The sequence below is a fragment of the Salvelinus fontinalis genome, chromosome 2, assembly GCF_029448725.1.
Source record: "Salvelinus fontinalis isolate EN_2023a chromosome 2, ASM2944872v1, whole genome shotgun sequence".
NCBI classification, from domain to species: Eukaryota; Metazoa; Chordata; class Actinopteri; order Salmoniformes; family Salmonidae; genus Salvelinus; species Salvelinus fontinalis.
Window position 1 is genome coordinate 22,443,661 of NC_074666.1, and position 106,782 is coordinate 22,550,442.

Consider the following 106,782-nt stretch of genomic DNA (forward strand, 5'->3'; position numbering starts at 1 on the left):
GGACCATTGTTAAATAAAGTGGGTTCCTATCTCCAGGGACTTGAACACAGTGCAGGAATCACTCACTGGATTTCCTTTAGAGAAAGAGTCAACAGTGAACCAATCAAGGTTCCTCATTGAGGAGAAGACCCTAACATTAGTGTGAGCCCTGCAGGCCATGAAGGGAGGAACAGTGGGCTTCGCACGGCTCTCCAAATATGGCCCAGTGTGTCAGTGACCGCAAAGGCTAATGGATGGCTCTGTAATCAGGCTAAATATGGCATAGAGTTCTGCTAATACATTTCAGGGAAAGCTCGCTCCAGCTCAGCCGTTGGCAGTTAATAAATATAGGGGGTTTAAAAGGGAGGAAAGTAGGAAAAGACTTACTGTTTTGGAGCCATGCTGCAGTGATCTCATAATTGTCTGGAATCTTTTTCACTGGATTCTGAGAGAAAAGAAGTTGACTGTCATACATGTGTGGTGGTGATTGGTGATGGAGTGGGCTGCCTGGCACTCTGTCATACACGATACTTCAGCTTTACTGGGCTGTGTGATATTTTAAGTTACATGGGGCGGCAGGTAGCCTAGTGGTTAGAGTGTTGGACTAGTAACTGAAAGGTTGCAAGATTGAATCCCCGAGCTGACAAGGTAAAAATCTGTCATTCTGCCCCTGAACAAGGCAGTTAACCCACTGTTCCTAGGTTGTCATTGAAATTAAGAATTTGTTCTTAACTGACTTGCTTAGTTAAATAAAGGTAAAATTACAGGCTGGTTTTCTACCATAGCAGTGCGCACTAGGTACACCTGCACCCAATGCGAGGTCTAGGTTTGGCCTGAGGGCTGTGTTATTACCTGTCACAGGCCACCATCAAATCACACCTGCCCTGAGAACGCTCAGTGTCTAGGCTATTAGTCTTGTCACGATAACAGATTTTCCTTGGCAAAAAAGAAAACACGAAGCAGACTAAATTCTATCTACTTTAAAACCTATTTTTGTACAATATTGTGTGATATAGCTTGGAAAAGAAATAAATGTGACTCTGGGTGCCAATGTAATGCTGTTTTTTCCAACATTAGGACTGTTAGTTTTCCTTTGCTTCCTGGTATAGTGATACTGTTATCGTGACAACACTATGGGCTACATCACCCATATCGCACACACAGCAAAGAGACATTTACTACTCAGAGAGTGAGAGGAGGAGATGAGAGAGAATGCTTTTGTAAGGAGAAAATCATGTGGCCAAGTGTCTTTGGGCGGTGCCTTTCGGTGGCCTACATACTTTAAAACGATGGCTTTTTATTGTGGTTTTATCAGGAGCTATGTGTGAGAAAGCCAACTCTTGCTCCCCATGATTCATTGTGAAGAACCAGTAAACCTAGATTGCACTGGGTCGACTCAAGACCATTTTGTAAAATGAACAATAAAGCTTGTCTCAGGCAATGCTAAGACTTTGCTCCCAAGTGGCGCAGCGGTCTAAGGCACTGCATCTCAGTGCTAGAGGCGTCACTACAGACCCTGGTTCGATTCCAGGCTGTATCACAACCGGCCATGATTGGGAGTCCCATAGGGCAGCAGGTAGCCTAGTGGTTAGAGCGTTGGACTAGTACCCGAAAGGTTTCAAGATTGAATCCCTAGGCTGACAAGGTAAAAATCTGTTGTTCTTCCCCTGAAGAAGGCAGTTAACCATCATTGAAAATAAGAATTTGTTCTTAACTGACTTGCCTATTTAAATAAAAATAAAAAAGGGGCGGCGCACAATTGGCCCAGCGTTGTCATGGTTAAATAAAGGTAAACAATTAAAAGACTGTGCTACCCTCTGGTGGTATAACGTAGTAAGAACACACCACTAAAATAATGATGCAGCTTTTATGACTCTAGAATGTTCAGTGTTGCATACTGAAACGAATGAAGATCATCAGTATGAATATACTTGGCCTGCTTATGTAAATGTATGTACTTAAGTAGTTTAGCAACAGTATGGGAGCGGATATTTTTTAAACTCAAGTAAATCTATGTAAAACGTTCAGTCGTTTCCTTGTGTGCAAAACGGAAACATACAGATTTACATCATCTTCGTCATCTGCATATCCTCATCATCGTCTGCTGTGCTTTCTCTGTACCCTGGTGGTAGTGGTGGGCCACCAAGTTAGCATCCTCTTCCTGAACAGTCAGATGTTGGGGCACTGGGGGAGCCGATGAGCTCTGAGTCCGAGTCACTGATGCCACTGCTCTACTTCTTCCTGCTTGGTAGTGGGTGATTGAGTCGCATGGGTTATAATAATCCAGCCAATCACACATACTGGTAATAACAACACTTTGTTCTTAAATGTATGTAGTTCTGTCCTTGAGCTGTTCTTGTTTTTAATGTTCTGTATTATGTCACGTTTTATGTTTTGCGTAGACCCCAGGAAGAGTAGCTGCTACCTTAGCAACAGCTAATGGGGATCCTCATAAAATACAAAAACCAGTGCATTTGAATGAACCTCCCACCCAGTTATTTTAACTCGGAGCATGTAAAAGTAGTTGGTCAGTTAGGATGGATTGTGTGTGTTACTTGGGTGCGGGAGCTGTCTCTCTGTTTGGAGCTATCCTAAAACTGAGTTACAAGGCACTTAGCTATTTGTCACAAACCTAATACTTGCTGACTCCTCTCCTGACTCCTCTCTTGACATTCTTTGGGTCTGCTCAAAGATGGCATCCACGTCAAAAGTGCAGGCTTTCTTTCCTGGAGGGAAGTGAGAAAGGCTGGTATGAAAATTCTGTATTCACATTTTATAATAAATGTATGGTGAATTTGTTCTTGATATCAGTGACGTAAAGTACTTAAAAGTACTTAAGTATAAATACATGAAAGTACTACACACGTAGTTTCTTTAGGTATCCGTACTTTACTTTTTACAACTTTATAATTTTACTTCACTACATTCTTAAAGAAAAGTATGTATTTTTCACTCCATACATTTTCCTTGACACCCAAAAGTAGTCGTTACATTTTGAATACATAGCAGGACAGGAAAATTGTCTAATTCACACTTATCAAGAGAACATCCCTGGTCATCCCTACTGCCTCTGATCTGGCAGACTCACTTAACACATGCTTCGTTTGTAAATTATGTCTGAGTGTTGGAGTGTGCCCCCTATCTATCTGTAAACTATGTCTGAGTGTTGGAGTGTGCCCCCTATCTATCTGTAAACTATGTCTGAGTGTTGGAGTGTGCCCCCTGGCTATCTGTAAACTATGTCTGAGTGTTGGAGTGTGCCCCTGGCTATCTGTAAACTATGTCTGAGTGTTGGAGTGTGCCCCTGGCTATCTGTAAACTATGTCTGAGTGTTGGAGTGTGCCCCTGGCTATCTGTAAACTATGTCTGAGTGTTGGAGTGTGCCCCCTATCTATCTGTAAACTATGTCTGAGTGTTGGAGTGTGCCCCCTGGCTATCTGTAAACTATGTCTGAGTGTTGGAGTGTGCCCCTGGCTATCTGTAAACTATGTCTGAGTGTTGTAGTGTGCCCCCTGTCTATCTGTAAACTATGTCTGAGTGTTGGAGTGTGCCCCCTATCTATCTGTAAACTATGTCTGAGTGTTGGAGTGTGCCCCCTGGCTATCTGTAAATGATGTCTGAGTGTTGAAGTGTGCCCCCTGGCTATCTGTAAACTATGTCTGAGGGTTGGAGTGTGCCCCTGGCTATCTGTAAACTATGTCTGAGTTTTGGAGTGTGCCCCCTATCTATCTGTAAACTATGTCTGAGGGTTGGAGTGTGCACCTGGCTATCTGTAAATGATGTCTGAGTGTTGGAGTGTGCCCCTGGCTATCTGTAAACTATGTCTGAGTGTTGGAGTGTGCCCCTGGCTATCTGTAAACTATGTCTGAGTGTTGGAGTGTGCCCCCTGGCTATCTGTAAACTATGTCTGAGTGTTGGAGTGTGCCCCTGGCTATCTGTAAACTATGTCTGAGGGTTGGAGTGTGCCCCCTGGCTATCTGTAAATGATGTCTGAGTGTTGGAGTGTGCCCCTGGCTATCTGTAAACTATGTCTGAGGGTTGGAGTGTGCCCCTGGCTATCTGTAAACTATGTCTGAGGGTTGGAGTGTGCCCCCTGGCTATCTGTAAACTATGTCTGAGTGTTGGAGTGTGCCCCTGGCTATCTGTAAACTATATCTGAGTGTTGGAGTGTGCCCCCTGGCTATCTGTAAACTATGTCTGAGTGTTGGAGTGTGCCCCCTGGCTATCTGTAAACTATGTCTGAGGGTTGGAGTGTGCCCCCTGGCTATCTGTAAACTATGTCTGAGTGTTGGAGTGTGCCCCCTGGCTATCTGTAAACTATGTCTGAGGGTTGGAGTGTGCCCTCTGGCTATCTGTAAATGATGTCTGAGTGTTGGAGTGTGCCCCTGGCTATCTGTAAACTATGTCTGAGTGTTGGAGTGTGCCCCTGGCTATCTGTAAACTATGTCTGAGTGTTGGAGTGTGCCCCCTGGCTATCTGTAAACTATGTCTGAGTGTTGGAGTGTGCCCCCTATCTATCTGTAAACTATGTCTGAGGGTTGGAGTGTGCCCCCTGGCTATCTGTAAACTATGTCTGAGTGTTGGAGTGTGCCCCTGGCTATCTGTAAACTATGTCTGAGTGTTGGAGTGTGCCCCCTGGCTATCTGTAAACTATGTCTGAGGGTTGGAGTGTGCCCCTGGCTATCTGTAAACTATGTCTGAGTGTTGGAGTGTGCCCCCTGGCTATCTGTAAACTATGTCTGAGGGTTGGAGTGTGCCCCTGGCTATCTGTAAACTATGTCTGAGTGTTGGAGTGTGCCCCCTGGCTATCTGTAAACTATGTCTGAGTGTTGGAGTGTGCCCCTGGCTATCTGTAAACTATGTCTGAGGGTTGGAGTGTGCCCCTGGCTATCTGTAAACTATGTCTGAGTGTTGGAGTGTGCCCCCTGGCTATCTGTAAATGATGTCTTAGGGTTGGAGTGTGCCCCCTGGCTATCTGTAAATGATGTCTGAGTGTTGGAGTGTGCCCCCTGGCTATCTGTAAACTATGTCTGAGGGTTGGAGTGTGCCCCTGGCTATCTGTAAACTATGTCTGAGTGTTGGAGTGTGCCCCCTATCTATCTGTAAACTATGTCTGAGGGTTGGAGTGTGCCCCTGGCTATCTGTAAATGATGTCTGAGTGTTGGAGTGTGCCCCTGGCTATCTGTAAACTATGTCTGAGTGTTGGAGTGTGCCCCTGGCTATCTGTAAACTATGTCTGAGTGTTGGAGTGTGCCCCTGGCTGGCTATCTGTAAATTATGTCTGAGGGTTGGAGTGTGCCCCTGGCTATCTGTAAACTATTTCCGAGTGTTGGAGTGTGCCCCCTATCTATCTGTAAACTATGTCTGAGTGTTGCAGTGTGCCCCTGGCTATCTGTAAACTATGTCTGAGTGTTGGAGTGTGCCCCTATCTATCTGTAAACTATGTCTGAGGGTTGGAGTGTGCCCCTGGCTATCTGTAAATTATGTCTGATGGTTGGAGTGTGCCCCTGGCTATCTGTAAACTATGTCTGAGGGTTGGAGTGTGCCCCCTATCTATCTGTAAACTATGTCTGAGGGTTGGAGTGTGCCCCTGGCTATCTGTAAATGATGTCTGAGTGTTGGAGTGTGCCCCCTGGCTATCTGTAAACTATGTCTGAGTGTTGGAGTGTGCCCCTGGCTATCTGTAAACTATGTCTGAGTGTTGGAGTGTGCCCCTGGCTATCTGTAAACTATGTCTGAGTGTTGGAGTGTGCCCCTGGCTATCTGTAAACTATGTCTGAGTGTTGGAGTGTACCCCTGGCTATCTGTAAACTATGTCTGAGTGTTGGAGTGTGCCCCCTGGCTATCTGTAAACTTTGTCTGCGTGTTGGAGTGTGCCCCTGGCTATCTGTAAACTATGTCTGAGTGTTGGAGTGTGCCCCCTGGCTATCTGTAAATGATGTCTGAGTGTTGGAGTGTGCCCCTGGCTATCTGTAAACTATGTCTGAGTGTTGGAGTGTGCCCCTGGCTATCTGTAAACTATGTCTGAGGGTTGGAGTGTGCCCCCTGGCTATCTGTAAACTATGTCTGAGTGTTGGAGTGTGCCTCTGGCTATCTGTAAACTATGTCTGAGTGTTGGAGTGTGCCCCCTGGCTATCTGTAAACTATGTCTGAGGGTTGGAGTGTGCCCCCTGGCTATCTGTAAACTATGTCTGAGGGTTGGAGTGTGCCCCCTGGCTATCTGTAAACTATGTCTGAGTGTTGGAGTGTGCCCCCTGGCTATCTGTAAACTATGTCTGAGGGTTGGAGTGTGCCCCCTGGCTATCTGTAAATGATGTCTGAGTGTTGGAGTGTGCCCCTGGCTATCTGTAAACTATGTCTGAGTGTTGGAGTGTGCCCCTGGCTATCTGTAAACTATGTCTGAGTGTTGGAGTGTTCCCCCTGGCTATCTGTAAACTATGTCTGAGTGTTGGAGTGTGCCCCCTATCTATCTGTAAACTATGTCTGAGGGTTGGAGTGTGCCCCCTGGCTATCTGTAAACTATGTCTGAGTGTTGGAGTGTGCCCCTGGCTATCTGTAAACTATGTCTGAGTGTTGGAGTGTGCCCCCTGGCTATCTGTAAACTATGTCTGAGTGTTGGAGTGTGCCCCTGGCTATCTGTAAACTATGTCTGAGTGTTGGAGTGTGCCCCCTGGCTATCTGTAAACTATGTCTGAGGGTTGGAGTGTGCCCCTGGCTATCTGTAAACTATGTCTGAGTGTTGGAGTGTGCCCCCTGGCTATCTGTAAACAATGTCTGAGTGTTGGAGTGTGCCCCTGGCTATCTGTAAACTATGTCTGAGTGTTGGAGTGTGCCCCCTGGCTATCTGTAAATGATGTCTGAGTGTTGGAGTGTGCCCCTGGCTATCTGTAAACTATGTCTGAGTGTTGGAGTGTGCCCCTGGCTATCTGTAAACTATGTCTGAGGGTTGGAGTGTGCCCCCTGGCTATCTGTAAACTATGTCTGAGTGTTGGAGTGTGCCTCTGGCTATCTGTAAACTATGTCTGAGTGTTGGAGTGTGCCCCCTGGCTATCTGTAAACTATGTCTGAGGGTTGGAGTGTGCCCCCTGGCTATCTGTAAACTATGTCTGAGGGTTGGAGTGTGCCCCCTGGCTATCTGTAAACTATGTCTGAGTGTTGGAGTGTGCCCCCTGGCTATCTGTAAACTATGTCTGAGGGTTGGAGTGTGCCCCCTGGCTATCTGTAAATGATGTCTGAGTGTTGGAGTGTGCCCCTGGCTATCTGTAAACTATGTCTGAGTGTTGGAGTGTGCCCCTGGCTATCTGTAAACTATGTCTGAGTGTTGGAGTGTGCCCCCTGGCTATCTGTAAACTATGTCTGAGTGTTGGAGTGTGCCCCCTATCTATCTGTAAACTATGTCTGAGGGTTGGAGTGTGCCCCCTGGCTATCTGTAAACTATGTCTGAGTGTTGGAGTGTGCCCCTGGCTATCTGTAAACTATGTCTGAGTGTGCCCCCTGGCTATCTGTAAACTATGTCTGAGGGTTGGAGTGTGCCCCTGGCTATCTGTAAACTATGTCTGAGTGTTGGAGTGTGCCCCCTGGCTATCTGTAAACTATGTCTGAGGGTTGGAGTGTGCCCCTGGCTATCTGTAAACTATGTCTGAGTGTTGGAGTGTGCCCCCTGGCTATCTGTAAACTATGTCTGAGTGTTGGAGTGTGCCCCTGGCTATCTGTAAACTATGTCTGAGTGTTGGAGTGTGCCCCCTGGCTATCTGTAAATGATGTCTGAGTGTTGGAGTGTGCCCCTGGCTATCTGTAAACTATGTCTGAGTGTTGGAGTGTGCCCCTGGCTATCTGTAAACTATCTCTGAGGGTTGGAGTGTGCCCCTGGCTATCTGTAAACTATGTTTGAGGGTTGGAGTGTGCCCCTGGCTATCTGTAAACTATGTCTGAGGGTTGGAGTGTGCCCCCTATCTATCTGTAAACTATGTCTGAGTGTTGGAGTGTGCCCCCTATCTATCTGTAAACTATGTCTGAGTGTTGGAGTGTGCCCCCTATCTATCTGTAAACTATGTCTGAGTGTTGGAGTGTGCCCCTGGCTATCTGTAAACTATGTCTGAGGGTTGGAGTGTGCCCCCTGGCTATCTGTAAATGATGTCTGAGTGTTGGAGTGTGCCCCTGGCTATCTGTAAACTATGTCTGAGTGTTGGAGTGTGCCCCATGGCTATCTGTAAACTATGTCTGAGGGTTGGAGTGTGCCCCCTATCTATCTGTAAACTATGTCTGAGTGTTGGAGTGTGCCCCTGGCTATCTGTAAACTATGTCTGAGTGTTGGAGTGTGCCCCCTGGCTATCTGTAAATTATGTCTGAGGGTTGGAGTGTGCCCCTGGCTATCTGTAAACTATGTCTGAGTGTTGGAGTGTGCCCCCTGGCTATCTGTAAACTATGTCTGAGGGTTGGAGTGTGCCCCTGGCTATCTGTAAACTATGTCTGAGGGTTGGAGTGTGCGTCTGGCTATCTGTAAACTATGTCTGAGTGTTGGAGTGTGCCCCCTATCTATCTGTAAACTATGTCTGAGTGTTGGAGTGTGCCCCTGGCTATCTGTAAACTATGTCTGAGTGTTGGAGTGTGCCCCCTATCTATCTGTAAACTATGTCTGAGTGTTGGAGTGTGCCCCTGGCTATCTGTAAACTATGTCTGAGTGTTGGAGTGTGCCCCCTATCTATCTGTAAACTATGTCTGAGTGTTGGAGTGTGCCCCTGGCTATCTGTAAACTATGTCTGAGTGTTGGAGTGTGCCCCTGGCTATCTGTAAACTATGTCTGAGGGTTGGAGTGTGCCCCATGGCTATCTGTAAACTATGTCTGAGGGTTGGAGTGTGCCCCTGGCTATCTGTAAACTATGTCTGAGTGTTGGAGTGTGCCCCCTGGCTATCTGTAAACTATGTCTGAGGGTTGGAGTGTGCGTCTGGCTATCTGTAATTGATGTCTGAGTGTTGGAGTGTGCCCCTGGCTATCTGTAAACTATGTCTGAGTGTTGGAGTGTGCCCCTGGCTATCTGTAAACTATGTCTGAGGGTTGGAGTGTGCCCCATGGCTATCTGTAAACTATGTCTGAGGGTTGGAGTGTGCCCCTGGCTATCTGTAAACTATGTCTGAGTGTTGGAGTGTGCCCCCTGGCTATCTGTAAACTATGTCTGAGGGTTGGAGTGTGCGTCTGGCTATCTGTAATTGATGTCTGAGTGTTGGAGTGTGCCCCTGGCTATCTGTAAACTATGTCTGAGTGTTGGAGTGTGCCCCTGGCTATCTGTAAACTATGTCTAAGTGTTGGAGTGTGCCCCTGGCTATCTGTAAACTATGTCTGAGGGTTGGAGTGTGCCCCTGGCTATCTGTAAACTATGTCTGAGTGTTGGAGTGTGCCCCTGGCTATCTGTAAACTATGTCTGAGGGTTGGAGTGTGCCCCTGGCTATCTGTAAACTATGTCTGAGTGTTGGAGTGTGCCCCTGGCTATCTGTAAACTATGTCTGAGGGTTGGAGTGTGCCCCTGGCTATCTGTAAACTATGTCTGAGTGTTGGAGTGTGCCCCTGGCTATCTGTAAACTATGTCTGAGGGTTGGAGTGTGCCCCTGGCTATCTGTAAACTATGTCTGAGGGTTGGAGTGTGCCCCTGGCTATCTGTAAACTATGTCTGAGGGTTGGAGTGTGCCCCTGGCTATCTGTAAACTATGTCTGAGGGTTGGAGTGTGCCCCTGGCTATCTGTACATTTACAAAAACAAGAAAACAGTGCCGTCTGGTTTGCTTAACTTTCACTTCAGTCATTTTCAAATATGATATCTTTACTTTTACTCAAGTATGACAACTTGGTTCTTATTCCACCATTGGTTGATATCAGGTTGATATGATTGTTTGTGTCGCACTGCTTTGCTTTATCTTGGCCAGGTCGCAGTTGGAAATGAGAACTTGTTCTCAACTATTCCTACCTGGTTAAATAAAAGGTGAAATAAAATGTTTTTAAAAAATACAAAAAAATCAAGCGCTATGATGAAACTGTCTTTCATGAGGACTGCCACAGGAATGGAAGACTCAGAGTTCCCTCTGCTACAGAGGATAAGTTCATTAGAGTTACCAGCCTCAGAAAATGCAGCCCAAATAAATAGTTCAAGTGACAGACACTTCGCCAACATCAACTGGAGACTGTGAATCAGGTCTTCATGGTCGAAATGCTGCAAAGAATCCACTACTAAAGGACACCAATAATAAGAAGAGACTTGCTTGGGCCAAGAAGCACGAACAATGGACATTAGACCGGTAGAAATTTGTTCTTCGGTCTGGGGTCCAAATTGGACATTTTTGGTTCCAACCGCCATGTCTTTGTGAGACGCAGTGTGGGTGAACGGATGGTCTCCACATGTGTATTTCCCACCGTAAAGCATGGAGGAGAAGGTGTTATGGTGTGGCGGTGCTTTGCAGGTGACCATGTTTGTGATTTATTTAGAATTCAAGGCACACTTAACCTGTTGGGGATGGGGGCGCTGTTTAGACTATTTATGCTAATGTGGCTAATTTTTTAAACGGCTTCCCACAAAATCCTTGATCGTACAATATGCATATTATTATTATTATTGGATAGAAAACAGTCTATAGTTTCTATAGGAGTTGAAATTTTGTCTCTAAGTGGAACAGAGCCCATTCTACAGCAATTTCCCTGACATGGAGTCAGATTTGAGAAATGTTGGCCACTTTTCTGAAGTCAGTTAAAAGGGCACTGTCGTTGCTATGACTATACGGACACTTCTTACGTCTTCCCCTGGATGCCTTTACGTGATGACGATTCCAACGGGCTCGATTGCGCGTTCACAGGCCCTACAAATGAAAAAACTCTGAAGCTAGTCATTCTTTGGGAGCTGCGTAACGCGCGTGGAAGACACCGACCCTCTCCTGTTCCAAGCGTTAGTTTAGCCTGTTATATTTCTCCGGTCATCTTTTCACTCGTTATAGGAGTTACAAACATCAAAAAGTAGTTAATTTAAAGCGTTTTATAGCAATTTATATCCGTTTAGTGCGATTTTGGGACATTTATTTTTGCAACGATGTGAAAAGTTGGGCACGCTTTTCAGTTCATCCCGAACGTAGTTGACATTTCCACATGGCAAGAGGACAGCTTTCCACCAAAAGACGATTTCTCCCAAGAAAGGATCCTTTGCCCAAGATACTGATGGAAGAACAGCTCAAGGTAGGACATTTTTATTATGATAAATCGTGTTTCTGTCGAAACATTTTAGTGGCTTAGGACGCCATGTTTTTTGACGTAGCTTCGCTTGGCGCAAACTGTATTGAAAAGTAAGGATAAATTAAAAAATGTAATAACGCAATTGTATTAAGAATTAAATTGTCTATCAATCCCTGTCCACCCTATATTTTTTAGTCACGTTTATGAGTATTTATGTATAAGAGTAGATCACTGTCTAAGTGGCGCAAGGACAAATTCTGACCAGCTGAGTTACATTTCACATTGTCTAACCATGATTTTGGTGGCTAAATATAAACATTTTCGATCAAACTGTATATGCATGTTGTAATGTGATGTTACAGGAGTGTCATCGGAAGAATTCTGAGAAGGTTAGTGAAAAAATTAATATCTTTTGGCGATGTTGACTTTTATCGCTCACTTTGGCTAGAATCAATGCTGGGCTGCTAATTGCTATGTGCTAAGCTAATATAACGATTTATTGTGTTTTCGCTGTAAGACACTTAGAAAATCTGAAATATTGTCTGTATTCACAGGATCTGTGTCTTTCGATTCGTGTATGCTGTGTATTTTTACGAAATGTTTGATGATTAGTAGTTAGGTAAACACGTTGCTCATTGTAATTATTCTAGTCCATTTGTGATGGTGGGTGCAATTGTAAACTATGCCATATACCTGAAATATGCACTTTTTTCTAACAAAACCTATCCCATACCATAAATATGTTATCAGACTGTCATCTAATGAGTTTTTTTGTTGGTTAGGGGCTATAAATATCTTAGTTTAGCCGAATTGGTGATGGCTACTGGTGTTGGTGGACAAATAAAAGATGGTGGATTATGCTAATGTGTTTTTAGGTAATAGATGTACATCTTTACATATTGTGTCTTCCCTGTAAAACATTTTAAAAATCGGAAATGTTGACTGGATTCATAAGATCTGTGTCTTTCATTAGCTGTATTGGACTTTAATGTGTGAAAGTTAAATATTTTAAAAAAATATTTTTTTTGAATTTCGCGGCACTGGTTTTTCAGTGGGGGGGGGGGGGGGGGGGTGCCGCTAGCGCCACGCTGATCCTAGACAGGTTAACCAGCATGGCTACCACAGCATTCTGCAGCGATACACCATCCCATCTGGTTTGGGCTTAGTGGGACTATTATTTGTTTTTCAACAGGACAATGACCCAACACACCTCCACGCTGTGTAAGGGCTATTTGACCAAGATGGAGAGTGATGGAGTGCTGCATCAGATGACCTGGCCTCCACAATCCCCTGACCTCAAACAAATTGAGATAGTTTGGGATGAGTTGGACCGCAGAGTGAAGGAAAAGCAGCCAATAAGTGCTCAGAATATGTGGGAACTCCTTCAAGACTATTGGAATGCCAAGAGTGTGGACTGGACTGGAGAATGCCAAGAGTGTGCAAAGCTGTCAAGGCAAAGAGTGGCTATTTGAAGAATCTCAAATATATTTAGATGTATTTAACACTTTTTTGGTTACTACATGATTCCATGTGTTGTTTCATAGTTTGTGTCTTCACTATTATTCTACAATGTAGAAAATAGTAAAAATAAAGAAAAACCCTTTAATGTTCATACAAAAATAAATATACAGGTATTTTAAACATAAAACTAAAATGTCATATATATACTCACACACATACACACAGGATCTCCAAAAACAGACATGACAAACTCAATCAATACAGTACAAAGATGTGGCATGATGCTGATGCTAGAGACAACGCAGAACTCAGAAATTTCACTTGACTCATTGTAGAAAGATGAGCTCTGAATTACAGACTTTGAATGCATCATCAGAATCAACCAATAGGAATCTCTACGCAAAAAAACGTACGCACATTTTAACTCAGAGGTTCCGAGTTGTCTTGAAAGCACCAAGTACTGAGTGTCCTGTTCAGGCTCATCCTCATTGCTCTCTTGCCGGGGTCTGACAGAGTCCTCTGGTCTAAATATGACCTCTGCTTTCTCTTCCACTCTCCTCAACCTCTCTTCTCTCCAACTCCAGCATGAGGCAGAAGAGGTGCTGGTGGAGGGTGTTGCAAGGGCAGGGTTCGGTGTCCATGTGTCCACTCGTCTCCATGTGTCCATTAGCTCCTCCAGAGGGATGAGATGAGGCACGAGGGCCGGCATGGGGCAACATCATCCTAGGAGGGTCTGGGTCTCTCTGTAGTAGCTGTAATCTGGGGTTGTGGTCCATGGCTGCTGGGGTGACAGTCAGGGTTCTGGAGGAGTGTGGGAGGGGTATGCGAGGGAAGGTGGTGGGGGGTGGGGGTCAGGGTGGAAGCGGAGGAGAGGGAGGCCGTGGACAGTGGGAGGTCTGTAGGGGTGGGGGGGGGGGGGGGGGGCGATCTCTGGACCTCTCCACCCTGGCCTCTGGAGCTGTGTGCTCCTGGTGGACATACTGTGTCAGATTGGGGTGTGATGGTGGAGCGGTGGACTCTCTCTCTGCCCTCCTCCTCCTCTGGGGTTCAGGTGGGGGGCACAGTAGTGCTGGATTTCTCAGACGGGGGTCCCCAGGCCTCATACAGGGGTCGTGTTTCCATGCCGCCGGAGGGACACCAGGGGATGGTGCAGCTGAAGCAGCCTCAGTCCTGAGCTCTAGGGAGCAGGAGTTTGTTGTTCTGTGGGAGGTTGACAAACAAAGATCCAACCACCTGCATCACACACATGAAGTTGATCAGCTGCAACTGAAGAGAGAAACACAAATCAAACATTAAATAGTGCTTAGCTACATACATTCACTTTTTCCTTTTCCTCTGCCTCGTCTGATGTTCATACTTATCTGCACCAGTATAAATAGCTCGTCCTGCAGCAGCTGTCTGACGGTCTGTCTGGGCAGGTAGTATTGGTGCTCCTCTGGGGCAGTCCTCCATTAGGGCAGAGTCTGCTGTCTGAGCCTCAGCCTGAGGCCATGTCATGGGGAGGGGTTGGAAGCTTGTCTGGGGAGGGGAGTCAGATCCTGGACCCTCACAGGGAGGCCTGAAGAGGAGAAAACAGACCAAGAGAATGTTTCAAATGCCAGTTTTAAGGTAAGTGAACCAAAGTATTCCTGCAGTGTTATAATATGGATCAAAAGGAATACAAAGCAATATACAGCTTGTTTCTGTTTACGCTCGCTTACATATCTCTTGTCCCTTCTACAGTTATATCTGATGGTCTTCCCAGGGAGCCACGAGACAGCATATTCTCTACCTCCTCCTCTCTAAAACACACAGAAACATTAATGTAAACAAAAACATTGTGTAAACATACTATTACAAAGAGCAAGGACAGAAAACAACCCCTCTAGTAACTAGCTGCCTTGGTTAGAATCCACCGTGTCTGTCATACTATACCGTAGCTTCTATCACCATAGCAACACTAGCCTACCAACTCACCTCAGCCAACCAGCCATGATTGCTTTTGGCTCTGGTGTCAAAAACTAAATGAGAACATGAGTATGTTCATAAATAATACATCAGTGACATTTTGTTTGGGTTTCCAACACCCAGAACTCACTGTGAGCTGATGTCCTCTTCTCTCTCTGAGCACTGCAAATCTGCAAGTGTTAATGCCTGGGGAAGAAACGTGACAGGCACACTTAGTGACTAGAACCATACAGGAATGGCCTGATTGTCAGAGACCACCTGGTCTTGTGGGCTCAGTGTTCGGTGGAGACTCTTGATGTGGACAGAGATGTTGGGGAAGAGCACCATCCAGCAGCCTGCCAAGCCCGGGGAACTGGGACTCCAGCTTGGACTCCAGCTCCACAGCCTCCATGGAGGCCTGGGGCCCAAACGTCCAGCACTCTGATGGCTGCTCCCAGGGAACAGAGTTCTGACTGGGGAAAGGCTCCAAGCTGAGGAGGTGTGGGTTCTGGAGCTGGGCTGGACTGGACTGCATCCAGAGCCCAGGGAGGGGCAGGGCACTGGCAGACATGCTGGGTCTGGGAGTTGGTGGGCTCGCTGTGGAGAAACCAAGGGGGTGGTTCAGGGATGGTAATGAAGACAGACTGGCTTGTAGCAGTGTCCAGCTCTGAACATGGGGGCGTGGCATCCGTCTCTCTGGCGGCGGCAAAGGGTGGTGAGAACATCGAAGGTGAGGGAGTGGCTACAGAAGCCCTTCAGCAGGGGAGGGTCACAGCCAGTCTGGGTCAGGGCCATCCTTCTCCGCCACTTAGCTGAGGAAGAGCTCCAGGAAACGCAGGTACACCTTATCCTCCAGCTCAAACTCCCAGGTCACTTCCACAGGAGCGTCAGGGAGGCGCTGTCCTCCCCCACATCAGGGTCCTGGGCTGGACCCGAGCGGCTCTGGACCTCCTCTTGGATGCTCTTACCCACCATTACTTGTTTTTTTCCAGGCTTGTCTGCTCTGTCTTGCAACATCACACTCTTGCTTCTGCTGAAAACAAAAAGGGTTGACACTGTAAATTCTGAGGATTAGCTGAGAAATATTTAGATCAAGGTAAAGCTAATGTCTAAGCCTCTCCACCTGTTATGAGGCCTGCTGTGCAGGTTAGGAGAGAAAGCCTCAGTTCTCAGCCGTGTTCTCGGCTGTGTCTCCATCGCTGTACAGCAGGGGGCGCCCACAGTCCGTCAGGGTGCAGTTACTCAGACTGGTCCCCACCTCTCTAGCAGGACTACAGCCCCCTGCCCTCCTACCCCCCTCTCCTCCTCCCTCTCCCACAGGTAGAGCTCCAGGTGGGCCAGGTGCCTCAGGTCCTTCTTCCTCTGTCTGAGCCGCTCCTGAATCATCTCCCCGCCATTATGTCCTGAGGCTAGAAGAGAGAAAGGAAGACAATGTCATTGAGAGAATGAAAATCAGTAAGAAACATTAATATTAGCCTTTACTTAAGGCTGGGCAGGAAGGTGGAAAGCAGAGATAGTAGTAGACAGTAGCTACCTGGGACAGTGCAGTGCCTTAGTATCTGCGGTAGTGAGTTGTACTTCCATCTCAGGGGGACCCTGACTGACTCCTCCTCCTCAGTGAAGATCTGCATCAGTCTCTGCCACCTGGAGGAAGACAACAGCCTGGGAAAAGAGACATGTCACTAATCTGTACCTCTCCTGTGTAGGACCTGGAAAAACACAAATAACTGAATAGGAATGTCTGTGAATACATGTGAACGAGGTGACTGCTGGTCAGGTTTACCAGGGGTAGTTCAGAGACCAAGCTGAGGAGGAAAAGGGAAAGGGGGATACCTAGTCATATGTACAACTGAAAGCATTCAACTGAAATGTGTCTTCCACATTTAACGACAGGCCCAGTGGAGAGCCTCCTCATAGGCTGCTTTCACCTCACCGACATCTGCTGAGACCTACAGGGCGAAATATGCATAAGCAGGTTGTTAACTGACTATAAATGACAGAGGATAACACAAACACACACTCCAGGCTGAACAAGATACAACAAACAATATACACAGTCAAAAAAAACATTGTGTTGTACCTGGGGATCTCTCCCACGGTTCCTTGCAGCCTGATACTTCCTGCAAGACATTGAGAACTGGTCCCTGACATGCAACATCCAGCACAGGCCACACAGCTCCCTGCAGCAGACTGGAGGAAAAAGGCTCTCGAATTAGGCTATGCTTCAATAGATGAATGTAGTTCAATGGTGTGACAAACATAGAAAGTCTCTTACTAATAGTTTGTATAGTGACTGAGTCCAGAGTTCCGTCCCCATTGGGTCCAGTCTGAAGAATCCACTGCGGGTCACAAAGTTAATCAAAGCCTCTAGAAAGGCCTTGGCCACACACTGTTGCTGCTGGGAGTCCTTCTGACTGATCTAAAGACCGACAACCAAGTTCGTCACCACAAGATTCAACATAATACTCCAAATAGTCTAATTTCACTCAAGAAAATTGAGGGGTTTCCCCCACTTTATGAAGGTAACTATGTATTCTAAAACAGATAGGAGGGGGGAGGGTGTAGGGACAGAGGGCTGGAGCAAGATAGCAGGGTACAGTACCTTGTGTAGGAGAAGAGACTAAATACCTTGTGCAGGAGATGTCGAGAACGTCACAGGGGGCTGATGTACCAGTTGGCAGATCTCAGGAGCAGCATCACTTTCTGGAGGACCCCTGACAGCCTGTGACGTATGTCCCCTTCAGCAGCTGTCCTAACACCCCTGACGGGTCCTAAGTATAGAGATATAATTGTTTTCTCTATAGCTCTGAGGTGGTAACACATACTGTACATACAGTTGAAGTCGGAAGTTTACATACACCTTAGCCAAATACATTTAAACTCAGTTTTTCACAACTCCAAGTAAAAATTCCCTGTCTTAGGTCAGTTAGGATCACCACTTTATTTTAAGAATGTGAAATGTCAGAATAAAAGTAGAGAGAATGACTTATTTCAGCTTTTATTTCTTTCATCACATTCCCAGTGGGTCAGAAGTTTACATACAATCAATTTGTATTTGGTAGCTTTGCCTTTCAATTGTTTAACTTGGGTCAAACGTTTCGGGTTGCCTTCCACAACCTTCCCACAATAAGTTGGGTGAATTTTGTCCCATTCCTCCTGACAGAGCTGGTGTAACTGAGTCAGGTTTGTAGGCCTCCTTGCTCACACACACTTTTTCAGTTCTGCCCACACATTTTCTATGGGATTGAGGTCAGGGCTTTGTAATGGCCACTCCAATACCTTGACTTTGTTGTCCTTAAGCCAATTTGCCAGAACTTTGAAAGTATGCTTGGGGTCATTGTCCATTTGGAAGACCCATTTGCGACCAAACTTTCACTTTCTGACTGATGTTGCTTCCATATATCACATAATATTCCTTCCTCATGATGCCATCTATTTTGTGAAGTGCACCAGTCCCTCCTGCAGCAAGGCACCCCCACAACATGATGCTGCCACCCCCTTGCTTCACGGTTGGGATGGTATTCTTCGGCTTGCAAGCCTCCCCCTTTTTCCTCCAAACATAACGATGGTCATTAAGCCCAAACTGTTCTATTTTTGTTTCATCAGACCAGAGGACATTTCTCCAAAAAGTACGATCTTTTTCCCATGTGCAGTTGCAAACCGTATTCTGGCATTTTTATGGCGGTTTTGGTGAAGTGGCTCCTTCCTTGCTGAGTGACCTTTCAGGTTATGTCGATATAGGACTCGTTTTACTGTGGATATAGATACTTTTGCACCCGTTTCCTCCAGCATCTTCACAAGATCCTTTGCTGTTGTTCTGGGATTGATTTGCACTTTTCGCACCAAAGTATGTTAATCTCTAGGAGACAGAACGTGTCTCCTTCCTGAGCGGTATGGCGGCTGGGTGGTCCCATGGTGTTTATACTTGCATACTATTGTTTGTACAGATGAACGTGGTACCTTCAGGCATTTGGAAATTGCTCCCAAGGATGAACCAGACTTGTGGAGGTCTACAATTTTGTTTCTGAGGTCTTGGCTGATTTCTTTTGATTTTCCCATGATGTCAAGCAAAGAGGCAGTGAGTTTGAAGGTAGGCCTACAATACAATACATCCACAGGTACACCTACAATTGACTCGATTTATGCCAATTAGCCTATCAAAAGCTTCTAAAGCCATGGCATCATTTTCTGGAATTTTCCAAGCTGTTTAAAGGCACAGTCAATTTAGTGTATGTAAACTTCTGACCCATTGGAATTGTGATACAGTGAAATAATCTGTCTGTAAACAATTGTTGGAAAATGACTTGTGTCCTAACCGACTTGCCAAAACTGTAGTTTGTTAACAAGAAATTTGTGGAGAGGTTGAAAAATCGAGTTTTAATGACTCCAACCTAAGTGCATGGAAACTTCCGACTTCAACAGTACAAGACCTTCCAGTGTATGCATTGACACCTACAGGTTTAATTCCAGTTTTTAGATATTTCTATATTTCAGGTTTGGAATGGTTGTGGACAATTGATTCAGTCCCCCCACAGTTGGGTGTGGGTATACTCTTTAGTACCTGTGTGTTGTGTGCAGGCTGGGGGCAGCAGAGAGAAGGGGCAGGCAGGTACAGGCCCATAGGCAAGAGAGCAGGAAGGCAGGAGGACAGGTCTTTGGCTGAGTTCAGCAGAGCACCCAGGGGCTGAGATAACATATCTACCCCAGCCATGACTGACACATTCAGGATCTGATGACAAAAAGAAAAGTGTAGAATGGAGGAGGTGAGACCCACCGTCAGGCACAACACACCTGTGAAGCTTTCGTAGTTATCCTCATCTCCATGGGTCTCCTCTGACCCGGCCTTCCTGCCCAGTAGAGACTGCAGCTGACCATGAAAGATGCTCAAAGGGCTGCTGGGAGATACAGTTCCCTCCACCTGAGACTTTAGTGGCAACAAACAGTCATCAGAAACTCACAAAATCTCATTAACCTATTCATCACAATCCACAATCCATATACATGTCTCAGTGGTGAACTGATGAGCTAGCAGCTCTTACACGTACGAACAAACGTACACTGACCCGATGAAGTCGCAGTGATCTGTGGAGTAGGTGGTGTAGGCCAGGCCCAGGGAGGCTGCAGTTTCCAGTCACCCAGTCGATAAGCCAGCCAAGTGGCCTCAGGCATCAGCCCCCCTGCAGCAGCATGTCCTGGGCATAGACCACCGTCCACACTTCTGACAGCTGCTGCCCGGTGACACCCTCCTGGCACAGGGGCACCAGGCACCCAACACCTGGGGCTGGAGGGAGTGGACACGCAGACAGAAATAAACACACTGGCCTGTATTGTGTGTGTACACCTTTTAATATACTTGTGAGTACCAAAAGTCATCAGAAGAATAGCAAACCAACTAAAATTCAGTGAAGTGAGGACATTTTACTGGTCCTCACGTGTAAAAAGGCTATTTTAGGCTCACGGGTTAGGGTTGGAATTAGGGGTTAATGTTAGGGTAAGGGATAGGTTTAGGGGTAGGGATTTTGAATGGGAATCAATTGCTGCTCCCCAAAAAGTAATCACAAGTATAATAAGGTAAGTATGTGTGTGTGTGTGTGTTGAGATGTTCTTACCATGGGGAGGTATAAGGGAGGCAGTTCAGGACTTTGGCTAACAGCAGGCCCTCATGGGAGAAGGCTGGGACCAGTACCCCCCTGGACTTCACTGGGCGACAGGGTGGGGTGATTCAGGACATGGGGTGTCTTGGTGACCCTGCGTACACTGTAGCCCACAGGACTGCAGGAAAAACAGACAATCAAATATGTTCCAGATGTGCAATGTGAGAACACAGATCTTTGATTGTATTATGAAAATAAACGTATATAGGAGTATAAATGCTTGAGAGGAAGTATTGACCCTTTGACCCTGAGAATTATTTCCCAGGAGACTCACCTGACACTTAGCTCCAACTCTGGGATTGCTGCCATGGGCTTCAAGGAGTCTTTGTCCCTGCTCCATAGATACATCTCTCCAGAGACCAGCAATCCTGCAAGCCAGACACCTACAAACAGAAATGAATCATGGGAATGAGAATTACTGCTGTGTTAGTATGGAATCAAATGGTGTTGAACTGAAAGGGTCACTAAAAGCTTGGGGGTCTTCTTCTTGGTGCATCCTGACACCATGTTGATCTCACTGATACGCTTGTCATCCAGCAGGAAAACAAAGTCCTTCTGAACATGAAATAGACTAGTGAAAACAGGCTAGTAGTATCTGTGCAGTTTGTGAATGTGTCAAACTGTTGATTTGTCAAGGAGAAGGAGTCTGTTTTCCTGCTGGATGACAAGTATCAGTGAGATCAACATGTTTCAAGCAGACCACCATAGTCCCTGTGCCCAAGAACACTAAGGTAACCTGCCTAAATGACTACCGACCCGTAGCACTCACGTCTGTAGCCATGAAATGCATTAAAAGGCTGGCCATGGCTCACATCAACACCATTATCCCAAAAACCCTAGAACCACTCTAATTTGCATACTGCACCAACAGATCCACAGATGATGCAATCTATATTGCACTCCACACTGCCCTTTCCCACCTGGACAAAAGGAACACCTACGTGAGAATGCTATTCAATGACTACAACTCAGCGTTCAACACCATAGTGCCCTCAAAGCTCATCAATAAGCTAAGTACCCTGGGACTAAACGTCTCCCTCTGCAATTGGATCCTGGACTTCCTGACGGGTCGCACCCAGGTGGTAAGGGTAGGTAACAACACATCCGCCATGTTGATCCTCAACACAGGGGCCCCTCAGGGGTGAGTGCTCAGTCCCCTCCTGTACTCCCTGTTCACTAATGACTGCATAGCCAGGCACGACTCCAACACCATCATTAAGTTTGCCGATGACACAACAGTGGTAGGCCATTTCACCGACAATGACGAGACTATAGGGAGAAGGTCAGAGACCTGACCGTGTGGTGCAAGGACAACAACCTCTCCCTCAACGTGATGAAGACAAAGGAGATGATTGTGGACTACAGGAAAAGAAGGACCGAGCGCGCCCCCATTCTCATCGATGGGGCCATAGTGGAGCAGGTTGAGAGCTGCAAGTTCCTTGGTGTCCACATTACCAACAAACTAACATGGTCTAAGCACACCAAGACAGTCGTGAAGAGGGTACGACAAAACTTATTCCCCCTCAGGAGACTGAAAAGATTTGGCATGGGTCCTCAAATCCTCAAAAGGTTTTACTGCTGCACCATCGAGAGCATCCTGACGGGTTGCATCACTGTCTGGTATGGCAACTGCTCGGCCTCCGACCGCAAAGCACTACAGAGGGTAGTGTGTACGGCCCAGTACCTCACTGGGGCCAAGCTTCCTGCCATCCAGGACCTCTATACCAGGAAGTGTCAGAGGAAGGCCCTAAAATTGTCAAAGACTCCAGCCACCCTAGTCATAGACTGTTCTCTCTGCTACCGGACGGCAAGCGGTACCGGAGTGCCAAGTCTAGGTCCAAGAGGCTTCTAACCCCAATCTTCTACCCCCAAGCCATAAGACTCATGAACAGCTAATCAAATGGCTACCCAGACTATTTGCATTGCCCCCCTTCTATGCTGCTGCTACTCCCTGTTATTATCTATGCATAGTCACTTGAATAACTCTACCTACATGCACATATTACCTCAATTACCTCGACACCGGTGCTTCCGCACATTGACTCTGTACCGGTACCCCGACTCTGACTCTACCCTGTCTCTACCCTGTACCGGTATCCCCTGACTCTGACTCTGTACCGGTACCCCCTGTATATGTCCTCGCTATTGTTATTTACTGCTGCTCTTTAATTATTTTTATTCTTATCTCTTACTGGGTTTTTTTGGGGGGGGGGGGATTTTCTTAAAACTGCTTTGTTGGTGAAGGGTTTGTAAGTATTTCACTGTAAGGTCTACAACGGTTTTATTCGGCAAATTGATTTGATTTGTCAAGATTGCAAAAATATTACAAGAAATCTAGTGATGTGATTGATGTCTATCTCTCTGTGATTGAGCCCAGCCAACAGAACCGTGGCCATGGTTTCTTCCGTTTGATGCTCGATGACGACGCAAGTTAGCTACTCCCTTTTTAGGTTAGTGATGGAGACATCATCATGAACCAACTTCAATCATCTCAGGTCGAGTTGATACTTCGTAATGGTAGGGACTAGCTAACTAAACGAAATGCAGACAAGATATCACTGGTCAGATATCACACGTTAAACAAACAGTGATGAGAAATCAGTGCGGTTGTGTTATTTTCTACCTAAATAGCACTTATGCTACTTTAGCATACCAGCAGCAACAAGGCAGGTGGGTTGGCTGGCTAGCTGATGCTAACAACACAAACTTTTTGTACTGAATATCAACATTAAACTCTGATTTCATTCAAACATTATTCTTCAACACATTATTCGAGTACACTGGTCAGCGATTGGCTGCCTTGGCGTTGAAGTATGATGTCATGGTCCACTCCACCATGACCTGTGCCACAGAGACCAGCAACATCAACAACTATCTCCCTGGTCAGAGACAACAGGACACCACTCATTCTAACCTCAAACTCAAAAGTAATTCTAAGCCTCCAGTCTGAAGTGTCCTAACCATTGAACTTGTCTGTTTCTCTCGCTGCATTAAAGTTGGATAAAGTGAGCTGTGACCTGCTTAGAGAGAATGCCCCTATTGAGCCTGTGCCAACTGTCACCTGGAAACCTGTGTTGAGTGATTGCTGTGCTTAATCCCGGAGATAGATGTAATTACCCACTTCACCTTTTTATTGTGAGATACAATCTATTTAGCTCTTGAGATTCAAAGCAATCTGTGTTAAGAGCTGTGCAAAATTGGATATCTGTCATAACTTTCCCAGTATCATGAAGATGGAGCTCGGATTGAGGTAGCCTTCCGTCACTACATCCACCGTGCAGACAGAGGACAGATGTAAGATCATTGTCTGCCACACAAATGTTATTCGCTACTTTGTGTGCAGGTCAGTGCCTCGCGTCAATCAACAACAACCTAGGAATGCAGTTGCATTTCTTTTCACAAGCAGAGCATAGCTCAGCTAATGCATAGTGAGTGATTGTCCTCAGTGAGGTGAACATTCAAGAAATTCATTGATTACGTAAAGGTGTGGAAAAACAAAGAAGATATCAAATCAAATCAAATTTTATTAGTCACATACACATGGTTAGCAGATGTTAATGCGAGTGTAGCGAAATGCTTGTGCTTCTAGTTCCGACAATGCAGTAATAACAACAAGTAATCTAACCTAACAATTCCGCAACTACTACCTTATACACGCAAGTGTAAAGGGATAAAGAATATGTACATAGAGATGTATGAATGAGTGATGGTACAGAACGGCATAGGCAATGGTGCAGTACATGGTATAGAGTACGGTATATACCTATGAGATGAGTACTGTAGGGTATGTAAACATAAAGTAGCATAGTTTAAAGTGGCTAGTGGTCCATGTATTACATAAGATGGCAAGATGCAGTAGATGATATAGAGTACAGTATATACATATACATAAGAGATGTGTAATGTAGGGTATGTAAACATTATATTAGGTGGCATTGTTTAAAGTGGCTGGTGGTACATTTTTACATAATTTCCATCAATTCCCATTTTTAAAGTGGCTGGAGTTGAGTCAGTATGTTGGCAGCGGCCGCTAAATGTTAGTGGTGGCTGTTTAACAGTCTGATGGCCTTGAGATAGAAGCTGTTTTTCAGTCTCTCGGTCCCTGCTTGGATGCACCTGTACTGACCTCGCCTTCTGGATGATAGCGGGGTGAACAGGCAGTGGCTTGGGTGGTTGTTGTCCTTGATGATCTTTATGGCCTTCCTGTGACATCGGGTGGTGTAGGTGTCCTGGAGGGCAGGTAGTTTGCCCCGGGTGATGCGTTCTGCTGACCTCACTACCCTCTGGAGAGCCTTACGGTTGTGTGCGGAGCAGTTGCCGTACCAGGCGGTGATACAGCCCGACAGGATGCTCTCGATTGTGCATCTGTAGAAGTTTGTGAGTGCTTTTGGTGACAAGCCGAATTTCTTCAGCCTCCTGAGGTTGAAGAGGCGCTGCTGCGCCTTCTTCACAACGCTGTCTGTGTGGGTGGACCAATTCAGTTTGTCCGTGATGTGTACACCGAGGAACTTAAAACTTTCCACCTTCTCCACTACTGACCCGTCGATGTGGATAGGGGGGTGCTCCCTCTGCTGTTTCCTGAAGTCCACAATCATCTCCTTTGTTTTGTTGACGTTGAGTGTGAGGTTATTTTCCTGACACCACACTCCGAGGGCCCTCACCTCCTCCCTGTAGGCCGTCTCGTCGTTGTTGGTAATCAAGCCTACCACTGTAGTGTCGTCCGCAAACTTGATGATTGAGTTGGAGGCGTGCATGGCCACGCAGTCGTGGGTGAACAGGGAGTACAGGAGAGGGCTCCGAACGCACCCTTGTGGGGCCCCAGTGTTGAGGATCAGCGGGGTGGAGATGTTGTTACCTACCCTCACCACCTGGGGGCGGCCCGTCAGGAAGTCCAGGACCCAGTTGCACAGGGCGGGGTCGAGACCCAGGGTCTCGAGCTTGATGACGAGTTTGGAGGGTACTATGGTGTTAAATGCTGAGCTGTAGTCGATGAACAGCATTCTCACATAGGTATGCTCTGTATACTCTACTAGTTGATGCTCAGCAGTCTCTAATAATCTAGTCCAAGGTCCTGGTTTCCTATGGTAATGTTTTTAATAGGGACATTTCTTTAGGCATTGATTGTGAGGGCAAATGTTCTTACAATATGGAACGGTTTCTCTTGGTTGATCCAGGGCTCTGCAGTTTCCCCCTGGGCCTGAATAACTGGGCCTGAATAACGTCTGGGCCTGAATACCGGCTGGGCCTGAATAACGGCAGCATCACCTGGATCACCATCAGACCGAGTGGCAGGGTGGGACTGAGGATGGGCGACTTGGGCTTTATGCCTCCTGAAAAACTCACCCGTACCTGACACTCCAGCACTATTGGCTGACCCCATGTAAACTGACCTTCTGCTGCCACATCATTTGAAGCAAACATTTCTCCTCTATAAGATAGTTTTGCCCACGTTAAGTATCATTCTTTTGACTAGAGTTTTGTATGGAAAAACATTTGGAATAATGTACTTTACAGTATCTTTTCATAGTAAATTGATTTATTTGATCATGCTTATTACATTTGATGAATAACCGGTTATCTAAACACAGCCATAAGCATTCTTCTTTTGTATAAATTAAAACTCTCCAAATGTAGCTCTGTAATAAGGTAATAGTGAAAAACAATACAAAAGCATTATTTGAACATTTCCTGTATAAAGCATCTTGTATATACACACATTACATAGGCACTGGGAAAAGTGTACACTCCATGCGTAATCTGTAGCTATGCTATCCGCCAGAAGAGAATGCTTGCATTGAGGACATGCATGTAGGCAGGCAGCATTAGTGCTGTTGAATAGCTACCTGTTAAGGTAATAGTGTTAAGTGGAGCAGTGCATTGCAGAGAACAGTCGAAAGAGTTGTACAAATGGAAACCAGCACAAGGGTAAAATAAGGACTGCCTGGGTTATAAAGTCAGTTGTTAGACTATGGACCTGCTGTGGTGGTGCAGGATGTTGGCCAACTTTCCCTTTTGTATGTGCAACACCACCTTCAGATCCTGGGACGTGACATCCTGTTTTCTTGTGGTTTCCCTGTGTCAGTTTGGGGAGCGGAAGAGGGTCCTGCAGAGGATGGTGTGGGTGTAACAGCTCTGAGCAGGAGTGTGGGGGGCTGCAAAAGCTGAGCTTGCTGGGAGAACAGTTTGGTGTCCCAGTCAAGCTTTTCCTCCTTGTCGGCCTTGGCCAGCTGGAAATACACAACATCAGCAAAATGAACCACCTGGAGCATCGAAGACTGTTGACACAGCATAAAGAAACGGAATGGGTATCTAACTCACCTTAGCCAATGTGAAGAGGGATAGGCCATAATGGTGTTCCTCCACTTAGTAATGCAGGGGTGTTATGTTATTCATTGCAGACAGGACCTCACTGTCCAACTTGGTGGGAGATTCCTTGCAAGAAAGATTCAAAGGACATTGGTGAACACGTACTTGAGTTACCAAAACAAATGCAGTAGATCATTTTGACAGGTTGACTGATATAATTTACTGTTACAGTAAATATAGACTTACCCGTCCATGAACAGTTTCTGTCTTCGTTTTATAGGGGTGTCGGTTGTCAGAATTGTTTCTTTCAAGGCGTCTCCCTTCGTGGATTTGTAAGATCCGCTAGAGGATCCTGAGCCTCTACTTTCTCTTCTCCCGTCTCGCCCATCTCTGGGACTACCTGGGCACTCAGAGTCTGAGCCCTCGTCTGCTGTCAGATACTCCTCTGAGCTGGGGTTGGAGAGCTCCTCTACCTGCCTCTTCCCCTGGCTCCCCTCCCAGGTCCTCCAGAAACTGTCATCCCCCAGGTCCAGGCTCTCTTTCCTGGGTACAGAGGGAGCCAGACGGCCCTCAACACTGTACCTCCTCCTGGTCCTCCACTTGGACAGAGCCATCCTTTAGGCTAGATTTCTCAAAATCTGGCAGCAGTTTACACACAGGAGACTGGGAACTTTTCTCCTTTGATGGAGACCTTCTGTCATTCATGATGTTGTTGATTGGGACATGGCTCTGGTTCTGCTCCTCTGGAATGACATCAACCACATGATGAATTGTAGATTATTTTGGGGGGGATTTCCCACTATAATTTTATGCCTTTAATAATATGATGTTATCACATACAATCCATGTTTCTAAGGTTTCCTATGGAAGTGCTTACCTTTGGAGGGGGTTGATGTTTTAAATCCAGCACCAGTCCCATCTGTCTTCCCATATCCTTCCTATCCAGACACTCCTCCAACCTCCTCAGTCCCTCCTCTGTAGACAGGTCAAGGAAGCTATCCAGGAAGTCCCAGTACTCTGCCCAAGGATGCCCCATGTCATGTGTAATCTCCCTGACAATAGGGATCACTCAGATAATATACCAACTGTACTATGTCTGTTCCCTTTGGGACCCAAATGCTGTTTTCTTTCATCCTAATCATGGTAATTTGCCCACTGTCGTTATTATTATTCTGTTCACTCACCTCCCCACACGCTCTGCTCCCCGTTCAGGGTCAGATTTGAGAATACGGTGGAAATACTCTGCTCGATCCCTGGGTGGAATTCTCCATAGTCTGTGGAACTCATCTGCCTGGAAGACAAACAGTTACTGGCTTGTAACGTTTCGAGACATAGAATAGTGGAGGTGCATAAAGATGGCGGCCTCCATGCACTTACCACAAAAGCCTTGTTAGCTAAGTTCGCCGTATTGTACATTACTCTTCCTTACTCTTTTTTTGTATCGAAATTGGCATTGTATACATGATCCCAATTTCAGCTGAAAGACGCCAGCAAACCAAAAAGTAGATTGTGCTGATTTATTGGAGCATTGTTGCGCACCATAGATTAAAAACTCTGTGGATAGTGCTAAAACAATGAAATCATATCTAAATTCTGACAGCCCTATATACCTTCACCATTAGGGGTCAATTGTAATACCAATACTCCAAGTTATTGAGAATGAATACGATTTCAAATGATGGTGTTACCTTAGAAGGACTGAGTGGTCCCACAAAAGCTTTCACAGTCATGACTGGCTCTATGGGACTCCTGACCACTGCAGATCCCAGCGAATTAAAATCCACCTCCAATGGGCTTAGAGACCATGGCAAGCCAATCACAGGCTGGAAGCTGTTGTTGGCATCCCTCAGCAAGGGAATATAGCACCGTTCTGTGTCAGCAAGGTTAAAAGTTAGCAATGTGTTCACAAGTTGGAATTTGCACTCACAAAAAGGTATTATAGCCAGCATTGGCAACCATCTAAACTTACCCTCCAAATATTCCTTGATTTTCTTTTTTATGACAGGGGTTTTGTTTTTCCTCTCACATATCACCTGTAAAAGCAGTAATACAACTATTTAGTCTTCTAAAGTGTGCAGTTTCTGGCATGCAATTCATGGGACAATACACCTTACTGAGCAAAAATGGAATGCCTAAGTGTTTAAGTGCAAAATAAGTGATTCTGTATTTCATAGCTTACACTAGAGGGCTTGTGGTTGTACTTGTTCTGCCGCTGTTTGTCAGTAGCAGGATGACAACACAGCACGTTGACCACGTCTGGACAGACAAACTTACAGGCAAAGTCAAGAGGAGTTTCATGGCTCTGCAGGAACATCACACACATTCAGCACATCGTATTAATACATTTACACACTTTAACTCAAATGAACAGACTACAATGTATGTGTGTATTGTGCCGACTACGGTTCATACAAGTTCTCACTGCTTTGTCAGGTGTGTTGAGGTACAGGTCAACGAGGTAGCGGTAGCGTTGGTGTAACATGGCCTCCTGGTCATCAGGATACATGAGTCTCATGAAGTCTGGACTCTCCAGGGTGTCCAGGAGGAGCTGGACCATCCCTGACTGGTTCTCTTTGGCCGCCACATGCAGAACATTGTAATGGCACCCTTCCTACAAACATGAAGAGGGTGAGTTATTTGACCACGTAAGATGATGTGAAGTACCTTTCTGCTCTCATGGAGATGTTAGATGCTTGAGTCATATGAACCATACATGGACGATGGTGGGGTTGTCTCCAGATCCAATGAGGTAGCGTGGGTTGGCCCAGACCAGCCTGCTGAAGGCTTCCTTGTCCCCCTTCTCCACAGCGTTCCTCAGCTTGGCTGTCAGGTCTTGGGTGCGGGGGCTACGGAAATCATTGGCCCTCTCCAGGTTCACAGGTGAAGTTCCCCCTGCGAGAGCGCTGCCTGGGAGGAAAAAAGTGTTGTTGTATGCATGTTGATCAGTGTGGAGTGAGTAACTCATTCGAAAAACACTTTTCTTGTTAATTTTACATGACACAAAAGAGGTGAATGATCCATCTAGCTCTATCTATATAGTGGTTCTGTATTAGATACAGCTATGCTATGAAGCAGGCATACCTACAGTGGGACAAAAAGTATTTAGTCAGCCACCAATTGTGCAAGTTCTCCCACTTAAAAAGATTAGAGACGCCTGTCATTTTCATCATAGGTACACTTCAACTATGACAGACAAAATGAGAAAAAAAAATCCAGAAAATCACATTGTAGGATTTTTTATGAATTTATTTGCAAATTATGGTGGAAAATAAGTATTTGGTCACCTACAAACAAGCAAGATTTCTGGCTCTCACAGACCTGTAACTTCTTCTTTAAGAGGCTCCTCTGTCCTCCACTCGTTACCTGTATTAATGGCATCTGTTTGAACTTGTTATCAGTATAAAAGACACCTGTCCACAACCTCAAACAGTCACACTCCAAACTCCACTATGGCCAATCTCTATCATGCACTATTCATAGTACAAAAAGAGGTCTTACCATCAGCTACCACTGACTCCTCCCAATGAGGACATACACCATAGTAAACAAGGGGATATTCTGGTTCATCCAATTCCTCTGTCTCTTTACCCTCCTCTGCTGATGATTTGAGTTCCAGATTGTGGTCAGTTTCTACTCTGTTCGTTGTGGGTCCATTAGACACTGTATTGGAGGAGCTACCTCTATCAGTCACCCCTCCATCCCCTCCTTGCTTCTCCAGGAGGGCTCTGGCCAGCTTCCTCTCAAAGATGGCTCTTGTAGTGGGGGTAAGGGGGCCACACTTCAGCCCTGCCCCGATAATCTCCTGCCGTAGTTGATCTGCACTCAATGTCTGCAGCCTGCTCATGACTTCCTCCATGTTTCTGTCAGTACCTAGGTGAATAAATGTGGCATACCCAGAGAAGTCATGTTACATACTACATAAGAATATAGTCAAATGACACGCATACATCTTCGGGGAAAAAATACTACTAATTCACATCAGAAATTACACTTTTAAGTTGTCGTTCCTGGGCTTATAACAGTAGATAACCACGTCAAACAAAATGGTATACATCGTGTCATAGGCTACAAATAAGATGTGATTCAACCACAGCATGCATGAATTGAAAAAAACAATAGTCTACAACAGAACATACTTAGCTACTATACATCATTGTAGCCTACGCATGTATCTTTTTTATATGGAACAGGGTATTCAACCAGGGGTCCGCGGCTCCCTGGGGTACGTGATTTAGATGCACTATTGTAAAGTGGCTGTTCCACTGGATGTCATAAGGTGAATGCGCCAATTTGTAAGTCGCTCTGGATAAGAGCGTCTGCTAAATGACTTAAATGTAAATGTTAAATGTATGTAAATGTAGACAACTTTTGACTGGTACTGTACATTCCGTTGTAGACAATCCTTTTGCCAATGTATGCAGGTACAGCAGGGGGTCCTCGAAAATATAAAAAAGGAAAAAATATATATATATTTTATTTTTTTATGAATATTGGTAGTGTAAAGGACATCACACTGCTTGCTTAGTGAGTACCACTACCTCACGATTCAGCCAATACCTGGAGTGAACTCGGACCTCTGCCTTGCTAGAACACGTGACCACTCTCTTGAAGAGTCTTACCAGTGGTGCCACGCGACACTTCAGGCTGAGGAGTAAGTTTCACACATCCCCATGTGCTACACTAGCAACAACACAATAGACTAGAGGTCGACCGATTAATCGGAATGGCCGATTAATTAGGGCCGATTTAAAGTTTTCATAACAATCGGAAATCGGTATTTTTGGACACCGATTTGGCCCAATTCTTTTTTTACACCTTTATTTAACTAGACAAGTCAGTTAAGAACATTCTTATATTCAATGACGGCCTAGGAACGGTGGGTTAACTGCCTTGTTCAGGGGCAGAATGACAGATTTTTACATTGTCAGCTCGGGGATTCGTTTTTTGCAACCTTCCGGTTACTAGTCCAATGCTCTAACCACCTGCCTTACATTGCACTCCACGAGGAGCCTGCGTGGCAGGCTGACTACCTGTTACGTGAGGGCAGCAAGAAGCCAAGGTAAGTTGCTAGTTAGCATTAAACTTATAAAAAACAATCAATCTTCACATAATTACTAGTTAACTACACATGGTTGATGATATTACTAGTTTATCTAGCGTGTCCTGCGTTGCATATAATCGATGCGGTGCCTGTTAATTTCTCATCTAATCACAGCCTACTTTGCCAAACAGGTGATGATTTAGCACTGTCGTTGCACCAAACCTAACCATAAACATCAATGCCTTTCTTTAAAATCAATACACAGGTATATATTTTTAAACCTGCATATTTAGTTAATATTGCCTGCTAACATGAATTTCTTATAATTAGGGAAATTGTGTCACTTCTCTTGCGTTCCGTGCAAGCAGTCAGTGTATATGCAGCAGTTTGGCCACCTGGCTCGTTGCGAACTGTGTGAAGTCCATTTATTCCTAACAAAGACTGTAATTAATTTGCCAGAATTGTACATAATTATGACATAACATTGAAGGTTGTACAATGTAACAGCAATATTTAGACTTAGGGATGCCACCCGTTAGATAAAATACGGAATGGTTCCGTATTTCACTGAAAGAATAAACGTTTTGTTTTCGAAATGATAGTTTTCGGATTCAACCATATTAATGACCAAAGGCTCGTATTTTTGTGTGTTATTATGTTATAATTAAGTCTATGATTTGATATTTGATAGAGCAGTCTGACTGAGCGATGGTAGGCAGCAGCAGGCTCGTAAGCATTCACTCAAACAGCACTTTTGTGCGTTTGCCAGCAGCTCTTCGCAATGCTTCAAGCATTGAGCTGTTTATGACTTCAAGCCTATCAACTCCCGAGATTAGGCTGGTGTAACCGATGTGAAATGGCTAGCTAGTTAGCGGGGTGCGTGCTAATAGCGTTTCAATCGGTGACGTCACTCGCTCTCAGACTTGGAGTAGTTGTTCCCCTTGCTCTGCAAGGGCCGCGGCTTTTGTGGAGCGATGGGTAACGATGCTTCGAGGGTGGCTGTTGTCGATGTGTTCCTGGTTCGAGCCCAGGTAGGGGCGAGGAGAGGGACGGAAGCTATACTGTTACACTGGCAATACTAAAGTGCCTATAAGAGCATCCAATAGTCAAAGGTATATGAAATACAAATGGTATAGAGAGAAATAGTCCTATAATTCCTATAATAACTACAACCTAAAACTTCTTACCTGGGAATATTGAAGACTCATGTTAAAAGGAACCACCAGCTTTAATATGTTCTCATGTTCTGAACAAGGAACTTTAAACGTTAGCTTTTTTACATGGCACTGTTACTTTCTTCTCCAACACTTTGTTTTTGCATTATTTAAACCAAATTGAACATGTTTCATTATTTATTTGAGGCTAAATTGATTTTATTGATGTATTATATTTAGTTAAAATAAGTGTTAATTCAGTATTGTTGTAATTGGCATTATTACAAATAAATGTTTTTTAAAAATCGGCCGATTAATCGGTATCGGCTTTTTTGGTCCTCCAATAATCGGTATCGAAGTTGAAAAAAATCTAAATCGGTTGACCTCTACAATAGACATGTTGAATTGCATACCTACAGTAGAAGAGAGGAGAATATCTTCTTTCTGTCTTACCTAATAAGCTATGTTTGAGTTTACACTTCCTCTTCTAATTATGTGGGAAGGTCAAAATAAAGAAAAGCTATCTACCGAAATTATAATTTTTAAAATGTTGATTAGTTATCCTTGCCATTATCATTCAGCTGCTGATAAGAAAAGAGGTTAAAAAGAAAATCTGCATTTTTGCTAATGTATGATGGGGATCCGTGGATCGCCAGTTTGCCTGAAAGAGGATCCCTGGGCAAGAAAAGGTTGAAGATCCCTGATGTGGAATGATTCCATGTGGTGAATAGGTGGAGAATATACTCTCAATATTAATGTCATCATGCCTTCCAGTTCTCTGCTGCCAATGACTGGAACGAACTACAAAAATCTCTGAAACTGGAAACACTTATCTCCCTCACAAGCATTAAGCACCAGCTGTCAAAGCAGCTCACAGATTACTGCACCTGTACATAGCCCATCTATAATTTAGCCAAAACAACTACCCCTTCCCCTACTGTATTTATTAATTTTGCTCCTTTGCACCCCATTATTTCTATTTCTATTTTGCACATTCTTCCACTGCAAATGTACCATTCCAGTGTTTTACTTGCTATATTGTATTTACTTCGCCACCATGGCCTTTTTTTGCCCTTACCTCCCCTCATTTGCTCACATTGTATATAGACTTATTTTTCTACTGTATTATTGACTGTATGTTTGTTTTACTCCATGTGTAACTCTGTGTCGTTGTATGTGTCGAACTGCTTTGCTTTATCTTGGCCAGGTCGTAATTGTAAATGAGAACTTGTTCTCAACTTGCCTACCTGGTTAAATAAAGGTGAAATTAAATAAAAAAATAAAAAATAAGAAGGAATTCCCCTCTAACACACCCACAAATTGCAGAAAACAAACATTCTTTCCCATTGAGCCCCATTGTAAAAGAGCAAACTTCGTTGTCCTGTTTTTGTTATATAGAAATAACAGAACATGCCGAAAAGCTGCTGTGTTGTTAAATGTATAGGTAACCTGTTCAGAAATTATGGCTATTCAGCATGGGACATAACACCCACCCTGTATTCAAGAGAATGTTTTGTCTCAAATCTCAAACGATAGTGGGAACAACAACAAAAAACTTTGCTGATGTAAAATAGGGTCTAAGCTCCAACACATGCGAACATGATTTTTTAAATTTTGTTTTTCTGTTTTTAGATAATTGACACTATAGATTAAAAAAGTAACACATTTTACTTTTTTTTCTCTCCTGAAAATATAAAATAGTTTGACAATGCTGTTTGTCAAATAATATCAATATCAACCGTTAGTCTTTTCCAGTGATGAAGACATGTCTCATGGTATAGTGGGGTATGCAAATTGGGTCAACTTTGAGCACCTTTATCTCTTGAATGTTTTGTCATTCAGGTCCAAAAAGTCACTTTCTGTCCACCTCTACAAGAGTATGATGGAAGGTTTCATTCAAATGAAAATGGGTGCTTTAAATGTCTTACCTGTGATTAAATGTTTTCCCTACTTGGATACCGGGTTCCCACAACCCCCCCCCCCCCTCCCCCTCTCCCCTCTCGAATAGCCTGACGCCACTGGGCTCTCCTCACATGCTCTATTTCCCTATTCGAAGCTTTGCGGACCGCATGCCTACATTTTTGATCTGGTTACATTGAACAACACAGCAGCTTTTCGGCATGTTTTGTTATTGTTGTATAAAAAAATTAAAAATAAACAACGATGTAGGCTCTTTTCCCCAATTTGTAGGCTTGGTCAAGGGGACTTCCTTGTTATCACAGGAATACAGATGTGGAGTATGACTGTATACACTGAGTATACCAAACATTAGAAACAAAGGTTATGTATGCAACCACGGTTATGTGAGCTATATGGATCACTCCAATATATTGGTATCACTCCGCGGTGGAGGGATACATCCGAGGTAATGATTTACAGATTTACTCCGGTGTACACCTGTGTCATGGCTGGGATCCGCCCCTATATATAGACTCCATGGCCGCGACACACGTTCTCTACATCATTTTTGAAGCGCCTCTAGCACCGTAGAGGATTGGAGTGATCCATATAGCTCACATAACCTTGGTTACATACGTAACCTTCGTTATGTTTCACTATATTGGATCACTCCAATATATTGGTATACCCGTACCAGATTAGTTGGTGCTAGAGGGACCTGGCCAGCCAGCGCCGAAACCCACTGGTTCCAGGTCATCTATAAGTCTTTGCTTGGTAAAGCCCCGCCTTATCTGAGCTCACAGGTCATCATAGTAACACCCACCCGTAGCACGCGCTCCAGCAGGTATATTGCACTGGTCATCCCCAAAGCCACCCAAAGCCAAGTCATCCCCAAACACTTACTTTGGCCGCCTTTCCATCCAGTTCTCTGCTGCCAATGACTGGAACGAATTGCAAAAATCTCTGAAGCTGGAGTCTTCTATCTCCCGCTCTAACTTTAAGCATCAGCTGTCAGAGCAGCTTACCGATCACTGTACCTGTACACAGCCAATCTGTAAATATCACACTTGACTACCTCATCCCAATATTATTACTTACCCTCTTGCTCTTTTGCACCCCAGTATCTCTACTTACACATCATCATCTGCTCATCTATCACTCCAGTATTAATGATAAATTGTTATTCTTTTCACCTCTAGAGCCTATTTATTGTCTACCTCCCTACTCTTCTGCATTTGCACACACTGTACATAGATTTTTCTGATTTTCTTTTCTGTTGTGTTATTGACTGTACGTTTGTTTTATGTGTAACTGTGTTGTTGTTTTTGTCGAACTGCTTTGCTTTATCTTGGCCAGGTCGCAGTTGTATATGAGAACTTGTTCTCAACTGGCCTACCTGGGTAAATAAAGGTGATTTTTTTTTTTTTAAAGTGTCTATGTTTTCACATGTAAAAGTGATTGCTTTTAATAAATGAAAACTAGTTTGAAAATTCAAACATATATTTTATAGAAAATAGATGTTTGTTTCTGGACAATGCACCATGCTGACTTGTTGACAACATGACCAAGTGGCGCAGATTTTTGTTCGAATTGAAAAGGTCACTACCCCCTCACTGCTTGTTCCATTTCATGTACGGGGCATAGACCCGTGCCTCGCGGCTCAACATAATCGAATGCGCCCTGTGTGTGTGGCGTCATTCAATTCAATGTGCTTTGCAGCTCGATGGCATTTTCATTCACATAATCAATAAATAGTATAATATTAATTACTTACGCTACGACACATACTTAGGCCGACCCAGTTCTCACAATAGCTGCCCCTGTGCCCCATGATCGATTGGTTTTGATAAACTTAACGTTAGTGCTGCTAGGTATTGTTAGGATTTATGTTTATGCACTATAGCCTGTTAGCATATTGTTTGAAGATGAATATTGTTTTGTTACACACAAGCAATACAGAGGGGTGTGTGTGTGTAGGTGTGTAAGGACTGACCACCACAGGCCATTAAAGCTGTGGACAGTTTGGAGAGGGGAGGGGTGCAACACTCTGGGCCAACCAGGGTGGTTGAGAGACTGTTCAGTACCATATTAGGAATTGTTTGAGTGAAGAATTAAGGGGAGACACAAGACGGAGCTACTCTACCCAGCAACCAGATGTGGACAAAGAAAAGCGCCAAGGGGCTTGGCACCTTCGGGTGCCCCCAAAGGCGGAGCAAGAGTATTAACCATGCTAAGCCTTTACTGTGATAGGCCAACTGGAAAAGTTAGGAATAAAATTGTCATAGTATAAAAAGTACTATTTGAGTACATTCCACAGTTCTCTGATCTACCCTGCGCGGAGATACAGTGAACCCGTATATACGAAAATTGCATTTACCATTTATCGTTTGAGTTTAATTAAAATACTTAAAATATATTCGGTGACTCTGAATCACATTTTGTCCTGATGCCAGATTTTAACTGACGCAAATCTCTTTCATGGTGACCCCGACGTGATCTGGCAAAGGATATCGCTGGACAGAGTACCAGCCAATTGAAATTTACTGACGTCGGACGACATTTCTCACAAAGAAAGACCGGTCTACTAAAAAAAGGTAAGCAGATACCTATTGTATAAAATACTAAAGTTCTGCATATTGGCATTATCCAAATTTATTTGTGAGATACAAGTCTGATGTAAGTTACCAAATTTAACGCTCTATCTAGTATATAAACAATTTCCTACCGAGAGTGGTAAATGCAATTTTATTTGATCAAAACCATTCAAAAATGCAATGTGTAAACAAAGTGTACTGAGTGGATGAGAATATTGAGTGTGGAGTGAAAATGAGAATAGTTGGGGACTAATGAGGTTAAATTACCATATGATAATGAATGCAATGCACTGGGTAGAATAAATCTACCAGTTTGTGTGAGGATAGGTCGACGAATCTATTGGTATGTGAGGTGTGAGGTGAACGTGGATATAACGGCGAAAGTTGTGTCTAATAAGAAAAATAAGTTTGCCGTGTAATTGTGGTGCATTGGGTATTTAGTCGGCGTACTAATACCAAGATTGAATGTTTTAAAAGGAAGTGTCAGGGACACAGTTCATATGGGACAATTTGTCTAGCGCGTGAAAGTACGTTGAATATTTCAGATGGAGACAGTATATTCCTAGGGGATCCACATTGCAGAATTGAGTGTATTAAAAAGGTAGATTTATTTTGATAGGTTAAAATAATTTACAAGATAGGTAGATTGTTTAAAATAATTCATAACGTCAAGTGGATCGGTTAAAATAATTCATAACGTTAGGTGGATCGATTAAAATAATTTACAACGATAGGTGGATCAATTAAAATAATTTACAAACACATACACATTTAAGTTTACAACATAGAATGTCATCAGAGGTGGAAAAAGTGCTAAAGACTGTGAAGTCTACCTTAGAAGTGAACGGTGGAAAAGAGGGAAAGGACTGGAAAGGACTGGAAAAAACAAGGCGAAAAACTATGCAAACAATGGATTGAGGAGGGGTGTATCATTTCACCCACGGGTCTCCCCGTCGAGGGGGAGCCCGGAAGAATACTAGATGCATTAAAACGCAAAACACTCAAGGCGCTCACTGAATGGAAAGAAGAGGGGAACCGAGTAAGGGCAAGACCAAAGAGAAGATGGAAAAGGCTAAATTGAAAGAAAGGATCAGTCTGGCTATGCTGGAAAAACTGCACAAAATGTGTAGTGAAGAGACACCCCAAACCCAGAAATCAATGAGACTCTATCCCGAACTGCCCAAACCTAGTGCACCCCCACCATACGATGGCCTGAAGATGATGGCACCCGTTTTGGATGTCAGTGCCACAGTTAATTATAATAAAAGGCCAGAAGGTAGACGAGACACTGGAGTGGGTCCCAATATCGCAGGACCGGAAAAACGAGATTGAGGCCCTACTGGTAACAGCCCGTGCACTAAAGGAAGGAATGGCAGAACTAAGTAGGATGCATGGGAGTGATGAAAGAGTAGGAAGTGTGACCAGTACATGTAGCATGGAAATGGATAAAGACAGCATACAAAGCCAGGGTCAGATGTGGACAGAAGACAGCATGACACAAGCACGCGAGAGAGAAAGGCAGCAGAAGATTATATGGGAAGAAGTGCAGTCGAAGGCACGACAAGACCAGGAGGAACTGAGAATGATGCAACACACTCTGGATAAAATGGACAAGGAACAAAAGAAAGAGGAACAAAGACTAAGGCAAGAAAAGAGGAAGCAACAAGAGGAAGCAACGAGACAGGGTGGACATTGCATACAGCTGGGCCACAACAGCAATGAAGCAGAGGAACAGGAGGAGCCCAACTGCCAAAGTGATGGAGTATGGTACTTGGATGGAAAATTTGAGGGTGATCTTTATGATTCACTAGCTGGACCTGCACATAACACACGTAGTAAAGCGGAAGGGGGGCTGAAAGGACACATGATGCCCCTGCGACAACAACCTGGTGGACATCCCATTTATAAACCATGGGCCCACAGAGATCTATTGACCCTGGTGGAGGCACTACCTTTACCTGAAGAGTCTGGATGTAGGTGGGTGAAGACCTTTGTGAGTCTAACCGCCTCTGATGAACTCACCATGGGAGACATGGTGGCTGTCATTAACAGGTGCATGGGAGACCAGGAATGTAAAGACTTGATGGCAGATGGAGGCCTGAATGGTAAATACCCTATTCAAACCCGATTCGACCCATACCGAAATGAAGTATGGGCAGCAATCAGGAGAAAATACCCAACACAGTCCAGGCCCCAGATTATGAGAACTTTGACTCTAGAAGAAAACGAGAGCATACCATTATATATGAAAAAGGCAAGGACACTATGGAGACAGGCTTGGAATGACGAGCCGGATAAAACCAACACGAGACACATGTTCCTGGATCAGTGCCTGAAGACTCTTCCAGAACATGTCCGCGCTGAATGTGAGAAGGTGGTGGGGATAACAGCAAAGAGTGTGATGGAATTCACTGAAATTGCTCAACACCTTGTGGAACGGTACCGTGAAGGCAGGAGGAAGGAAGAGGAGGAGCTTAAACAACTTCAGAAGAAAGTTCTGAAAAAACAACTTCAGGAGGAAAAAACCTCCCGACAGATGCCTCTTGTAAGCACACCCCAGCCACCCACAACTGACGCTGCAGCTACTGAGACAGTTACAGCTGTGGTGCAGAATATGGCGGGTCTGATGGCTCTACAAAGAAATGCACATGCAGGGCCCGAAGGTCAGGAGCCCTGGACTCAGTGGACAACAGACTCCTCCTGTTACAACTGTGGTAGACAGGGGCACTGGGCTAGGCATTGTAGAAGCAAGCCAATGATGACTGGCCCTTCAAGGGGTAGAGGCTATGGGCCTCAGCGGGGACGTGGCCAATGGGGAGCACCTAGAGGTCAGTGGACACCGAGAGGCAGAGGTAACTGGTATGGACAACAAGGGAGTTCTCAGCCACAGCAATACCACCAGCAGCAACACAACCCAGGAGTGGGGTCCGGTCCCGAAGTCCCGAACCCTAACCTTGTCCCTAGCATGGCTTGGCTAGGGCAACATTCTGAACCATACCAATGAAGCCGCCCAGAGACCCAAATGCCCTCCAGTGCCACCATCTTCACGTTCCCACCAAGTGAAGAACCGATAGTTAATTGCTTAATTGGAGGAAAACCACAACACATGCTAATTGACACAGGATGTACCTTCAGGCACAACACCCACTTACCAACAAAATACAAGCTTTCTCAGCGGTCTCGGGAACTATTATGAGAAAGCCTTTTACAGTACCACTGGATGTCTGTTGGGAAGGACAGAATGTCACTCACCAATTTTTATACAACCCAGAGTGTTCAATTGGCTTAATGGGAAGAGACCTTCTCTCTAAGTTGGGTTGCAGCATTTATTGCAATACAAGGGGTTTCCATGTCACCACCATCTCCCCTTGTGAACTCATGCCAATCCTTATGACGGAAAAGTTTTCAGACCCACCCAGGATGCTATACCTAGGAGACGCACACGAAGATTTGGATAACGAAACCTACATCTACTGGTTAAAACTGTTGGATAGTGATCCCGACACCCCAAAGGTGTGTCGTACGTTCCAACTGTGGAAACCATGGATACAAACACTGAATGCCTATTACCCACCGGATGACCCCCCACATGTTACAATGAACTACTCTATGGACAAGGATGAAATATACGATGAGGCATGGTTTGAAGACATGGTTGACAGATGCCCTACGGTGCACAGCAATCACTTATACGTTCTCAAGGAGGGAGTGGCCACCAACTGTGTAATGATGGATGGTAACGTGGATCTCCGTGACAACTGGTTTACAATGGATTCAGACTCAGTCCCACATGTTACACTGATGGTTGGGTTTGGATATGAAGCTCGTTCTCTGGGTCCTGCAATCAAACTGGCTGAGACCCTGACATGGACTAAAACTAACATCTCTAACGTGTCCACAGCCCATATGGGGGAAACCCAGGTATGGAGAATAAAGATCAACGTAGAGGACACCTCGATCCCTGAAGTGGTACGACGGGCTCATTTCCATGGGAGAGAAATGACCGATCATCCAGACACTGATAACATGCTCTCAAGGATTTCTGAAAAGCTGTGGACCACCAGTCCAGAAGATGTGGGTCTGGTGGATGTGGAGCCTACTAAGATCCAGGTTAGGACAGATACTACTGCCCACCTTCCTGTCTACAGGCCTCAATACCCTTTGAGTGAAGAGAAGGTGAGAGGAATTGAACCTACTATTGCTGAGTTACAGAATAGTAGTGTGCTGTTCCACACTACGTCACCTTGGAATACACCCATTTTACCGGTTAAAAAAGGAAGTACGGGTAAGGGGAGGATGGTTCAAGATTTCAGGCCCATAAATGATGTTACAATTCCAGACGTGAGACCTGTCCCCGATCCTTACCTGGCACTGCAGAACATCTCTCCAACCCAGGACTGGTTCTCTGTTATTGATCTGGCCAATGCCTTCTTCTGTATCCCACTCCATGAAGACTCACAGCCTCTGTTTGCTTTCACCTATCAAAATCAATGTCTTACTTACTCCAGAATGCCAATGGGATATCGGGATTCCCCCGGAATATTCAATTCTATCCTAAAAGAGCACCTGGAAGAACTCACCTTGCCAGAAGGGGTCACCCTTCTCCAATACGTTGATTATCTGTTGTTGGCCGCATCAACTGCGGAGACCTGTCTACAGGCAACTGAATTCCTTCTCAAACATGTGGCCGAAAAGGGATACAAAGTGAAACAAGAAAAAGTTTAATGCTGTAGAAGAACCGTTCAGTTTCTGGGAAGAGTACTCTCTGGAAGAGGTCAGGCTGTGTCATCAGCCCAGAGGACTTCTATCCTGGAGCACCCAAAGCCCACAACTGTACAACATCTCTTGTCATTTCTTGGACTCACTGGGTATAGCAGAACTCATGTACCAGAATACTGCTTGAAAGTTGAACCACTCAGGGCCATACTCCGGGAGGCAGGTAACAGAAACCTAACAGCCAAGCTCACTTGGACCATAGAAGCAGAAGCGGCTTTCATTGCACTGAAACAAACCCGTGCCAAAGCTGAGGCTCTGTCCCTGCCTGATTACACCATCCCGTTTAGGTTGGATGTTTCCAAACAGGATGGGTATGTTCATTCCATCCTTTATCAGAAATAAAAGGGGGAGAGAAGAGTGTTACATTACTACAGTGCACAGTTGGACAACATTGAATGTGGCCAAACTGATTGTGCAAGACACATTGCTGCCCTGTCAAAGGCAATTGGAAAAACGGCTCATATCGTTATGAGACACCCTCTGGAAATCAACACAGATCATGGAGTGACCGCCTTTATTGGCTCTAAACTGTTCACCCTATCAAGCAAAAGGAAATCAAATATCACAAAAATGATAACAGCCAGACACATCACCTATGTGACAGAGGTGACCAACATGACAGATGGAATGGGGAACGGGGAACCACACATTTGTGAGGACAGGGCTGTTGTTACAGCTCACAGACACCAGGAGAAGGTAACATAGCATCCTATGCAGTGGTGAAGCAAGGAGGAATGACAGGAACATACGAAGTGGTAGAAGCAAAGAAATTGGACCCATCTGAGGCCTCAGCCCAGTTGGCCGAACTCAGAGCACTAAGGAGAGCATTGGAACTGAGCAAAGGAAAAAGAGTGAACATCTACACAGACTCTGCATATGCCCATGGCATTGCACACATTGATGGCCCACAATGGATGAGGAGGGGCTATTTGACTAGCTCGAATGAACCCATAAAGCACAAACAAGAGGTACAGAGATTAATTGAATCAATCCAACTACCGACAAGTGTGGCCATCATGAAATGTAAAGGACACAGCAAGGAAAACACAAAGATAAGGGAAGGAAATGACATGGCAGATCAAGTGGCAAAAGAGGCAGGTGGTTAAACTACCCAACAGATGATACAACGGACTGAAGAAACCCAAGATTAATTAACCATAGATACTGTGAGACAGTTACAGGAGGCAGCAGATGTGTGTGAACAAACTGTGTGGAAAAGACATGGAGCCAGAAGAGATCACCAAGGAATCTGGAGATCACACAATGGGAAAACGGTGGCCCCCATTAAGCTGCTCAGGTCAATGATACGGGAGGAACACAACAAAGCACATGGGGGTTGGAAGAGCGTGGCAAAGGCCCTGGAAATTGTGTGGTGGCATCCACACATGCAAGACATGACAAGAGAAGTATCAGAAAGTTGTGAAATCTGCAAAGGTTATAACAACAAGGTTGCACTGGGAGCAGTGATTGGGAGTTTTCCCATACCAGATGCACCTTTTCAAGACGTATGCATTGACTTCACGGACATGGGACAAGACAACCGAGTTGAAGGGAAAAGATACCTGTCAGTGATGGTGGATAGGTTCACCAGATGGGTGGAAGCCATTCCAACTGCAAGAGAGGATGCTAAGGCAGTCATCAAGTGGCTAAGGAGAGATGTCATTCCAAGATTTGGGGTCCCTCGAATGATCCGATCCGACAATGGGTCCCACTTCAAGAACGAACACCTGAAGGAGGTCGAACAGACATTGGGGATCACCCATAAGTTTGGGTCGGTATATCGGCCCCAATCTCAGGGCCTCGTAGAGAGAGCCAACCAGATGCTGAAACGAAAAATGGCCAAAATAATGGCAGGAACAAAGCTAAAATGGGTAGACGCTTTAATGTCCATGAGAAATTCACCAGGGTCAGACACACACCTTACACCACATGAACTGTTGACAGGGAGAAGAATGCCAGGTCCAACTGCTGATAACATGAGTTTGCCTAGACTAGACGTTGCTAAAATCAGATACTCAGACTATATGCAGGCTCTAACCTCTCTTGTCAAAAGACTGTCCAAAAAGGTGGTGGAGGTCCGAACTACTGCAGTTGAAACCACAGACGAGAACAGAGAAATCCTGGTGGGAGACTGGGTGAGAGTGAAGGTGCATTCAAGGAAGTGGACAGAGCCCAGGTGGAAAGGCCCGTTCCAGGTGAAAGAGGTAGCGAGTCATTCCCTGAGGGTAAGCACTGAGCATAAAGACACGTGGTACCACCGAACTCACTGTGCCAGGGATTCAGCCCCAGGAAGAACATTAGATCAAGTAGGTGAAGACCTAGCCAAAGTACAACCATAGGATATGGGATGCTCAAGCTTCCTGTTGATCTCCATACTGTCAGGGCTAGTAACCCATGCGGCAGGGAGCATAGTAATCAGTTTAGAGGAAGGGGAATCTCAGGTGCTAACTTTAGAACCCTGTAAAATATGGACATTGAGAAATGGGGCTAGGAGGATAGGGGATATCTGTCCGGTATACATTCAAGGGGGTTGCAATGTATTGACGTCTTATGCTAGGAAACGACCAACTTATCTGTGTAATGGGAGGTGGTGTCCCTATTGGGACTATATGATAACTAATGTGGGACAGTTTTGGGAATGGAGGACAGGCTACCCATATAAAATTGGGGATCTGTCTAAAACTGAGAGATTCTCAATGATTTGGAATTCCTCAGGAAGGGACTATTTCTGTAAAGGTGATGAAATCCTACTAACCATCAAATCCATTAAGCTCTCTGATGCAGGTCTCTACAACCTAGGACAGGACAGAGCTGGAGACGATACGATGGGTGTGTTTTCTATTAAGGTGTTGCCAAAACCACCACAGCAATCCCAGATGAGCCAGAACCAGACACACTCCTCCGCCACTCCAGCCCCACCCACTCAGGCCTTTAACCCTGTACAGGTAATTAACATTAGGGATATGACGGTTAGCGAACAGTTAGGTACTGAAACAGGATATGAGGGACGAGAAAACATGTGGTTGGCGTATATGAGGTATACTGCTAAAACATTGAACAAACAGGACTGTGTCATCTGCGGTCATGCTAGGCCTAGTCTAGCCACACATCCATTTGCACTAGGTAGTGGGGAAGGATGGAGGTGTGTAATGGAGAGTTTTTACCATGTCAAACCCAATTCCTCCCTTTGTAAGACCCTGTCACTGGTATTCCCGGAAGTCTCTCCTCAGGAGGCACCATGGGGTGTCAAGGCATATGGAGGTAATTACAGTTGCATTACAGGTATAGGGCGAGGAATTGACTATGGGCGCTTGCCAGAGGCGGATTGTATCAGTAATGTGACCATTAATGGCACTTGGCCAGTAGATGGGCTAAATCAAACTAGGGGAGTAGCCGATGTTTGGTGGATGTGTGGTCCTAACAAACGTTTAACCCCTATCCTTAAAGGAGATTGGCAAGGCACGTGTGCACTGACTAGTATAATAGTTCCTCTAACTATCATTGATGTTACAGCAGAGCAGCTACTAAGTTCCACTCAGGAGGGATCCCAGGAGCAGAGTGGAGGGAGGCATAGGCGTAGCGCACCCTGGACTGAAGGTACTGATAACATCCATACCAACCTCCTGGGAGTCCCCATAGGGGTTCCACCTGAGTTCCAGGCACTGAGCAGGAATGATGGTTTATACCATTTGTTGCCACTTATTGGTTCAGTCATAATTGATGCAAAGCAGACCTCATGGATTAACTATATCTATTATAACCAGCAACGTTTTGTTAACTACACCCGAACCGCACTAACAGGCATGTCTGAACAACTACAGGCGACCTCCAGGACAGCTAGGCAGAATAGGCTTGCCCTTGATATGATCCTGGCTAATCAGGGGGGTGTATGTAAAATGTTTGGAGAACAATGTTGCACGTTTATCCCTAGCAATACCAGTCCGGATGGGAGCATTTCAAAAGCTCTGAGCGGGTTGGAAAGGTTATCTGTGGAGATAAAGGGTTTTGCAGGTGTGGAGGAGAGTGGACGGTTCCCCTGGCTGGGTGGTTGGTTTGGTAAGTACACTGCATTGATGGTTGCTGGATTTCTGACCCTAGTAGTTGTATTTCTTATGTTAATGTGTTGTGCTGCTTGCATCATACCTTGTCTAAAGAAATCTGTTACAGATGTAGCGAAGGCTGCTGGTATGATGCCTTTGTTTGATTCTCCGGATGGAGATGCTGATACTGAGTCAAACTACTTGAGAAAAATGTGTCTGACTGAGGATGACCCTTGGTTTGCTGTGGGTGAGGTTGTCGAGTAATAAAAATAAAAATAAACAAATAAAAAGTAATAAAAAGAAACAATATACCGGTACTTTTTATCCAGGTCATTAAGTTTGTGGATACTAATAATATCAATTAAAATCCCTCAAATTGTGTCCCATATGTGTTTAGACACGGCGACCATTTACGGTGACGATTGTGAAGGTTTGAAGTTCCCGGGTGGCAAGGAGCCCACCTGGTACAAGATCTATAGAGGGAGAGACCAGAGGGTTTAATTTTTTAAATATATATTATCTATGTAATCATGTTGTTGTGTTGACAGCCTGTGGGGTGTCAAAAGGGGGAATCTAAAAACCCCACTGATGTTTTTTATATTCTGTATGTACTCATGTTGTTGTGATGACACCCTGGGCGGTGTCAAAAGGGGGAATCTAAAAACCCCACTGATGTTTTTTATATTCTGTATGTAATCATGTTGTTGTGATGACACCCTGGGGGGTGTCAAAAGGGGGAATCTAAAAACCCCACTGATGTTTTTTATATTCTGTATGTAATCATGTTGTTGTGATGACACCCTGGGGGGTGTCAAAAGGGGGAATCTAAAAACCCCACTGATGTTTTTTATATTCTGTATGTACTCATGTTGTTGTGATGACACCATGGGGGGTGTCAAAAGGGGGAATCTAAAAACCCCACTGATGTTTTTTATATTCTGTATGTACTCATGTTGTTGTGATGACACCCTGGGGGGTGTCAAAAGGGGGAATCTAAAAACCCCACTTATGTTTTTTATATTGTTTTGCATAATCATTATACATAAAAAAAAACATATCCTCCTGGTTGAAGGTTTCAAGTTCCTGGGTTCAACGGCAACCCAGTATATGGATATAGGGTAGCCTAGTGGTTAGAGCGTTGGACTAGTAACCGGAAGGTTGCAAGTTCAAATCCCTGAGCTGACAAGGTACAAATCTGTCGTTCTGCCCCTGTACAGGCAGTTAACCCACTGTTCCTAGGCCGTCATTGAAAATAAGAATTTGTTCTTAACTGACTTGCCTAGTTAAATAAAGGTAAAAAAAAATATATATATATATATATATATATAAGTTGGTTACACCCCATGAGGGTGTAAAAAGGGGGAAATTGTTAGGATTTATGTTTATACACTATAGCCTGTTAGCATATTATTTGAAGATGAATATTGTTTTGTTACACACACACAAGCAATACAGAGGGGGGTGTGCGTGTAGGTGTGTAAGGACTGACCACCACAGGCCATTAAAGCTGTGGACAGTTTGGAGAGGGGAGGGGTGCAACACTCTGGGCCAACCAGGGTGGTTGAGAGACTGTTCAGTACCATATTAGGAATTGTTTGAGTGAAGAATTAAGGGGAGACACAAGACGGAGCTACTCTACCCAGCAACCAGATGTGGACAAAGAAAAGCGCCAAGGAGCTTGGACAAGTTCGGGTGCCCCCAAAGGCAGAGCAAGAGTATTAACCATGCTAAGCCTCTACTGTGATAGGCCAACTGGAAAAGTTAGGAATAAAATTGTCATAGTATAAAAACTATTATTTGAGTACATTCCACAGTTCTCTGATCTACCCTGCGCGGAGATACAGTGAACCCGTATATACGAAAATTGCATTTACCATTTATCGTTTGAGTTTAATTAAAATACTTAAAATATATTCGGTGACTCTGAATCACATTTTGTCCTGATGCCAGATATGAACTGACGCAAATCTCTTTCAGTATACATTTCCATTGCGATTGTAGCTAAAGTTAGGCTACCACAGCTAATGTTTACCTAGCTAGCCACCCTAGCTAATGTCATGTCAGTTGATGAGTCTCTTACAGTGGCTGTAAAGCCAAATTACATTACGAGTCAAACATTTCTTTAACTTAAATTAATGGACTTGTAAACGTTCTTGAATACATTTTGTAATCAGTTAAATTGATATCTTACTTCACAGACTCGTGCTTGTAGTCCTGATCTTTTTTTCCAGACTGGGCCGTCCACATTCCAGTCAACCAGCCTTGGTGTATTCGAGGTGCGTAATCTCGTAAAACTAGTTGTGGAGTGGCGTATGGTTGTGAGAGGCAATGTAAACCAGCAGGTGGCAATGCCACAGACAGAAGGGGGTTAGTTATAAATATATTTGTCAATACATTATCAAAGAATCGCATCATAATTCCAAATTTGTTTGACCTTTATTTAACCAGGCAAGTCAGTTAAGAACAAATTCTTATTTACAACTGACGGCCTACACCGGCCAAATCCAGGCGACACTGGGCCAACTGAGCGCCAGCCTATGGGACTCCCAATCACAGCTGGTTGTGATACAGTCTGGATTCGAACCAGTGTCTGCCTCTAGCACTGACACACAGTGTCTTATACCATTGTGCCACAATTTGAAGCTGAAAGTGGATTCTCAAAAATACAGAAAAGAAAAAAGGCACAATGAACACAAATGTAGATGTAGTCCTTGTTTAAATGTTTATATAACTTGTATAAGTCTTCTCTCAGAGATAGAGTGTATAATAATACAACTTCACCTCTCCACTACATGAGACCAGGGGGCTACTCCACTACATGAGACCAGGGGGCTACTCCACTACATGAGACCAGGGGGCTACTCCACTACATGAGACCAGGGGGCTACTCCACTACATGAGACCAGGGGGCTACTCCACTACATGAGACCAGGGGGCTACTCCACTACATGAGACCAGGGGGCTACTCCACTACATGAGACCAGGGGGCTACTCCACTACATGAGACCAGGGGGCTACTCCACTACATGAGACCAGGGGGCTACTCCACTACATGAGACCAGGGGGCTACTCCACTACATGAGACCAGGGGGCTAACCCCCCCCCCCTGTTGAGTACAGTACTCATATTGTTGAACTGTATGTGATCATCTGAGAGATGGAGCAATTTGAAGAAAATGCTTTTTCCACAATTAGTCTCTTTGACATTTCTGAACCTCAGTCATAATGTCTCTGCTGACCCTGTTACAGATAGTGCTACCGGGGTCGCCTCTGACCCCTGCTGGAATTTAATTACCCCTGCACCACTCTTCCCCTTTCATCATGACAGAGCTCAGGGGAGCCAGTGGCATGGGGTGAGAGAGGAGATGCTACAGAGAAGTTCATTGGTTCACTCGCCTCTTTCCTTCCGCCTGCCAGGCACAGATGGTATTCTTTATTAGTGTCAGCGCCAGGTTCATTCCGCTCTGATGAGGACACTGTAGAGGGAGGGGGCCTGCCTGACATCCTCAGCAGTGAGAGACAGTCAACCAGCAGCGAAATGGCATGACTGAGATAAGATGTAGCTATATGGGAGTTGGGAAAGCACAGGGGGTCTTGGTTAAGAAGTTGAGAGTATCTTTTAGTGAATAGACCTGAGTCTAAACAGTCTGTGAACATATGTTATAGTGTTATATCCAGGCTGCATCACATCTGGCCATGTTTGAGAGTCCCATAGGGCGGCACACAATTGGCTCAGCGTCGTCCGGGTTTGGCCCGGGGTAAGCCGTCATTGTAACTGACTTGCCTAATTAAATAAAGGTTAAATTAAAAATTAAAAAATATATAGTGTTGATCATTAAAACTAAGCAGATGTTGTTTGCTGTATTAAATAAATATGAAAACAATGCCTAACAAATATAATTTGAGCATGAACATTAACCAGAATTACTAAAATGCCATATTTGGATCCTGGTTTGGCCTATATTCATACTGGCTTTTGTAACACCAGTTTTCCAATGTGGAGAGCTAACATGGTAATGCAGTGATTAGATTATCATCATGCTTTATAGTTTTGTATTGATTAATATAAGCTCGAAGACATCTGTCTCAGCCTTTCAGGGTAAATGTAATCACGTAGATGGTTTTCAATCTATATTTCATTTTTCCTCCATTCCCTAAAAGCCTTTCACAGATTGCACAGACAGCTTCCGCATGTTGTTTCTCTTTGTTATATTTGGCAGACAAAATGTATCCATATTTGCATCCCTCGGTGTGTCCCCTTGTTCATGCTATTCTTTTTGCTAAGCGGCTCCCTGGATTTAAAATAATCTCCATCTCTCTTCTTGTTGTTTCTCTTGTAGGGGGATTAAACAACATTATAATCAAGATGATGATTTTTCACTGCTTCATCAAGAATTAATTGAAAACAAATTGTTCTGTTTATATAAAGCACTTAAGCTGTGTGTGTGTGTGTGTGTGTGTGTGTGTGTGTGTGTGTGTGTGTGTGTGTGTGTGTGTGTGTGTGTGTGTGTGTGTGTGTGTGTGTGTGTGTGTGTGTGTGTGTGTGTGTGTGTGTGTGTGTGTGTGTGTGTGTGTGTGTGTGTGTGTGTGTGTGTGTGTGTGTGTGTGTTAAATCTTGCTAGCTAGAGGAACATTTAACCCCTTTTGTCTGACAGAATTATAGCTCAATTTGAATTTCTCAATCTCTTTATATAGAATTTCATTTCACGCTAGAATTTCATTTTTCGTGGGAGACTAGAAAATCATATGATTTACTGTACATTAGGAAGAATAACTGTAGTTTGCCAATATAGCATGGATATATTTTACATACTATATTGTAAACATGTTGACATACAGTACTGCTGCAGAATGTTTTTGAGTGAAAGGGGAGAATTAACATCCTGCAAAATGACTGTTTGAGAATGATAATGGAATCTAAATTGAAACATAACTAAACACGTTCAGATGAGTGACTGCCCTTTGAGTTTTGCTGTTGAAATTCACTTAATGCTCTCTCTTCCTGGTTGTGGTTAATTGCTTCATCAAAGACATTCTGCTTTGGAAAGTAATTTCCTAATGAAACATCAAATAGAGGAGATACATTTAAAAAAGGAAATTAGAGGAATATAACCACATTGTGGATTGATTCCACGAAGTGATTTTAAAACTTATCTTAAGTGTACATTTTCTATTTCTAATTAGGCTGGTCATACACTAATTCTATCATTATCATCATGCTGATGTGGGGGTCTTTTTCTGTGTCTATCTATAGAACCATTTCAGACTTTGAGAATATATTACAATGAGGGTGTATTATTCCCTGTCTATGATTGACGAATGAAACTTGCAGTACTATCAGTAAGAACTGCAAAATATGGTTTAACACAAATTAAGTAAGCCTAAGAGAATGAGTACATTATATTTTAGCTGAAGAAAATCTTCTGTATTACTGTAAAACATTCATATGCATAAGGAGTCCTGATAGACTAAATTCGGGGGAGCCCTTTCCAAATTATTCTGCTGTCACAAGCTCAAGGGGATGAAAGTAATTTCCCTTTGATCGATTAGCTAATTTATGAATTAATTAGTGTGTTTTGCATTGTTTAAGGCTGGCAGCAACAACAGTTACTGGGAGAACATTTCTCCATGTATTTTATATCATATAAGACAAGGGGTTGGCATGGTAACCTCATTTACCATTCAAAGCCCTTATTCATATTGAAGAATGGCACTCAGGGGTATTGTCAAGACATAATTCAATATTCTTCATAAAAGCTGCTGTACATTCAAATGGTTCTTATATGACACTATGCATGGTGAGTGTCCAATTTTGTTTTAAAGAATACAGATGTCTAATTTACTTTAGAGCACAATTAAAGTTCAGATTTTAAGTTTGTATTTTTTATTCATAGGCTAATACGTTTATTGGTTCACACTGTTAGAAATATTCACTGAGGTAAACAGTAGGACTCAATGTGCTACAAAGTGAACTGTGATGTTGAATACATGGATAAAATGACAGGGCTGTTTTAAGGCTAATTGAACAACTGCAAATGAAACGATGCTGTGGTCACGGGGTGTTTCTGCATGTCTGAGTAAATAGGAAATGAGGTCACAGATGCAGGATGGCGGGGTATTTTTTTATTTAATTGATTTAACTAGGCAAGTCAGTTACGAACAAATTCTTATTTACAACGACGGCCTACCCCGGCCAAACCCTAACAACACTGGGCCAATTGTGCGCCGCCCTATGGGACTCCCAATCACGGCCGGTTGAGATACAGCCTGGAATCGAACCAGGGCCTGTAGTGACGCCTCTAGCACTGAGATGCAGTGCCTTAGACCGCTGTAGGGGGTAGAAAGCTTAAGGGCAGAGATGGGTGATGCTGTTTTACCCTGCAAGCCAGTGGAAGTGGCCATCCCCTCAGAGCAGAGCACACTATCAGCTGCACCTGCAGGAGCATTAGCCTGGACACACACACACACATTCCCATACAGTACCAGTCAAAGGTTTGGACACACCTACTCATTCAAGGGTTTTTCTTCATTTGTTTGACTATTTTTTACATTGTAGAATAGTGAAGACATCAAAACTATGAAATAACACACATGGAATCATGTAGTAACCAAACAAAGTGTTAAACAAATCAAAATATATTTTAGATTTTAGATTCTTCAAAGTAGCCACCCTTTGCCTTGATGACAGTTTTGCACAGTCTTGTTATTCGCTCAACCTTCCACCTCCATGCCCCAAAACAAAAAATTCCTCAATCTGGTTCAGGAAAGGAATGTATGGGGGCAAGTATAAGGTCACGAATTGGGGATCGGCCCAAAACCATGCCTGAACCACCTCTGCATGGTGGAACCTGACATTGTCCCACACAATGACATAGGTAACCACTTCACCTTGACATGCCTGCTCAACACAATGAGATGTGCAGAGTTGTAGGATCCAAGTAATTTCATACGTCCTACCACACCATCTTCAGAAATAGCTGCGCACATGGAGATGTTTCCCCCACGTTGATCGTCTGCCTCCCTCTCTGATGTCCACCTCTTTGATGGGGCCCATGCCCACCTCTGACCTCTTTGATGGGGCCCATGCCCACCTCTGACCTCTTTGATGGGGCCCATGCCCACCTCTGACCTCTTTGATGGGGCCAATGCCCACCTCTGACCTCTTTGATGGGGCCCATGCCCACCTCTGACCTCTTTGATGGGGCCCATGCCCACCTCTCTGACAGGCCCCTTGTCCACTAACTCTGATTTCTTTCTCTCTTATCCTGCTGGGGAGATTGAAAGAAATTGTAAGTGTTCACACACACACACACACACTTTTATATGGTGACCAGTTGTGGTTACCACTCACTATGTGAAATCAATTAGCAATAACGAGTAGTCATTATGTATGGTTATCATGTATCATACATGTCATTTAGATGTTTATACTTTACAAACACATTTTATTTCTGTAGTTCTCAAAATCCATTTATAGTAGACAAAACAGTTTGAAATCTATAGGTTTACCAAACGGTTATGTGATTAACCATTAAGTTTGATTAAGTGATGGTCAAATGTATTTAAACAAATGAGAAGAGAATCAGCATTGCATTGTGAAAGGCAGTTACTTTATATGAAAGGTATTTCTAGATGAAACACTGATTAGGTTTGGTGAAAAAGTTACTTTGTGATGTTATGTGCTGTACTTAGTCAATTGAAAATGTGATTAAAGTTTTGAAAAAGCAGCCTATTTGATTATCTGTTTTGAGCTTTGTACTAAGAGTTGTGAAATTTTACCTCATACTTGTGAAAATAGTACCAAAGCGATATATTTTTTTTTAAACGATAAAGAAAGCCAAGGGCATCCATGCAAAGCCTGCAAATGCATTTCTGGAAAAACAGTACTGTTTGTAATATATACTGTATAGCCATATAGCGTGCAGAATCTAAAATGTTCATACTACAGTTACTGTAGAAGCAATTTGGTTAGTGCCAGTGGCATTTCAAAGGGAATCGCCGTGACAGTTCCAGTCAATTATAATAGTTATCACACAACCTTGCGGCCTTCCACCCCTCTACCCACATACACAACATAGGCTACCAGACAAAGAATACAGAGCTCAAACTTTTGGCGAGTATGATAAAAGAAATGTATAAAAGATTGAGGCACTTCGGGCTGAACACAATGACCTTGTGAACAATCCAATCCAATCTGTTCATGATTGGCCTATTATATGGTGCATTTTCAGCTGATGCTCACTTCAGTCAAGTTCAAACACATGCACACACACATGCACGCCTGCAAGCATTCACACACACACACACACACACACACACACACACACACACACACACACACACACACACACACACACACACACACACACACACACACACACACACACACACACACACACACACACACACACACACACACACACACACACAAGGGGGGGGGGGGGGGGTCATGTCCCTGGCACCATCAGAAAGTAATCATTTTCTAGCAACAAGCCATAACAAGCAGCTATCAAGAGTTACCATGGAGACTGTGTTTTGAATTAAAGTAGTCTCTACTGTAAGGGCATATTGCTGATGAAATTATAATTTATGATGGAAAGGTTGTCAGATTGCACCTGACTTCAACTCCCATTCAGGTGTGGAAACTTGAAGCTAACTGTTTAGATGAAGCTCTTACTGTGCATTAAGGAATCCCATTCAACATATATTACAATACTATGTGCCTACATTAAATTACATATTTTTATCTCAGATTTATGCATTTTTTGTAATTTTACCCCTTTTTTCTCACCAATTTCGTGATATCCAATTTGTAGTAAATCTCAGATTTATTTTAAAGCCATTTTGAAGTGTACTGAGCAAGGCCAGCAGCATTTATTTAGAGGATGTTTCATTTTTTGTGGTAGCCTAACACATTGGTGACCCACTCAACACTGTTCATTTCAGAAACCATGTATGTAGACTGAATTTGTGTTTGATCAAGTACTTATCGAACAACCATGAGTGAATTAACAATTTTTTCATCTCCTTTGTTGTAGACCGACAGGAGCCATGCACTACCCCTTTAAGTTTTTCCGCGAAATAATAACGTGCTCACCTAGACGCTTGCGTCGTCACCGTGGTTACCGCCTTCTGTTTCAAACGATTGGCCGAGCCGTGGGAATATTCAAATATACTCTTAATTGATTGGTCGGATGCCCGTTTTGTTCGGTCGTGAGAATTCATCTCATGCATTTCGACATATTTCAGTTCAGTCGGCTGTGGGGAGAAGAATACATGAGAGGGAAATTAGAATGAATACACCTACAAACGATTTAATTTTCAATATCAAGACATTTGCCATTTCGAATAATACTTTTTAAAAGTGGTTCTCTTCATGGATATTTTCATACCGATAATTCTCAGTCTCATCGGACTTCAGCGACGTCTCTTTGGCAAAGGAAATACGCCTTGTGAGCAGGGGAGCGAGCATCGAGCCGTGTCGAGCCAAATATAAACAAGCCTTATGATAACACTGAACGCTGTATGTAAGAAATTGTTTTTATGTACTATTCTGGTCGTCAATACATTGCTTTGCCTCATTTGCCATCATTAATAGGCTATCTCGCCATGCTATACAATCCGTTTAGTAGGCCAAATGCATTGTTTGCGGTCATCAGCAGGTGCATTAATTTTAGTAGCCTAGGCTATGGTAGAGATTTGTAGATTTACGTAAATGCCGCCAAGTGGCTCTGAATTATGGGAATGGAGGGCAATCGGTCTCCTTTTATGAAACGTGGTACATTCATATAGCCTAGATTGTTCCAGTTGAATCAAATAAGGATGGATTAATGTAATACTTTAATCAATGACTTGTGCGCAATGAGACCAGTAGACCACACTAATATAGGTTTGGACCTAGTTCGAGAGACTGTGGGACAGATGTGCGCTATAATACTAGAATATACAATCTATTGGATTGGGACTCAGGACCGAAACATTTTAAAGCATATTCAGTTATTTAAAAATATATATATGTTGAGTATTAGGCTAACTGTTTTCAATTCCCTCTTTGCGCGCACTTGGAACTAGTCAAAACACTGCGTGGAAGCTCCAAAAGGGTATATTATGACATGAAGTTCCATTCAGAAGTACCCCTCTGTCTGTCTGAGGCGAGCAGAATGGTTTTGTGGCGGATGTACAGCCTGCAATAAAGGAGGACTTATGTGTCAGAATCCCAGTGGTTACAGGAAATGCTTTGAAGTATGTTATTGGCCCTTCAAAGCTGACTCCAAAGGCTTAGTTTCCACGTCTATTGTCAAAGCCGGAGGAGGGACCATTGCACCTAGAGGCAGAGTTTGCCCATGTATATTATGCGCCTTGCTATCTGGAATCCTTGGGACGTCCCTAACCCCCAACAATTTTTAATGTCAACTTCAGTGCAGGAGTAGGAACGTCCCAAGGATACTGGATAGCATGGACTGAAATTCTACCCTGCACGCTTTCCTGGCTGTGTCAGATCATTTATTGGCTAGAGAGACGGGAAGTCACAGCTTCTTCCCATCTGTGGTTTAAGCATGGCCTATAAAAGAGGCCTATAAAACATCATGGAAATAACAACTTACTATCTAACTTTTATATCCATGACAAAACTTAATGAATATTTTATTGAAGTCGCTGTGTTCTCAGTGTAGTCTTCTGCTTGCTCTTTGTGGTTTTGTGCTGGGTTTCTGTATAAGCAATTTGTGACATCTACTGATGTAAACAGGGTTTGTAAATACAATTTTGATTTGATAGTCTTTTGAAGCCCATCAGGCCATATACATGATGATAGTCCTGAGGACTCATTCCATTCAACTCCATGCCTCAGTAACTGAAAGGCCTCTGTCTGGATGGATATTATAACATGAAGCATCTGACACAACATCAGGGAGGACCTGCTCTCACTCCTGCCCACTCACATAATTTGGCATCATAATGGGATTGCCTCGGAATATATTAAAATCCTGAAATAAACATTATGGCCTTTGAGAGAATGTAATTAAACTAAATGAAAAATGCTCTGACTAACCCTCCCCCACATGCCCACTACGAAAATTGCTTTATTCATACATCTTCAGTTGACATTCAATCCGTTTGGCTGGGCTCTACTTGAATAATTCTGTAAAATCTGCATTTTGAATAGCAGTGGCTAAATACAGTACATGACCAAAAGTATGTGGACACCTGCTCGTTGAACATCTCATTCCAAAATCATGTGCATTAATATGGAGTTAATATCCCTCCCTTTGCTGCTATAACAGCCTCCATTCTTCTGGGAAGGCTTTCCACTAGATGTTGGAACATTGCTGCTGGGACTTGCTTCTGTTCAGCCACGAGCATTAGTGATTAGGCCTGGTTCGCAGTCGGTGTTCCAATTCATCCCAAAGGTGTTCGATGGAGTTGAGGTCAGAGCACTGTGCAGGCCGATCTTGACAAACATTATAAAAATAAAAAATAAAATACAACTTTATTTAACTAGGCAAGTCGGTTAAGAATAAATTCTTATTTACAATGACGGCCAAACCCAGATGACGCTGGGCCAATTGTACGCTGCCCTATGGGACTCCCAATCACGCCCAGATGTGATACAGCCTGGATTTGAACCAGGGACTGTAGTGACGCCTCTTGCGCTAAGATGCAGTGCCTTAAACCGCTGTATGGACTTCGCTTTGTGCACAGAGGTATTGTCATGCTGAAACAGGAAAGGGCCTTCCCCAAACTGTTGCCACAAAGTTGTAAGCACAGAAACATCTAGAATAGTGTTTCCCAACCCTGGCCCTCGAGTACCCCCAACAGTACACATTTTTATTGTAACCATGGACAACCACACCTGAGTCAACTTGGGAACCTGAGTGGCGCAGTGGCTAAGGCATTGCATCTCAGTGCTTAAGGCGTCACTGCAGACAGTGGTTCGATCCTGGACTGTATCACAACCGGCCGTGATCGGGAGTTCCATAGGGCGGCGCACAATTGGCCCAGTGTCCAGGTTAGGGAGGGTTTGGCCGGGGTAGGCCATCATTGTAAAATAAGAATTTGTTCTTAACTGACTTGCCTGGTTAAATAAAATAATCATCAAGCCCTCAATGAGTTGGTTGAGGTGTTGGTCAAGTGCTGAAACTGTGTACTGTTGGGGGTAGTCGAGGGCCAGGGTTGGGAAACACTGGTCTATATGCTGTAGTGTTAAGATTTCCCTTCACTGGAGCTAAGGGGCATAGCCTGAACCATGAAAAACAGCCCCAGACCATTATTCCTCCTCCACCAAACTTTACAGTTGGCACTATGCATTGTTCTGTGAGCTTGTGTGGCCTACCACTTTGCGGCTGAGCCTTTGTTGCTCCTAGAAGTTTCCACTTCCAAATAACAGCACTTATAGTTGACCGGGGCAGCTTTAGCAGGGCAGGAATTTGACAAACTGACTTGTTGGAGAGGTGGCATCCTTTGACGGTTCCACATTGGAAGTCACTGAGCTCTTCAGTAAAACCATTCTACTGCCAATGTTTGTCTATGGAGATTGCATGGCTGTGTGCTCAGTGTTATACACCTGTCAGAAACGGGTGTGGCTGAAACAGCCAAATCAACAAATTTGAAGGGGTGTCCACATACTTTTGTGTATATATTGTGCTTCTTAATTTCAGCTGTCACTCAGTGTGTAATGCTCCATGTTTAATATATGACGGAGCTTAAAGTCAATCCAAATACTCCGAAATTGTTTTGGCTTTGCCTGTAATGTCTGTGTTGGTTTTGACAGACAAAATCATTCATTTTGGGGAACATTTGGGTTGGAGGATGGAAAATATGCTTAGATGTGTTTATTATACTGGAATGATATAACCCAGGCCTAGTGGGAATGCCAGACATTGACTGAGTAGCCTTGTAGCCAAACTGATATATCGACATACTCTGCTCTAATTGACATTCTAGATATTGGCTTGGCTTGGCTTGTGCTTTGTCTTCACCCGAGAAACGGTTCACTAAGCTTTTTATGGCTTGGCCAGTCTGTAGTTAGTGTATCAGAGGCTAACCGATTGGGTCGAATTACAAACAGTCATCCCCCTGGGGTTTTACACAGATCTTCTCACACCCCATCAGCACATCCATCCAGACTCTTGATCCATGATGAGGGGATTTGTCATCTTCTGGCCTGTTCCCCTCTGCTCTCCATGCAGGTCTCCATCAGGGAACCCCTCATAATCAGAACACAACTACAGTGAGAGAAAAGTAGCATACAAGGAGTTTTACTATGACTTTGGCAGTGCATGGCTGGATGAACCAGGTCCCATGCCCTGGAAAGGAACATTTTAAAGGCCCGCCTCTTGGCGTCTAATAATATATATTTTTTAAATCCATGAGGCAGAAAGTTTTGCAGTTTAAAGCTTAAATTATAGTGCATTTATGTTAAAAACAAAGATTTGGTGCAGTACTGTGGATATCAATATCCTGTGTGAGCCTACCAGAACTAATTCATTAATTCAATTAATACAATTACATACTCAATTTATTCCATGGCTCCCTTGGCCAAAATGTGATTTAATATTTTGTTGTTAGTAAGCTTTAGAACATTTTTATAAAAAAATATATACTGAACAACAATATAAATGTAACAATTTCAAAGATTTTACTGAGTTACAGTTCATATAAGGAAATCATTCAATTTAAATGAATTCATTAGGCCGTAATCTATGGATTTCACATGACTGGGAATACAGATATGCATCTGTTGGTCACATATACCTTAAAAAGATCAGAAAACCAGTCAGTATCTGGTGTGAACACCATTTCCCCCATACAGCATGACACATCTCCTTCGCATAGAGTTGATCAGGCTGTTGATTGTGGCCTGTGGAATGTTGTCCCGCTCCTCTTTGCCTGTGCAAAGTTACTGGATATTGGGGGGAACTGGAACACACTGTCGGTCCAGAGCATCCCAAACATGCTCAATGGGTATGCAAGCCATGGAAGAACTGGGACATTTTCAGCTTCCAGGAATTTTGTACAGATCCTTGTGACATGGGTCCATGCATTATCATGCTCAAACATGAGATGATGGCGTTGGATGAATGGCACGACAATGGGCCTCCAGTAGCTCGTCATCGATATATTGCAATTGTATTCATTGTCTGTAGCTTATGCCTGGCCATACCATAACCCCACCGCCACCGTGGGGCACTCTGTTCAAAATGTTAACGTCAGCAAACCACTCACCACGCAAGACGCCATACACGTGGCCTGCGGTTGCGAGGCCAGTTGGACATAATGGAATATTTTCTGAAACGACATTGGAGGTGGCTTATGGTAGCGAAATTAACATGAAATTTTCTCGCAACAGCTCCGGTGGACATGACTGCAGTCAGCATGCTAATTGCACGCTCCCTCAACTTGAGACCTCTGTGGCATTGTGTTGTGACACAATTGCATGTTTTAGTGGCCTTTTTATAGGGGTTTTCCTAATGTTTGGTGTCTGTGGAGCTCTACTAGGTTTCAAGCCAATGAAGTGTTTGTAGATTTAGCCTGGAGTATCTTATCTAGCTACTATTATTTCACCAGGAGATTTGGAAATTATTTTGGATTGTGAAGGTGATATTCACACCCCAAATGTTTCCATCGCTGCTGAAGTTTGGAACAACCAAGACTCTTCCTAGAGCTGGCCACCCGGACAAACTGAGCAATCAGGGGAGAAGGGCCTTGGTCAGGGAGGTGACCAAGAACCCAATGGTCACTCTGACAGCACTCCAGAGTTCCTCTGTGGAGATGGGAGAATCTTCCAGAAGGACAACCATCTCTGCAGCACTCCACCAATCAGGTCTTTATGGTAGAGTGGCCAGACAGAAGTCACTCTTCAGTAAAAGGCATATGACAGCCCGCTTGGAGTTTGCCAAAAGACACAAAAAGACTGACCATGAGAAACAAGATTCTCTGGTCTGATGAACCAAGATTCAACTCTTTGGTCTGTATGCCAAGCATTATGTCTGCGAGGAAACTTGGCACCATCTCTATGGTGAACCTTGGTGGTGGCAGCATCATGCTGTGGGGGTGGTTTTCAGCGACTGGGAGACTAGTCAGGATCAAGGGAAAGATGAATGGAGCAAAGTACAGAGAGATCCTTGATGAAAACCTGCTCCAGAGCACGCAGGACCTCCTACTGGGGTGAAGGTTCACCTTCCAACAGGACAATGACCGTAAGCACACAGCCAAGACAATGCAGGAGTGGCTTCGGGACAAGTCTCTGAATGTCCTTGAGTGGCCCAGTCAGAGCCCGGACTTGAACCTGATCAGCAGATAATGAGATGGATTATAATAACCGGACTTGAACCTGATCAAATGGAACCTGATCAAATCTCTGGAGAGACCTGAAAATTGCTGTGCAGCAATGCTCCCCATCCAACCTGACAGAGCTTGAGAGGATCCTCAGAGAAGAATGGGAGAAACTCCCCAAACACAGGTGTGCCAAGCTTGTAGAGTCATACCCAAGAAGACTCTTGGCTGTAATCACCGCCAAAGGTGCTTCAACAAAGTACTGAGTAAAGGATCTGAATACTTTTGTAAATGTGATATTTCTGTTTGTTTTTTATAAATTAGCGATTTCGACAAACCTTTTTGCTTTGTCATTATGGTGTGTAGATAGATAGTGTGTGTGTGTGTGTGGGGGGGGGCTGTAAGGCTGTAACTTAACAAAATGTGGAAAAAGTCAAGGGGTCTAAATACTTTCTGAAGGCACTGTATATATCTATATATATCCCGTTGTTACTCTGCAGGAGGCTATATTGCCTACCGTGTTCTGCAGGCCCACTCACTCATGTGCCGGTGAAATGTAAGATAAAAATGAAATGTTCAACTAGTCTTTCCCTTTAATGCAGTCATTTTTGCTTCCTATTCAATACACAGCTAAGCTATTAGGCCTAGTCATGGTGCTAAACAAAAGTATAACTATTATTACCAAGATAGTTTGTTTTAGCTTAATGGGAATTTAATTTTTACGTAACAACCTGTACTGGATTTCAGCCCTGTTTCCTCTTTTTGTGAGACAGAGTCAATGGAGGTGGTAAAGTGACCTCGGAGAGTGCCTGGACGGCTGCTCCGCTTACAGGGATATTGTAAATGGCTTGGTTGCTAAGCAATTTCTCCCGTGCATCCATATTAATCACCTTTTATCTCCTAAGGATATAGTGTTTAAATATGGGCTAGCTGCCACCTTTTTAAATCTGCTTAATTGGTCTTTTTTATTTTTATATGGTGACTGGGCAGAGAGACTGGGTATTTAGATTAGGGCCGGGACGATAGCAGTATCGCAATGTTTTATCAATGGCAAAAATAATAACACAAGGCATATCTAACTCTTTGGTCCTTTTAATAACCGTCTGCATGTAAAATATTGTGTGCGGTTGCTTGGAAAATACATGTGAATCGGGATGACACATTTTTGTTCCTAACATTAGTGCTGTTTTCTTAAAGAAGTTTAATCCGCTTCCATTTTTGTTTCTTTGCCAATGATAATAACGAGTATCGTGATACTGTTATTGTTCTGGCCCTAGCTTAGAGGATCTAGCCATTGGGGAGGGGGAATTATGGGGGTCGTTGCTCTGTTTGCAGTTTCAAACAGCCTGTTATTTTGTGTACAATAAGGTGCAGAATACACATGCTGCCTGATTGCACTCGGTGTAATGTTATCTGCCCTTTACCGGGAAGGCAGCAGGCAGAGGTCATTTTGGATTAGTCCAGGGACCAAAGTCCTGTTTCTCCCAGAACAGTTTGGTTTTTCCATGCCGCTCTGTGAGGACTGGAGCTTATCATTAAGCATGGAAAAGGAGTTCTCTCCCGTATGAGTACCCTGCGGGGAGCGTTTTGCCAGTCTTTTCTCATGACTTCTCTGTTTTATTAACATATTTTTAATGACTTGAAGGATTCGGTGACCCTTAACCGCATAATGAACAGCCTTGCCTACTCTGACGGGAAAGGAGGGGAGGGCTTGGTGGGTGGGTAGGGAGGAGTTTGACAGTGAAAGACACTGTAGCCAAAGCTATACTGTAGGAACATTTTTCCTTTGTGGACAAAATCTTACCAGGCAGGCATAACAGCCACTTTGTCTCCGGAGGGTATGCAAGCAAAACAAACAGTTACAATTATGATTGAAAAGGGATTATTAAACCCTAAGGAGATACAAAGGCTTGTTTAAAGGATTTGTTTTTGACCAGATTGAAAGCATAAACTCCAACGTACTTGTAGAGCATCGTAACAAATGATTGGTTGAGATGGGTCTAACTCTTTACTTTTGACAAGTCTGCCCTTTCTGTCGTATAGTCTGGTTCTGTAGATTCTTCACCCACCATGCTAATCTATAAAGTGAGACAGAAGAACATCTGTCACTGTGTTTTGACAAGAAACAGATGGGCCTTTTGATTATTGCCTGCGTTGATCTGTCTGGGTTTCCACTCCCAGCAGGTGAGACTGGCAGTCAGTGGGCGGATCATAGACGCAAAGCATCTGTAGATCAAATCAGATAGTTGTTGCTCTTAGTTTGTGTGTTCACCCTAGCTAGATTTTCTTTTAGGCTACAGTGACTGGGGATTTACTCTGTTTGTCAAAGCTTATTCTGTCAGAAAGCTTGAGCACCCGCTGCAAAATATGAATGTATTTGTAAGGCATGGACCGTTTCTCAAGTTGATTCATATTGTAAACCCATCTGTTGCGGCTCTAGTTGTTGGGCTATGGTCTGATAGCCTAAGGGTTTTTTATTCTTTTATTAGATCCAGGCATCTAAGTTTGCAGTCCTCTCTGTCTTCCCATTCTTCAGCCCATCCACACCCATTAAAACCTATCAGAAATTGTCCAGGGTGAAAGAGCAGGCTTTATGGGAAGCACAAATCCTCAGCTTTAATACAGAGGAACTGTATTTTGTCCCTAGAGGTAAATTAACAGCAACACATCTAAGATATTAATGGTAAGAGGAAAATATAAAATAAGTAGATGGAAATGGAAATCCGTTTTGTTTCCCAACAATGTCAAGACGAAGGATATGGGTGGAGGAAAGAGAAACCCAGAAACTTAAAACCATCCAATTCAAACCCAGCATAGGCGGTAGTCCATCCAATTCAAACCCAGCATAGGCGGTAGTCCACAATGAATAATTATTATTATTATTTTTAAAATATTATGATGACATAAGAGCAGAGCACACAGCGGGCGTATTGTCATAAAGAGTATTGTTGGCTAAATGATCTTCTCTGAGGCAGCCAATACAAAGCTTCAGTGATGTGGGATGGAAAGCCCAGGATGGGGCATTTTAATAGGTCTGTATGACAACGCAGAGATTTGTCTGTGCACTGTACCTCACTAACTGTATTAGGCCTATATACTACAAGTCAATGTTTTCCAAAGGTAAGCCAGCATGCCCATGGGTTATCCACAGCCAGTGTGGGATGAGGATGGAGAAGGTGCTGTTTACTGGTTATGCTCCCTCTGCTATTGCCAGGTTCCATGCCCAAAGCAAAAGCTGTGATTTTTACCTTTGCACCTGTGAGCTGCGCAAGGACAGGGTTGAGTGAACCCAAGGCTCTGTACCAGATAACTATTAATGATGCCCTGACAGCACTGGATGTGTTCATGGGCTTTACCATTGGCCTTCATGGACTGTGTGTTCAGGTTACCTACTTCCCCCAAGCTGTCAATGTGTCTATAAGTCAAAAACAAAATCCCCCCAAACTAGTAGAGAATTGTATTTTTGGTTTTGCATATAGGCCTAGGTGTAAAGAAATGTTTAAAAGAATATGAATAGTTCACTGAGTCCAGGCTGCTCATTCTCTCCTGCTCACAAATGTGTTATGGTTCTCTCAAAAAGCATCAGCCAGCAGTCTCTCCAGGGATGTTCCTATATCCACCCATTGTATTTATTTTCCATACATTTCTGAGCAAGTGCATCCATTGTATAGAAATAACAATCTGCCAAACCCTGCTTAACACTGTTGTAATACCTTTTGAACAGGAGCTGATCTCAATGGAAAGGAGGCTCATTGTTGTCTGCTCTCCACAGTGAGCCTGGGTTGTTTGAATGTCCTGATCTGCTCTCCACAGTGAGCCTGGGTTGTTTGAATGTTCTGATCTGCTCTCCACAGTGAGCCTGGGTTGTTTGAATGTTCTGATCTGCTCTACACAGTGAGCCTGGGTTGTTTGAATGTCCTGATCTGCTCTCCACAGTGAGCCTGGGTTGTTTGAATGTTCTGATCTGCTCTCCACAGTGAGCCTGGGTTGTTTGAATGTTCTGATCTGCTCTACACAGTGAGCCTGGGTTGTTTGAATGTCCTGATCTGCTCTCCACAGTGAGCCTGGGTTGTTTGAATGTTCTGATCTGCTCTCCACAGTGAGCCTGGGTTGTTTGAATGTTCTGATCTGCTCTCCACAGTGAGCCTGGGTTGTTTGAATGTTCTGATCTGCTCTCCACAGTGAGCCTGGGTTGTTTGAATGTTCTGATCTGCTCTCCACAGTGAGCCTGGGTTGTTTGAATGTTCTGATCTGCTCTCCACAGTGAGCCTGGGTTGTTTGAATGTTCTGATCTGCTCTCCACAGTGAGCCTGGGTTGTTTGAATGTTCTGATCTGCTCTCCACAGTGAGCCTGGGTTGTTTGAATGTTCTGATCTGCTCTCCACAGTGAGCCTGGGTTGTTTGAATGTTCTGATCTGCTCTCCACAGTGAGCCTGGGTTGTTTGAATGTTCTGCAGTTCAAACTCTTGTATTCTTTTTGTGGAAAAGGGGAAAAATAGACAATCTGGGTCTCATATCGTGCTCTGATTCCAATTATGCTAACTTGAAACAGGATGGCTCTTATTGGCTGATCCGGGAGTAAAAAATCGCATAAATGTATGAGGTGCATAGATGAACCGTCAGTTTCTGTAGCTGTCTGTCTGTTTCAGACTGACTAGACTGCTTGCCCTGTCTCCTTGGCTCCATCATTCAGACAGGACCCAGCGTTCATTTAGAGGAGCCCTTTGAGATTCTGTATGTGTGTGTGTGTTATGGCAAGATGAGAGATGGCGACCGGTCAGCCATCCCCAATACCCATAGCCCTGTTCTATGGTGAATGCCTACATTCAAGTCTTCCTACTGTTTGAGCAGTGAATAGTTTAGGTTAGACTGCAAGCTATCAGTAAGGCATTGAAGGTCATTGATGAAAATTGCTTTAAAAGCGAGACCAAAATAGTAATTTCATACCCATTTTACTCTCCTCCCCATACAGAACCTGTGGTTTTGCATCTCTTTGTGACCGCATCACTAATGTTGAGTCTTATCCAATGTTACTGTTCTGTAGAACTGTAGACACAGGGTGTATTTCAGGCTGTGAAAAGCCTGGGGGTGGCTGGCTGCTCTTTGAAAGGTTATAGCTCTGTTATTCAGAGTGATGACTCTGTAAGGAGGCCACACACAGTCTATAGACCTAAAAAATGTTAAACAAAGTTCAAGTACCCTTAGCCTAATTTGTTTTTCTGTAAATCAACCTTACTGTATGAAGTTTGTACTGTTCCTCCTGTGTCAGTGTTTGCTTTTTGGCCTGCCAGGGATTTGACAGTGGGGTGGGTAGGGAAGGACATAAGCATACTAATCCAACTAGAGAGTGAAAAGGGTGCTCACACCGCTCAGCCTAAACCTTTTTTCATTATCTAATTATTAACTGCGGATTCTGAGAACTGCAAAGATGAGCTGAGAGGGTTGGGGGGGTGAATGCGAAGCGAGTGTCTTTTTGTCTGTGTGTTTTTGTGTTTATTGAAAGGAAGGGTCTCAGGGCAGTGTTACTCTGCTCCAGTCAAGGCCCTGGAGGCTGCTCAGAGAGGAGCGGAGAGACTGGAAGGTCAGGCAGAGCACAGCCTCATCTATGTGCTGTAAAGCTACTATCTGCCAGAAGGATGGCCTTTCTCACTTTCAGCCTGAACAAAACGATTCAGTAAATGGAAGGCACACTTTCTAGATGAGATAGCAGGTTGATGTCGTATCAATTGCTCTCTCAAGGGTATCCTACTCTTTTTGAAGGATAGACTGCATGTCCCTGGGGTTGCCATTTGTATCCAGTAAGAATTTAAGAGGATCATGTCATACCTCTGTCCATTTAAACTATAACAGCCATCATCATCTAGCTCCGCCATCACTGCCCTTCTCCCTTCCAAATGACCTCGTTATCTTCCCACACACAATCCCGTTCCTCAAGAGCCCAGGGAAAAGACAATAGTTTGTACAATTAGACATTTTATTTTCCTATGTCATTCCCTCAGGCCCCCTACAAATTTTGCCCTCAGTCCATCATTGTTGGAGCGGACATTTTGTCTGCCAAAACATCCTTATCAGGGAAACCTTGGGAGACAAAAGATGGAGTGCAGAGCCAGAGGTCCTTATCTCTGTGGCAGACCCTCAGCGGACCGCATCACGCCTGATAACGCCTCTTATCAGAGCCACTGATGTCACCCCAAAGTGGCAAGGATTTACCGTCCTTGCCACTCTCTTTCTCTCATTATCCATCGCCGTGGAGACCTTGTAGACTAGAGCACAAAGCTCGCAGGCAATTGGTTGGGAGAAGAAGAGGAGGAGCTGAGTAGATCTAAGTGAGGTTTAAGTCGAGTCAGGAGCTGGGGTACATATTAGCTGGTGTTCATTTGAGGGAAAACTGTTCAGCAGTAGTTTGTTGGAGGCCTTTTGAATTAAGCATTAGGGGCTGAGGAGGTGTGGTATATGGCCAATATACTACGGCTAAGGGCTGTTTTTATGCGCAACACAGTGCCTGGATACAGACCTTTTTAGCTGTGGTATATTGGCCATATCCCACAAACCCCCGAGGTGCCTTATTGCTATTATAAACTAGTTACCAACGTAATTAGAGCAGTAAAAATAAATGTTTTTTCACACCCGTGGTATACGGTCTAATATACCACGGCTGTCAGCCAATCAGCATTCAGGGCTCAAACCACTCCGTTTATAATAAGTAAGCACTATGGCTTAGCAGGTGGGGAATTGGATACATGACCATGATGTTTCTGCTTTAAATCCCTATTGGGTCACAGCTGTAATAAGGCTGGAGTAGAGATGTGTTGTTGTTATCTTGCTGACAGGTGCTTGACTGGATGATGAACACAAGATATATTGGGTTTAAACGATGCCTTGAATTGTAAAATGTGCTGCATGTGTTTGTAATGAAACATTTACTTTGTCATGCATTAACTTTGTCAGCTAAAGTTAGGAGAATCTTTATCACTGAGTTAGTAAGAGACAGAGAAAATGTCTGACAGGCGATAGAATGAGCCCTTTAGCTCAGATGCTGTCAACAGAACTGGTGCTCCCTGAACTCACTTTGATCTGTGCACTCTGTCCTTTTAGAGGCAGTCTAATGGAGAATGCAAAAGCACTTTTACTCGAAGGGCTCACAACCACTTTATTTTACTTTTAGATTTTGATGGGATGAAAGAAACGTTGTCAGTTATGCATGACCATTTCCTTTTCTCGCTTCCTTTTCCCCTCTAAGTATATTTTTCTGCTTAAATAAAGCAGTGGTCTCTGAATGATAATGCCTTTCTTGATGCATTTTTATCCAGGAGAAAATTTGGGGAGTAGCCTAATGGAAGGTATTCTGATACTCGTCTCTTAGTTTCCACCGGTAAAGCAGTGACGGCATTTCCCCCGAGATTCCTTTTCGTTCGCTGTGCCTTTTCTCCCCTGCCCTCCTTTGACGTGTGGTAATGAAGGGTTGTTGTGAAATTGGTATTCTTTTCAAAATGAAGTCCGACCATCGAGAGAGGCTTTTAGCTTTTCAGCTTTTCAGCTGTGTGTGATCACATGAGAGGCTGTGCTGGGTGGTTTTGATGTGGGGATGTCAAAGTATGAGAAGAGAGGCAGAAAGGGGAGGAGAGGGGTGAGAGGTGGGGTGGATCTCTTCAAGCACCTGACTAGAATGAAAGCCACGTTGTTCCTCCCTTTTGAGCTGGAGGTAATTCTGTTTCTGCAGCCAGTCACTGCGCTCTGTCTCCTGCATCTGACTCACTTAAGCTGGCCTGTGGCCCTTGAGGCAGAACTGAAAACAATAAGCCAAAGAACTGTAGAAGAAAAGTGGAAGAGAGGGAGGATAAAGAAATGAAGCCTCTCTGAGACAGCTGTGTGCAAGGCATTCACTTCAATTGAAATTTCAGCGGCGCAGTTTATTTTGGCCGGGAATATAAAGTAGTATTTTGATTTGCTGACACAAAGATGATCGTTCCGTACTATCGGATGTTGCAGGTAGGCCTATGCACCTATAGTATCTATAGGGGCTAGAATATAGTACCCCACTTAGGCCTAGTGTTCAGAATGATAACTACGATCAAAGATACTGGGGGAACACTTCATACACAAACACACCTTTATGTGTGTGCCAAAGCCATTTGGGAGAACTAGCTACTTTTGGATTTTCGCTCATGATCAATACCACCATCAATTCATAGAGCAATTCTAGAGTCTCTGAGGACCGGGCTATTGACTGGGTACAGGATGCAGCTGGCAGCAACAGCAGACCGTGTAAATGGACTGTGTTATTGCAACAGACAGGGCAATATGGAGAAGAGCGAAGAGCCATCCTAGCGTCTAAAGCGGAGTGGGGAAGTTGGTTTGATGTTAAGTGATTTTACATTCTTAGATATGTAGTGTCCGCAGTTCAAAGGGGTTGCTGAGTTTGACTATGGTAATACAGGCCTGAGGTGGGAACAGTTTTTAAAACATTTTTTTATTTAGGCTTTAAAAAGGAAAGTAGAGAGCATGCATGCATTGGAGGGAGAGCACAGGGAAACTCCTGAGGGGGAGACCTCCATCAGCGTGGTAAGAGTTTGCTTACAGGGCTTTGACTTCAGTTTTGGGTTTTGCATACAGTTCAACAGCCAGCAGCTTGTAATTTAATACATGATCAAAAGCTAACGGATGTGTTTTTCTCTCCCTGTCCCTCTCAGGTTCCCCCGAGGTCCAAGCGGCTGTAGAACCCCCAGAAAGCTGTAGCCATGTTAGCCTGCCTACAGAGACGGCAGCAGAACCTCTCATCTCAGCACCTGGTCTGCACCCCCAAGATCCTGGATGCTCCCCCACAGCAGCCGCAGCCCAGCACGAGAAAAAGTGAGTCCACATGTTTCTGCTCTCAGCAGCACAGGAGAACAGCCACTAACTCTACAATTCACAACAGAGCCCCAACTTTGTTTCACTTGTGGTGCTGTGTTTGTATCTCGGTGTGGTGAGTGACTGGTGGAATTCAAAAGAGAAAGAAATATATTCAATTTTTAGGGGGAAAGCACTTTTCACTTATATACACACACAACTGTAGTTAGGGTATAGAATGCCCTTGTTACAAAGTTCCGAGATGTACAATGTTAAACCAGCCTCTCCTGTCGCAACCGTTAGTTCCACCGAGCCTCCATCTGATGAAGTTGATTATCTTTAATTATGCCCCTCATCTCTGTGCTGTCTCAGTAGAGGTGTGGACCTCTGCCTGCAGGGTTATGGAGCAGGAGAGACTAGAGCTGTGGTGAGGGAGGGTGAGTTCACCTTGGCCTATTTATCTACCTCTGGCTGGCTGACTGGCTGGCTGGCTGGCTGGCTAGCTGGCTGGATGACTGGCTGGATGACTGGCCTGCTGAAGAGAACCATACAGGGTTGGTATCTCCCCCTCAGATCTGTGTGGATCCTGTGGGTCTTATCACAGGTAGTCATCTTGCACTCTAATTTAATTCATGAGGGCATTGATCAACGATGGAATGCTGTTACGTGGGCTGGGCCGGTCTGTGCTGATAATGATGATGATTGTCCTGCAAAGGGCATACTACCCCCCACAACTTCTCCTAGTGAGCCCAGAACTTTTCTCTATAAAACTATTTTACAATCAGTACCTTTTATTATATGCTGCCTCCTTTCACACATTGTTGCTCGCTCAGCCATTTGCCCACATAAATACCCGAAACACACGGTGCTTATTATTCAGGTTTTCTCTGTTTCTGGTGCTTTTTGATATGGGTGGGACGATGCGTACATGGTCAAATAAAACCATGTTGTCATGGCCACTGTCGGAGACTCTATGTAACTTCATACGCTAGAGAGGACCTTCCTTTTGAACTTGGATCACAGAAAAGGCTCGCTCAAGCATGTGCTGTGTTAATCAGAAGATAAGTGATTACAAGCCATGTTATCCATGTCATAAACAGAGATTTTAAAATACGTGTTTATTATCCTCATTGCCAGTGCACATTTATTATCACATTTAATGAGAGGTTATGTTGTGGCAGTTGTCGGCTGATGAAACCAGCGTGGGGCTTTCTGAGTTTAGTTATCATATTTCCATGATTAAATCCAGAGAATGTTTAATCTCTGTTTTATGTTTATTGCTCTGTCAGATTTCTGTGGAAGTTTATGACATGAATTTATGGGAAACCGCATATCAGCCAAGCCTATCCCCACATAGATAGCATAATAACATGATATTAGCATTTTATTTTGTGATATACAGTAAGTCAGGTATAGAAAATGCAGAAATTGCCTGAGTGATTAACCCCAAGGCCGATGACTAATTGTGTGGAGACATTCTGACTAAATGCAAGCTGATGGATTTGTAATGTATTTCTCTAGCTTCACTGGCCATGAAAACAAATCGTGTGTATCCCCAGCTTTCCTTCACATTGAAACCTTTCACTAATGCTCTCTGGGAGACTAGGATCCTCTGCTCCCTACCCCCATGTCCCTCATCTCTCATCTCACCATCTCTCTCCTGGGGTGAAACACCCCTTTGTCTCTCCATTATTAATCGCTAATCAGTAGAGCACTTGTCTGCTAAATGCTGGAACAGAAGGGTCTAGTTTGCCTCAGGCAGAACCACGAGCGCCTTCCTCATCCTGTTTACCTGCAGGACCCATTACACCCTCCCGGAGCTTTGTGTGTGTGTGGCGCAGCATTCCCTCCAGCACTAGCCTGACATTTCAAACACAACCACATGAAACAAACTGCTCTACTGATTGGCGCATGCTGGTTAGACAAGACCCAGAAGACTTCTCTAGAATGTTTTTGTGTTTTTTCCCATTGGGATTCTCAGTTGAAAGATTTGTGGTTCTCATACAGATTTTTGTTGAATAGCTTTCAGAGGATTCAGAGTTTACAGATAGACTGTTCCAATGGATGTCTGTGGTTCGGCTTCACAGAGGAATCCCTGACTATGCCAACCCATCTTTTAAATATGAGAAAGTGTGTGTGTGGAACTAAGTGCGAGGGTTTATGTGATGAGAGCTAATGAGTACTCTGCACTTGGCCTGAACAGCAGACCGGAGCCGGGAATGCTTTATCCCATGCTGCCGGCCTGTGCTTCCGGAGGGTTCTTTTAGAGCGCTGCGCTGCTTTCTCCGGTGCTGCCGAGCAGAGACAAATGGGGAGTGACACTCTCTCGTAAAGAGGTATCCGCCTGAGTCTCTTCAAGCACAAATAACTAACTATTCACCCCCAAGGTTCTTCTGTTCCACAAACGAACACCCCTCATGAAGAGATTAGAGAGAGGGGAAGCAAGGGAGGACGTAAATGGGTACAATGTGTTTCTGTTTGTTATGTGTGATGTAGAGGTGTGTGTGCGCGCACATCAGTGCTTCAGCTTGGTCTTTATTTTTATTTATATCTCATTCCGTGTATTTCACTCATTCTAAGTTCAGGAATAGTATCCTCAGAGGGCTGGAACACAGAGGGCTGGAACACAGAGGGCTGGAACACAGAGGGCTGAAACACAGAGGGCTGAAACACAGAGGGCTGAAACACAGAGGGCTGAAACACAGAGGGCTGAAACACAGAGGGCTGGAACACAGAGGGCTGGAACACAGAGGGCTGGAACACAGAGGGCTGGAACACAGAGGGCTGGAACACAGAGGGCTGGAACACAGAGGGCTGGAACACAGAGGGCTGGAACACAGAGGGCTGGAACACAGAGGGCTGGAACACAGAGGGCTGGAACACAGAGGGCTGGAACACAGAGGGCTGGAACACAGAGGGCTGGAACACAGAGGGCTGGAACACAGAGGGCTGGAACACCGGCTCTGTCCACTCTCTAACTTCTCCCTCCCCCTTGTGTGTAGCTCGCTTGCTCTCTTCACTCCAGATCTGTGTGAGGAGGCCTCAGTCCAGAGACCCAGCTGACCTCCTCAGACTCCATTAATATTAATGCGTGTTCATATGGATACAGAGATGAAGAGAGCTGCAGGCTCTGCATCTCAATGGCTCTGCTTTATAAGGGCACCGACCTGTGCACAGCTAGAGACACCATGCAAATGCTTTACCACAATATTCAAACTGAGCCCTAGATCTCTACTCATGGATGTTGAATACATGCAGGAGGGTTCTGACTTAATTTTCATTCACAGCAGTTACTGTATTCCTTGGTCACATCCAAGGGGAAGTAAAGGCTCCATGTGGAGCTGTGTTGTGGTGGACGTGAGGCAGGTCCAGATAGTCGATACAAGGCGAGGTGTCTTGCTCTGCCTGAGCAACGGGGGCAGTCAATTACAGAGACTTGCCACTAGCAGCTGAATTTAGGCGTGGTCAATTAATTACATTGGTTCTAACAAGTGGGTCTATTAGGGCCAACTGTGCTCATACAAGAGGTTGTCATGGTGATGCCGGGGCCTAGGTTTTTAATGTTGTTAATTAGCCTAGTTGTCAAGGACAGTCTGGTTGTGTAGGGGGCAGGTTGATACGGTTACTGTATAGTGGTGTTGATATAAATGTTTGGATCGCCATAGTGAAACATGGGTGTGTAATGTGATGTTTAGCAGTGCATGTTTGTGTTGGCTTGTGGTCCTGAGAACAGCACTAATGAATGTCCGTGACAGAATGCCTTGGTGTGGCGTGTCCCCAGTGAGGAGTAGCTAGTCAGCATGTTTATCCACCAAACATTTTAATCAGAAAACGATTTAACAACAAAGACTTTTCTTACAACCTAGACTTTGGGCTTCTTGCCCTGTTTTTCTCATTTTGTCGATGGTTAATTTAAGAATATTTTTGTGATCGTTGCACAAGGATTAACCACCACCAAGCACAGGCCTATATTAGTGGTTATTGTAATAGCAGGAGGGGTAATGGTAATTCTGTTTGGTTCCTTCTGTTGGGTGTTTTGTGTGAGAACCAGAAGCGCAGCAGAGGGACTCTGTTTTTAGCCCTGGCTCAGGGGCTTGTTTCGCCAGTTAATCAGTGATTATCTCAAACACTTCTGAAACAATGAGGTCTCCACTCTGATCTGCGGGGTATTGCTTTAAGCGTGACCATGGGGGGATTAGCTAGTTTACCACGACTGAAAGCATCTTGTGGGCTTGTATGGGGGTGGATTCGGTGCAGGGTTCCCGAAAGACTGTGGCATGGTGAAGAATACTCAACGCTGTACATCACCTCACCTATCTGTTTCTCATTTGACAGTTTTTATGGTTGAGACATATTTTAAACTTCAAAAATATTAGGCCTACACATACACACACTCGCTCTTTCTCCCCGTGTGTGTCAGATACTCGTTATCAGGCTGCTGAAAATAGTTCATTCGATTTCAAGAATGTGCCTGTGGTTAATTAGCCACACTGTTAATTGAGATTTTAGGATTGCCCCTCAGCCTCCACCCACCCATCTCACCAAGGACGGCCCCCGCCCCATGTGGAAGAAAGGAAGTCAGGATTAGGCACTTCCTGTGAAAGCGTGCCAGTGTTACCCAGCATGTTGCCGTGACAGCCTGCCGTGACAGGCGTCCGCATACATGGGTTCGGTTGGCTCCAAGCAGAACTCGGCTAGGCGACGAGGACGTCTGTTCTCTCATACTCCCTAAAGACCTTCGCTTGAAAAACGAGAAAAAAGCGGCAAGGTTACTGTTTGTCCCTATTGAACACTTCCTCAAAATAGATCAATCAATAAATCTGAAATAAATGTACTTTTTTAGCGAGGCGGTCTAGTCGTGAAATTTTACATCTAGCTAAGATGTTTGGTGCAGTACTTCTCAAGTGAACAAAATGTCCGTGAAAACTAGTAATGCACTGCAGACAGTAGGGCCTATCTGCTGCTGGCCCTCTCATCTCTCTCGTTGAATGACAGAAAACACTTGACAAATCCCGCCCCGCTAACTGTTTCGACTGGGAAGCATGCGACAGGCAGGGTTTCTGTTCTTAGCCCCAACACCCACCACACAGCTAGTGCATTCAAGGCTAACCATGGTGGAGCATCACGGACATTTGAATCCCAATCATCCCGGTAAAGGTGAGAGGGGAAATTAGCTTAATGGAGTCACCAGCTAAGGAAGTGATGTTCTATTTAGTGAGGGCTTTAACTTCTGCCTCTGCTCCTCTCTTTAATTTTCTCTTTCTTTCTCTCTCGCTCATATTCTCTCTCTCTCGGCTGAGCGACTATGTGCAGTTTGCGTTTTCTGGGTGATTAAGTGCTTAAGGTCAGACTGCTAAATACCTCATTCTGTCACTCCATACCGAACGGCACAAAGGTGTGTGTCGCTTTTCTATTCTGGAGGGGTGTGAGCTGGCATTTTATTTGCAGACTTAAGAGGCCCAATATTTTGTTATTCACAGCTTTCATTCCCCCAGATTTCCATAAATGTTAATGCTGTAAGGAAAGGTCAGACTGCTGTGCACTCACTTTGTAAACCAGGCCCTCTCAAAGAGCGAGTCATTTATAGAGACATATACATTTGTTTTGTCTAAAGTGTCCTTGTGCTTTAAATTACATGTTTTTCCTTTACTGTTGCCTTGGTTATAGTTGCAGGTTAGTGCCCACCTTTTGGATGGAGAGGGATAGACTGACTTAGGGCTGTCCTCTCTAAACACTGAGTGGATACTGAGGCAGTTCTGCTGCATAGCTAACCACTTCAGTCCAAGTTTGACCTAGCAGCCCTCTGCTCATTGGTTCATTTGAACCACCATAACTATGCCATTCGTGCCACTGCCAATGGTATTGAAATGATAGATGAGGGAATATTTGAGCGTGGTGGGTTTGAAACCAGCAGAGACCTGTGTGTTGACATGTGAGCCTGTCACTGTGGGTGGCATGTCTTTGTGTTGCTGACAGGGCTGTAATCTGTGGATTTAAGGAGTGAGACGTTCTTTGAAGATGAGTTAGCATTCTGTGTTTGTAGTGTTTATGGAACGCCTAGCCATTCTTGAGGGCTCAGGGCAAAACATTGACGCTGTACCAAACAAGGGATGGGACCAATGGCACTCCGTGATTGGTTTTACAATATTTATCTCTCTGGTAATTGGACGAGAGATGATTTGGGGCAGAATAAATTACTCTGTGGTACTGTACTTCTGATTTGATGCTGGTGCGTTGATGAAAGATACTGATGATGCCTTGAAGAGATTTCTATAATTAAGCAAGAAGGCCCGAGGGGGTGTGGTATATGGCCAATATACCACGGCTAAGGGCTGCTGTTATGCACAACGCAAAGCGGAGTGCCTGGACACAGCCCTTAGCCATGGTATATTGGCCATATACCACAAACCCACGAGGTGCCTTATTGCTATTATAAACTGGTTACCAATGTAATTAGAGCAGTAAAAATAAATGTTTTGTCATACCCGTGGTATACTGATATACCACGGCTGTCAACTAATCAGCATTCAGGGTTCAAACCACCCAGTTTATAATTAGAAATTGAACGAGATCTTAAGAACTTACAAATTCATAACGTGGTACATATTGGAATTCGTAACGTATCATACGAATTGCAGAATTTGTTTTGTTGCAGGATGTAACACATCATAAAAAATGTATGAAGTTGTACACAATTGTGTGCAATTTTTGGGGACCAGATTTGGCTCATGAGCACTACTTTCAAAACTACTGGCTGAAATTATACAAAACCTTGAATGCATCTTTAATGTAGAGCAAATTAGTGTTTTCAGTTGAAACAGAGTTTATAACTGTCGAATGGTCATTATTTTGCCTTGTTTTGAGCAAAAGATAGTTAAAGGCAGCTCAATCTTGACTCATTCCAGGCAGGGTCCTGAGCTGCAAAATAATCTGTATTTAATATTGGACAAGTTCAGGCAGTAACTTCTCATTTCAAAATGTTTTCTCCTTACTGAGATACTTGATAGTCATGCAGGATCACAGGGTTGTCTAGAGGTTGCGTAGACATCGGTTTAACACTCCCAGATGTCCTTGTTTTCTATACCACTGGTGTATAGTGATACATAAATAACTAGTGTTTTGCTGTATTGTAGTTCTCTGTGGAATTCACTCTGGCTGCTGCTGGCACTGCTACGGTGCAGTTCTGTTCCCTTGGCTCCACTGGAAGATGCTTGGATGGATAAAACACTCCACCTCTCCCCCTCCCTCCATTTTAAACACCCAATTTATTTTCTTTATGAGATTTTGTAGATTGAATCATTTTGACAGTTGGAGGCTCGTTGTGGGCCTGAAATGAAATGAACTACCAAATCAATTCCGAACGGGAACAACAATTGAGCGCTCCCCATATTTCACAATATTAACTGTGATGGTGTGTTGCTTGTACGGCTGAAGTGTCTCTTCAAATGGGTTTTGAAGTGTTTTTTGTTTCGATTTTTGTATATATATTTTTTTTTTCTGCTCCCTTTGTCGCCACTCGCCTCCTTATGTGTGCTGTGGAAGTGATTGTCACTGACTACAGAGTAATCTAGGTTAATTTCAGCACTTTTGCTTTTCATGTCAGGAATTCCATAAAAGTGTCGTTCTGAGGGGTGGTGGTAATTTCTGCCAGGTGATTTATTGCTTTTAAATGGAGCGCCTTTTCCGCCTCTCCTTTGTTGCTGTGAGCTAAGCAGCCATGAAATTGCATGAATAATCGTGTTTAAATCCAATCTTGGTTTGTCCCCTCAGCTTTCCCGTACACCATTCAATAGCGCACCCTGTGGAGTGTGCCCTGACTTCTCCTCACAGTTTAAGCTCCAGGCTTTTATATTACAGTCAATACAGGTCCGTAAGAGGATTTAGAGCAGCTGAATTTCTTACTTTACAGGTAGGTAGCCTTGGATGATTTGAAAGCTACACTCGTGGCCAAAAATATTGGCACCCTTCTACTTTTTTCAAATAATGCACCATTTCGTCCAGAAAACTGTTGAAATTAAAGTATTTTGGTGTCCACATATGCATGTCTTTGGTTTGCAGTTGACCAAAAAAATAAATAATCTGAATTATTTACTAAATGTTAGTTTATTCCACAAAGAAATCCTAAAATGGCCCGGACAATATTATTTAATCTATAATTAATATATTTATATGATTTGAAGCAGCTGATTCTCCTTTACTGATGTCTCTTATGACTGAAAAATAGCTTCTGAACATCAGAACTGGATTACTCACCACGAACTGGAAGAAGCTTTTTCCTTTAACGAGTCCGACGAGAAAGATATACTGTTCTCCCGGGAACAGGCCCACATCCCCATAATTTGCGTGAAGGAAAGACGGAGGAAAAGAGGATCCAGATCAGGCTGCCTTTTGAGAATCCGTAGGCGAGCGAGTAAACTCCCACTGCCATCCATTCTACTTACTAACATGCAATCATTGGAAAATGAAAGTGATGATGTACGATTATCCTACCAACGGGACATTAAGAACTGTAATATCTTATGTTTCACCGAGTTGTGGCTGAACGACGACACAGATAATATAGAGCTGGAGGGATTTTAAATGCACTGGCAGAACAGAGAAGCTATGTCTGGTAAGACAAGGGGTGGGGGTATGTATCTTTTTGTCAATAACAGCTGGTGCGCGATGTCTAATTTTAAAGAAGTCTTGAGGTATTGTTCTACCAAGAGATCTCATCTACATTATTCGTAGCCGTCTATTTACCACCACAGACCGAATCTGGCACTAAGACCGCACTCAACCAACTCTATAAGGCCATAAGCAAACAGGCAAATGCTCACCCAGAAGTGGCGCTCCTAGTGGCCGGGGACTTTAATGCAGGCAAACTTAAATCAGTTTTACCACATTTTTACCAGCATGTCACATGTGCAACCAGAGAAGAAAAAAAACTCTAGACCACCTATTCTCCACACAGATGCATTCAAAGATCTCCCCCGCCCTCTATTTGGCCAATCTGACCATAATTATATCCTCCTGATTCCTGCTTACAAGCAAAAACTAAAGCAGGAAGTACCAGTGACTTACTCAATGTGGAAGTGGTCAGATGACGCGGATGCTACGCTACAGGACTGTTTTGCTAGCACAGACTGGAATATGTTCCGGGATTCATCCAATGGCATTGAGGAGTATACCGCCTCAGTCATTGGCTTCATCAATAAGTGCATCGACGACGATGTCGTCCCCACAGTGACCGTGCATGCATGTCCCAACCAGAAGCCAAGGATTCCAGGCAACATCCGCATCGAGCTAAAAGCTAGAGCTGCCGCTTTCAAGGAGCCTATAAGAAATCAGGCTATGCCCTCGGACGAACCATCAAACAAGCAGAGGGTCAATACAGAATTACGATTGAATCCTACTACACCGGCTCTGACACTCATCGAATGTGGCAGGGCTTGAAAACTATTACAGACTACAAAGGGAAACCCAGATGCGAGCTGCCCAGTGACGAGAGCCTACCAGACGAGCTAAATGCCTTTTATGCTCGCTTCGAGGCAAGCAACACTGACGCATGCATGAGAAAATCAGCTTTTCTGGATAACTATGATAACGCTCTCGGTAGCCGATGTGAGCAAGACCTTTAAAACAGGTCAACATTCACAAAGCCACGGGGCCAGGTGGATTAAAGGACGTGTACTCAAAGCATGCATCGACCAACTGGCAAGTGTCTTCACTGACATTTTCAACCTCTCCCGAACTGAGTCTGTAATACCTACATGTTTCAAGCAGACCACCATCGTCCCTGTGCCCAAGGAAGCAAAGGTAACTTGCCTCCATGAGTGCTACGGGGCGGTAATTACGTCAGTAGTCAAAAAGTGCTTTAAAAGGCTGGTCATGGCATCCTCCCGGATACCCTAGACCCACTCCAATTCGCATACCGCCCCAACAGATCCACAGATGACGCAATCTCAATCGCACTCCACACTGCTCTTTCCTACCTGGACAAAAGGAGAAATCCCGCTATGCCCTCAGACGAACCATCAAACAAGCAGAGGGTCAATACAGAATTAAGATTGAGAGCATGCTGTTCATTGACTACAGCTCAGCATTCAACACCATAGTGCCCACGAAGCTCTTTACTAAGCCAAGGACCCTGGGACTAAACACCTCTCTCTGCAACTGGATCCTGGACTTCCTGACGGGCTGCCCCAGTTGGTAATGGTAGGCAACAACACGTCTGCCACGCGGATCCTCAACACTGGGGCCCCTCAGGGGTGTGTACTTAGTCCCCTCATGTACTCCCTGTTCACCCATGACTGTGTGGCCAAACACGACTCCAACACCATCATTAAGTTTGCTGATGACACAACAGTGGTAGGCCTGATAACCGACAACGATGAGACAGCCTATAGGGAGGTGGTCAGAGAACTGGCAGTGTGGTGCCAGGACAACAACCTATCCCTCAATGTGAGCAAGACAAAGAAGCTAATCGTGGACTATAGGAAAAAGCGGGCCGAACAGGCCCCCCATTAACATCGACGGGGCTGTAGTGCAGCGGGTCGAGAGTTTCAAGTTCCTTGGTGTCCACATCACCAACAAACTTCCAAGCTTCCTGCAATCTAGTCAGAGGAAAGCCCATAAAATTGTCAGACTCCAGTCACCCGCTATAGACCTGTTTTCTCTTCTACCGCATGGCAAGCGGTACCAGAGCGCCAAGTCTAGGACCAAAAGGCTCCTTAACCTCTAGGGGGTGTGGGACGCTACCGTCCCACCTGGCCAACATCCAGTGAAATTGCAGAGCACCAAATTCAAAAACAAAAATACTCATTATAAAAATTCATGAAACATACAAGTGTTATACATCGGTTTAAAGATGAACTTCTTGTTAATCCAATCACGGTGTCAGATTTCAAAAAGACTTTACAGCGAAAGCAAACCATGCGATTATCTGAGAACAGCGCCCAGCAGACAAATCATTACAAACAGTAACCAGCCAAGTAGACGAGTAACAAAAGTCAGAAAGAGCGATACAATTTATCACTTTCCTTTGATGATCTTCATATGGTTGCACTCCGAAGACTCCATGTTACACAATAAAGGTTTGTTTTGTTTGATAATGTCCCTCTATGTCCAAAAACCTCAGTTTTGTTAGTCCGTTTGTTCAGTAATCCATTGGAACAAAGCGCGGTCACAACAGACAGACGAAAAATCTAAAAAGTACCATAAAAGTTCGTAGAAACATGTCAAACGATGTTTATAATCAATCCTCAGGTTGTTATTGTCATAAATAATCGATCATATTTCAACCGGACAATAGCTTCGTCAGTAGAAAAGGAGAAACAAGAAAAGCGCACTCCCGGTCATGCGCTGGACTCATGTCTGGAAATTTCCACTGACCTCATTGAAAGTGCTTTTTTCTCCCTAATTTTTCAGAGTATAAGCCTGAAACAATGCCTAAAGACTGGCCACATGTAGTGGAAGCCATAGACATCGTGAACTAGGTCATAAGTCTTTGTATGGTGGATAGGCTTTCGTTGGAAAAACAGGCATTTCAAAATAATAGCACTTCCTGGATGGATTTTCCCCAGGTTTTCACCTGCCATATCAGTTCTGTTATAGTCACAGACAATTTTTTAACAGTTTTGGAAACTTTAGAGGTTTTTTCTATCCAAATCTACCAATTATATGCATATCCTAGCTTCTGGGCCTGAGTAGCAGGCAGTTTACTTTGGGCACGCTTTTCATCGAAAATTTTATCCAAAACTACCCTAGTGAGGTTGACAGCTTCTACCCCCAAGCCGTAAGACTGCTGAACAATTAATCAAATGGCCACTGGACTATTTTTTTTGTGCACTGCTGCTACTCGCTGTTTATTATCTATGCATAGTCACTTCACCCCTACCTACATGTACAAATTACCTAACCTGTACACTGACTCAGTACCGGTACCCACTGTGTACAGCCTCGTTATTGTTACTTTTTATTATGTTTTACTTTAGTTTATTTGGTAAATATTTTTGAGGTACACTGTTGGTCAAGGGCTTGTAAGTAAACATTTCATAGCAAGGTCTACACTTGTTGTATTCGGCGCATGTGACAAAGTTTGATTTGAAATGAATGCATGTAAAAAATTGCATTCAACCAGTTTGAATAGAGAAAAGGACTCATTCTCCTGTTTTTGTGTCTCTGTGTGTACCGCAATGAGCTTGGAGAAAATGAGGTCAGACACAAGATTGTCCATGCTTGGCTACAATCTCAAGGCTACAAGTCCATCTCCAGAGACCTTGATGTTCCCTTTTCCACCATACATAATGTTATCAAGAAGTTTAAGGCCCATGCCAGTGTAGCCAACTTCCCTGGACGTGGCCGCAAGAGAGCACTTGATGGAAGATTGCAGCGAAGGATTGTTGGAATGGTGGAGAAAGCACCTTGATCAACTGCCACACAGATTCAAGCTGACTTTCAGACACAAGGTGCGACTGTTTCAACCCGCACCATCCGTCGCCAGCTCAATGAAAGGGTAGGAGACCCAAGAGGACCCCACTGCTGAGAGCGAGAAATAAGAAAGCCTAACTGAAATTTGCCACAACACACATGAACATGGCAAAATCCTTCTGGAAGAATGTCCTGTAGACAGATGAGACCAAATTAGAGTTTAAAAAATATATATATTTGTAAAGTGCACGATTTCTGTTTACAGAAAACAACAAAATGAAGCCTTCAATGAAAAGAACAGCTTCCCTACAGTCAAACATGGAGGTTCAGTGATATTTTGGGTTTACTTTGCTTCCTCTGGCACTAGGTCTCTGTCGACGGTTTTATCAGCAGGACAATGACCCCAAACACACTTCAAAAAGCCCCCAGGAATGGTTCAAGACAAAACGCTGGACTGTTCTGAAGTGGCCAGCAATGAGTCCATATCTGAATTCCATTAAAAACTTGTGGAGAGATCTGAAAACAGCAGTTGGGAGTAGGCACCCTTCTAATCTGGGAGAACTGGAGCAGTTTGCACAAGAGGAGTGGGCCAAACTGCCAGTACAGAGGTGCAGGAAGCTCATCGATGGCTATAGGAAGTGCTTGATTGCAGTTATTTTGACTGAAGGCTGTGCTACCAAATATTAAGTCTAGGGTGTCCATTTCTGTCTATTTTCTGATTTTAAATGGATACATTAAGTTCTGAATCAATATTAACAGTGAAATAAAGAATTGTGGAGACCAAATACTTTGGTCAATTTAAACTTATTGTTAGGGAAAATTGTGAGTTACTTGAAAAAAGTGCAAGGGTGCCAATATTTTTGGCCACGACGACTATCTTCATATTCAAGTCTCATTAGACATTGTTGGATGTGAGCTTCATGGTGTAACTTGTTCACCAATTACATTTTTAAAGATGTAATCGTGAGATGAAAAGGAATACAATATATATTTTTCTCATCAGATTTTATATTGTCTTTCAGGCTTTGTGAAACCACAACATCAGGATTGGGTTTAGATTGGCCTACAGTAGAAACGGGGAACACAGTACAGCTGTAATTTCTTAACATCCAGCCCCATCCACTCCAGCTTTTAACTCGGCACATCTGACGCTAGTTTCATGGCCAAATGTCACCAAATGAATCCCACTTGAGCCGCTGCGACAAAATTGGCTTTTCTTCTGTACCCGGCTGCCTCCTGCTCTTCTCCCTGATTTCCCAGGGTAATCCAATTCTGGGTTAAAATAAGTCAGAATATATTTCATAAAGCACTGATCAAACCGTGCCGGAGGTGTCTCCCTCCCAATAATGAGTTTAAAAGAGATGCAGATGTCAACGGTTCATCTCCCTAAAGGGAGGGAGGTGAAACTGGAGAGTGTGAAAAGGAAATGGAGGAGACGTTACAATAAGTGTGTTTTTATTGGGCTATTCCTCTTGTCTCTGGTCCTTGGACATTGTGTTCTCTGTTCTGACATGCTTTATCTGTTGGAATATTTATCACAAGGAGTGTTTTGGCCTATATGGATTGGTCAATTGATATACTGATTTTCTTTATTTTAGTCCCAGCTGGCAATTATCATCAAGCCTACTCTTGTACTTTATAACCAGGCACTTTGTGTAAGCTAGATCTTAAGGAAGTATAGGCTAACCATTTTTTTTCTTTGTTTGTGTTGCAGGTGAGCTGTCCTCCATGAATGGCCCTCGGTATCCATCCCCTGCAGAGCTGGATGCCTTTGCCCAGAAGACGGCCAGCAGCCCCCTGTCCATCAAGATCTTCCCATCCAACATCAGAGTGCCGCAGCACAAACAGCTGAACAGGACTGTCAACGGCCTGGACACCACATGCACCCAGCACTACAGTCCCTACTCAGGAGGCTACCAGGGCCTACTGGGTGTTGTAAAGGCCACCGTCTCCGTGGTCAAAGGCGTGCTGAAAAACTCTGAGGGCAAGAGGACGAAACATTCCCCCGCCCAAACTGCAGCGGCACCATACAACCCTCTCAGTAACAACAGACACGGGCAGCAGAAGAGCTACCACATGGGCTCCTGCAAGCCTCCTGACGGGCCCAAAATGGCTGTTCCCTCTAATATCATTGTTGCTGCCTCTGTCATCCCCACCCCAGTAGGACAGACTCTGGCCTCTCAGTCGGACCTGGACGTCCAGAGCCTGCTGAGGCAGATGAACAGACACTCCCACAGCCAGGCCCTGCAGCACGGGGGAGAGGCCCAGCCAAGCCCCTCACGCCAGGCTGTGGCTGCTGTGGCCTGCTCAGACTCTGGCTTTACCTGGGGAGTGGTGCCCCAGAGCAGCCTAGCGTACTCCGGGGCTGTGCTGCCTACCCAGAGCGCAGACATGGCCCAAGCTGGCTACCTGGAGAGAGTGGACTATAGCATGTGGCAGCACCAACAACAACAGCAGCACTACCAACAGGGGGCGCTAAGGATGTACAACAATGCTCGAATGGGCAGCGGGGGAGGGGCCGTGGTCAGCCGCTCTCCAGAGACCTGTCTCCCTTTGGCCTGCTCAGCACAGCTCTCCTATAGGCACCATACCCTCAGTGCAGGCACTAACGGGGCAGGAGCAGGGATTGGGCAGGACCGGGTTAGCTCCTCCCCTCTGAACTGTGCTGCTATGCATGGGGAGTTCTCTGTGGGCCAGTACTTCGCCCCTCCCTGGAACAGTGTTCTGGTCACCCCGGACAGTGACTGTTACAACCCTCAGGAGCTGGTGCCTGGTTCCTCAATGGGCCGGGCCAGAGACATGGGGCTCTCCCAACCCCACCCTCACCCCAACCACCAGCTCCACCCCCACCACCATCCTCACCCCCAGGTCTACGCCACAGACCAAAGCTTGGGCATCTGTTGTGGGCTGCCCAGCACCAGCCTGTGCCACGCTTCTGTGCTGAGCAGCAGCCTGCAGTCTCTGGAGTGCCTGATCAGTGATCTCCACCCGCCCTGCATCAAGGAGAGCATGCTGGGACGTGGCTACGAGGCGGTGGGGATGCCAAGGCTACTAGACCACAACCTACAGCACACCCACGTCCAGCTGCCTGTGTTCAGATAAGACAGGATGTGTCCACACAGGGCACTCAGACTGAAATATTCTGTAAAACATGAACTCCATGGATGCAGGTGTGTAATTTTGAAGAGACCACCTCAGAATGAGAAACGTACTGTACCTTTTTATTTAGCGTGTGTGTTGTATTGGTACAGGGCTACGTGGTTTGGAATTGACCAAGTGTTGTAAACCTTAAACGGGTAATGATAATCATGACTGACCTGCAGGGTCATCTTATTTGACGTCTTAATGTTTTCATGGCGGAGGATTTGTCGATCAATCAGAGAATCAGTTCACATCTGCCACATTTGTTCCTCAGAATAATGTGTTTTGAAGCTTGTTTTTTGTCTCCATCTGTCCACTGTTTATTTTTTAAATCATTTAAGAATGTTATCATTTGAAGTAAGGTGAAAAGGTGATGCGCAGGCAATCCTCCTAATGCCCTTTACAAAGTGCAAAAAAAATACAACTGGAAAATGGTATATACTTAGGGCATACAATGGCCCAACTCCAGGCCTCCAGACTGTCAGCTTGTTTTTATTTAACCCTTACCGTTAATTGACCAATAAAAGTCACTGATTATAATGCACTGCTGTAAGACATGGGGAAATGTGTCAGGGAACCGTTTTTATTTTCAAAAGAAACTTCATCTTGAATATTTTTGTATTTTTGTTAGGCACAACCTATGTTGGCTGCTAATGGAGGATAATATCTTTATATAATGATTGACCTTTGCTTTTGTTGTCTTCTCTACAATTATGACTGTCTGTTACCACGCTGTTGCTAGGCCCCATGTCACAGGCAAGAGATCTGCTAGTCATCATGTTAATGTTTGATGGAATGACAGAGTTATCATGTTTTACCCAAAACAGCACTGAGACATTGGGGATGGGATGTGTCATTTGATTCTCTGATTTGTTGACATTTTGCTCTTAGCTTTGGTTGACATTCATCATTTAGGTCATCAATAACAAAAATACTACCTTAATCAACAGGAGTCCTTCCGATAGTTTTCCAGAGACAGGAGAAATGTGTTTTCAAACTGAAGGCATGACTATCAAATTGAAGTATTCCAAGGTAGAGCATTGGTTTACAAATGAGTCGAGTTCACTGGAGAGGTGTCCCTTACTGATCACTGGAGAACAGGCATTTTTTACAGTATAATTCACTGCTTTTCTGTCAATGTTTTCTTTCTGAAAATAAGATGTTGTTTCATTGTAGTGGTCTATCTGATGCCTGAGAAGTATGGCTATATAAAGAAGCTCTTTATATGTCAGCACTGTCAAATATGACTTTTTTTTTCAACCAGTCAGTCAGGATTCTGTTGGATGACAATGTACATAACTGACTCAATGATTATGAAGTGCAATTACAATATTTAACAGGTATTTAACTCTACAAACATGTTGAAATGACTACATTTACATGAGTACATGCATAACCCGAGACTCCCATACCCAGTCTCCTATTCTTAATTAAGATTGTCAAATAAATATTTTTTTTCTTCTAATCCCAGCACTTTATTTTTGTTTTTAGGTGCACATATTGAAACACTACAGGCAAAAAAAGCAGTAAGACTCAACTGCATTCAGAAAATACAAATAAGCAAAAATGTTAATTCCAAGTGGTCCGAAGTTTAAACTTTTTATTTAATTATGCTAGGGTGCGTTTTATATCTATTGCGAGAGAAAGAACATGGGGGAGAGATTGTAGAAAGACCCAACACAAACATTCTGTTTCTCTGAGCCTCTTTGGGTCCTCTAAATATACTCTAGGCTTCGTACAGTGACCCAAGGGTCAGAGGCTAATCAGCTTTGTGACCTATCTGCTAACAACCCAATCAACCCAGCTCACATCTCTGAACACGTACAGAACATTGAGATCTAGTACATGTCTTTATCCACACAACACCCTTACCACTTTCATCTGTATTCCGGAATGGACGAGAGTAACAAAGAACATCGCTAGGCAGCACTATGCTTTGGAGAAAGGAGGAGTCCACTGCATATAGAGAGGTTGTTGGACTGAAGCTGGCCACTAAGGTTCCATCGCTGACAGATACTACTATGACTACGACTACTACCTTACTTACTACCTTACTGCCTTACTTACTACCTTACTGTACCAGTCAAAAGTTTTGACCCACCTACTCATTCAAGGGTTTTTCTTTATTTTACTATTTTCTACATCGTAGAATAATAGTGAAGACATAAACTATGAAATAGCACATGGAATCATGTAGTAACCAAAAAAGTGTTTAACAAATCAAAATATATTTTTTTAGATTCTTGAAAGTAGCCACCCTTTGCCTTGATGACAGCGTTGCACACTTGGAATTTCTCTCAACCAGCTTCACCTGGAATGCTTTTCCAACAGTCTTGAAGGAGTTCCCACATATGCTGAGCACTTGTTGGCTGCTTTTCCTTCGCTCTGCAAACCAACTCATCCCAAACCATCTCAATTGGATTGAGGTTGGGTGATTGTGGAGGCCAGGTCATCTGATGCAGCACTTCATCACTCTCCTTCTTGGTCAAATAGCCCTTACACAGCCTGGAAGTGTGTTGGGTCATTGACCTGTTGAAAAACAAATGATAGTCCCACTAAGCGCAAACCAGATGGGATGGCGTATCGCTGCAGAATGCTGCACTAGCCATGCTGGTTAAGTGCCTTGAATTCTAAATAAATGTGTCACCAGCAAAGCACCATCACACCACCACCTCCATGCTTCACGGTGGGAACCACACATGCAGAGATCATCCGTTCACCTACTCTGCGTCTCACAAAGACACGGAACCAAAAACCCCAAATCTCAAATTTGGACTCATCAGACCAAAGGACAGAGTTCCACCAGTCTAATGTCCATTTCTTATGTTTCTTGCACCAAGCAAGTCTCTTCTTCTTTATTGGTGTCCTATTAGTAGTGGTTTCTTTGCAGCAATTTGACCACGAAGGCCTGATTTCACGCAGTCTCCTCTGAACAGTTGATGTTGAGATGTGTCTGTTACTTGAACTCTGTGAAGAATTTATTTGGGCTGCAGTCTGAGGTGCAGTTAATTGCCCATTTTCTGAGGCTGGTAACTCTAATGAACTTATCCTCTGCTGCAGAGGTAACTCTGGTTCTTCCTTTCCTGTGGCGGTCCTCATGAGAGCCAGTTTCATCATAGAGTTTGATGGTTTTTGCGACTACACTTGGAAGAAACTTTCAAAGTCCTTCATTCTCCAGATTGACTGACAATTTCTTAAAGTAATGATGGACTGTCATTTCTCTTATTTCAGCTGTTCTTTCCATAATATGGACTTGGTCTTTTACCGAATAGGGCCATCTTCTGTATACCACCCCAACCTTGTTACAACACAACTGATTGTCTCAAACGCATTAAGAAGGAAAGAAATTCCACAAATTAACTTTTAACAAGGCACACCTGTTAATTGAAATGCATTCCAGAGGTGACTACCTCATGAAGCTGGTTGAGAGAATACTGAAAGTGTACAAAACTGTCAAGGCAAAGGGTGGCTACTTTGGAAGAATCTCAAATATTAAATATATTTTGATTTGTTTAGCACTGTTTTGGTTACTACATGACTCCATATGTGTTATTTCATAGTTTTGTTGTCTTCACTATTATTCTACAATGTAGAAAATAGTACAAATGAACACTAACCCTTGAATGAGTAGGTGTCCTAACTCTTGACTGGCACTGTGTGTGTGTGTGTGATATATATAGTTTTTTATTTAATCATTGAAACGGCATGTATATTACATGATTATAGCATCGCTGCCTAAGGATTTACTGTTGGCTGGTGAAACTGGATGCTCTTTTGTTATTATTAGAAAGGGGGGATTCTATTCTCTTTAGTAGCTTTTATTGCAGAATGGCTCCAACGGTGTGGGGTAGCTTGGAGCTAGTGCATCCTTGAAAGAGGTGTGTGTGTGTGTGTGTGTGTGTGTGTGTGTGTGTGTGTGTATATACAGTTGAAGTCGGAAGTTTACATACACCTTAGCCAAATACATTTAAACTCAGTTTTTCTCAATTCCTGACTTAATCCTTGTAAAAATGTATTCCCTCTTAGGTGAGTTAGGATCACCACTTTATTTTTAAGAATGTGATATGTCAGAATAATAGTATAAATAATTATTTATTTCAGCTTTTATTTCTTTCACATTCCCAGTGGGTTAGAAGTTTGCATCAATTTGTATTTGGTAGCATTGCCTTTAAATTGTTTAACTTGGGTCAAACTTTTCGGGTAGCCTTCCACAAGCTTTCCACAATAAATTGGGTGAATTTTGGCAAATTCCTCCTGACGGAGCTGGTGTAACTGAGTCAGGTTTGTAGGCCTCCTTGCTCGCACACGTTTTTCAGTTCTGCCCACAAATTGTCTATGGGATTGAGGTCAGGGCTTTGTGATGGCCACTCCAATTCCTTGACTTTGTTGTCTTTATGCCATTTTGCCACAACTTTGGCCATATGCTTTGGGTCATTGTCCATTTCGAAGACCCAATTGCGACCAAGCTTTAACTTCCTGACTGATGTCTTTAGATGTTGCTTCAATATATCCACATAATTTTTCTTCCTCATGATGCCATCTATTTTGTGAAGTGCACCAGTCCCTCCTGCAGCAAAGCACCCCCACAACATGATACTGCCACCCCCGTGCTTCACGGTTGGGATGGTATTCTTCGGGTTGCAATGCTCCCCCTTTTTCCTCCAAACATAACTATGGTCATTATGGCCAAACAGTTCCATTTTTATTTATTTTTTATCAGACCAGAGGACATTTCTCCATAATGTATGATCTTTGTCCCCATGTGCAGTTGCAAACCGTAGTCTGGCTTTTTTATGGCGGTTTTGGAGCAGTGGCTTCTTCCTTGCGGAGCAGCCTTTCAGGTTATGTCGATATAGGACTCGCTTTACTGTGGATATAGATACTTTTGTACTTGTTTCCTCCAGCATCTTCACAAGGTCCTTTGCTGTTCTGGGATTGATTTGCACTTTTCGCACAAGTACGTTCATCTCTAGGAGACAGAACACGTCTCCTACCTGAGCGGTATGACGGCTGCGTGGTCCCATGGTGTTTATACTTGCGTACTATTGTTTGTACAGATGAACATGGTACCTTCAGGCGTTTGGAAATTGCTCCCAAAGATGAACCAGACTTGTGGAGGTCTACAATTTTTTTTGCTGAGTTCTTGGCTGATTGACTCCAACACTTAGGTTGGAGTCATTAAAACTCGTTTTTCAACCACTCCACAAATTTGTTGTTAACAAACTATAGTTTTAGCAAGTCGGTTAGGACATCTACTTTGTGCATGACACAAGTAATGTTTCCAACAATTGTTTACAGACAGATTATTTCACTTATAATTCACTGTATCACAATTCCAGTGGGTCAGAAGTTTACATACACTAAGTTAACTGTGCCTTTAAACAGCTTGGAAAATTCCAGAAAATTATGTCATGGCTTTAGAAGCTTTTGATAGTCTAATTGACATAATTTGAGTCAATTGGAGGTGTACCTGTGGATGTATTTCAGGGCCTACCTTCAAACTTAATGCCTCTTTGCTTGACATCATGGGAAAATAAAAAGAAATCAGCCAAGACCTCAGCAAAAAAAAAATGTAGACCTCCACAAGTCTGGTTCATCCTTGGGAGCAATTTCCATGGGACCACGTAGCTGTCATACCGCTCAGGAAGAAGATGTGTTCTGTCTCCTAGAGATGAACGTACTTTGGTGCGAAAAGTGCAAATCAATCCAAGAATGACAGCAAAGGACCTTGTGAAAATGCTGGAGGAAACAGGTACAAAAGTATCTATATCCACAGTAAAACGAGTCCTATATCGACATAACCTGAAAGGCTGCTCAGCAAGGAAGAAGCCACTGCTCCAAAACTGCCATAAAAAAGCCAGACTACGGTTTTCAACTGCACATGGGGACAAAGATTGTACTTTTTGGAGAAATGTCCTCTGGTCTGATGAAACAAAAATAGAACTGTTTGGCCATAATGACCATCGTTATGTTTGGAGGAAAAAGGGGGAGGCTTGCAAGCCGAAGAACACCATCCCAACTGTGACGCATGGGGGTGCTTTGCTGCAGGAGGGACTGGTGCACTTCACAAAATAGATGGCATCATGAGGAAGGGAAATTATGTGGATAAATGGAAATTATGTGGATAAATGGAAGCAACATCTCAAGACATCAGTCAGGAAGTTAAAGCTTGGTCGCAATTGGGTCTTCCAAATGGACAATGACCCCAAGCATACTTCCAAAGTTGTGGCAAAATAGCTTAAGGACAAAAGTCAAGGTATTGGAGTGGCCATTGCAAAGCCCTGACCTCAATCCTATAGAAAATGTGTGGACAGAACTGAAAAAGCGTGTGCGAGCAAGGAGGTCGACAAACCTGACTCAGTTACACCAGCTATGTCAGGAGGAATGGGCCAAAATGCACCCAACTTATTGTGGGAAGTATGTGGAAGGCTTCCTGAAACGTTTGACCCATGTTAAACAACTGAAAGGCAATGCTACCAAATACTAATTGAGTGTATGTAAACTTCTGACCCACTGGGAATGTGATGAAAGAAAATCTTAAATAAATTATTCTCTCTACTATTATTCTGAAATGTCACATTCTTAAAATAAAGTGGTGATCCTAACTGACCTAAGACAGGGACTTTTTACTAGGATTAAATGTCAGGAATTGTGAAAAACTGAGTTTAAATTCTAAACTTCCGACTTCAACTGTAGGTACCTTAATTTACCTCGTTCTCCTGCACATCAACTCTGCACTAGTACTCCCTGTCTATAGCAATGTTATTTTTACTTGTTATTCACTGTGTATTTTTTCCTCGTGTCACTATTTCTGTTTTTTATCTTTAACTCTGCATTGTTCGAAAAGGATCCGTAAGTAATAATTTCACTGTTAGTCGAAGCATGTTTACGAAGCATGTGACAAATAACATCTGATTGGATTTTTATTTGACTTGATTCATACATGTTAGGCGCACATGGGGGTCGCAATAAATCAGATTGGAGGCTGCATGTTTGACACCCCTGCTGGAAATAGGGGCTGTTGATTAAGCTGTTTCTTCAAAGTGTTTAGGTGTTGAGTAGGCCTGTTGAAAAGGTCGAGCTGTTAGTGAGGTCCTAGTCTCTTGTGTTTTGTCTGCCTTGCTTGGGGGCTTCCGGTCCTGTTCCTCCCCGTCTGTCCTGGTTCCTGGCTGAACCTGAGGCAGATGTGCTGATAAACCTGCAGGATTACAGGGCCTGTTCGTCCTGAACAGCACACACTCACACAAGATCAGAGGGACAGGAGCCACTCTATCCTCTAGCACCACTAGAGTCCCTCAGGGACAGCGAGAGAGGGGAGATAATGGAGGAAAAAGGGGAAAGGGAAGAAAACGGGGATGAGAGTCAGTGGAATAGGGGGAAAGTATTGGTAAAATGGGATTGGTGAAAAAGGGAAGGATCTCATTAGAGCAGTCATCTGAGTATCTTGACTGCATAATGCTATTGGAAATAAAGATGCAGAGTAAATGTGGAGTATGAGTGTTCCAGTATTTTATGCCCCTTTATCTACAGCGCATACATACTTTACTGTGGGTTATACAATGACATTAGAGATTATCTTTTTCCGTCAACTGTCCAGCCAAAATGATAATTTTAACGGTCTAGATGAAAATAATGAAAGAAAATATATTTTATCAGGTAACAAAATTAGAAATGCCTGCGTTGTTTAGATGATGTAATGTATAATAACTATGTACCATGTTTGACAATGAATGTTTTATGTCTCAACTCTATTTTAGTGGTCTGCAATGTGGTTTATTGTACCATTGTGTGACATTTGTCTAAGTATCTAACTATTTTATTTCTTCTAACTACATAGTAGTTTTTTGCGTGTAAACAAACAGGTGACCTCTGGATAAAAGTTGCAACTGCATCCCATGAGAAGGGCACAATCAATGAATTAACATTTAGTAAATGTCTCCTCCATGAGGTTGACAAGTGAATTGCTTCTTATGACGGGTAGAGGCAGTAGCTGGTTTAAGTATAGTGATGAAAGACACTAACGTGACTCAATACACAGAACCCCTTTTAATCTTAAAAATGCAATATGTATATAGAAATCTACAGGTTATTCAGTGAAATCAGAATCACCTTTATTAGCCAAATACATTAGCATGTACAGGAGTTTGACTCTGTGAAATGGTGCTGCCACAATAAACAGAATATACAGACAAACAGAATATACTAACGAGCTATATAGACACAGAATTTACACAATCCACATACAGTATGTAGACAATGAACACCACGCTAAAAACTACAGACTACGCTATAAACACAATAAGCTACATTATAAATTGTACATGTATAGATGTATAAATAAAGCAATTTACGGGATGATATGCTATAGGGGAAATATACACTCACTGGCCTGTTCCCAAAAATGGATCGCTTCTACAGAGTGAGTCACATGGCAGTGGCTTGCTAGTATATAAAGCAAGCAGACAGGCATTGAGGCATTCAGTTACTGTTCGATTGAACGTTACAATGGGCTAAACAAGTGACCTAAGCAACTTACATGCTGATCAGAACGCATGCAGTGCGTGCGCGAGTGCTGCAATGTAAATGTCATTCAATCATTGCACCCACACTGCTCACGGGTGTCAACGAGCGTCTGTGTAGCCAAGTGTTAAAATAGAACTTGGTTCTATTTGTGACGCTTGATGTGCTGCAAGTCCTGCCTCTCCCATCTCCTCATTGGTTTTAAGGAGCATATACCCACATGCCATCTCCTTGTTTGTTTTTAAGATCATATACCCACGTGGGTGATTGACAGGTGAACTGAGGTCTACACTCCAGTCCAGTTGGTTGTGGTAATGCACCTTAAAGTTGGTTGCCAACCGCCATACAGTATAAAGTCCAAAGAAGAAGTCTGAAGGAGGAGAGATTACTAGACAACAAACTTTTACCGTTAATTGTCAGAGTAGAGGACCTTATGCATTTCAGGTAAAATAACAACCCAATGCTTATATCCCAGGACAAATTAGCTAGCAACAGCATGCTAGCTAGCTAAATTGCCATAAATGTTTAATGCTTTTTGACCTGTCCCCAAATTAATATAGTTGGTTCAAAGTGTGTCCTGATTGCATATGGTGTGGGGGGACAAAATCAACATGCGCACGATAACAGCTCGTTGATAAGTGAGGTCGAAGGAGAATGGCAAGAATTATGCAAACTAACAGGCGGGCCACAAACAGACAAATAATGGTACAGTACAACAGTGGTGTGCAGAATGGCATCTCGGAAGTCACAACTCATCGATCCTTGTCACGGATGGGCTATTGCAGCAGATGACCACACTGGGAGTAATGTGCAGTTCTATGAAAGTGCAGGGTGCATTGTCCTTGGATGAATAGTAAACAGTGCCTAGTCCATGAATGAGGAGATCATTGTGACCGGTTGGTAAGGGCCACGGCATGGGGGAAGAAGCTGTTCAGGTGGTGGGATGTTTTGTTCGTGATTGACCAGAAAAATCACTTCAATGTTATCAATGCACATAATCATATTCCAGGTATACATACAGGACAAACACAAGCGTGTATCTCACAAATAAATAATTACATTGCATTGACCATGCTCTTTGAACTGATTTGAGCCAATAAATGTTGTTCTTTTGATTCACCAGCACTATAGAACAACCAACAATTAGGAAATACAGTACTATTTCAGAAACAATACACTTTCTGAAGTAAAATAAAATGTTGCTATTACAGCAAGCTTTCAAAATCACATGAAGTACAACACCCCAATAGTGAATGAAACTGACATGTATGTGCCAAATACTGTTTGACATTGTCTAGCACTGCATTTGAGGATAGCTACTATTTATTTTTTGCTTACTATGACTGTGAGATGCAGTTGTCGCTCTTAGCTACCTTAAGATTAATACACTAACTGTTAGTCCCTCTGGATAAGAGCATCTGCTAAATGGCTAAAATGTGAAATGCAAAATGTGTCAAAAAAATTGAATGGATTGAAAATATGTATTTCAAAAAGACATGAAGGAAGTGCTACTCTACTCAACTAAAGATTCAGTTGTTCAAACAAACATGCAGAAGCCACAAACAAAACATCACACAATAGACAGCACTAAGCATTAAAACCACTAATGCTGGTTATAATCTCTAAAGGCACGGGGTAGTTAACTTCCCCTAGCTACAGGGCAGTGAGGATACTATCTCACGTTTCAGGGCAGAGTTACAGTAGGGATTTCATGAGTCTTGTATCATCAGCAGAAACACTCTTCCCTCCCACAGAGAGATACAGTACTAGAATAACACTGACCAGCTCTCTGGGTATCACTTCTAAATGTCTCTTACCTGATGGTGGATCATGTGTAACTGCAGCAGACCGCTTAATAGGCTTACGCAACAAGAGTTGTGCTAGACCTGTACCATTCCTGCAATTTTTACATTTCTTGAATTTATAAAAGACTCAACACGGAATATGCCACTTTCCATCCAATAGCAACTCACCTGGGGCCAAACTGTCAACATTCAGTAGGTAGGGACTTAAAAGGAGGGACATGAAATTAATAATACAAATGGTGATACGAATAAAAACAGCGTCTTTGAAATAAAGTCCTCAATTCTCATAAGCTGGAATGTTCCATAACCTGAGAGAAAGGATGAAAAATAGAAGACTGAAAGAAAATAACATGCAGGATGCTGCTGTGGTCCAGTATGGCGGACATCAAACACTATAGTCCAGCTCTGCATTCAGCGTTGTATACATCTCATAGATTGCATCCACTGTGGCCGTGTAGTTGATGAGGAACTGACGTACACTAGCCATGCAGTCCTCCTCTCTGACCTCTTGACCTTTTGACAGGGCCTTTATAAAGTCTGACTTATAGGGTGCTGCAAGCAACGCCGCCTGGAGGGGACAAGGAGAAATCCAGTTGTTACATAGTTACAACACCTTGGCTGGGCAGTTCATCTACATTCAAATTCAATCCGTCGTTTTCAGTTATTACATGTAGAAATGAAGTTCAATATGAAATCAATACATTCAGAGGTGCTTGAGAACCAGGGTTAAGTAGAACACCAAGTCACAAGTAAAAGGCTAGGAGGTCAAGACTATGCTACCACATGACTCTAGTCACATGGTCTCACCTTAAATATCTTCTGCACTAGCCAGCCGTGGTATTTCTTTAGGGCCTGGTCGTAGGCTTTGGTGATGTTGACACGGATGAGGTTAGGGTTGTTCTCGTCTTTCTCTCCGTCTGCCAAGCTCTGCAGCAGGACCTGGATGAAGCGGAGGCCTCTGCGGGAAAGAGAACAATCAGCTTAACTCATTTGATTTCAGTCACAACATTATTTATGACGTGCAGATCTCTATCTAGAAATAAGAACACAATTTCACAGCCTCTAGTCAGCCCAATTCTGATCTTTTGACCAACCACATCAGATATTTTTCAGAACTGATCTGATTGGTCAAAAGACCAATTAGTGAAAGAAAATATCAGAATTGGGCTACCACTGTAAACACAGCCTTAAACACATTCAGGTGAGATGATTCTGAGCTCACCTCTTCAGCCACATCAGGGCCAAGGTAGCTCCCACTTTGGGCCACTCTGTGCCGTATGCCTCCTTCTCTGACTCCACCATCTGCTGTAGTGTTGCATACTTGGCAGGGTCCTTGTTATACACACTTCTGATTTTCTGGAAGCAAAATATTACCAACAAAATGTATAGACGTGGGCATTTGTTGCTGTAGGGTTACTCTTATTTTAAGGCACAATTAGAGGGTGTGGAAAACATACTTACTGTTATATTGCCACTGATGTCTGATTTGATAGGAACAAATACTTTTGACCCCAGGCAGTCTGGAAAGAAGAAAGAGAGGGACAAAACATTGGATTGAAATGCAACCAAGCAGTTATGAGTAAATACAGACACAGCATCTTGGATGTAGCCGGAGAACATCCTTGAGGGAGGAAAGAGTAGAATAGAAATGACCCTTATTCTCCCACAATGCTTATGTGAATTATATGAAAGTTTCTTGTTGGGCAATCAATAGAGAAAAGGGTCCATTCAAGTCTAAAGTCACAAGGAGGCCAATGCAGCAGGCAGTGTGGGAGGAGAGAGAGAAGAGCTACAGCAGCTGCATACTAATTCACATGGCCCCTCTTGCCCTTTGGTTTCACCACCTCAATACTTCCTTGGTTTTAAAATCAGATTATTACACTTTATGTTAAGACTATTTCTTAACATTTCCAAGATGTAAAAACAACATCGTGCAAGGTTGTTACCACACAGACACTAGCGCATTTAAATCCCCAAATGAGCCTATGATTGAGCCATCCACAAAGAGTTTATTTGCGGATCATTCAAAATGTAATAATCGGTTATTATGGTAGGCCTACTATATTCGTTTGGGTGATGGTCATCTTTATGCAACTCTGTCGTTAGCAAAGCGATTATAACGGCGCTGTGCTCACTCAACGTCATATGTTGTTTATTCAACAAGGTCAATGGCACTGTCTAGCCAACTTTGTCAAACCTGTGTTGGTTTCTTAGACAAAATACACATTTAAGTTGATTGTTTTTAATTTAGTTCAGTCTATTTCTAAATGTTGTTATAGGGTTAGACAAAATACACATTTAAGTTGATTGTTTTTAATTTAGTTCAGTCTATTTCTAAATGTTGTTATAGGGGAAGACAATAATGAAAAGTGAAACAAAAAGAAAATGAAGTGACGACATTTTCTAAGATATCGGTGACGATAAGACAACTTGAGCACCTCTCCAGTTTCATGAAGACCAATGAATGTGATAGGCTACAGGTCGTCTACCGACCGTTCAGGTGTACTTCTGTACTCACCAAAAAAAGGCGGAAGATATGCCACTGACTCCAGAAAGAACTTTGTATCCACTGATTTGTCGACTGGAAGTTCTCCAAATTGGTTATCCATTAAAAGTGACATCGTTTTCTGAAATGATATGTGACTAACTACAGTGTGATAACGACTGCTGTCTGTGAATAATAAACCCGGAACTGTCTTCCGTGTTCACTGTCTTCTACGCCTACGGCAAGGCAACTGTATACTCTGGCAATGCACACTGACTTGGCAGGGGGCGCGCCCTGATCATTTCACGTCATCAACAGGTGTTAGAAAGTGAAAGAAAATATGTTTGAGTGAGACACGCCAGTGCCTTTTGGGGGGCATGTGCTGAGTGAAAAAAGGGCACCCCTAAAATGTTTTTACTGCAACCGCGGTCATAGACTCTTGAGCAAGTATTACAAAAAGAGTGGAAAGCAGCACAATCTGATGAGTAAAGTATCTGATACACAGTGAACAATCTGATGAGTAAAGTAACTTTTTTGAAATGGAATAATTGCTGCACGTATTAACAATGACCAAAACAATTCCAGTACAAATTGATTGTAAGTAATACTGTAGACTATCATTACTATATTGAACCCAACTTAACTCCATTTGTTGCCACTATCATGCATCCCAGTGGTTTTCAAACTTTTTGAAACCCCGGGCAAGCTCATGCACGTGTGCACACTCGAACATGCATGCAGAACCGCTGCCATAAACGGTGATGCATTTTCAAAACGCTAGATAGGCTACAGAAATAAACTGCATTTTACACCTGCAATTGAAGCTGAAAGTCATTCATGTTCGGGTATGAACGTTATTTATAATAAGGGTTACATGGAGAAAATATGACCTCTCTGAGCAGAGTATGACCTCTCTGAGCAAAAAAATATTTTACCTCCCTGAACCCTTTAAAAAAAACAAGTGACCCTCCCCAATACCCCAAATAATAATTGAAACAAAGTGGATAGCAGAGAACATTCTACAGTTCACCCTCACTTCTTGCACTGAGCAAGCCTTAACATGCGTCGTGTGCGCGAGCGTCGCAAAATAAATTTAGAAATCCACGTTATTCAATTATTGCACCCACACTGCTCGCACGCGCCAACGAGCGTCTGCGACGCCAAGGGCTAAAATAGAACTCATTCCTATTTCTGACGCAGATCGCGCTGCAAGTCCGGCCTCTCCCATCTCCTCATTGGTTTATAGAAGCAGGTACCCACGTGCCATCTCCTCATTGGTTATACCCACGTGGGTGATTGAAAGACAAACTGTTTTGCCGGTAGTCGTGGTAATACAATGAAAGTTTAGATGCGATCACCATATAAGTTAAACGATGAAAAAGCCTGGAAGGAGGAGAGATGACTAGAAACGATTCGGTTGGCTGTTTTATGTGTGGATTAATTGTCGGAGTAGAGGTCCTTGTGCATTTCAGGTAAAATAACAACTCAATGTTTATACAAATTAGCTAGCAACAGCAAGCTAGCTAAATAGGACAAATTAACGTTAGCTAGCAAGTGCAAGCTAACTAGCTAAATTGCAATACATGTTTAATGCTTTTCGACCTGTCCCCAAATTAATGTCATTGGTTCAGAGTTTGTTTTGCTATTTTAACCTGCGTGTCGTGATCGCATTTGGTGTGGGGAGGCAAAATACATTTATGCACGATAACGCACGATGGCGCACGCGCGCAGTCGGTTTGAGTTCCGTAGATATGCAGTTTTAAAAACGGTTCTTCGTTCTATTAATAGTGGTGGAAAGATCTAATTTATAGTAAAAGCATTGCATGAATCTATCATCATATTTGCAGGTCAGAGAAAAAATAGCTTTTTATAAAAATGTTGTGCAATTCCACATCATTTTACATATTACGGGATAATGGACAGAGAGAAAGGCCTATGTGTTAATTTTATCACATTTCTCCAATGCCAAATCAGCGTGTCCAGTTTGCAACGGAATTGTCCCTGTTTGCAAATAATTACATCTGAGAAGTCATTAGGAATTGAGCATGGTACTTTCAAAAGTTAGCAACTGGGTAACTTTTTGGGTCAGACATGGACAAACCAACGTGGGTTACATATAGGTACTTTTTGGGTACCAAATGGGCTCTGTATCAATTTTAAATGGGTTGTAAGTGGGCTATCTGGTGTGAATATGGTCACGGATTGTCTCTGGGTGTCCACAAGTTACCACAGCCACAATGTAAAAATTGGCTATATCTAAAAAAAAATATGATTCATTTAAGGTTAGGGTTAGGTTTAAAATCAGATTTTTTAACCTCAACTGGCAGTTTCATTAAATAGTACCCGCAAAACACCAGTCTCAACGTCAACAGTGAAGAGGCGACTCCAGGATGCAGGCCTTCTAGGCAGAGTTCGTCTGTCCAGTGTCTGTGTTCTTTTGCCCATATTAATCTTTTATTGGCCAGTCTGAGATATGGCTTTTTCTTTGCAACTCTGTCTAGAAGGCCAGCATCCCGTAGTCACCTCTTCACTGTTGACGTTGAGACTGGTGTTTTGCAGGTACTATTTAATGAAGCTGCCAGTTGAGGACTTGTGAAGCGTCTCTTGCTCAGTTGTACACCGGGGCCTCCCACTCCTCTTTCTATTCTGGTTAGAGCCAGTTTGCGCTGTTCTGTGAAGGGAGTAGTACAGCGTCGTATGAGATCTTCAGTTTCTTGGCAATTTCTCGCATGGAATAGCCTTCATTTCTCAGAACAATAATAGACTGGCGAGATTCAGAAGAAAGGTCTTTGCTTCTGGCCATTTTGAGCCTGTACATTTGCTTTTCTTTCAAAAACAAGTACATTTGTTTGCGGGTGTGTGCATGAGCGAGTACATGTGTGCTAAAGGGCAGAGAATCAGAGCAGGTGGTCAGTCCATTTCAAGTGTTCAACAGTCTGATGGCTTGTTGGTGTCAGACCTAATGCTCCGATACCATCTGCCTGACTGGCGTGTGTGGGGTCCTTGATGATGCTGCGTGCCTTCCTCAGACACCGTTTCATGTAGATGTGCTGGATGGGTGGGTGTACTGTCCCAATGATGTACTGGGCCATCTTCATCAACCACTGGAGGGCAATGCGGTCATGGATGGAGAAATTCCCGTACCAGGCCGTGATGCAACTGGTCAGGGCACTCTCGATGGTTCAGCAGTAGTATTTGGAGAGGACCTGGGGGTGCGGCATGCCACATTTCTTCAGGCATCTTAGAAAGTAGAGACGCTATTGCGCCCTCTTGACAAGAGTGTGGTTTTGTTAGTCCCTGACAAGTCCTTGTTGATGTGGACGCCTAAGAACTTAAAACTTAAAACTTTATCTACCGAAGTCCTGTTTATGTGGATCGGGGCATGTTCCCTCTGCTTCCTGAAGTCAACAATCAACTCCTTTGTTTTGCTAATGTTGATGGAGAGGTTGTTGTCATGACACCACGATACCAGTTCACTTACCTCCTCCCTATAGGCTGACTCATCGTGGTTGGTTATCATTCCTACAACTGTGGTGTCGTCAGCAAACTTGGAGTTGGAGTTGGTTTCGTACAAAGCCACGTCGTGGGTGAACAGGGAGTACAGCAGAGAGTCAGTGTTGAGAAGGTGTTGTTGCCAATCCTCACAGCCTGTGGTCTGCCCATCAGGAAGTCAAGGATCCAGTTGCAGAGGGAGGTGTCCACACAAAGGGCTCTGAACTTGGTGTCAAGTTTGGAGAGAGCAATAGTGTTGAATGCTGAACTGTACTCAATGAACAGCATTCTCACATACAGTGCCTTCAGGAAGTATTCATACCCCTTGACTTATTACACATTTTGTTGTGTTACAGCCTGAATATTTTTTTAAACGCACAATACCCCATAAAATGACAACGTGAAAACATGTTTTTAGAAATTTTTGCAAATCTATTGAAAATTAAATACAGAAACATCTAATTTACATAAGTATTCACACCCCTGAGTCAATACATGTTAGAATCACCTTTGGCAGCAATTACTGCTGTGAGTCTTGCACAATCCAGTTGTGCAATATTTGCACATTATTCATTTTATAATTCTTAAAGCTCAGTCAAGATCGTTGTTGATCATTGCTATACAGCCATTTTCAAGCCTTGCCATAGAATTTCAAGCCGATTTACGTCAAAACTGTAACTACGCCTCCCAGGAACATTCAATGTTATCTTAGTAAGCAACTCCAGTGTATATTTGGTTTTAGGTTATTGTCCTGCTGAAATTAGAATTTGTCTCCCTGTGTCTGTTGGAAAGCAGACTGAAGCAGGCTTTCCTCTAGGATTTTGCCTGTGCTTATCTCTATTCCGCTTCTTTTTATCATAAAAAATGCCCTATTTCTTGCTGATGACTGGCATACCCACAACATGATGCAGCCCCCATCATGCTTGAAAATATGAGGAGTGGTACTCAGTGATGTGCTGTGTTGGATTTGCCCCAAACATAACACTTTGTATTTAGGACATAAAGTCAATATCTTTGCCACATTTTTTGCAGTTTTACTTTAGTGCCTTATTGAAAACTGGATGCATGTTTTGGAATATTTTTTATTCTGTACAGGCTTCCTTCTTTTCACACTGTCATTTACAGTAGGTTAGTATTGTGGAGTAACTACAAGGTTGTTGATCCATTCTCAATTTTATCCTATCAGCCATTAAACTCTGTAACTGTTTTAAAGTTACCATTGACCTCATAGTGAAATCCCTGAGCGGTTTCCTTCCTCTCTGGCAACTGGTCATTCATCTCCCTCCTCTCCCCTATAACTATTCCCCAGATCGTTGCTGTAAATGAGAATGTGTTCTCAGTCAACTTACCTGGTAAAATAAGGGTTAAATACAATTAAAATGTAACTGTTAGGAAGGACACCTGCATCTTTGTAGTGACTGGGTGTATTGATACACCATGCTCAAAGGAATATTCAATGTCTGCTTATTTTTTTTACCCATCTACCAATAGGTGCGCTTCTTTGTGAGGCATTGGAAAACCTCCCTGGTCTTTGTGGTTGAATCTGTGTTTGATATTCACTGCTCGACTGAGGGACTGTACAGATAATTGTATGTGTGGGATACAGAGATAAGGTAGTCATTCAAAAATCATGTTAAACACCATTATTGCACACAGAGTGATTCCATGCAACTTTCGTTACTTGTTAAGAACATTTTTACTCGTGAACTTATTTAGGCTTGCCATAACAAAGGGGTGAAATACATATTGACTCAAGAGTGGGTACAGTGTGCCTGGTATGCTGGCCTTGATGTGGGCCATGAACAGCCTCCCGAAGCCTTCATGATGACTGAGGTGAGCGCCATGGGGCAATAGTCATTTGGGCATGTCACCTTGTTTTTCTTGGGCACTGGGATGATGTTGTCTCCTTAAAGCAGGTGGGGACTGCAGCCTGGGACAGGGACAGATTGAAGATGTGCATGAAGACGCCCGCACGCTGGTTAACACACACTCTGAGGACGCGGCCAGGGATGCTATCTGGGCCGGCGGCTTGGTGAGTGTTCACTCAGAGTTTTCCTAACGTCAGTCTCGGAAAATGAAAGCACCCGGTCGTCCGGAGCAGCAAGACTCTTCCTGTTTGGCTCGGTTGTCTGCCTCGAAGCGAGCATAGAATGGGTTAAACTCGTCTGGGAGGGAGGCTTAGGTGGGCACCGCACAGCTGGATTTGCCTTTGTATTCTGTGATAGTCTGTAGTCCTTGCCAAATGCAATGCAAGTCTGAGTTGTGGAACATAAATTCAAGTTTGAGTCTGTATTGTCTTTTTGCGTCCCTAATGGATTTTTTATTTTTTTTGCAGAGTTCCTACCTGCTTGCCTTGTACGCATCGCGTGCCAGAGTCTTCAAGGTTCGTTCTGCTGACATGAATGCTGCAGTACTGGCTCTCAGCATTGTACGGATATCTCCATTAATCCAGGGTTTTTGGTTGGGGTATGTCTGGATTGTTATTGTGGGTACATCATCATCAACACATTTCCTAATGGAGCCTGTGACTGACGATGTGTATTCCACATGAACGGTTAATATGATGGCTGCCATTTTGGTTGCAGAAAGCTGATGAATTGTTCAGGAATCGCTTGGGAAATTATTTGAGATTCACATGCTGTAATATGTGGGGGATTTTTTTGAATGGAATCGAACAAACTTGAGTAGAACCGATTTAAGGAATCAATTATTTTTGGAGGAATTTATAGATTTTTTTTATTTTATAAAGGTTGTTGTAATTTCGTAAAATAAAAAAACTTAAACTAACCCAAATTAAACAGAAATTTGAAACTTTGTTTTTGAAACTGAAATAAAATAAATAGCATGTTCAATTATTGAGCTGGCTAAACTCAGCTTGTTAGAACAGACTGACCAGATACATTTAAATGACATGATCTTGAATTTATTCTGAAATCTGAATGGTTAAAAAATATAAATATTTTCAAATGAAAAAAAAGCGATTGAGGTTACTGTATGTCAACTAGAGCCCATTAAAATGGTAAAGGGTCCATTTGGCTACATTTACACAGGCAACCAATTCTGATCTTTTACCCAATTATTGGCAAAAGAGCTGATCTGATTGGTCAGACCAATTAGTGGAAAATATTATCAGAATTGGGCTGCCTGTGTAAATGCAGCCATAGGGACCCATTTTGTAGCACACATGGGTTTGTCCATGTCTGGCCCAAAAGGTTAACCCAACTAGGTACCAGCTAAGATGACCATAAAGACCGACATGTTGCACTAGATCAGCAGCCTAAATACGTAATGTTTTTCTTGTCACAGCTACCTATGAACAGGCTCGGATCAAACTTAAAAAAGGTAGAGATTTCTGATCTGCAGACGGACTCAGACATGGATGAAGAAGAGTCAACCTGACAGTAGTAACAGCGACAGCAGTACTACCCGTGGTCCCGTGGTCCCGTGTGGCTCAGTTGGTAGAGCATGGCGCTTGCAACGCCAGGGTTGTGGGTTCAATTCCCACGGGGGGACCAGGGTTCAATACCCACGGGGGGACCAGGATGAATATGTATGAACTTTCCGATTTGTAAGTCGCTCTGGATAAGAGCGTCTGCTAAATGACTTAAATGTTAAATGTACCCAAGGGGGGTGATTTCCCTATGAATACTGTCCAGGATGTGGAGGCGATGGAGCAAAATGTACTCGACACAGCTTTCCTGAATGGAAATAACACCTTATAGTGTTTTGTTAATTACACTGTTAATACAAATCCCCAAAGTTGTGCATGTTAGCAATCAAGTTTTCAAGATAATTTTTGTCAAATACTATATCTGTTTGGGATTGTTGTGGTCAATTTGCAATGTAAAAATTATTTCTAACTATGTTCCTGCCCCCCGACCATCCGCTAAAGGAAAGAAATACATATATATATCTCCTTCACTGCAGCCGAGGTGAGTAAAACATTTAAAAGTGTTAACCCTCGCAAGGCTGCAGGCCCAGACGGCATTCCCAGCCGCGTCCTCAGAGCATGCGCAGACCAGCTGGCTGGTGTGTTTAAGGACATATTCAGTCAATCCTTATCCCAGTCTGCTGTTCCCAGATGCTTCAAGAGGGCCAACATTGTTCCTGTTCCCAAGAAAGCTAAGGTAACTGAGCTAAACGACTACCGCCCCGTAGCACTCACTTTCGTCATTATGAATTGCTTTGAGAGACTAGTCAAGGAACATATCACCTCCACCCTACCTGACACCCTAGACCCACTCCAATTTGCTTACCGACCCAATAGGTCCACAGACGACGCAATCGCAACCACACTGCACACTGCCCTAACCCATCTGGACAAGAGGAATACCTATGTGAGAATGCTGTTCATCGACTACAGCTCAGCATTTAACGCCATAGTACCCTCCAAACTCGTCAGCAAGCTCGAGACCCTGGGTCTCGACCCCGCCCTGTGCAACTGGGTCCTGGACTTCCTGACGGGCCGCCTCCAGGTGGTGAGGGTAGGTAACAACATCTCCACCCCGCTGATCCTCAACACCAGGGCCCCACAAGGGTGCGTTCTGAGCCCTCTCCTGTACTCCCTGTTCACGCACGACTGCGTGGCCATGCACGCCTCCAACTCAATCATCAAGTTTGCGGACGACACTACAGTGGTAGGCTTGATTACCAACAACGACGAGACGGCCTACAGGGAGGTGAGGGCCCTCGGAGTGTGGTGTCAGGAAAATAACCTCACACTCAACGTCAACAAAACAAAGGAGATGATTGTGGACTTCAGGAAACAGCAGAGGGAGCACCCCCCTAT

At 43.7% G+C, this 106,782-nt stretch overlaps 2 protein-coding genes and 3 pseudogenes across 4 annotated transcripts; 2 read left to right on the forward strand and 3 right to left on the reverse strand.

The window, feature by feature from the left end:
• Nucleotides 1-13,576: 13,576 nt before the first annotated feature.
• LOC129833712 (ciliogenesis and planar polarity effector 1-like) lies at nucleotides 13,577-20,576 on the reverse strand (annotated as a pseudogene).
• Nucleotides 20,577-20,623: 47 nt separating this feature from the next.
• LOC129833720 (serine/threonine-protein phosphatase PGAM5, mitochondrial-like) lies at nucleotides 20,624-25,581 on the forward strand (annotated as a pseudogene).
• Nucleotides 25,582-25,784: 203 nt separating this feature from the next.
• LOC129814278 (ankyrin repeat and LEM domain-containing protein 2-like) lies at nucleotides 25,785-32,493 on the reverse strand (annotated as a pseudogene).
• A 22,747-nt stretch (nucleotides 32,494-55,240) lies between these two features.
• On the forward strand, nucleotides 55,241-87,156 carry LOC129814287 (protein FAM222A-like). 3 transcript variants are annotated; one of them, XM_055867323.1, is made up of 3 exons: nucleotides 55,241-55,564; nucleotides 70,001-70,160; nucleotides 84,265-87,156. In XM_055867323.1, the coding sequence occupies exons 2-3, from the start codon at nucleotides 70,049-70,051 to the stop codon at nucleotides 85,650-85,652; spliced, it is 1,500 nt and encodes a 499-aa protein (XP_055723298.1). In that variant the 5' UTR covers nucleotides 55,241-55,564; nucleotides 70,001-70,048; the 3' UTR covers nucleotides 85,653-87,156. The 3 variants fall into 3 exon arrangements, with proteins under 3 accessions (XP_055723298.1, XP_055723289.1, XP_055723308.1); XM_055867314.1 differs by having other exon boundaries at nucleotides 55,241-55,560; XM_055867333.1 differs by lacking the exon at nucleotides 55,241-55,564 and adding an exon at nucleotides 64,181-69,872.
• Nucleotides 87,157-93,785: 6,629 nt separating this feature from the next.
• LOC129814301 (glycolipid transfer protein-like) lies at nucleotides 93,786-98,776 on the reverse strand. Its single transcript, XM_055867346.1, has 5 exons — nucleotides 98,535-98,776; nucleotides 97,478-97,536; nucleotides 97,239-97,372; nucleotides 96,824-96,974; nucleotides 93,786-96,584 (listed from the first exon to the last, which is right to left on the reverse strand). Exons 1-5 carry the CDS (start codon nucleotides 98,635-98,637, stop codon nucleotides 96,402-96,404), a joined length of 630 nt encoding a protein of 209 aa, XP_055723321.1. The 5' UTR covers nucleotides 98,638-98,776; the 3' UTR covers nucleotides 93,786-96,401.
• Nucleotides 98,777-106,782: the final 8,006 nt, after the last annotated feature.

What these genes read in the sequence shown, in the direction of transcription:
- LOC129814301 (XM_055867346.1), bottom strand. Translation starts at nt 98,637, where the DNA reads ATGTCACTTTTAATGGATAACCAATTTGGAGAACTTCCAGTCGACAAA. An exon ending in ACATCAGTGGCAATATAACA is followed by an intron (nt 97,373 to 97,477) that starts GTAAGTATGTTT and finishes TTTTGCTTCCAG; the next exon opens with AAAATCAGAAGTGTGTATAA. An exon ending in GCCCTGATGTGGCTGAAGAG is followed by an intron (nt 96,975 to 97,238) that starts GTGAGCTCAGAA and finishes TCTTTCCCGCAG; the next exon opens with AGGCCTCCGCTTCATCCAGG.
- LOC129814287 (XM_055867323.1), top strand. Translation starts at nt 70,049, where the DNA reads ATGTTAGCCTGCCTACAGAGACGGCAGCAGAACCTCTCATCTCAGCAC. An exon ending in GCAGCCCAGCACGAGAAAAA is followed by an intron (nt 70,161 to 84,264) that starts GTGAGTCCACAT and finishes TTTGTGTTGCAG; the next exon opens with GTGAGCTGTCCTCCATGAAT.